We start from the raw sequence: 144,179 nt of genomic DNA, 5'->3' as shown, positions 1-144,179 counted from the left end.
GAACAGGCCCCTAGACGCAGGTCTATACTCACTGTAGCCATAAACTGATCCTTCTAGATGCGTCTCCCTCCTAGCTATACCTGATATCTGGGTTGCAGCTTCCTCAGTTCTGGCCCTCAGGTCGAACCAACTGAGGCCGCATGGCAGCATGCACAGGGTAGGGGCAGAAGCCCCCTCCCTCTGGGACCCTGCTCTCCAGCCAAAGATCCTAAGCACATGTGCCCTAGGCATATATACAGTCACGCAGTATGCCCGGAGGCACCTGCTTCTGTCAATGGCCAGGGCTGTAACAATGCTATGCTCCCATTTGTCAGGTTTCCTCCCACAGTCCAATATGCCTCATCCTATTAGACCAGTGTGAAACAGGCGGACAACATGAGCAGAATCTGAGCACAATGAGCAGACCCTATCAATGGATCACTGCTCCCTGGTAGGCAGAGAACACCTAAATTTACCTAATAGCCTCCCTGGTATGCAGGCAGACCCAAAACTATGCTCTTTCTTTAGCACCTTTCTTTAGCACCTCTCTAAGATGGTACTATGTCCACATAAATTGAGATTTTCCTAGCTGGTGAAGGAAAATATTAGTTATATGAAGACAGGAGGCGAGTATCTTATGCAATTCTTTCTTTACTAAAGCTCATAGCAGAAAGACATAAAAACTTTATGGTAATTCACAATAAAAAACTCAAAAGGACTACCAATCCCAGCAGTCCCTGGGCCAACGTGGCCCCTCCCAGGCCTCAGCCTATATATGGGACTGTCTGAGGTAACCACATCCTCTTTCTTTGTGTAAAAACCGTGTAATCAGAAATGTAAGTCCGATCCTCTCTCTTTATGATGATCAGGGGCTTCCTCGTTGGAACACGATCTCCGCGTCTGCAGGGAGCGAAAAGGGAAAACCAACTGGACCGCTTCAACCGAACTGACTTCATCCCAACGGGGATCAAGGGGAACCGAAGCATACTGGGTCGACCGGGCCGTCGCCTTCAGGAGAAAACAGACCAACTGCAATCCAACAGGGATTGTGAGCCACTTAAATCATCCGCATTTCCGGGTCAGGATTGTGAGGTTCAATAGCCTGTAAGGAGAAGAGAGATAATCGTAATAGGGATGGGAAGGGAGGGAAGATACTCGCCTCCTGTCTTCATATAACTAATATTTTCCTTCACCAGCTAGGAAAATCTCAATTTATATATCAGACAGGAGGCTTCGTATCTTATGCAAGTTTAAAGCAAACAATAACATTATAATGCACACAAGCATAAAACAAACTCATAAAATTGACATGGATACATGGGCCTCCGGTCTGAAATAGAAGTTACGAAAGGTGGATTCTGATGACCAATCAGCCGCCCTGAGTAGGTCGTGAAGAGAGCCTCCAGAGGAGACGATTTTCGTAGCCATAGCACCCCTAGTAGAATGTGCTCCGAATAAGGAGACGTCTATGCCCGCCATTTCCATGGTGGAACGTACCCACCGTGCCAGTGTGGCGGAAGAGACTGGGTGATGGGGCTTGACGTACGAGACCAAGAGTTGGGACAGATTAGATGGTCGAAGCATCGAGGTGTGTGCTTCATAAGTTTGTAAACAGCGAACCACGCAAAGCCGCGGGTGAGTGGGAAAGAAGGGGTAGAAGACAGATTGGATACTCGTTTTTGTCCTACGGACCACAGAAAAATTGACTCCTTGAGGCGAGAATTGCCGCCTGGAGATGTCTAACGCTCTTACGTCTGAGACGCGCTTGATTGAGACCAAACAGAGTAGAACTGTGAGTTTGAAAGATAACAGCCGTAGGGGTAATCCCTCATTGTCCTCCCATGAAGCAAACATGTCTAATAGCTTGGAGACGTCCCAAGTTGACTGATATCTGGGCCTAGGGCAGTGATGGCGAACCTTGGCACCCCAGATGTTTCAGAACTACATTACCCATGGTGCTCTAGTACACCACAGAATGCACGAGCATCATGGGAAATGTAGTTCCAAAACATCTGGGGTGCCAAGGTTCGCCATCACTGGCCTAGGGGGACGTTGGAATCTAATACCCCGCAGTAGTCTACAGACCAATGGATGTTTTCCTATAGCTAACGAATTAACTGGACAGTGGTATGCTGATATGGCCGAACGGTATATATTGATGGAGCTGTAAGATTTGCCAGAATCAAAAGACTCTGCCAAATAATTTACCACTACGGACACAGGAGCGTGTATGGGATCAACCTGTCGTTGACCACACCAACGAACCCAGAGTCGCCAGGCATATCGGTAGGTTGATCTGGTCCCAGGGGCCCAGGCCACAGCGAGGAGATCCCTAGCTGATCCTGAAAGGTTGAGATCCGATTCTGAGATCCTGAAATCAGCCACGCTAGGAGGTGGAGGTTGCCCTCCATGATTAGTGGATGGGGTTCCCCGGACGGGTTGGTCAACAGCGTTGGGGACAGGGGAATCAGTCTGGGGTAGTCCACGACCATCCCCAAGAGGAGGGGGAACCAGGGTTGTGTCGGCCACCAGGGTGTTATCAGTACAATTGTCGCGTGCTGGTTCGAGGCATGAAGGAGAACTCTGGGTATCATCTGAAATGGGGGGAACGCATAGTGAGTTCCTTCTGGCCAAATGTGGCGGAACGCGTCCACCGCGGATGCTTCTGGATCGGGCCTCCAGCTGAAGAAGTGGGGCAGCTGGTGGTTGAGGCGAGAAGCGAACAAGTCCATGTTCAACGGGCCCCAAAGACGTTCTAGAAGGCGGAATACCGGGCGATCCAGCTGCCAGTCGCTGGAGTCGGTAAGGTGGCGTGAGTACCAGTCGGCTACCGTGTTGGAGATTCCTGGAATATATTCCGCGATAGGGATAATGTTGCGGGCCAAGCAAAAATGCCAGAACTCCTTCGCCAGATCTGCAAGGACTTTGGATCTGGTGCCACCCAAGCGGTTGACATACTGAACCGCGGCCACATTGTCCATGCGGAACAGTACACAGCAATTGGAAGCTTGTGGGATGAAGCTCTTGACGGCAAAAAATGCCGCCAACAGTTCCAAGGCATTGATGTGCAATTCCGACTCGGAGGTAGACCAAGTCCCCCCTGTGGAATCTGTCCCGCAGCGAGCGCCCCAGCCGTGGCGACTCGCGTCCGACTCTATGATGATGTCGGGCCCGGAATTGAAAATGGTCTTGCCGTTCCACTCGACCGCGTGGCGGAGCCACCACTGCAATTCTTCTATTGCTTCCGGACAGAGGGGGATCTCGTCCGCATACCTGAGTCCCTGGCGAATATGTAAAATTTTGAGTCTCTGAAGGGCCCTGTAGTGAAGTGGGGCCGGGAAGATGGCCTGGATGGATGCAGCTAAGAGTCCCACTAGGCGGGCCAGAACCCGCAAGGACAAGGAGCCTTTGCGGAGTACTGCCCTGATTTCCTTTCGAATTAGGGCTAATTTTGTTTTTGGGAGGCGGAGGACCGCTTGTTTGGTGTCCACTAGGAAACCCAAGAATTCCATCCCCTGGGCTGGGTCTAGGACCGACTTTTCGCGGTTGATTAGGAAACCCAGTGTTTGTAGGAGAGACAGTGGTATGCTGATATGGCCGAACGGTATATATTGATGGAGCTGTAAGATTTGCCAGAATCAAAAGACTCTGCCAAATAATTTACCACTACGGACACAGGAGCGTGTATGGGATCAACCTGTCATTGACCACACCAACGAACCCAGAGTCGCCAGGCATATCGGTAGGTTGATCTGGTCCCAGGGGCCCAGGCCACAGCGAGGAGATCCCTAGCTGATCCTGAAAGGTTGAGATCCGATTCTGAGATCCTGAAATCAGCCACGCTAGGAGGTGGAGGTTGCCCTCCATGATTAGTGGATGGGGTTCCCCGGACGGGTTGGTCAACAGCGTTGGGGACAGGGGAATCAGTCTGGGGTAGTCCACGACCATCCCCAAGAGGAGGGGGAACCAGGGTTGTGTCGGCCACCAGGGTGTTATCAGTACAATTGTCGCGTGCTGGTTCGAGGCATGAAGGAGAACTCTGGGTATCATCTGAAATGGGGGGAACGCATAGTGAGTTCCTTCTGGCCAAATGTGGCGGAACGCGTCCACCGCGGATGCTTCTGGATCGGGCCTCCAGCTGAAGAAGTGGGGCAGCTGGTGGTTGAGGCGAGAAGCGAACAAGTCCATGTTCAACGGGCCCCAAAGACGTTCTAGAAGGCGGAATACCGGGCGATCCAGCTGCCAGTCGCTGGAGTCGGTAAGGTGGCGTGAGTACCAGTCGGCTACCGTGTTGGAGATTCCTGGAATATATTCCGCGATAGGGATAATGTTGCGGGCCAAGCAAAAATGCCAGAACTCCTTCGCCAGATCTGCAAGGACTTTGGATCTGGTGCCACCCAAGCGGTTGACATACTGAACCGCGGCCACATTGTCCATGCGGAACAGTACACAGCAATTGGAAGCTTGTGGGATGAAGCTCTTGACGGCAAAAAATGCCGCCAACAGTTCCAAGGCATTGATGTGCAATTCCGACTCGGAGGTAGACCAAGTCCCCCCTGTGGAATCTGTCCCGCAGCGAGCGCCCCAGCCGTGGCGACTCGCGTCCGACTCTATGATGATGTCGGGCCCGGAATTGAAAATGGTCTTGCCGTTCCACTCGACCGCGTGGCGGAGCCACCACTGCAATTCTTCTATTGCTTCCGGACAGAGGGGGATCTCGTCCGCATACCTGAGTCCCTGGCGAATATGTAAAATTTTGAGTCTCTGAAGGGCCCTGTAGTGAAGTGGGGCCGGGAAGATGGCCTGGATGGATGCAGCTAAGAGTCCCACTAGGCGGGCCAGAACCCGCAAGGACAAGGAGCCTTTGCGGAGTACTGCCCTGATTTCCTTTCGAATTAGGGCTAATTTTGTTTTTGGGAGGCGGAGGACCGCTTGTTTGGTGTCCACTAGGAAACCCAAGAATTCCATCCCCTGGGCTGGGTCTAGGACCGACTTTTCGCGGTTGATTAGGAAACCCAGTGTTTGTAGGAGAGACACCGTCCAGGACATGTGAAGGGACACTAGGGCCTTTGAGTGGGCCATGATAAGGATATCGTCCAAGTAGATAATTAGACGTACCCCTCTGCTTCGTAGCGATGCTACCACTGGTTTCATTAACTTCGTGAAACACCATGGTGCTGACGATAGCCCGAACGGGAGGCAGGTAAACTGCCACATCTGAGTCTTCCAACGGAATCGTAGTAGGTGTTGTGACTCCGTGTGAATAGGGACAGTGAGATAGGCGTCCTTCAGATCTATTTTCCCTAGCCAGTCTCCCGTTTGTAGGAGGTCTCGGAGGCAGTGGATGCCCTCCATCTTGAAGTGTCTGTAGCAGACATGTTGGTTCAGATTTCTTAGATTTATTACGGGACGGAACCCGCCCCCTTTTTTCTTGACAAGGAAAAGATTGCTTATGAATCCCGGGGAACAATTTTGTACTTTTAAAATTGCTTGTTTGGACCAGAGGTCCTGAATTTCGCTCTCGATGAGCGCAATACTGTGGCTCGTGAAATTGATGGGGTGAGGGGCCACATTTAACATTGGTGAAGATAGAAGTTCTACTTGGAAACCCACGACCGTCTGCAATATCCACGGGTCTGCCGTAATCGCAGACCAGGCGTGGATAAAATATTTCAGGCGTCCCCCCACTGGTATGTGTGGTTGTGGAGTGTATGGAATACTCACCGAATGGAGGCCGTGATCGTGTGTAACCACGTCCGCCGCGTCCGCGCCATGGTCTGCCTCTGGGTGGAAAAAACGGTGCTGGCTGCGCCACTGGAACGGGGTAGGTGGGAGGAGCCTGCTGGTACTGGTATTGGGGGTTTCTGTTTTGTGGCCTGTATGTGGAACCGCGGCCGGCAGATCGGCCTCTGCTTCTGCCGGCCCTGTTAAAAACTCTCACGGTTCCTGACTTCCTTAGTGATGTCTGGGCCTTGTCAAGGCCCGAAAATAATCCCACGAATTTATTGATGTCTTTGAGGAGGTTGTCCCCAAAGAGCATACCGCCCGCTGAAGGGCCGGGTTCTGTTTCTGCCAGGTGGGATAGCTGGGGGTCTAGCCGCATTAATATGGAACGGCGTCTCTCGATTGAGCAGGAGGTGTTAGCCGTACCTGCTAGGCAAATGGCTCTCTGGGCCCAGCCGCGGAGTTGCATTAGGTCTACTGGTTGGTCCGAAGCGGCTGCTTGTTCTGATAAGTTCAGAATTTTAGTCAGGGGCCCTATTAAATCAAGGATGCGTTCCTGGATAGCTTTAAAGGACCGCTCGATCCCTTTTTTGGGGAGTTTCCCTGATTTTGCTAGATATTTAGCTAGCATGGGGTCCACCTCTGGTGTGGCCACCACCTTGTTGGGGATGGCTGGTCTAGGACATTCGGCCCTTAGTTTGTTGCGGGCAGGTCTGTCCAGGGATTTCCTGGCCCAATGTTCTACGTATTGAGATACGTGAGGCAGTGGGGACCAATCGCCAGATCGCGGGTGAGCGATGGCATCTGGGTGGAAGAATGGTTCCCCCAGTGCATCCAAAATAACTTCTCCCTGTGTATCAGGGGTGGCATTGGAGTGAAATGCCGTATCCTCAATATCCTGTCTGTCTTCGTCAGACCCGTAGTCATCAGACTCGCTTCTCCCTGAAGCACCTGGCGAGTCCTCGTCCGAGGAAACGACGTAGGAGTCAGGTTTGGTCCTTCGCGAGGACCGTTGCCTCTTAGTGTCTAACTCCCTGAGGCCCAGGGGTCGGTCAGGGTCTGTTGGATATTGAGGTTGGCAGGCCGGGGAGGGTACTGCCTGGAACAAATTGTTTACTTCCCCTGTCGGGGAGTCAGGTGCTGCTAGAGTGTGTTTCTGCTTGAAAGAAACCTTGCCTTTCTTATTTGGCGGTTCGCCATTTAGAGGCGGATTAGTCATAGCAGGCTTAGAGGTGTGTGGTCCCTTGGACGGGATGGCCGAGGCCAGAGCCGTCTGGACAGAGATGTTAATCAGATCCTGGATCTGAGCAGCCGTCATAAACTGTGTAGTATCAAGGGTGAAAGCCTCCCCTGCAAGGGGGGCAGTATAATTGTCTTCAGACATGGGTAGTATAGCCCGTATGTGTTTAAAAACACTGATCACCTCTTTATGTATGAATAAACTCTGTATGTATATATCTGCACTTATATATATATATCTCAATATATCTACACTGGGAAAAAGTATTTTCTTTTAAGGACCTTTTCTATCCTGACATTTAAAGTGCAGAAAGGTATTTTCTCTTTAAGAGTCTTTTCTATCCTTACAGGCTGCTGTAAGCATAGAGGTATGATAGGGTTAATGGTTGGAGATAGCAAGTATCTCCGGTGACAGAAGGGGGGGGACGCTGGGAGCAGCACAGCAGGCTTCCTCACCTATACACCGACGATCTGCACTGGCAGCGGTGTGAGGGAGAAAGCCCGCGTTCTGTCGCGCTCTGGGGCGAAGTCTCGCGAGACTACGCTTCCAGAGCGCTGATTGGACGGCGCCGAGTACCGCCCCTCCCTCCGCGCGCGAACGTGAGAGGAGAAGGGGGGGAAGATGGCGCCGACTGAGCAGGGATATCGCCTGACAGGCGAAAACAACGGATGGGCGGGCGGGGAGAGAGAATTGAGCCGCGGACGTGTGAGGAGAGCGCGGCTGAACTGTGCGCTCGGCGAGTGTGGGTGAAATCGCAGGGGGAGCCCTGTCACATCACATTACCAGAATAAAACAATATGCAGGGAAAAAATGCATGAAAGACATACACATGAATAAAAATAATGCTCAATGGAGTGAACAGCTGAGAGAAATGGTAGGCGGGGGGGGGGGTTACCCCACAGCCCAATACTTAAATACCAGCTGTATTATAAAATCAATCAATATATCGTCTAATACTTATCTGAAAGCTGCGATGAGCAGAAAGAAAGAGGATGTGGTTACCTCAGACAGTCCCATATATAGGCTGAGGCCTGGGAGGGGCCACGTTGGCCCAGGGACTGCTGGGATTGGTAGTCCTTTTGAGTTTTTTATTGTGAATTACCATAAAGTTTTTATGTCTTTCTGCTATGAGCTTTAGTAAAGAAAGAATTGCATAAGATACGAAGCCTCCTGTCTGATATATAACTCTTAAAGTAGAACTATAGGCAATTTTTTTTAAACATTTTTAGAACAATGGATAGTTATAACCCCATGCAGATTCTTTTTCAGCATCTATGTCTGATTGCGGAGATTTCCCTTCACTTCCTGTCCCATAGCCAAAGGAGGAAGTGAGAGAAAATCTCTACAAAGTGAGGGAATCCCAAGCTCCTGAAAATCCAGGGAAGTTTTAAATATGTCTAACTCACGGGGCATAATTCTATGACATAAAGAAACAATTAGCATATGGTTTCAACTGAAACACAAGCTGTGCAATACGGTCATACTGTGAGGTTTAATGAATTGACAAAAAAGTTTCTTTGGATCAGGTAGCATGCACTGTGGGAATATCAATCAGGTGATGTACATTTAACACATTGAAGACTAGGATGACTCAAGAGTATTACCATTTTCAAACTATTCCTTACAAAACATTTTAAGAAATAACCCCAAACCAAACGTACGACAGCACAGCCAACATCTGGCTAATATAAGGGACGGAATCCACGCAGGGGTCACAAGGTAACAGTACGGAACCAAGAACATTTTGATTATTTGCCACTACCATAATATACAATCAACAATGAGTTGGCCTGGCTCATGCTCCAGGGGTAGGTTGATAGTCAAGTAGCTCACCTAAGTTGTTGTGCTAGCAGGGGTCAGTTTATCAAGACTTCAAGGGAGGTAATCAGATATTAGGGAAGCCTCCTAGTCTGCTGCAGCAGTGGAGGGTTCTGCCAACCACTTAGACCAGACCCTGTCATATTTTTTCGGACAGCCTCTATGTATATAGGTGTCTTTGTATAAGGGTATCACATTATTAATAAGTGTTTTCCATAGACTTACAGAGGGAGGAGTTTTCTGCTTCCAGCATAGAACGATGGACTTCCTGGCATAGAACAGCAAGAGACCCAACAGGGTTCTCTCAGCCACTCTGGGCACCAGCTCCTCGACCAGCCCCAACAGGCAAATTCTTGGGGATGGAACAATAGTGATACATAGTAGTTCATTCACATTCTGGCATGTGCTACCTAGAAATCAACCGGAAGACCATCTGGGCCAGGAGCCTTGCCAGTGGACAGGGAGTTAATCACAGTAAGAACCTCCTCAGTGGTGATTGGGGCAACTAGATGCAATCTTCCCGAGTTGGAGAGCCAGCCAAAGGCTATCGGATCCAGATGAAATTCCAACCCCTCTGGGTCTAAACGCATGGGTGGTGTGGTGGTATATAAGGACTGATAAATGTCATAGAACGCTAGCAAAATGGCCTCTGGAGAAGAGATGACCTCACCTGTGAGAAAGGTAAGTTCAGGAATCAGGGTGCTCGGGGTGTCATGATGGTAAATCATTGACAACAGCCTGCCATTCCTGTCCCCCTGTTCAAATAATTTCTGCTTTGTGTGATACAGTTCTAATCTAGTAACGTCTGTTAAGTGAAGGTGAAGACTGTGTTTGGATCCATTCCCTATTGGGCAGAAGCTGTCTCAACCCCACTCTACAGTGTAATGTAATGGCCCCTTGTGAATGCCTTGAAAGCACCCCAGACTATCTCAGGAGAGGATGACCCTTCATTAGAATCCCAGTAATCACTTAGCGCTAGGGGGTTTGTTCCGCTATGTCAGGTTGGGAAATCCATTGAGCACCGAGCCGCCACATTAAAGTCACCCAGTAGTAACATTTTTGCAGAATAGTAGGGGGTGATCCTCTCCAGTATAGTATACAGAATTTCGGCCTTAAAGGGCGGCGGCAAATATATACCTGTGGAGACATATCTCTGCTGTCATAGCATAAGTACCAGTATTACAAATTTACACCTAGCGGATCCGTGTGAACCGCTTCTATGACAAACAAGAGAAACGTATGCACTAAGATGGAAACTCCCCTCGCATAAGTCGAGTAAGAGGCATGAAAAGACTTCTGTACCCAGGGCCTTTTCAGAGCCATGAGCTTACTGCCCACCAGGTGTGTCTCCTGCACAACTAAGACAGCTGGACTATATTGTTTGACATACTGAAGAAGAAGCATCCTCTTAAAATTAAAGCCACGCACGTTCCAGGATACCACAGAAAAAGTATCCTGATCACGTGATGCCATAGTAGTTTCAGACAACATAATTAGAGGAGACTAATAGTCGTCGAGCAGGTGACACCCGGTGAGCATCAGTGGAGCACAAGCCATTGTACATGAAACACAAAATACACATGTAAAAAAACACATCAACTAAACTAAAACTTCCCAAGCACCGGGTGCTTATCCTACCAATCCCCACTACGCTCAGAACATCATGGGGGAATTTTCGAAGCGGTCTATACCTAAAAACCAAAAACAATATCTGTAAAGCTAAACCTGATAACCAGGTCACAGTACAGTCCTCTGCAGCACTGAACTGAAGCTGCAGGCTCAACCCTATTATAAAGTTCCTCCAGATAAATGTAGAGTAACAGTTAAGGGGACTTCTGTTGATCTTTGTAGAGTCAAACCGTTATGGGTAAGTGTGTATCCAGCGTAAAGGTGTACTTGCCGTAGCTCAGGCACTTGTGAAAAGGAGAATAGTAGGATAGAGAATCCAGGATGTGTATGATCCGTGCATCGCTTTTAAGCGATAGGAGATCTTTATCTCAGAGTGGCCAGCCAGCTGTCAGCCTCTGAAGGGTTGTCAAAAAAAAAAAACTTTGCCGTCATTGGCTGGGGTAAAGCATGCCGTATTTAATATTTTTTGCTCTGAGCCGTTTACGGACATCGTTGAAGATCTTTCTCTTCCTCTGTAACTCGGCCAAGAAGTCAGGGAAAAGGAGGACGGAGGTGTTGCCATATTTGAGTGTGAGATGTTTACTAGCTTCAGCCAAAATCCTGTCCTTATCTCGGTAATTCAGAAAGCAGACCAGAAAGGGTCTAAGGAGGTTCCCAAGGATGGCTCGGCCCGTGGGTACCCAATGGGCTCTTTCAACCACATAGGTAGGAGCGACAGCGGTAAGACCCAGCAGGTCTTTAAAGAACTCCTCCACAAATTCCGCCGGGTGATCCCTCCTCATCCCATTCAGGTAGGCCAAGGACTCTAATATTATTCTGCCTGAGCCAGTTTTTGGCATCATCAGATTTTGCAACGAGGGCCTGCACTGTGCGCTGTAACTCAGCAATCGAGGCTGCCCAAGCATCAGCTGGAGGGAAGCAGGTGATGGGATGGACAGGGATGACAGGCCTGTCCGTGCTGCGGTGCTCTGGATGGGGAGCGCACCGCCTCGAGTCCCAGGCCGGCAAGATGGCCGCCACCAACTAGACCTCGGCAGGCCTCCACAGAGAGCGTCGGTCCAGCGGCCTTCCGATTCACAGCCGGGATGTGATGAGATGAGAGGGGTTGACGAGGATGGTCGGTCAGAGCACTGGAGCTGCAGATGGTCAGGGCCTAGTGGACAGATGTGAGGCTCCGGATGGAAAGATGGCTGCGGCCGCCACGAGTACAGGCCGACAAGCCCAGGCGGATATCTCCTCCAGCGGGGAGCACATCCACACAATATATGGTCAGGGCAGAGCAGGGGATGGAGGGGAAGGGTCTGGAGGCTGCGGTGGTGCTCACTCAATCAGCAGATGCACGGATGCCAGAGGATGGAATCGAGGATACCCGGAGCTCTCCTGGAACACATCCGCCGCTGCTCACATCAGGACACGCCCCCCATAGCCCATTACTTTAGTAAAATATTTGACTTTCATTCTCATAATGGAAGTACATTGTATTTCCAATGTAGGATGGACAGATCACCCTTTTGTAATGTGGCATGGATAGACTGGGACACAGACATGGCAATTGATGGAAAAAATAAAAATAAAACAACACTCAAAGGTATGCATCCCAAACCGCCAACCCAAAGGGTCTGATGGAGTCTTTTACTGTGTTAGCTACTAATCAATGTAAATCAATCAAAGTTTGTAGTTTAACTGATACCTTCTACTGGCTGACTCAAGTTATTAAAGATGCAAGCTTTGGGAACACTAAGATCAGGCTATTTGTCCCAGTGACCATAGTCACTAGCTCTGAAAGTGATTGAAAACCTCAAGATGTTAAGTTGTCACCAGGATAGGAATAAAATGGAAATCTACCAGTGGGAGTGCTTGTCCTTCCAGGTGGTTTTATGGGACAGAAAGTGAAGGGAGATCTCTCCAATAAGATATAAATGGTGAAAAAAAAGATAATACAAATGGTGAAAAAAAACAACCCAGATAGGCTTTAAATATGCTTTGATTGAACTGGTATAATGATACATGCTGAACGATAGGCTGGTTCAGCCTACCCTAAATAATAGATGCTGATTTACTAATGTCATGCTCATTATGCCAATGAAAGTGAACAGTGTTCACACTCCGTCATTGCAAAATGATGGTCATTGGTTTGTTTAGGTCTACATATGCAAATTTATAAGGTCAAGCACAGCAGTGCTCAGTTGACAGTTTCTAAGATGTAATACATATTATAGTGTACTGTATATACAGTTTAAGGTTGAACAATTTGAATACATTAGTATTAATAAATTATACTCTTATATAGGATAAAGTACACGCTGTATGATATTAGTGCTGCAAACTACTCAAATGTACATGGACTCAAGATTGTTGACATAAATTTGTAAAGATATAAGCTTAACAGGCCTGCCTGGTGAAAAAGTATTGAAACATAAGTCTGGTTAAATTAGTATGACTGAGCAGGACTGGATACTAACATGCATAATGGCCTCTTTTTTGGGACTTAGCAATGTTAAAGTTTGCTGGCAGTGAGATTTTCCAGATGTATTTATGCACATGCATATGGCTGTGTGCATACTTAATCAGTAATGTAAAGATTATAAATATAATATATTAATTCAAGAATCTAACCTAAATTTATTTAGGTAAAAACCTCCAGGTTAACCACACATTTGAGGAGCTGGCATAGCCCATTTTAAATCAATAGAACAACAAAAATAAATATAAATAGGATTTTACGTGGTGCCAAAATCCTCTCCTCAGGTTAAATTTTAATAAGTAAATTAATAGTTAATCATTTTAGGGAGAAAAATGTCCCCTTCATATATAAAACAGTGCAGTGACAGCTCAGCTTTCCTGATGTATCATCCTCCCATAAATATCTATCATGTTAAAAAGATAACAATACAACAAATTTCATGTATTGATCACAAGGGGAGGGTGATATTTGCGTTTAGCACTGTAGCTTCATAATTCATTGTCATTCATTCAGTTTCATTGGGGTGAGGTGCTGATGTGTTCAGTTGGGCCATACGTTCTTCTAAAACTTAAAATTAATAGAAATAAACTTTTATGTAGCACAGTTACACTCAAAATGTGGCATTAAAGGGGTTGTAAAGGTGGAGTGTTGTGGTGGAGTGTCGTGCTCGCCCCCTCCCTTGAGGGGGAGGGGGCGAGCAGGAGAGTCAGGACGTCCACTAACACACAGCTCCTTTCTCTATCTGCAATGTAGAGAGCGTCCTGACTCTCCTGCTTGTCCCCTCTCCCCTCAGGGGAGGGGGCGAGCACGACACTCCACACCAGGGAGAAAGCCTCGCATTACTGTGTGGAGTTACAGACAGAAGAACAGGAAGTGAGGATTTCTCAGAAGAAATAAGGAAATTTAAAAGCAAAATCGAAGAATGAGGTAAGTGAAGGAGAACTGCACTAAGGTAAAGAAAGCTATTTAGTGGATTTTTTTTTTACCTTTACAACCCCTTTAAGTACAATTTCATTATTTATCCAAGCAAGTTTTGAATATCGCTGAACCTCTAATGTGTTATAAACAAAAATTGCCAGTGTTGTTTTATCATGCAGGGCAAAGTAAGAGGGCACCTATCTTGCCCTTTCCCCAGCAGGACATACTCGCTTTTCCCCTTTTAACTCTATTTGGCCACAGGACCAGGGAAAGAGAGCCCCATGTAAGATCCAAAATGGCTTGTGGAAGCCTACATTGGGCTATGAACTCTTTCTGCACCATGATGTGACTGTATTGGACCAATCAAAATGCTCCAGTACTGTCACATTAGTGAGTTACGGGCTTACCCATACACAAGTGCCGGGTGTTTCACTTTGCTCTCTTTGGCTAAATGGAACAAGTGATGTTTTATTTTTTTACTAAGTATAAAAAATTGTTTAGGTTCCATGGTTCCATGGTTACGACGGCGCATCACTGTCAGTCAGTCAGTCAGTCAGTCAGTGTCAGAGGTGGAGTAGGGTGCTTCGGACCTTCCGCTTACGAGCCTGCTCCCACCCAGACCTGGCAGTCAGAAACTAGGCAGACTTCCATTACCTGTGCTGCACAAGGAACAGCTCCTAGGAACCAGGAATCCAGCTCTTTTCTCTCCTCGTGGACTCCTTCTTTCTCCGCAGGTAAGACCCTGTCTCTCAGGGCCTACCATCCTGGGGAACCACTGACGGCCGTCCTTCTCAGGGCAGCCGTCACACAGACCCCACACTGCGGCTCTCTATTCCGTCTTTTGCTCGGCATCCCCACTCGCACGGCCACCCACGATTGTGGTGGCCCCCAGACACCCCCCCTGGGTGTATTTTCGGCGCTTTTCGGCGTTTTTACACGCCCGCCCCAGCCTGCTACTTTTCGCGGCCGCCGCGCCTCAGGAAAGTCCGCGGCTTCAGCCGCGGCCTACCGGCGCTCCGACCGTTTCTCCCTGCACCTGCCACCAATAGTGCAGTTCTCTCTGATTATCGCCCCTGCACCCCTAGAGGTCCCCTCCACCCCCCTGTTTAGCAACCAGATCGGTGGAATCATTTTTTTACCAACCTGATTGCCCCCCCAGCCTGGGTCCTGTGTCTTTGCCTGGCGGCCATCTTGGTGCACCCCAGCAACAGTGACACCCAGCATCCCCCCCCCCTTTTTCCCCTCATTAAGTCAACAGTCTTTGATCCAGGGCTTGAGCCGATCGCCTTTAGGGATCAGGAAGGAATTTTTTTTCCCTGCCGCAGCACATTGGCAAGCTTGCCCAGGGCTTTTTTTTGCCTTCCTCTGGACCAAAAATTGCTGAGAGCGAGGATTCTGCGAATCCTCTCTCACCGAACACCCGCACCCCTGCCCACGGTGACTGGCAACAATGGTTAAATTGCGATACTCTGCAGAAACCATTTGGGGTCTGAGACAATTCGCAACAATATTACCTGCCGTCACCACAAAAGCCTTAAAATCAGATCAACTTTTGAGAGTCGATCGACGATCGATCATCAAAAATTTCAACCATTCAACACAGCTCAAGCACATATCATGTGCGCTGCTTAACACTAGATCGGCAGTTAAACACCGTTCAGAAATCCATGATTTCTTACTACAAAACGATCTAGACTGCCTCTTTATTACAGAAAGTTGGCTGTCAGACGACTGCAACACCATTCTCGGAGAACTGGTACCAGCAAATTATCGCATTCTAACGGAAAATAGAATAGGGCAAAGAGGAGGAGGCCTGGCGGTGATTCATAAGTCTCATATTGCAATCACTAAACCGGTCCTTCAAAATCCTCTACCTTTTATGGAAACCCTTACGCTTCAACTTCAAGCTCACTCTCAGGAGACCGTTCACATTCTCCTCTGCTATAGGCCCCCTGGGCCCAAATCGCAGTTGATTTCAGCATTAACGGAGTTCATATCCACTTACTCCCTTAACAGCAATCATCTTTTGCTGCTCGGGGATTTCAATTTGTGGGCCAACTCCTCACAGGATCCCATCGCGGAGGCCTGCATCGACCACCTGGAAGGGTTAGGACTTCAGCAACTTATATGCGGACCCACGCATGCTTCAGGTCACACACTCGACCTAATTTTCAGACAAAATCTGAAAATAAACATTTTGGGTATTGAACCTTTGCCATGGACAGACCACCATGCAATTAGCTTCATAATTCCCAGAATTCCACTAGTTATGAAAGTACCCAAGCCGGTGACAATACACTGGGCTAGATCTCAGAAGAAGCTCCACTCGGAACTCTTCAGATCTACCCTGGGAAACCGAATTGGGGCTATTCCTCCTCAGCTAGCAGCCTCAGATACATTGGATGCCATAAATGCAGCTCTGCTACAGTCAGCCGACTTAGCAGCACCAAAGCGCAAAGTCCGCAGCCGGGCAAAAAAGTCCAGCTGGTTCAATAACCAGCTGTCGCTTTTGAAGCAAGAGCGCAGAAGGGCGGAAGCCGCCTGGAAAAGAAGTCCTTCAGAAGACCGCCTCAACTTCTACAAAGCAGTAACAACACGATATCACAAGGAAATTTTCAAAGCCAAAAAACTTCACTTTTCCATGGTGATTAACAGCGCAATGAATCGCCCACGCGAACTCTTCAGGATGGTCACCCAGACCATGAATCCGGGATGTCTTGAAGTCCCCACTTCAGACACCCAAGAGTTCTGCAATGAACTATCGGATTTCTTCATCAACAAAATTGAAAAAATTCGGGTAAGTATTCGGCAAAACAATACTCCACTCAGCCCCCTCTTCAATCAACTACAAAACACTGACAGAAAGCCTCTACAATCAACTAAGTTCACTCTGGAACCCATCTCCATCGATACCACCAAAAAATTCATTGGTGCGCTGCGCAACAGCACAGCACCCAATGACATCATTCCCACCAAGCTACTGAAGGAATGTGCCGACATCCTGGCGCCTCCAATCACACAGCTTATAAATCAGTCATTTAAGGAAGGCATAGTGCCTTCCCTGCTGAAAGAGGGCACAATCCTGCCGATCTTGAAAAAACCTAATTTGAATCCTATGGACCCAACTCACCGCCGTCCCATAACAGGTCTAAATGCTCTGTCCAAGATAATGGAGAAAGTGGTGGTAAATCAGCTGCAACAGCATCTGGATACCCACAACCTACTCGATCCATTTCAATCCGGGTTCCGTCCCGGACACGGGACAGAAACGGCCTTACTGAAAATATGGGACGATGCGCTCGAGGCCGCAGACGAAGGAGAATCGTGTCTCCTGGTTCTGCTGGACCTAAGCGCAGCCTTCGACACAGTAGACCATAAATTGCTACTGAGACGACTAACAGAAGTCGCCGGAGTCTCAGAAGATGCCTTACCATGGTTCTCCTCTTTTCTCGGAAACCGATCACAAACAGTGAAACTGGGATCTTTCACGTCAGAAAAACGCACGGTGCCATGTGGGGTCCCCCAAGGATCCCCCCTATCACCGGTGCTGTTTAATATCTATCTCCGTCCTCTCTTTGATATTATCAGTAGCCAAGAACTACTCTATCACTCTTATGCAGACGACACGCAGTTGTATTTTCGCATCTGCCACAAAAAGGATCATCATCTCAGATTAGAGAAATGTCTCTCTTCAATAGAAAACTGGATGACTAAGAGTTATCTCAAACTCAATAGCGCTAAAACAGAACTCTTTATGTTCGATGCCAGTCGGAAGAGACAACCGGCAACAAACTGGACACCATCGCCCATCCTGGGACAAATCATCTCCCCTAGCTCCAAAGTCAAAAGTCTAGGAGTCACGTTTGACACCTTCATGACAATGGACGCACAAATAGGGTCAGTAGTCAGCGGGGCGCACCATTTGATGCGCCTACTACGCAGACTTATTCCATTTATCCCCAAAGAAGACGTAGCAGTCGTGGTGGGAACAATCGTGAATTCCAGACTGGACTATGCAAATGCCCTTTACCTCGGGCTCCCCAAGTACCAAATCGCTCGTCTTCAAGTCGTACAGAATACGGCCGCTAGACTGGTGACTGGGAAAAAATCTTGGGAATCAATCTCACCTTCACTGAGATCCCTTCACTGGTTGCCAGTGAAAGACAGAATTGCATTCAAAGCACTCTGCCTGACACATAAGTGCATCCATGGGAAGGCTCCTAGATATCTATGCGACAAGATCAAACCGCACAATTGCAACCGCATTCTGCGATCCACCGACCAAAATCTGGTCAAGGTTCCTAAAACCAAATACAAGTCCAAAGGAGAAAGAAGGTTTGCTTTCCAGGGCCCCAGGCTTTGGAATGCTTTACCAACCAGCATTCGGTTGGAGCAAAACCACCTGTCTTTCAGAAGGCAGATCAAAACCCTGCTTTTCTGAAGGCATGAGACACAAACAACTAGCGCCCAGAAGCGATTCGGTTCGCATGTGCCGCGCTATATAAGTTTTTCATTCATTCATTCATTCATGGAAACTGTACAGTATTAGGTATGCTAATTCACTATACAGTCACTGATGAATACTGCAGGTAGGGAAAGGGTAAGCAACACCTCTGACTCATTAAATTGTGTTTGTATATTTTACTTTGAGCTATTGAGCACTGTAAATTTTATTACAACAGCATCTAAGAACAAATCTTCCAATAGGGACACCTGCTCTGATAACACTGTAAGAGAGGATTCCCTTTAATATAGGTGAAAAAAGAACAAGGCTGTCACTGCAAGCTTTGGCTGGGTCAGTAAGAACCCATATAATATGGAATAACACATGGATGAGAGTCAACAAAGCTACACACCCCGAAACTAATTTCAAAAATGGAAAGGTTCCACGAGGGGTTTTAAAGTAGAAAGATAACCATAGATAGGTTAGTATTTAGGTATTTTATTATCACAAAAAGCATAGTACAAGGAATTTTTACAAAATTTTTAAATATGAGCTTGAACTTGTTTCACTCATACTACCCCCTATTCCACCCCATTTCACCTTCACCACGATCACAATTTGATATTAGCGGGTTCCAGCTATTTTCATAGCCCCTCCACTTAAATAAACTAAAGCTCACATTAAACAGCAAAACTCAATGTCATTCTGATACAAACAAACCAATAAATTTGTTTGGGTCCAGCAGGTGGCACAAAAATCCTTAGCTCCTACTTTTTTATTTAATCACATTTTGCAGGTGCTGGGCCTCCTCCCTTTGCCTCTGCTCTGTGGGGTTTGAACGTGACTCCTTGTAAGCCCAGTTGTTTGGGACTCTACCTGAGGGGGGTTGAGGAACCACATGGATTTCTCTTTGGACCACTGAATACATTTTCTTTTAATTTCTGGTTGGATGTCGTATACTTTTATCTCCATCAATTAAATGTTAAATATATTTGCAATGTTAACGTAGATAGGGCCAGATTCACGTAGGAGAGCGTATCTTTAGTTGGGCGTAGCGTATCCTATTTACGCTACGCCGCCGCAACTTAGACAGGCAAGTGCAGTATTCACAAAGCACTTGCTCCTTAAGTTGCGGCGGCGTAGCGTAAATCGGCCGGCGTAAGCCCGCGTAATTCAAAATGAGCCGTGACCCCACGTAAATGACGCGCCGATCGTACAGCGCATGTGTGCGCATGCTCAGTATCACGTCGAATTTACGCCCTAAGATACGCCAGGCCCAATGCCTGTGACGTGAACGTAACCTACGCACAGCCCCATTCACGTACGACTTACGTAAACGACGTAAAAAGATACGCTTGCCGACGTCCATACTTTGCATTGGCTGTGCCTCATATAGCAGGGGTAACTTTACGCCGGACGTAAGCCTAACGTAAACGGCGTAGCAGGCGCAAGTACGTTCGTGAATCGGCGTATCTACCTAATTTACATATTCGACGCGTAAATCTACAGAAGCGCCCCTTGCGGCCAGCGTAAATATGCACCCAAGATACGACAGCGTAGGAGACTTACACCACTCGTATCTTGGCCAAATCTATGCGTAACTGATTCTAAGAATCAGGCGCATTGATACGACGGCTCGTATTCGGACTTACGACGGCGTAGGTGGAGATACGCCGTCGTAAGTCCTTCGAGAATCTGTCCCATACTTTTTATTTAAAATAAAATATTTATATGCATTTTTTGAAATATCAATATAGGTAAATAAGTAAAAAACCGACTTCTTTGACACGTTCCTTAGAGCAGGGGTCTCCAAACTTTCTAAACAAAGGGCCAGTTTACTGTCCTTCAGCTTTTAGGGGGGCCGGACTGTGGCCATCGGAATTAGAGGGGTCCTGACCTCAGTGAGAAAAAAAAATAGGAGGAATTGTGCCCCGTCCTTGGTGCCACTGGAAGAAATCTGCCCCGTCCTGGGTGCCACTGGGAGAAATTGTGCCCCGTCCTTGGTGCCACTGGGAGGAATTGTGCCCCATCCTTGGTGCCACTGGACCCCATTATTGCTGTCATTGTAATAAATTATACCCCATCGTTGGTGTCATTGGGAGAAATTGTGCCCTATCGTTGGTGTCATTGGGGCGGAATAATGCACCATCTTTTGTGTAATTGGGAGGAATTGTATCCCTTCATTGGTGTGAGTGGGGGGAATTATGTCCCATTGTTTGTATCAGTGGCTGAAACAGTGCCCCAAGGGCCGCATAAAAGCAAGCAAAAGGCCACATCTGGCCCCCGGGCCGCAGTTTGGAGACCCCTGCCCTAGAGCAACAAAAATCCTCCAGACCATGAATGTAGTGGTTGAAATGCATTGGGTGCTCATATACATAATTTACACATGTATTGTAATATTTTATTGTAATAACTACTTTTTACAATGTGAATCATGTTATTGATGAATGTTCTTGTTTCATATTCCAACTGGAGCTCATATTTAAAATGTTTGTAAAAATTCCTTGTAATGCATTTTGTGTGATAATAAAATACCTAAATACTTACCTATCTATGGTTATCTTGCTGCCTTAAAACCCCTTGGGGAACGTTTCCATTTTTGAAGTAAGAACCCATTATTCTCAGTAATACTTTTACCTGTCTAATGCAAAATGACCATTGAATAATCAATACCATTTCACAAATACTGTATACATGAAAACTTTTTTCCCCATTTTTTTATTACAGGGAACCCAGAACATGTACTAAGCTTGTACATTTTAGCTTTGCGTACAATTGTTCTCAAACCATGATTTGATTCACAAATGGTAAAAATATTCAATAATAACGTCCTAAGGCTCTTTGCTGAAATTTGGCACTTTAACATATGCCTTGGATTTATGCCATGATGAACGAATAGTGATTCAATGCAAAGGTGATCCTTTGGGTTAACTATAAAAGCCTTGCTACACATATTCAGAAAATAGACAATAGGCCAGATAAAATAATCTAGTCCCACTGGTATGCCAAAAAAGAGTGGTCAAAATTGAGTAGTCAGCCCATTCTCTTTTACTCCCTGTACACCCTGACTCTACATTTAACCTTGACAGGATAATTAAATGAAACCCCTGCCAGTGAAGATCCTTAACATGATGTAATCTTTTCAACACTAGAAGAAAAAGCCTTACTAAGGGCAGCAAGTGGCGTCTCCAGCTTTCATATTTAGGGGGGGCACATGGGGGAACAGGGACAAAAGTAGGGGGGCCAACTAAAAAAAAGGAAATGTATATATATATATATATACAGTATATATATACCCTGGGGCCCTTTACTACGATCCCACAACGGGCTCTTTCACATGTTCTGCAGTGAGCTCCCTTCCTACTATACTGGGGCCCCCCAGGGTGGCAGAAAACAAGAGATATATGTCACCAGCACACCAAGAAAATATAAGGGTCCAAAGTAGTGGGAGAACTATCAGGGTTGCAAAGGTTGTCTTGCCACCGGGCACTGGTGTTCTGCCACTGTGGGGTTCCCCAGCTGTCCTGTCCCTGCTATTGACAGCGCTGGTCTGGCATCTGTCTCCTTGGCAGTGGCGGCAGTCTATTAGGACCTAGTGCTGGTGACATTATGGGTGCATGCAGGGGAAGGCTGGCACTATTGGTTATAGAGAGCCGAGCCCCCAGCTGGTAACCTAGCAGCAGTAATGCTGTATAACCTTCTATGTTGACGTGCTGATCGGGATGTGATCCAGGTGATGCTCCCAGTCAGATCTAATAGACACAGTATTTATTAGCATCAAGAGTACAACCACATATATATAATCAACCATATGTTCAGCAGCCATGTGGGCTCTATGCCTGTAAAGTGTGGGCTTTGATCAATAAAATCTCTGATATTTAACACTAGGATTTAACTAGGAGCATCACCTGGATTGCATCATGATCAGCATGTCAGAGAAGCAACCTGCAGGGAGCTCAACTGTCTACAACCAATAGAGATGGGCTCGGGTGTGTTTGAAATCCCACATGCCCGATCCCGCCAGGAAGCCGACACTCAACAGTGCTAATCACAGCCACTGAGACAGTCCTGATCTGTGCAGCTGAGGACCGGGGAAATGTCTCACTGCCTGTGATTAGCGGTGTGCAGTGTGGGCTTCCAGGCAGGCTATGGCATGTGGATTTTTGAACATGCCCAGCCCATCTCAAACAACAAATTGTGCTGGCCCTCCTGTACATCAGCCCCATAAAGTAACCAGCACTGGGTTCCAATGTGCTGCCGTTGCTGCCATGGAGTCAGAGACCAGCGCTGTGAATAGCCGGGACAGGACAGCAACTCTGATTGTTCCAGCACTGGTCCACACTGGGAGGATTCCCTCTTCCACCTATAATGTGTAGATGGGGGAATTGGATAATTTCTTCTTTTTTTTTCATTCAACCTAATAGTTGAATGAAAAAAAGTGATCAATGTATGGGCTGCCTAAGAGCTAAGACCAGCCATAGACAGTTTAAATCTCAGCTGGTTCAGCAGGAACTGGCTGAGATTTGAACCATTAATGAGCAGATTCTCTTATGATTATCACTAGTGGTTGCTGTATAGCCACTAGTGATAATCACTGTTTGTCGGGAGAATACAATTGCTAGGCAGGAGAGATATTCCCCTGTCACCACTGTCTGTGTTGATGGAGGAATCATGCAAGTTTCTTTCCTGCAATCTGTGGATGCAGGAAAGAAATTTGCACCGTATATTACATGCCTAACTGAAAGCGAAAGTAAATTGTGAATGTCTTTAAAGAACAGGAGAGGGGAAGGGAGACAGATGGGGGAGAGAAGGGATGGAGATAATGCAGTTCAGTGATTACAGTGTACTGCAGTCTGCAGTGCACACACTTACACACTGTCCAGGCTAGAATCTCAGGCATCATTCACACTGATTTTCATATTTTTCACCCACACATCCCCTCTCCTCAGATACAGCATGCCGGGATAGTGTGGGCGGGACTGGAAGGAGAAGCTGTATTCCTCCCTGCTCGTATGTGAGGAGAGTGAGGGGGGGTTGCTGGACTCGTTGGGCTGTGAAAGAGTGTCATAGACTGACACTCTGCTCAGCTTGCAGTCACCACTCTCGGAATTTACAGGCTGGTTCTCCTGTCCCAAGGATGGGAGAAATCAGTCTGTTTTTTCAGTAACTGAGATGAAGGCTTGGGCCCCCCTAGCCCCCCCCCACAGTGCTAGTGGAGTCCTTCCTGTAACTCGCTCTTCTCCATGCCAATGAGGATGCAGGGGAAGGATCAGATCGCGCGGCTGTGGTTGTGTGAGCGCTCGCATTCTGCAGTGTCAGTGAGCAGAGGGAGGGGGGAGGAGTCCCCTGTAGAAGCTTGCTGGGGACACTCTCCCTCTCAGGAGAGACTGTGTTACGCCAGCGGTGGCCAGGGGGGGCACATGGTGGGCACAGCATAATGTTGGGGGGGTCAGGGCCCCCTCTGGCCCCCCCTAGGGACGCCATTGATGGCAGCAATGCATTACCACCCTGAATAATACAGTATCAGTGGCGGCCCATCCATAAGGGGCGCACAGGTGCGTCTGGCCCCTAATCTACATGCAGGGCACCGGATGCATGGATTCCAATGTGTTAAAGAGGCTCTAATAGGTTTAAAAATAGGATGGGCTCAGGGCGCAGAGCACTGCGCTCCAAGCCCACCCAGCTGTGTGACACTAGCAAATACATTTTCGCTAGTGTCACAGTAATTCTCCTCCCGGCCAATAAGGAAGTGGGTCTGAGACCTGTTTCCCAATTGGCAGAAAGGATAAGCTATGCTGGCTGCCAGGAGGAGGTGGGAGGAATCAAGAGGAGATGCTGGGGAAGCTAACCGGCCACCCGGAGGGAAGCCTGGGGCAAGTGTTGCAGTTGGGTGACTGACTGGGGGGAGGTGCAGGTGACCTCCCCAAAAAAAAAATATATATCACCGTCCGCCACTGTACAGTATACAGCACACATTTTCATTGATGTGTCTTCAGTTATCATGGAGCAGTAGAAAAATAACTGAAATCAGTGGCTGATTATTTAGCCAGTGGTGTCACTAGAGTTGGTGTCACCTGGTGCGGTAAAATAAAAAAATTCCGATACAACACTGCATATAAAGCTAGCCTGCCACAGTGCTCTGTCCTGCCACTGCGGAGTGACAGCAAGAGCTTTCAAAGATATATATGGTCAAAGGTAGTGATGTCTGTTAACTCATCCTTCTTGGGGAGACATCTACTAATTTAGGACTAACAGGCGCATAAAGGAGCTTGGTTCAATTTGTGTACTTGCTGCCTCCAAGCTGTACTATCAATATTTTCGACAGTACAAGTTGCAAGTCTACCAAAACTTAAATCGCTGAGGAAAAAGACAAAGGCAGAGTGACACAAGCAGCCCGAGAGGCCTCAGTTCAGGTGATTAGAACTCATTCAGACCAACAGAACGCAGACAAACAGTTTGGATGTCAGTTGAATGAACATTCACACACTACTTGATGCAAGAGTGCATGATGAAACAGTACAGACAGCAGATACGCAGAACAAGCTGCGAGTGGCAGACTGCTATATTGCTTGGTTAATTTTTGGGTTGCATGATGAAAGCAAACCGCTACTGAACTCAATTTGGTTTCATACCCATACATGCCCTGTTCATTCTCTCTTGCAGCTCAGCATTTTGCTAGAGTGAAAGAGAACAGACTGCGCATGCGTGGGTAGGAAACAAAGCCAAGTGCCCGTTTGGAAGTTGCTGGGGCCGTGCAAAACAAACACTATCTGCAGGACAGAGAAGGGAGGGCGATGGAATAAGCAGTTTGAAAAGCAAGCATTCGTTTACAAATAGGAACACTGCATATTAATGTACCGAGAAGGCTGTAATGCACAGGAATGTTTTTGGCAAAAGTCATTAAAGTTGGACTAAGCCTTTTACTGTAGCAAAGTGTTTCCATGACACACAAACTTTAAGTGCAGATTCACATTGGTGTGCTGTGGTTAGGGTGCAGCAAGATTTGCCAGAATTTTACATGCATGCATACATCCTATTGACTTCTATTAGATTGTGTGTTTTCATGTACGCACATCAAAGTTCTGCATGCTGCATGTTTGATGTGCTTTTAGAAAACGAACAGCCTAGCCTAATAGAGGTCAATAGGAACTTTGTGAAAAACGCAAATACAATCTCGCTGCACCCACGCTGCGGCTAAACAGCAGGACATTGCTGTGAACCCGACCTAAAGATAAAGAAAAAACGGTTTCCAACAATAAGATGTTATATGGAATATATCTATTATTATGCATTACTGTGTCTATAGCGTCATGCTGTAAATAGGGTAACAGCCAAGGTGACTGTAACAACCAGAATAAAATGCTGAGCCTGCACAACTTAAAATTGAGGTATTTTTACAACTTGATGTTAGTCTTTCTCAGACATGGCTATTGTAAACATTGCATACATTCCTTGCTTGCTTACACACTACAGCCCTAAAGACACTGGTAGGTGTGAGACCAGCAGTTACCAAACAATGCTAATTGTAATTGGACCAGTCAAAGTGCGGGAACTGCGAAATCCACTTTGTCCTCTTCTTTTCTCAGACCGAGAACCTATTCACAGAGGCATTTTATGTTCTTTGATGATCTTTACCGAGAAAATAAATACAAATGTCACTTTATCCAGTTAACACTGAAATATATTTCATGGTGGGTAACGTATAATTGAGGCATAAGTATATTTTTATTAGCGTTACATATTTTGTATGAAGTGAGAACAGTTCTCGAGGACAACTTTTTATGAAGGCCAACTGAATTAGTAGTACAATGCCATCTTGTATCGGAGAGTAACAGGTATTACGTTGAGTATATACCCTCATTAATAAAGGAAATCTATGGTTACAGCATACACTCATTTTATAACATAAGCATTGTAATAGCAATACAAGCAATATTATTTCTCCCTATCCAATATAATCTTACTTGAAAAATCGAATTGAATGTCATGAGAGCTGCCTGTCTGCTGGCCATCACCTTCCACCACTTCCTGGATTCCCTGCTTGCATTGGAGCTTCTCACCTGTTGTTTACGTTCAATGTCTAAGGACTACATATCCCATGGTACCTAGCTGCCTGCAAGCAGTGATTCCTGTTTTAATGCCGCCTTATGAAACTTCTCCTCTCAGCATCTCTGTAGTTCAAGGCTGGGTCGATAAAATGATTAAAGGGGTTGTAAAGGTTTGTGTTTTTCAACTAAATGCATCCTATGCATTAAGGTGAAAAAACACCTGCCAATAACCGCCCCCCCCCCCCCAGCCCCCAGTTTTACTTACCTGAGCCAGTTCACCTGCTCAGCATGTCCCCGCCATCCTCCTCTCCACGGACTCCCGGCTTTGATATGATAGATTGATAGCAGAGCAGCCATTGGCTCCCGCTGCTGTCAATCAAATCCAATAATGCGGGTGCCGGGGGATGGGGCCGAGTAATACACTCTGCATCTATGGATGCCGAGTGCATGACACAGGAGCGTGCCTGCAAGGAAACTCCCTCGGTAGGGAGCTTCCCAGAGGGGGTTATCTAATGCGCGGAGGAGCCGCGAGAGACGCCAAGGGACCCCAGAAGAGGATGTTTGGGGCCACTCTGTGCAAAACGAGCTGCACAGTGGAGTTAAGTATGACATGTTTGTTTTTTTTTTTTTTTAAAGCGACCCTTTAATATCACTTTAACATAGCAGTGCCTACCCACAGGGCATAGTGAATACATATCACAGAACTCAAGGAAGTAAATGTGAGGAGATCTTTACAAAATAAGTTTACAATCTTCAAGATAATTAAGAGTAAACTGAGTAGGTTGGAAAAAATGTAAATACACTGTGCAAATTAATGTATGATTTTACATTTTGAGCATAGATAGAATTTTAAATATAACCAAAAGTGAAACTTTTTAACCCTCTCTAGTTGTCCTGTTTTTACCATTAGCATTGAAAGTGAAAGTAAATAAAAAAACACATTTTGGGTTGTCCTCAGAAAAGTAATAGAGGGAATCTTTTCTAATAGGGACACTAGTTCTGGAGACCTGGGTGTCCCCAAAGAATTCCATTAATTTGCAGGCCTCCATTATTTTACAGCACTGCCTTAACCCTCTTGGGCATGGAGTTCACCAGAGCTTCACAGGTTGCCACTGGAGTCCTCTTCCACTCCTACATGACGACATTTACAAAAATGTGAGGAGTGTACTCAGGGCTGCTGATAGGGGGGGACCACCAGCCCTCCTGTAGGGGGCCCCGGCACACAGAGGGGCCCTGAGAGCAAGAGGATCGGCGGAGAACAATGCCCTCCAAGTCGCTCACCCAGGTTTCTCCCACTCTCCCTCCCACCGGCTTTTAGCTGCTGGGTGAGAGACATGGAGGGATAATGAACCTGGCCTGCCACCGCTGAAGTCCTTCCCCTGCCACGCGAACACTCACAGCTGGGACAAGGAGACCGGAGGCTAGAGCAGAGAGGAGACATCCAGGAGGAGGTGCGTTGTGTTGTGCTTTCCTTCCTTTCAGAAGAGCGTTCCACATACAACACATGAGACCGGACCGTTTGTACTGTATATCGCATTGCAGGCAGGGGAGATTTGGTGAAAGAAGATTTGTGCTAGGATAGAAAGTTTGTTAGGCTGGTGAATTTTTGGGGTGAGTGAGATTTGTACTAGGAGGGGGAACTGGGGTGGCATTTGTGTCCCATTAAAAATGGTTTTCGTGTTCGTGAAAATATTGTATAAAAAAACATCAGGTGTGGGCCTGTTAGGTAGGCTGTACGGGGCCCCATGATTCCTAACAGCGGCCCTGGGTGTACTCACTTTTGTGAGATACTGTATACGTATGTATCTGAGCTCTGAAGGTCGCAGAATACGAAGTTGATCCGAGGTCTGAAGTGTAAGCCCTGAGACTGATCTGAGGTGCAGGAACTGGAGCTAATCTAAGGTCTGAAGGTGTAGAAACTAGGGTTGATCTGCAGTCTGAATCTGCAAAAATAGGGGCTGCTCTAAAGTAAAAAAGTGCACAAATTGGTCTAAAGGTGCCGATCATCTGAGGTCTGAAAGTGCAGAAATTGGGGCTGATCTGAAATCTAAAAGGCACATAAATTGGAACTTATCGGAGGTCCAAAGGTGAAGAAATTGGGGCCAATCTGAGGCCTAAAAGTTAAGAAGTTGGGATTAAAAGTACAGAAATTGGGACTGGTCTGAGGTCTGATAGTTTAGAAATTAGGACTGATCTGAGGTTTGAGGGGCAAAACCTGGACTGATCTGAGGTGTGAAGGTGCAGTAACTGGGGCTGATCTGAGGTGTGAAGGTGCAGTAACTGGGGCTGATCTAAGGTCTGAAGTTGCAGAAATTGGAGCTGATCTAAGGTCTGAAGTTACAGGAATAAATTCTAATCTGAGGTCATTATGTGATGCTGTAGGGCTGTATACAAATACTAATGAGTGCAAAAATGTAAAAATAATCAGAGACTATGGCAAGCTATTCACTGGCACACCAGTTGTCCGATGCTTAAAAAATTGTCACTCCATGTAGAAAACTTAGATCCATTTTGCTCATCCTTAAACAGAATTATCTTCAAATCGCAAATAACCCATTCTTGATGCAATCAGTGAGACATACAATGTTCAGCATTTCCTGAAAAAGAGTCAGAGATTTTAAAATAGGATAATTGGATGTGAGCATTGGTGTCAATATAATATTCTGGTGACTTCACAACATACATAATACTTCCAGTAGCATTTATATGCATTTGGTAGAAATGTAAGCAAGTATTACGACTCAGTGGCCCGGATTCAGAAAGGAGATACGACGGCGTATCTCCAGATACGCCGTCATAACTCTGAGGCTGCATACACAAGGTCGCTCCAAACCGATGAGAATGGTCCGACAGGCCATTTCCATCGGTTCACCACTGAAAAGGCCCGATGGTCTGATGTGCGTACACACCATCGTTCCAAAAACCGATCGAGTCAGAACACGGTGACGTCAAGCACACGACGTGCTGAATAAAACGAAGTTCAATGCTTCCAAGCATGTGTCGACTTGATTCTGAGCATGCGCGGGTTTTGAACCAATGCTTTTCTGTACTATCGGTTTGGACCGATCAGGCATCGGTCCATCGGTTCGGTTTTGAAGCATGTTTTAAAATTTTGGACCGAAGGAAAACAGACCGATGGGCTATAGACACGGTCGGTTTGGACCGATGAAACTGAACCTCGGTCCATTCTCATCGGTTTTGTCCGACCGTGTGTACGGGGCCTGAGTTGTGTTGTCGTATCTATGCGACTGATTCATAGAATCAGTTATGCATAGATTTCCCTAAGATCCGACCGGCGTAAGTCTCTTACACCATCGTATCTTAGGCTGCATATTTACGCTGGCCGCTAGGTGGCGCTTCCGTATATTTACGCAATGAATATGCTAATTAGGTAGATACGCCAATTCAGAAACGTACTTCCGCCCGGCACATTTTTTTATGTTGTTTACGTTTGGCTTTTTCCGGCGTAAAGTTACCCCTGCTATATGAGGGGTATCCTATGTTAAGTATTGACGTCGTTCCCGCGTCGAGTTTTGAAATGCGTCGTTCGTAAAAAACTTAAAATACGCGGGGTCACCATTCATTTGAATAAAACACGCCCACATCATCCCCATCATCCCCATTTAAATTAGGCGGGCTTACGCCGGACCACAGACGTTACGCCGCCGTAAGTTAGGGCGCAAGTTCTTTCTTAATACGGAACTTGCGCCCTATTTTCCGGCGGCGTAACGTATCTGAGATACGTTACGCCCGCCAAAAGATACACCAATGTATCTGAATCCGGGCCAGTATGTATGACCATTGTACAGCACCAACCTATCTCCTATGTTGGACACATGGAGTGATGATAAATAAATAAATGGAGAGGAATAGATGTTTAACATGATAAAGAGTAAAAACACGAAAATGATTGCACTGGACATTAAGTCAGAAAAACACTAGGTTGTGTGTAAAGCATTATTACAGAAGGAGGACATAAAAAACAAAATGTGCATGTGGTATGACTACATTCAGTGGTGAAGGTGTGGGCACCAAAAAAAATATGTGAAAAAAGGGGAGGTCTGGCAAGGTGCCTTTCATGCTAATATAATTGATGCCTCTGAGGGAAGAACAACCTATGGCAACTTTTGGTAACCAATCTGATTTCATCTTGTATGAGAAAATGGCAGTTGTAGAACAGATCATTTGAAGCTGATTGACAGAGTGTTGACTGAAGTACCGTATTTATCGGCGTATACCGCGCACTTTTTTCCCCTTAAAATAAGGGGGAAATCGTGGGTGCGCGATATACGCCGATCCCCGCTTCCCGCACTGTGTTTGAACGCCGCCGCCGACATATACCGAGCACAGTACACTCGGGTACACTCGGCCAGGCTCGGCTCCCCTCGCGGTCACGCCCTGTGCCGCCTCCTAGCCTTTATGCGAGAGGAGCCGAGTGTAGCTGAGCATGCCCGAGTGTATTGCGCTCGGTATATGTCGGTGGCGGTGTTAAAACAGAGCGTGGGAAGCAGGGATCGACTCAGAAACAGCGCGGGAGAAGTGGGGAGGACACCACCAGGGCCGCAGACGGACGCCGGACCGGACAAGGCCGCCAATGGACGCCGGGCAAGACACCGACGAGGGGCATTCAAACTGTAAATATTTTCTTTTGTTCAGGAAATTTCCCTTCCAGGTTGGGGGTGCGCGCTATACGCCGGGACGCGCTATACGAAGATGAATACAATAGTTTCCCCTCATTTGTTGATTCCTCTCATTTGCTGTTGCTGTGAACGGCCACTGTACGTACAGTAACTCTCCAATTTTAACAGTCATTTGATATGTGGCACCGTTTTTTTTTTTAAATCTAGTTACCTGAATTATTTTCTCATATTGATTTACAGGCGATGATAAACTCTGATGGGGTTACATACGATCGAAAAATCCAATGGAAAAAGTCCATCGGAAATTCCGATCATGTGTACAGGGCATAAGAGTTATTATGGGAAAAAGGGACCTCCACTGATGCTTTATCACCAAGGCTTGTTTCCACAACAACCCAAAATGTTCCAAATCCAATTGTCATTTGGACAGAAAGTGAGGTGAAATCTTCTAAACAGGGTCACAGACAGCAAAACAAATGCTACAGGGATGTTAACCCCTTCCTATGTTATCCAAAAAACGTAAAAATCGTTTATTTGGCTGGAGCTACACTTAAAAAATGGACTTGTTCCGACTTACAAACAGATTAACAAACCTACAGACCCTATCTTGTTTGTAACCCGAGGATTGCCTGTATACCATTTCCCCCAAAATTAAACATAATCAACCCTCTAATGAGTATGGTATGTTCCTTATACAGTATCTCACAAAAGTGAGTAGATGTTTGTAAATATTTTATTATATCTTTTCATGTGACAACACTGAAGAAATTACACTTTGCTACAATGTAAAGTAGTGAGTGTACAGTTTGTATAACAGTGTAAATTTGCTGTCCCCTCAAAATAACTCAACACACACCCATTAATGTCTAAACCGCTGGCAACAAAAGTGAGTACACCCCTAAGTGAAAATGCCCAAATTGGGCCCAAAGTGTCAATATTTTGTGTGGCCACCATTATTTTCCAGCACTGCCTTAACCCTCTTGGGCATGGAGTTTATCAGAGCTTCACAGGTTGCCACTTGAGTCCTCTTGCACTACTCCATGACAACATCACGGAGCTGGGGGATGTTGGAGACCTTGAGATCTTCCACCTTCCGTTTGAGGATACCCCACAGACACTCAATAGCGTTCAGGTCAGGAGACATGCTTGGCCAGTCCGTCTTTACTCTAAGCTTCTTTAGCAAGGCAGTGGTCATCTTGGAGGTGTGTTTGGGGCCGTTATCACATTGGAATACTGCCCTGCAGCCCAGTTGAAGGGAGGGGATCATGCTCTGCTTCAGTATGTTACAGTACATGTTGACATTCATGGTTCCCTCAATGAACTGTAGCTCCCCAGTGCTGGCAGTACTCATGCAGCCCCAGACCATGACACACCCACCACCATGCTTCACTGTAGGCAAGACACACTTGTCTTTTTACTCCTCACCTGGTTGCCGCCACAAATGCTTGATATCATCTGAACTAAATAGAAACATCTTGGTCTTATCAGACCACAGGACAGTAATCCATGTCCTTTGCCTGCTTGTCTCCAGCAAACTGTTTGTAGGCTTTCTTGTGCATCATCTTTTTTTTTTAACAAGAAACTTGTGCATCATCTTTAGAAGAGGCTTCCTTCTGGGACGACAGCCATGCAGACCAATGTGATGCAGTGTTCGGCGTATTGTCTAAGCACTGACAGGCTGACCCTCCACCCCATTCAACCTCTGCAACAATGCTGGCAGCACTCATACATCTATTTCCCAAAGACAACCTCTGGATATGACGCTGAGCATGTGCACTCAGCTTCTTTGGTCGACCATGGCGAGGCCTGTTCTGAGTAGAACCTGTCCTGTTAAACCTCTGTATGGTCAGTTTCAGTTTTCAGTTTCTTGGCAATCTTCTGATAGCCTAGGCCATCTTTATGTAGAGCAACAATTCTTTTTTTCAGAGAGTTCTTTGCCACGAGGTGCCATGTTAAACTTCCAGTGACCAATATGAGAGAGTGAGAGCGATAACACCAAATTTAACACACCTGCTTCCCATTCACACCTTAGACCTTGTAACACTAATGAGTCGCATGACGCCGGGGAGGGAAAATGGCTAATTGGACCCAATTAGGACATTTTCACTTAGGGGTGTACTCACTTTTGTTGCCAGCAGTTTAGACACTAATGGCTGTGTGTTGAGTGAGTTATTTTGAGGGGACAGCAAATTTAAACTGTTATATAAGCTGTACACTCACTACTTTACATTGTAGCACATTTCTTCAGTGTTGTCACATGAAAAGATATAATAAAATATTTACAAAAATGTGAGGGGTGAACTCACTTTTGTGAGATACTGTAGTTGCATGTCAGTATTGCCATCCATGTAATATTCAATAATTAAACTGTTTTCGACTATTCATACTGGTGAATGGCAAAACTAAAAAGCAACCATCAGTGGGGTGCCCAGTGGACAACTCTAAAAATGTTTGAATGTGCTACTCGTTTTAAACTTTTCCAGTCAAATTTGTGATTTTTTTTCCTTTTTTAAAGAAGGCCATATAAAGATCCTTTACATTTGAAGCACCTTAAGTGGTGTTCAGCATGTGGCAACTTCACGAAGGCCTGCAGATGTTTGTAGCTGAGAACGTGCACTTTGAAGTGCTAAACGCAGTAATCTGTTTACTCTATTTTCAGTGACACCTTTTAATGCAGCCACATGAAAGTTCTCCTAAGAGATGTTTGTGCATGAGATTTCCAGACCTCAAACATCTCCATTCTTGAAACAGGGAGGTCTTGAAATCTCACACTCAAACAAACATCTAAGTAGAATTGTACTATCATCACAAAGCTTTAATTTTCTCTGTTGCCACATTCTGGAAGTACGTTAAAGTCTACCCACACTGTTCCCAAGACTCAAGTCTTGCTGGCACAGAAATGATCCAACCCACCCCAGGCTAATATATTTTCAGGCCGCTCCATTATATTGTATGCTAAGTTTGCCAGGTACAGACGTGTGTGCTAATGGAGAGGGGATGTGGAGAGAAGATGCTGCCAATGCCAACTAATCAGCCAAGGGGGGTGAACAATAAGAAAAAGAAAAGATTTTCTAACCTGTCTGATTGCCAGTTGCCTCTAACAGAGGTTGCATCTTCAAGTACCTACAGAAAATAAGAAACTTATTTATCCAGCCGGGATCATATATGCTCAGGTTTCTCTCTACCACTTTGCCGTTTGCACAAATACTTAGCCTTATAAAACCAATCGACAAATCGGCTCAATAAATATATAAAAAAAAAATAAAGAATATGGAACCTTGCATGCTCCAGGACAGCAGGCAATTTTAAAAACCTTCCAAATAACAAAAACTGTGTTTGTAATAGCGTAATGCAAATGATACTGTATATCAATGTATGCTTGGATTATTCCACAACTTCTACAAAGCTCCACTTCACTTTTATCTTTTGATGCAAGATTATCACTTGACCTAGCCCAAAGCAGATTAGGTGACCGATTTCACATGGCTGTTAATATCTTTGGGACCTGTTTAGATGGTCTTCACACACAGAAGTGAGTCAAATGCAGTATGCTCAGAGTGAAAAAGGCCAGCACTCCATGTAAAACATAGCTCTTTTACTGAAAACAGCAGTCACTTACATGTTCTAAGGCCACACAGGACATCTCTGTCAAGGTATGCATGCAAAAATGCTCCAAAAATGGTTAAAGAAGCTCAAGTTCAAGTGTGAACCTAGCCCCCTATACTGGTGGGAAGCGGAAGACGTCATATATCGCCCGCCCAGGATGGGAGATCCCATCTGCGGACGTCATTTGACTATACGCCGGCAATAAAAGAGCCTTTAGCCAATCATGGCTCAGGGGGCTAAGTCCACCCCCCACACTGTATAAGGCTGCTTTTATAGCGGCGGTATGTAGTGTGTTAGAGTGGATGGAGCTAGAGATAAATTGAGCTAGATAAGCCAGTTAGTTAGTGGCTTGCAGGCAGTGTATTAATAATATATATATATATATATATATATATACACACACACATATACAGTATATATATAAATACTCTGAATACAGTGTAGACTATATATAGTGCATTCAGCAGTGTACAACTTTTCTTTCACTCATCAATCAAGTGTGTTTACTCTTTTTAAATCATAATGGCAACAGAAACTACCCAAATTACCCTGATCAAAAGTTTACATACCCTGATGATTTTGGCGGCCTGATAACATGCACACAAGTTGACACAAAGGGGTTTGAATTGCTATTAAAGGTAACCATCCTCACCTGTGATCTGTTTACTTGTAATTAGTGTGTGTGTATAAAGGAATAAATGTTTTTGTGTTATCATTCATATTCTCTGAAAAATGGCCAAGAAATCATAAATTCTGCCGGGGTATGTAAACTTATGAGCACAACTGTTTATACAGTCAGTGTATTAATATACACGCTGGAGCTTTGACATTTCTTATATAGGGGAGGCGGGGCCACCCGTCACGTGACCCCGCCCCCTCTGACGCAAGGGGGAAGACTGGGCTTCCCCAGTGACGTAGCAGAGGGTGCGTCAGAGGGGGCGGGGTCACGTGACGGGTGGTCCCGCCTCCCCTATATAAGAAATGTCAAAGCTCCAGCGCGTCATTCGCTGGGCTTTGTCCAGCGGAGAGAGGAGGTCGGCGATGGATGGATCTTCTCATCGCTGGACCGGAGATCACCCATCGCTGGATACAGACAACATTGGAGCAGGGAGCTGGGACCGAGTGGATTACCACCGCTGTATTTTTTTAATTTATTTTTTATTAATAAAGGACTTTTTTCTACGGTGTGTGTGTGTTTTTTCCAACTATTTACACTTCCTTCGTGAAATGGTAGGGGTACAATGTACCCCATTACCAATTCACATAGGGGGGGCCAGGATCTGGGGGTCCCCTTTGTTAAAGCGGTCTTCCAGATTCTGATAAGCCCCCCGCCCGCAGACCCCCACAACCACCGGGCAAGGGTTGTGGGGATGAGGCCCTTGTCCCCATCAACATGGGGACATCCTCTCCATGATGAGGGCATGCGGCCTGGTACGTTTCAGGAGAGGGGGGGACCACACTCTGTCCCCCCTCTTTTCTGCGGCCGGCCAGGTTAACGTGCTCGGATAAGGGGTCTAGTGTGGATTTTTGGGGGAACTCCACGCCATTTTTTTTTTAAATTTGGGGTGGAGTTCCCCTTAAAATCCACACCAGACCTGAAGGGTCTGGAATGGATATTTGGGGGGAACCCCACATAATTTTTGACTGCGGGGTTCCCCTTAATATCCATACCAGACCTGAAGGGCCTGGTAATGGAATTTGGGGGGACCCCCACGCTTTTCTTTTATGAATGAATTTTCTCTGAATTGCCAGAGCCGACAATTCATTATAGCCGCGAGTCCGGTTTTAAAGGACTTTTTTCCTTTCTGAAATAACACTTTGTGCAGAGACAGTTCTAAGTACGGAAAACATGCGATATTTCACATGCTAACTTTACACCCCCCCTAGGTACGAAATTTATAGGAATATTTCACTTTTAGCATTATTAAATTCACTGCTCCCGAAAAAACTTCAGTTTTTTAAAACTTTTTTTTGCATTGATGCATGTCCCCTGGGACAGGACCCAGGTCCCCAAACACTTTTTAGGACAATAACTTGCATATTAGCCTTTCAAATTAGCACTTTAGATTTCAAATGTTCGAGTCCCATAGACTTTAATAGGGTTCTAAAGTTCACACGAACATTTGGTGTGTTCGCAAGTTCTGGTGCGAACCGAACAGGGGGGGTTCGGCTCATCCCTACCCGTGACCAACGGGCTGTCATTATCTCCCCTTTTCTCACCGGTGACCCGCAAAAGGTCTATTTTGACCTCCCATCTGAGCACATCAGCGACTATGAGCGACTGAAGACAGAGATCCTGGCCCGCCTGTGGGGTAACCACAGCTGTCCGGGCTCAGAGGGTGCATTGCTGGCAGTATCCAGGGGTGCATTTGGCTCCGCCCAATTACAGGACCCTACCTTGGTTAATGCTCGAGAGCAGGTTTCTGTTATTGATGGGGTCTAACAAATGGCAGGTGCAGATCAGAGGTTTTGTCAGGGACTTACCTCACAAGCTCGCCAGCCCACCATTGGGCTGAGACGACGGCGCGCATTTGCGGGACGCAGGCGTGCATCAACGGCGCGCGTGCACGCTCGCAGCGGGAGCGCGCGCGTGCACGTTAATCCACTTTGGCGCCAAAACGCCTTTAAAAGATCAGTCTTCCTTCCTGCACATTGCTGTCCGATCTGCAGCTTCTGAGTATCGTTGCACCTGAAAACCTGATTACCTGTTTGAACCTTCTGACCCGGCTTGTTTGACCATCCGTACCTCTCCGATCCCGACCTCGGCTACCATTGACTTATTCCTCTGATTGATCCACCGCTGCCAGATCCTCCTGCCTGTACCATGACCACTCTTCTGCCTACCTTACCTGATCATCTGAACTACCTGTTGTGACCCGGCTTGTCTGACCCTGCTTCCGTCTGCTGTCCTTTAACCAGCTTACCTCTCCAGCTTGCTGCTGTGAACCTACGCCATCCACTAGGGTCGCTGACCCACGTTCCCGGCTCCAGGGTTCCAGTCTACCGTTCCGGAAGGAATCAGTACTCCACTTCAACTACTCTACATGCCGGCACTCCTACCCCACCGGGCTCCTGAGTCTGCTGTTCCCAATCTGGCAGCTCACGAGCCGGAGCTGTAAGAGAGGCCTCTTCCTGCAAACCAGGCTCTGGCTACCAGGTACGTGGTACATAACAGTATCGGACAGCCATGACAGAGTCTTCAGGAGTGGCCCCAGCCATGGAGGAGATTTGTAAACACCTAGCATCCCTCACCCAAGCCGTAAAGAATCTACAAGACAGCTACATGCGACTGGAAGGTCAAGTTCAGAATCTTTCCGGAGACGCAGCTCCTGCACCTGCCGCCAGATCATCTGCAGCTGCCGCTGCCCCAGCCGTAGTGATGCTACCACCCGAGCCCTGGGTCCCAATGCCAGAGCAGTTCACTGGGAACCAAACCAAGTTCCGGGATTTTCGTAATGCCTGTCAATTATATTTCGCCCTCCAACCACAGACTTTCTCCTTAGAGGCCACAAAAGTGGGATTTGTAGTCTCTCTTCTTCAAGGGGAGCCCCAAACCTGGGCGCACCGACTATTGGAGGAAAATGGCACCAGCACAGAGACTTTACCTGCCTTCTTCCAGGCCATGGCACAACTGTACGATGATCCCCAGAGGACTGCCACTGCTGAGGCTGCCCTGCTTGCACTCCAGCAAGGCCGCCGAGCGGTCGAGGATTATGTTATGGACTTCCGCCGCTGGAGTGTGGACACCCAGTGGAACAGCGCAGCTCTGCGACATCAGTTCCGCTTAGGACTTTCCGAAGCCCTGAAAGACGAGCTGGCCCGTATTGGGGTCCCTGACACCTTGGAAGATCTGATCGACAAGGCCATACAGATTGACCGTCGACTACGGGAACGACGTGCGGAGCGATCCTCTCAACCAAGTCGTCCAGTATGGGTTACAACAAAAGCGCCCATGCCTGCTTCCCGTTATCAACCTCCTGTCTGTCCTAGTCCTACCAGTTCTCCCCCAGACACTTCTTAGCCCATGCAACTTGGAGTCATGCGACCCACATTGCCACATTGCCGTCGCCAACTAAATCTCTGCCTTTACTGCGGTGAACCTGGCCATTACGTCTCCAACTGTCCCATCAAAATGCGTAAGTGCCGTTCCTCTGTTCCTGTCAATGCTTCTGCTCTCTCAGCTAATACAACCGACCTTGCTCTTTCTCTATCATTTCAGCTCCCAGAAAGAACGACTCTGGCGCCTGCAGTTGCTTTATTGATGCCGCCTTCGCCAACCTGCACAACATTCCTCTCCGAGAAAAGGACTTCAGACTCTCTGTTTTTCTGGCCGACGGATCCCACATTAAGTCGGGTCTAGTGACCCAGGAAACCCTTCCTCTACCTGCTTCTACCTCTGCTAACCATCGGGAACTATTAATTTTGGACGTGAGCTCCTCTCCTCTATTACCAGTGATTCTTGGCATCCCCTGGTTCCGGATTCATAACCCCCAGGTCGATTGGACCTCTGGAACTATATTGTTTCCTTCTCGCTACTGCCAGGAACACTGCTTACCCGGACCTCCCAGTTTATCCCCCACTCTGCTATGTTTGAACACCGATCCCAGTTTGCTCCAATCTATTCCGGAACCTTATCATGAGTTTCTCGATGTGTTCAGTAAAAAGGGGGCCGACTCCCTTCCACCTCACCGCCCTTATGACTGCCCGATAGAACTGCTTCCGGGGGCTGAGATCCCTTTTGGGCGCATCTTCCCACTCTCAGAGAAGGAACAAGGTGCTCTGAAGGTCTACATCGACGAGAACTTAAATAAGGGGTTTATTTGCCCATCCACCTCACCAGCAGGTGCCGGAATATTTTTTGTCGCCAAAAAGGATCAGACCCTTCGCCCATGCATCGACTACCGGGAGCTCAACAACATCACGGTTAAAAAACGTTACCCGTTGCCCCTGATACCCAAACTATTCCAAAAATTTAGATCCGCCACTATTTTCACCAAGCTGGACCTGAGGGGGGCCTATAATTTAATCCGCATCAGAGACGGCGATGAATGGAAAACTGCCTTTCGTACTTGGTATGGCCACTACGAGTATCTAGTCATGCCTTTCGGATTATGCAACGCTCCCGCTACCTTTCAGCATTTTGTCAATGACGTATTTAGAGGCTTTCTAGACATCTTTGTCATCGTCTACCTGGATGATATCCTGGTTTTCTCTGGCTCATTGGACAAACATCGAGAGCATGTCCGCAGAGTTCTGAACCGCCTCCGCTTGCATGGCCTATACGCAAAGGCAGAGAAATGTGAATTTGAGTTACAAACCATTCAGTTCCTGGGCCTGGTGATCTCTCCGACGGGAATCGAGATGGACCAAAAAAAAGTGTCTGCTATTCTGGACTGGCCAGTACCCCTGGATAAAAAGGGGGTCCAACGTTTCATAGGATTTGCAAATTTCTATTGACGCTTCATTAAAGGATTCTCTACAATTGTTGCACCCATTACACAGCTCACCAAACAAAACTTCCGTTTCCGCTGGAACCCTGAGGCCCAGAAAGCCTTTGACACCCTGAAGGGACTCTTCACGTCTGCACCAATTCTCAGTCACCCCAACCCGGCCCTACCTTTTCTCCTTGAGGTGGATGCTTCTGAAGTCGCAGTGGGGGCTGTTATCTCCCAACGTCTGGGAGACAAGGACTTAATACACCCGGTGGGATTCTTCTCCCGAAAACTCTCCCCTGCGGAGAAAAATTATGACGTAGGTGATCGGGAATTGTTGGCCATCAAGGCCGCTTTGGAAGAGTGGAGATATTTATTGGAAGGCGCTGCACATCCCGTGTTAATTTATACAGATCACAAAAACTTGGAATATTTAAGATCAGCCAAGCGATTGAAAACCCGACAGGCCCGCTGGGCTCTCTTCTTCTCCCGTTTTTGCTTCCATATCACCTACCGTCCAGGATCAAAGAATGTCAAGCCGGATGCTCTGTCCCGAATGTATGACAATCCGAAAGATTCTTCCAACCCTGACACTATTTTACCGGAAAACAGTTTCCTACTTCTTCATACTGACCTACTTTCCCTGATCAGGGGAGCGTCCTCGGATTCTTCCAAACCTTCCAATATTTCTCTGGAATCCAGAGACGGGTTATTTTGGAGAGGAAGCCAGATTTTTGTGCCAGAAGATACCAGAATAGAGGTTCTGAAACACCTCCATGACCATCCGCTAGCAGGACATGTTGGGGTTCGTAAGACTTTGGAGTTGGTACGTCGCACTTTCTGGTGGCCTGGCTTGGAGGATTTCTGCAGGTCTTATGTTAACTCGTGCCCTATTTGCAATCAAAACAAAACTCCCCGAAACCAAGCCTGGGGACTTCTGAAACCACTACCTGTGCCCGATAGACCATGGAAAATGGTCGCCATGGACTTTATTGTAGAGCTTCCTTGCTCCGAGGGCTGTACAGTAATTTTTGTGATCGTGGACCGTTTGACCAAAATGGCCCATTTTCTTCCTTTAAAGAATACGCCTTCTGCTGTAGAGACTGCCCGTGTCTTCATTAAAGAAGTCGTCAGGCTACATTGAGTGCCCTCCAACATCGTGTCAGACAGGGGAGTTCAATTTACCTCTCGGTTCTGGAGAGCCCTCTGTGAAACGTTACAAATTGAACTCGCTCTGCCCTCGGCCTATCACCCCCAGACCAATGGGCAAACTGAAAGAACTAATCAGACTCTAGAACAGTACATCAGGTGTTTCACAACTTTTTCCCAGGATGACTGGGTTTCTCTGCTACCTCTAGCGGAATTCGCGTATAACAACGCCTGTCACTCCGCTACTGGACAATCTCCTTTTTTTGCCAATTATGGTTTCCACCTAACCTTCTTACCAGATTTTCTTTCAGAGTCTTCAGTTCCGGCAGTACAGAGTACCGCAGAGTTCCTCAACCGCAACAATCAATTATTACAGGAAGCCGTGACCAAGGCCCAAGCCAACAGTAAGAGGTTTTTTGACAGAAAAAGGAGAGGTGAGCTGGATCTGAAACCAGGAGACCAGGTATGGCTTTCTACAAACAATCTTAGATTAGCTTGTCCATCCAAGAAATTGGGGCCTAAATTTATGGGACCTTTTCCGGTCAAGAAGAAGATCAATGCAGTTGCATACGAACTATCCTTACCTGACTCAATCAAAGTACATCCTGTGTTCCATGTCTCTTTATTAAAACCTGCAGTTCCTGATCCTTTTCCTAATAGGGGAACCAAACCTCCTGAACCGGTTCATATCGACGGCTGTGAGGAATTTGTGGTAGAAACCATTCTGGATTGTAGAAGACGGCAAGGACAATACCAGTTCCTGATTAAGTGGAAAGGATACGGACCAGAAGATAATTCCTGGGAACCCGAAGGTAATATCCATGCTAAAAGACTGATGCGTGCATTTTTTCTAGCCCACCCTGACAAAGTGGCCCGACTGGGCATCCGGAGGCTGCCCCTTGGGGGGGGGCAATGTCAGGGCCTTACCTCACAAGCTCGCCAGCCCACCATTGGGCTGAGACGTCGGCGCGCATTTGCGGGACGCGCATCGGGAGCGCGCGCACGTAAATTCAATTTGGCGCCAAAACGCCTTTAAAAGATCAGTCTTCCTTCCTGCACATTGCTGTCCGATCTGCAGCTTCTGAGTATCGTTGCACATGAAAACCTGATTATCTGTTTGAACCTTCTGACCCGGCTTGTTTGACCATCCGTACCTCTCCGATCCCGACCTCGGCTACCATTGACTTATTCCTCTGATTGATCCACCGCTGCCAGATCCTCCTGCCTGTACCACGACCACTCTTCTGCCTACCTTACCTGATCATCTGAACTACCTGTTGTGACCCGGCTTGTCTGACCCTGCTTCCGTCTGCTGTCCTTTAACCAGCTGACCTCTCCAGCTTGCTGCCGTGAACCTACGCCATCCACTAGGGTCGCTGACCCACGTTCCCGGCTCCAGGGTTCCAGTCTACCGCTCTGGCTACCAGGTATGTGGTACATAACAGGTTTCCTCATTTTGCGTTGAAGGGGGACTTGGTATATCGAGTGGCTGAGAGCTGAGGGGGAAACTGTAGAGCAGTTGCTGGTTCCCCAACTGTATAGGCGTATGCTCCTTGATCTAGCCCACAACGACGCACTGGGAGGACACCTGGGGGCGGAGAAAACAGAGGCCAGGATAACTGACCGGTTTTACTGGCCAGAGGTGAAGGCCGTGGTTAAAAGATATTGTGCATCTTGTCCCATTTGCCAGTTAAATGCCCCAGTGCCCCACTATAGAAACCCTCTAGTACGCTTGCCAATTATTGAGGTCCTATTCGAGCGGATCGCTATGGATCTTGTGGGACCCCTGGTAAAGTCGGCACGAGGGCACCAATACATATTAGTCATCCTAGATTACGCAACTAGGTATCCAGAAGCGGTACCCCGGAAGCTCATAGGGTGGCAGTGTTGGAAGAGGTCAAAAGAATGTTCGAGCTTGGAGTCATTGAAGAGTCGCAGAGCGAGTGGTCAAGTCCAATCGTGTTGGTACCCAAACACAACGGAACCCTCCGCTTCTGCAATGACTTCAGAAAACGTAATGAAGTCTCCAAGTTTGATGCATATCCCATGCCACGGGTAGATGAGCCAATTGAGAGGTTGGGTCCTGCCAGGTACATCACCATGCTGGACCTCACAAAAGGTTACTGGCAGATTCCCCTGACCATGGAAGCCAGGGAGAAAACAGCCTTCTCTACCCCGGAAGGCCACTTCCAATATAAAAGGATGCCATTTGATATACACTTAGCCCCCGCCATGTTCCAAAGGGCCATGGACAAAACTCTGCGTCCACAACAACGGTACGCTTCCGTCTACCTAGATGACATAGTCATCTTCAGCACTGATTGGGAGTCCCACCTTCCCCGGGTTCAGGCAGTCGTAGACTCCTTGAGAAGAGCATGGTTCACCATCAATCCGAAGTGTGCCATTGGGATGTAGGAAGCAAAATACCTAGGGTATATTGTGGGTAGAGGGCTGGTGAAGCCCCAAATAAGTTAGGTGGAAGCCATACAGGACTGGCCCCGTCCCCTAACCAAGAAGCAGGTCAGAGCGTTTTTTGGCATAGTTGGCTATTATAGGAGGTTTGTACCCAACTTCGCCACCATTGCTGCACCGTTGACTGACTTGACCAAAGGCAGAAAGTTGGTGATGATAAAGTGGAATGCCGAGACCAAAAAAGCTTTTCAAAATCTTAAGACGACATTGTGCCAGGATCCGGTGCTTGTAGCTCTAGATTTTTAAAAGGATTTTGTAGTGCAGACAGATGCTTTAAGTGAAGGGTTGGGAGCGGTCCTGTCTCAGGAAATCAATGGAGAGGAGTACCCCATGGTTTTTCTTAGTAGGAAGCTGACGGCAGCTGAGAGAAACTACGCGGTGGTGGAGAGGGAGTGTCTGACCATCAAGTGGGCTTTGGACTCCCTACGATATTTCCTCCTGGGTAGGAGGTTTCACTTGGTGTCAGACCACGCTCCCCTTACCTGGATGAGACAGAACAAGCACACCAATGCCAGGGTAACAAGGTGGTTCCTTTCTCTCCAGGAGTTCAATTTTGTGGTAGAGCACAGACCCAGGAGACAACATTAGAATGCCGATGCCCTCACCCGAGTCCATTGTATGATGTCAAGTGGTGCCTCTAACACCTCCGCGTTGAGGCAGAGGGGGGGAAATGTACAGGACGCCAGGGTCGGGTCCTGGACGGGTGCTATACAGCACCACTATTTGTGCTATGGTCCCTTTAAAGAGCTGTGAGAGTGTTCAGGGGGTCACCCAAAATGGGTGAGGGATTCCCGGCGTAAGAGTTAATCTTGCAGTCCTCTCTGTATTAATAGAGTCATTTGGGGCCCGGAATTTCCGAGACTCTAAAGTGCTATTAGGGTGGGAAAGAGCCTCCACCCCTGTCCACTGGGAGTCAGCACACAGGGAGTTAACACTTCCAGAGAACAGCTCATAAAACAGGAAGTATGGGGTTTGCACCTGTGAAGATGAGCTGGGAGTCTGCTGGGAGCTGTTAAGAATACAGTGAGGACTTTTGAAATTCGGGGGGCGAAGACCCCTCTACAAACAAACTGTATGGCCCGGATTCACAAAGGAGTTACGATGGCGTATCTCTAGATACGCTGTCGTAACTCTGAGTGCGGGCCGTCGCAACTCGACGCCTGATTCATATGGGGTGAATGGGGCTGGACGTAAGTTACGTTCACGTCGAAAGCATTGACTATTTGCGGCGTAATTTTGAGCATGCGCACTGGGATACGTTCACGGACGGCGCATGCGCCGTTCGTTAAAATCGTCAATTACGTCGGGTCACTATTCATTACCATAAAACACGCCCTAACCAGCCTACTTTGAATTACGCAGGCTTACGCCGGCACAGTTACACTACGCCGCCGTAACTTTGGGCGCAAGTTCTTTGTGAAAACGGGACCTGCCTCACTAAGTTACGGCGGCGTAGTGTATCTGAGACCATTTGTTTGGTTGATCGAAAAACTAAGTCAGCTCAAAGTTGACCTGAAGTCTTGCTTTCAAAAACTGTGAACAGGCAGGCTATTTATTACATAAAAATAAAAAAATAATCGCGCTACTCCCTAACCATGTGATATAAATATTAATTAAAGGAATTCAATCACCAAAATTATAAATACCAAAACTAGGCTAGTAATAAACTAATATGGGACTAATGGCATATAGTAATATTAAAAAACTAATATGTCCAATGTTATAAAAGCATCAGTTACCATGTTTGCAAGCATTCTCATGTAGGAGTGCAACGGATCACCAGTGATCCGTGATCTAAACGGGTCACCCCTTTGGATCGGCACGCTATGCAAACCGCGGATTGCCTCCGTGGGCATAGCATTAGCTCCGGAGCCACGGCCATCTTGGTACACCCGGTGGCGGCCCTCCTCTCTGTTTACACCCACAGAGGAGGAGGAGCCTGCGCTCGAGGGAAACACACGCCGCTTTCTGAGGTCTGCACTACTGTGGGGGTTACTGTCTGAGGTCTGCACTACTGAGGGGGTTACTGTCTGAGGTCTGCACTACAGGGGGGGTTACTGTCTGAGGTCTGCACTACTGTGGGGGTTACTGTCTGAGGTCTGCACTACTGTGGGGGTTACTGTCTGAGGTCTGCACTACTGGGGGGGTTACCGTCTGAGGTCTGCACTACTGGGGGGGTTACCGTCTGAGGTCTGCACTACTGGGGGGGTTACCGTCTGAGGTCTGCACTACTGGGGGGGTTACCGTCTGAGCTCTGCACTACTGGGGGGGTTACCGTCTGAGGTCTGCACTACTGGGGGGGTTACCGTCTGAGCTCTGCACTACTGGAGGGGGTTACCATCTGAGGTCTGCACTACTGTGGGGTGTCTGTACCAAGGGGGGGGTCTGTACTGAGGGGGGGAGGTGACACCATTTTTATTATTTTTTTGCACCGAGTGACGCCACTGCAGTGGGGGAATGTGGATATTACAGTGGGGGGGGGGGAGATGTGGATATTACAGTGGGGGAGGGAGATGTGGATATTACAGTGGGGGGGGGGGGGTAGATGTGTAGATGTGGATATTACAGAGGGGAGATTTTTTTTTTCTGCTGATCCGAAAAATGATCCGATCCGTGACTCCTGATCCGAGAAACGATCCGAACCGTGAGTTTTTTGATCCATTGCACCCCTAGTCTCATGCCAGCTAATACAATTAAATTAGATTGGTGACCAATAAATGAATAAAAAAATGGAAAAACCTAAAAACTAAATAATATAGTCCATAAGTGCTTCAATGGTTAAACGATAAATACTAAGCACCAATGCTCTGTGCAGAAATCCAAAATCTGATAAATGAACGTGTCCAAAAATGTGATGAATCCTTCACCAATCAGTAGAAATTGCTCCTTACCAACTTGCCATGATCCCTTATGACAGGGGATCACTGAAAGCATGTAATCAAAGTTCTCACTCCAACCACACAGCTCAGACAATGAATTTAAGCAATGAATCTCATCCAATAATGGTCATAGGTCAGCATATGTACCTGACATGCAAGAGATAATGATAGCTCCACATAGCGCATTAAACGTATAAAAATAATTATTAAAAAAGTTGATGTTGCACTTACAATGTTGCGGAAAAAAATAGGCCTTAAATCTGGTGTGCCAGCCGGTATACAAAATCCAGACATCCGTCCTGCTGGAGAATCGTATGGAGCTTGAGGTGACGTCAGTGCGCCGCTCTGCCCTACGTCCATTTCGTAATAACTTACTTTGTCCAGGGGCCTTACATGAAAGGTCTCTTCTGCAGTATAGGAAGCCTACCTACCTGCCCGTAGTCTTCTTTGGAATATACACTAAACTGCACATATACAGCTCAGTTTTTATTCCAGCACAGCGCCTGTGTGCCAAGAGGACTGCACTCCAGCACATGCGCAAGAGTCACGTCATCCCATTCCGGCCAATGAGGACATCTGCAGCTCAGCACCTGGAGGAAGCTGGGTAGAAGATGCCAGCAAGGTAAGGAGGAAAGGTAAGTGTCACAGAGTTTAGCTCTACTTTAAATCAGGCCTTAAGATCTGTCAAATTGTCGACCAGAAATTGGAGGTTTCCATATTTTTGGACATAATTTTTAATTAAAGATTATTTTATGAGATATTTCTAATTATAGATTATTTTATGCACTAGCTAATATCTTAATTTATAATGCTACTGTACCTACAGTATATTTAATGTCTGCCTGTTGTCACTTTTATCATCACAACAGAACAGTAGAGGACGGTGTGCACACAGAGAGCAGAAAGTTTGGCTTAAGCGGAACAGATTGTGGATTGCTAAATGTTTTGATACGGCTAACAAACTGGGAAGCAGCATTGTGTACACTGCGTTTCTGACCACCCTGACAGTGGGGGTGGTGGGAATGTAAATTTTTATTTACTAAACTGCTATCATCAAATTACTTGCGGTGGATGGATCTTTTGAACTCACTGATCAACACCAGCAAACAATCAGTCTCACTGTGTATTTTATTACGACCTTTGAGGTAGTAGAGTATTGTACCATGTTAGCCATCTATTAAAGAAGAAAGCTTGCAGTTAAATTTTTACTTTTTCTTCACAAACTTGTATACATGAAGAAGAGGCCCTGGAAGCTTGCATCTCTAATAACTTAGGTTAGATAATAAAGGGTATCACTTAAACTCCTAAATTTCTGCACTAGGATCTTTGACAGATAAATGTACATCACTACTACTTGCTGCCTTCATGTGGTCATTTGGTATATAGCAGGACATATCCAGTACATTTCTTAGCATTCTGAATTCCTTTTGATATGTATGTGTTAAGGCTGATTTACTAAAAGAGGTCAAGAATAGTAATTTCTATTAACCAATCATGTGCAGATGAAATAAGTACACAGGAAGTTGATTTTCACATGGTTGGGTAACTAAAGTGAATATTGACATAGTTTATTCAGTGCACATTCTCAACTTTTTTAGTTAAACTGGAACTTCACTCTCTCAATCAACATTGACTATTTGTAATCATTATGCTGCTAGCATTAGAAAATAGATATAAAATTATATCATACTTACTTGTTTTAGTTCACTGTTATTTTATTGACAAGTAGGTATAACAAAATGATATAGTCGCTTAGTAAACAAGTGTTATCATAAACATATACATTACACAAGAAGAAATTATTGCAGAAAGTTTGTGGTATTCTCAGGCGTTAGGATCTTAAAGGTAACAATTTAACTGAACAATAAGGTAACGTAGAACCGATACATGAATATACAGCACCAACAACATCAAGGTTGATGTATGAGCAAAAGTAAGATTAGTAAGGCATCATATACTTTGTTTAAAATTTCAATTTTTCCCAGGAATGGTGTGCGGTATGGATCACATACTATCATATTGGAGTCAAGAATCGTTACGTATCGATTGCTCGAAGAACAAATATAGATGCCTAAATGAGCAAGGAGGAAGGAAGGGAGAGCAGTAAGGCAGAAGAACTAGGGATAGGGGACACCTAAGCTATGAGGTAGTGTTAGATGAGTCGCCTTCCACCCACAAGAGAAACTCTGTGGAGTAACAGAACATGGACCACTAAGTCCAAGTGATAGAAAATTGCTCATCTTTTCAGTTTCCTGGGCCAACAGATGTTCCAGATCTTTAATACGGTCCACTTCAGCAGCCCAATCCCCCAAGGAAAGGCATGGTCATCAACTTTCAGTGTCTGGGGATCACTGCCCTGGCAGCAGCCAGAAACTGTCGCAGTACATATTTTCTTAACGATTTGAGAGGTCCTGGGAGCATAGACAAGAGAGCTACTTCAGGTGAGGGTAGGATAGACATCGCCATCAGTCTGCAAGGTCAAAGATTGTTTGCCAAAATTTCCTCACTGGTGGGAAATCCCACCAAATGTGGCGCAAGATACCTCTGGAAGTCAGACATCGCCAACACGTGTCCGGCAACAACAGACCAATATGTTGTATAGTCGAAGGACATTTATACCATCTAGTCAACACCTTGAATCCTTTTTTTTGAGTCTAAGTGGCTAAAGATAGCTTATGTGTCAGAATGAAGCATTTTTGCCAATCCGTAAGTGAGATTGAGTGACACAACTCCGATTCCCAGGTCTGCGTGTACGGAAAAAGGTCAGGATTAAACGCATTGAGCTGTAAGGAATATAGTTGGGAGACCACATGTGTTGGGGGGTCGGTTTGTAAAAGCATTTTCTCAAGTTTCAATAAGTTAGAAAGAATATCTGACAAAGATGGAAAGGTGCGGACATAAGATATTACTTGCTGTCTCTGAAGCCACTGTGTTGATTGTCGGGAGGATGACCAGGTTGGGGTATCTGTGGTTAAAGACGCGTCTGCACGAAGGACTTGAGCAAGTTGCCTATGAATATTTACTTGTTTTAAACTCTAATATACATTTGCATAAAATATGTGTGTGTGGACTAGAGGAGGAATAAAGTGTACCATATCCCTATAAATATTAACACAAACAAATCCAACAGAAATTCCGATTTTTTTAGGTGCCAATAACATACATATGTAGCGCCCCCTTACTTTCAGTATGGGCACTACGCTAAAGTTAGTGGGGAATGGGGGAGTTATTTTGCTCCCATTCACAATTTGCTAAATTGGGACTTCTGTCGTTCCAGAAAAATCCACTGGGTCAGTCTGTGCTCCAGGGATGCAGTACCATCCCTGGCCAGCAGTTGGCGCCAGAGGGGTTCTGGCAGAGTACGTTTTCCCCAGCAGCCAATTAGAGGAGTTTTTCCCTTGCGGGGCATGCTGGGGGAGGGTATATCTGTGACAGGTGTCATGTGCTAAGCAAGTTTTCGCAGGGTCCTGGTTCCAGGTGCGGCATCCACCTTCAGGGTGCGCGCATCCATGGACCCCGCCAGCGCGGCCCACCAGGCCAGAAATGCAGGCTACACAAAACCTCATCCAGAGGTAAAAGGGGACTCCAGTGACTTACTGGGTCCCCGGTTCTATTGAGAGGATCCCAGGCTGGGTGCCGTTCGATTTGGGGGTCGGCTCCAGGGGAACCCGGAGGCAGGTTGTTCAACAGGGCTTGAACAAACCAATCGGGGATCTGGTGACTGGAATGCTGACAGGTACGCTTTGCTGTCATCTGGTGACCTATGCTAAAACCTACTGGGAGGATTCGCTCCATTCATCCATTTAGCTCACCTAAAGTAATTGGCCTGTGGCAGAGGCCTTAGAGCCAGGTCTGTGAGAGAGATCTGTTCCTTCCAGCAAATCCAAAGTGACACCTCGGCTGCCAGGCTTGTGAGAGGGGTCTGTCTGGGGGCACTTCACCCACTCAGAAAGAGTGGCGACAAATGATAATTCGATACTACTGAGAGCAGGATTGCTCGGTTCATATCCAGGCCTGATATCGCAAGGTTCTCCCTTTTCTCCTCATCAACCTTTTCTTCCCATTTAAAGTTGATGTTGGCCGAGTTGGCCAGGAAATAAAGCATTGGAAAACCCTTTATTCACTGTCTGGACCCTCGCTCACTGCTTTGTTCTCCAACTGCACCCATACGCCACATTAAGGTAACTCAATATGCCGATCCCAATAACAATTCAGCGGCTTCTTCGGGAGGTAGCGCTACACATATAATACAAATCTATCTATTGAATCTATCTATTTTATCATATTCAATACACGGTACGCACGTATTGTTTTGGCACCAAAAAGAAAATCCCAATTTCTGTTGGATTCATTTGCGTTTTTTTTTTACATTTGTTCAGTTACTACCTGGTTTCCAGGCCTAAGCAAATGATATCATACATTCCAGAGGTGAGTGTGGGGGGGCTTTGCTGAGATAAGCACACCCTCCTGCCTATGTGCCTGAGCTAAGGACAGATGGATTCCAAGAAGTAAATGCTACATGAATCATCTGCCCTTACTCAAGATGGTCAAGACCAGAAATGCTAAGGGTTTTTTATCAAAGTGATTTTTCTACAAAATAAAGCAGACATATTGATGGATGGGTGAGTTTGCTTTGAATATTAAAAAAGTGAGTTAAATTGTGTTTTTGGTTTGTGGTGTTCAAATGCAGCATAGTTCCACTTTAATCAGCCCAGTTATATCACCATGGTTATTTACCTGGGATCTCATCAGGATAAAGTAATGACCACAATGTATGCAGAACGCATGCACTGCACTGAATACAAATTCCCCTAACAAATACAGAATATAGATAAAAGACAACATGTAGGGGTGATGGAACCTATTCTAGATAACAAACTATTTTAATATTGCCTTTCAATCCTATATTATACTGTATGTAATTAAAGTCAGAAAATATATGAAGTTATCTTTTTCATCCAGAAGAGGGCACCCACACCATATTCAAATTGCAATCCACTTTCTTTTAGAGCCGCACGACTTTGGCTAAAATGAGAATCACAATTTTTTTGCTCAGAATAAAGATCATGATTCTCGCGGCATAACATCATCTTTCACATTATACAAAAAAATTGGGCTAACTTTACTGTTTTTTAATTCATTAAAGTGTATTTTCCCCCAAAATATTGTGTTTGAAAGTACGTTGCGCAAATACAGTGTGACATAAATTGTTGCAACAACCACCATTTTACTCTCTTGGGTCTACGCTAAACATATATATATAATATTTGGGGTTCTGAGTAATTTTCGAGCAATAAATATTGATTTTAACTTGTAAGTAGCAAGTGCCAGAAAAAAGTTTAGTTTTTAAGTGATTCAACTTCCCTCATCTACAGACAGAAATTCATTCCTTTGATCTAAAAAGGAATGTTACTTTGTTTATACTTATTCGTGATGTTGTGATAAAACTTAGCAGGCTGCCTGGATTTTATGTTTATTTTTTCAGCGGTGAGAATTCTCTGCACTTGTTAGAAAGAATCGTTAAATGCTCTTTTGAAGATCGGGAAGGGAAAATAATCGCGATTTCGATTCTTAACGATAAATCATGCAGCTATACTTTCAATTATTTAAAGCAGTGGCAGGCAACCTTTGAGAGGTGGAGATCTACCTGAAAAATATGAAAAAGATCAAAGATCACTGGGTTAGGCTCCCTCTTTTGTTTTTAAATAAATTAACTAGCAAGGTCTGATTAAAAAGTAAGGAAAACTTAGAAAAATATAATAAAACAAACATCACTGTGTCATTAGGGTAGTAGATGGTGTCGATAGGGCAGAGTTTAATGTTAGTAGGGCAGAGGATGGTGTCAGTAGAGCAGTGAACGGTGTCAATAGTTTAATAGACTTTGTCAGTAGGGCAGAGGACAGTGTCAGTGGTGCAATGGATGGTGTCAGTAGGTCAAAGTTTGGTGTGAGTAGGGCAGTAGATGGTATCAGTAGAGCAATGGAAGGTGTCAGTAGGTCAATTTTTGGTGTCTGTAGGTCAAAGTTTGTGGTCCCTGGTAACAAGGTGGATGGTCCCTTAGTGGGGACAGCTTCCCCTCTACCTCTGACTATGACAGGTTCTCGGGCCAGCAAAACCGGCAGTTCTGGTTGGACTGCAAGCCGCAATCCCATCCCTATGCTGCTCCCTTGCTTCTGGATAGGCCCTCACACAGCCTAGCAGCCAGATGTGCCTAGCAGCCGAGGCAACACGACACACGTCCACCCAGACAGCCATCCAGGTGGCACAAAACCCTGATCATCTGACCTCACCCAAATAAATAGGCTCTCCCAGCAGGCCAAGGGACCCAAGAAGATCCCTGTCCATTGGCTGAGATACCCTATCTATTCCTAATCTGTCCTTGCAATATTGCCTTGTCTTATCTAATGTCACCAGATACCTGGCCATCTAACGACAGAAGAGAGAAGTGCAGAAATTCCAGAATTAGAGTGGAATCAATTGATCCACTATCAATTGGCCAAGGCAACTATACCTGGCAGGTAACTTTAGAAGCAACCCTGCCTAGGCTTAAGGATGCTACATCTATTTTTTACAAATGTATTTTACATTTTTAACAATTTTATTTAGCAGCCCTATTGGGGAGATTTGGTAAAATAGGAGGGGTGCAAACCGACCCCTGATGTCTCACTTTTGACACAGTCCTTAATCTCCATTTCTGCAGCTTCAGCTTCTCACAATGAATGAACAGGAAGAGCTCTGCATAATCTTCCTGTTCATTCACAAACTGAAGCTTAGTAAACACAGTTTACTATGCTTCAGCTATGAATGAACACATTGAGTGATTGGTATTGATCGCTCACTTTGTTTATTCAGAAAAGGAATATATGTCATTTACTGTCCCCTTCCCCTGCTTTCCATTCTGAAACAATCACACACCGCAACCAGCAGCAGAGGAGAGGAGGGGAAGTTGGCAGTGCTGTGAGGGAGAGGGGGGTCAGGGGAGCACAGAGGGGGCCTGGGCAGCAGAAGGAAGGGGAACCTGGACAGGAGGGGCAGCGTGGATGGCATTTACTGGAACTGATCCCCTGTATAATACAGGGGACCAGAGATGCTTCCAGTAAATGCCGCCTGTCATCTGCCCGTGATCGATTGGGTAGATCGCCATCAATGGGTTGCCGATCCCTGGTTTGAAGCCTTTCCTTTGCATTAAATTATACCACAACAATTTTATAAATGAGATTTTATAGTTTGTTTTTAGTTTGTTTTATTGAGCATATACATTTTTGCACAATAATAATACAGTATAAGATGTGCCTATCTTTAGGAGTATTGAGCTCAGTATTCATTTTTTTAAAGAAGATTGTTGAAGGTGTATGCAACATGTGGTGTCCAATCAAACTAGAATGCCATGATTATCAAAATTCCTGAAAATTCTATGAAATAAGGCAACATCCTCTTATATGGGCCAATGACGCCCCTCATGAGAAATCCAGACTTCTCATCTGGCCTCATCAACATCAGCTTCCTATGTTGCCCTTAATGTGACTGGCCAGAAATCTGTCAGGCCTGTCCAATGGTCAGCAATCCCCAAGCGGGATGTTAGCTCTATCATTTTTAATCAAAACACTTCTACAATTGCCTTAAAGATCAGGGGCAATACACAAAGGGCCAGATTCTCGTACATTTGCGGCGGCGCAACGTAACCCGTTTACGTTACATCGCCGCAAGTTTTCAGTGTAAGTGCCTGATCCACAAAGCACTTACCTGTAAACTTGCGGCGGTGTATCGTAAACACGTCCGGCGCAAGCCCGCCCAATTCAAATGGGGCGTGTACCATTTAAATTAGGCGCGCTCCCACGCCGGACGTACTGCGCATGCTCAGTTTAGAAATTCCCGCCGTGCTTTGCACGATGTGACGTCATTTTTTAGAACGGCAACATGCGTAGCGTCAATTCGTATTCCCGGACGTCTTACGCCAAAACAAAAAAAAAATTAAATTCGACCCGGGAACGACGGCCATACTTTAACATGACTTGACTAAAGTTAAGCCATGTTAAAGCAGGTGTAACTTTGCGACGGGAAAAAATTACTAGTCTTTAACGAACGCGAAAACCTTTGTGGATCGCCGTAAATCCTCATTTGCATACCCGACGCTGGAATACGACGCGAAATCCCCCCAGCGGCGGCTGAAGTATTGCATCCTAAGATCCGACGGTGTAAGTCAATTACACCTGTCGGATCTTAGGGCTATCTATGCGGAAATGATTCTATGAATCAGCCGCATAGATAGGACAAGAGATACGACGGTGTATCAGGAGATACGCCGTCGTATCTATTCTGTGAATCTGGCCCAAGATGTCTATAGAATTTATCACAAATTTTAACCCACACATTTACTCATCAACCATTCTTTACTGAAGCCAAGGAGAGGGAATTGGGTTATCCCCTTGTAGAGTAGGACTAGAAAATGGTTTCCTCCTATACTGTACCAATACCAATCTCCATCATAGCCCAGGAACAACAATTTCAAATTGCTCTCATGTTGGTTCTGATCCCCAGTGATGCTTCAAAAAGTTTTTTCTCAGGACTCCTGATGTGCTGGAGATGACTCTGCATGAATATTATTTTATATATGGTGGTCCTATCGTCCTATTCACTCCTATTTGGACTAATTTGCTTTGCTGTCTTTATTCATAATTCATTAAGGGATCTTTCCATTTCCAATCCTAAGGCCGGGTACTCACGACCAAACATGTATGGTGAAAGCGGTCCGTCGGACCGTTTTCACCATACATGTCTGCCAGAGGGCTTCTGTACGATGGTTGTACACACCATCGTACAGAAGTCCGCGCGTAAACAATACGCGGGGCGTGTCCGCGGTGTCGCCGCGTCGATGACGCGGTGTCGCCGCGACAATGACGCAGCGACGTGGGCGGCCCGCCTTTAAAATGCTTCCACGCATGCGTCGAAGTCATTCGACGCATGCGAGGGACGGCGGGCGCCTGGACATGTACGGTAGGTCTGTACTGACGACCGTACATGTCCGAGCGGGCAGGATTCCAGCGGACTGTTTTAAAACAAGTCCAGGAATATTTGTCCGCTGGGAAAAGGCCCGGCGGGCAAATGTTTGCTGGAATTCGGCCCGCTCGCGCCCACACACGACCAAACATGTCTGCTGAAACTGGCCTGCGGACCAGTTTCAGCAGACATGTTTGGTCGTGAGTACGGGGCCTAACAGGCAAAGCTTGGTTAGTCATATTTCCTCAATCCCACCTTTTGGCTGGTACCAGAAGTGACTACTGAAGAACAAATGAAAACTGCATTAGCCACATCTACCACCAGGAGTGACTACACATTTAGCCTATGTTCACATTGGAGCGATTTGTAATGCCATTTGAGAGATTAAATCCCATGACAAGTCACAGCCTATTGGAGGCAATGGCACTGTTCCAATCGGCGCGACAATGATTTTGCAGCGCCGCACCGATTTGAATAAGTAGTTTCTGCACTACTTTTGCAGGTGCAGGTGCGATTTCAATAGACATCTGTGCATGAATTCCTAATATTAAAAGTCAGCAGCTGCAGTATTTGTAGCTGCTGGCTTTTAATATTTTTTTTTCAGCGGAGCTCCGCTTTAAACTCTAGTGTCCTTGTAACTTCCTGTGTACTGAACTGAAAACTTAAACAATATAACCAACCTCCCCAATTACCTTCTGAGAACAGGGGAGGTGTTTGTAGCTCAAATCCTGAAAACATAGGGTGACAAAGCTGATCCTCTATAGATCCAGTACAGTAAATGAGCGTGGTTACTGTGGGGCAGAAAATCTTTGCTCTTTGCTATTGCCAATGGAGTTCTGCACAAGGACACAAAAAAGATGTTTAAATAATATTCCAAATAGAGGTGTAACTATTTTTCTGACATCTCATAATATGGTTTGAGATATGCTATTTTCACTGTTATTTTCACTGTTTAATCCTCTGTCACTTACACCCAGGGTTGTCATTGAAATTTATGACTAGCCCATAAAAACTGTGATTTAATTAAAGCTGTCTATATAAAAAACAATAAATCACAGGGGCTGTAATGGTATAAAAATCCAGCGCAACTTAAGTAATGTTCGTTTTGAAATTCCCTGGTCAACCAGTGGTTATATTTCCATGTTAGATAACACTAATCTGTTGCCAATAACAATAAGTTAGATTTGGTCCATGTGAAAACACCAGCTACGGTAAACTCACACTTCTTCGACTACTGTAGCACACAACATTTCTTGAACATTTTCCAAGAGTTCTGTTCCACAGTATCTCTGAAAGCCCTGATGAAAGGGAACATTAGCAACTCCTAAAACCCGTTGGCTGTAACATTGTAGGGTTGATTTACTAAAACTGTAGAGTACAAAATCAGGTGCAGCTCTGCATAGAAACCAATCAGCTTCCAGATTTTATTGTCAAAGCTTAATTGAACAAGCTGAAGTTAGCAGCTGATTAGCTACCCAGCTGCACCAGATTTTGCACTCTCCAATTTTAGTAAATCAACCCCTTTGTGTCATCCTAAGAACACCATACATTTAGATTTCTGGACTTTACAACATTTGGTATGGCACCCTCTATGTCAGTGGTTCTCAACCTGTGGGTCGGGACTCGGGACCCCCTTGGGGGTCAAATGATGATTTGCCAGGGGTCACCAAATCTTGGGCTGTTTCTGAAGCCAGAACCACTCTCCCAGCCTTTTTGCGGCTGCCCAGCTGGGCTGTTTCTGGAGCCCATGGCCACTCACTCAGCCTCTTCACAGCCGCCCATTCTGTTCACGGCATGGCTGGGGGGCAGACTAGAGGTCAGCTGACTGGTGAGGAATGTGAAGAGGGAGGGTCTGGAGGAGAGCCTATCTCCTGATTTTGGCATAGGTGTCACTGCTAAGAGACAGCAAAAGTCAGAGACACCGTGAAGCCAGAGACACAGTGAGTAACACTACCTGTGATTATAGTTGACATTAAAAGTCCCCACTACAGTTCTCAGATCAACAGATGACCTTGATCAAGAGCACCTAAGTTGGCTGATCAGAACTCCCACCAGCATTGCCACTCATCCCAATGCCCCGCAAGCACTGCCATGCATCCCAACTCCCCCCACCCTCCCACCAAGGAGTAGGAGAAGGAATAAAAATAGATAATACATGGAAGGTCGAGGAAAAGAGGGTGAGGAACAAAGAAAAAGGAAGAGAAAGAATAAGAGAACAAGAAAGACGGCTAGAGAGGGGGATGGGGAGGGGACAATAAATTAGGATAGAGAAAGATAAAAGGGAAAGAAAGGAGAACAAAGAGAAAGAGTGGTACATCCTAAGGCTGCATTCACACCTGAGCGTTTTGTCGCCTGAAGCGCGACGCCCCAAAACGCTAGAGGGGAAAAAATACATTATTCTCTATGGAGATGGTTCACATCTCCACTACAAAACGCCTGACGCCGAACGCCTGAAGCCCAAACAAGTTCTGGCCCATTTGGGCGTTTGGGCGTTTTACATTGGTGACCCTAGACCTGTACAAAATCGCGGTAAAAAACGATGTGTTTTGTCTCGGCAAATCGCGGTAAAAAACGCTGCGTTTTGTCGCAGCAAATCGCGGTAAAAAATGCTGCAAAACACTACGCTCAGGTCTGAATGCAGCCTAAAATGTACCATAATGGCTTTTAATACTGTACAAGTGGAAGGGACTCAGGGAGGCTAAATGTCCAGGGGTTAGGGGCGCAAATTACTTGTCTTGCCTTGGGTGCTGACAACCTATGCTACGAAAATAATTTTACTGTTAGGGGTCCCCACAACTTGGGAAATGTTATCAAGGGGTCACGGCACTAGAAGGTTGAGAACCACTGCTCTATGTGTTACTAAATGAATATATTTCTCTGGGTGTGCTCCAAAAAGCCCACAGGTATATGTGGCTTGCCTTAGCCATAACATTGTTCTTCATAATTTAGGCTTTGTCCCATGATAATGGACCAAAATAGCCTGGGATCCCTAGTCTCATATCCATACTCTTCAATTACCAATTTAAATTGTAATGATGCTGTAAGTAACTTAAAGTATAAACCACTTTATGAGGTTAAAGTTGTTAAGTGAGGCCTAGTAATTACTGTTCACCTCCACCATCACAGTAGAGAGCTTTTTCAGAGCTCCCCTGATGCAGTAGCTCTGAACTCAGCGTTTAAGAGCTCACTCCTGTGATGGTGGAAGTGAGAAGTAATTACTAGGCCTCTTAGCGACATCCTAGAAATGTCTTAGGCTTATTCCAGTCAGGCTTCATGGAGGTATGTAAATGGCCTCTACATGTAGCAAGAGCATTATTCAACTTTTCAACAGTTTTTATCTACAGGTAACCCTTATCTGCTTGGGCAGTTTTTTAGTAAAGGTGAACTATGCCTTTCGAAACAAGAAATGGTATACAAATTACTCTTTTTTCTGAGATGGCTTTTTTTTTTACTTTGCTTATTATACTGTAAATATGGTTGCCGCCCAAGTAATGTACAAATGACCTTGAACAAAGGGTACTTAAAATGTGTGTTGTGGAGTGAGATCTGGTTACCAGCACCCAGTTCATTATGTGCTTGCTTGTTTTAAAGCCTACTTAAGCACACACTGAATTGTTTTGATGTGCTTGAAAGGCCAGTAAACAATAACTTCCTATTTGTGCCAATTCATATTGTGAGAGTACGACGCCCTGCCACTGTGTGAATTTCGGGTAATGAAGGTAGAAATGCAGAATTTACATTAAGGCTTAATCTGAAGCTCCAGTGTGTTTGTCATGAGCTGTGCCTTAGGCTGAATTCACACTATGGGCAGTGGCCATCGTAAAACGCAAGGACACATATAATGACACAATTCAAATTCCAACGTAGCGCAGAGCTGTGATACAATGGCGATATGCTGTATTTTATCGCAGCACACGTACATGATTGCATGTCACTGTGCCTTACATTGCTGTATATTGATATGAAGTGTACTTTTGGACACTAAAATAAAGTTCAGTGAGAAAAAATAAATAAAGGGAGCTGTGTGATGCACTAGATCACGCACCACACTGCCCCCTACCACAGCCAAAATGAACAGCTGCCAGAGCAGAAACCGCTGCGGTTTATCTCTCTGACAGCTGTCTGTTGCATGTAAATACAGCCTTAAAGTGGTTTTATAAACGCTTGGTGATTTTCACCTACAGGTAAGCCTATATTAAGGCTTACCAGTAGGTAAAAAGTTTGGCCCGGATTCATAGAGACTTACGCCGACGTATCTACTGATACGCCGTCGTAAGTCCAAATGTGCGCCGTCGTATCTATGCGCTCATTGTTAAAATGAGATATGCCTGAATTTTGCCAAGATACGACCGACGTAAGTCTCCTACGCCGTCGTATCTTGGGTGCATATTTACGCTGGCCGCAAGGGGCGCTTCCGTTGATTTACGCGTCAAATATGTAAATTAGCTAGATACGCCGATTCACGAACGTACTTGCGTCCGTCGCTGTAATCTACGTCGTTTACGTAAGGCGTTTTTCCAGCGTAAAGTTAAACCACCAAAAAGCTGGTCTAAGTCGTTTAGGGTATGGACGTCAGAAGTGCCGTCCGATTTTACGTCGTTTACGTAAGTCGTATGTGAATGGGGCTGGGCGTAAGTGAGGTTTCACGTCATACGCATTGAGACGTCGTATCGTAGGGAGTATTTGCGTCGTGATTCTGAGCATGCGCACGCATGTGCCGTTCGTACGGCCATGCATTCACATGGGGTCAGGCTTCATTTCAATACAACACGCTCACTACCAGTCTACTTTGAATTACGCAGGCTTACGCCGGCCCATTTACGCTATGCCGCCGTAACTTAGGGAGCAAGTGCTTTTTGAATACTGTACTTGCCTATATGAGATGCGCTACGCCCGCTTAAACATATGCCGCTCTACGTGAATCTGGCTGAATATCTCCTAAACCTGCACGGTGTAGGAGATATTGACCCTGCATGTCAGCGGCGCATGCACTCTGCAGGTCCAGCATATTCTGCTGGAACTTGGCGGAATGAAGGGATCCCGTGCGCATGCGCGGGAGTGACGTCATCGCGGCTCACAGCGCCGGAGCCAGAGATCCTGGAAGAAATGCAGAGGGAATGTGTTGGCTCCCTCAGCGGTGACTGGGTGCCGCTGCAGGGCTTCGTTCTTAGGTTAGTATTTCATAATGTGCTATTATGCGATGCAGGTCTTTTTTGGGGGGGTTTCCGCGGTTTACTACCTCTTTAAGCGAGTATACAGTTGTGCAGGGTCGTTATAAGCCAGCTCAGGTTAGTTGCTGCAAGTTGGAGACATAGCCTTTGTGAGAAGATAGTGGTGAGCTCCAGCCAGATGGGGGTGAGCTATTTGAGAAAAGAGAACCCATACACGGGTCTGGAAAGAATAAGAAAGCTGAGGTTACTAGTGAGTCTGAAGGGGGGGGGGGGGTTGGAGAAGGTCTGAGTTCCTGAGAAGTGCGTGCTGGAAGAACCTTTGTGACAACCAGGAGTGGACTCATACAGCGCAGTGCTGTGATTAAGGGTTAAGTGAACCTGAAGAACCCATGGTCAGGGAGTCTAGTACTAATAGCAGCAGTACTGCTGAAGTGTACCCAGGTGGGCTAGCATTTTTTCACTATGTATGGTTGCTGCAGAAAACCCCCCCGCATTGGCAACCAGTCTTGACTGAACTTTGTGTTTTGTTATTATAGTTCCTACCTGACATAGACTCACTTACAAATGCTCACCACCTCTGAGTCTAATCACCCCATATCACTATATACACGTTCCTTTTACTCCTGGGACTAGTGGAGTAACTATAGACACAGCAGGCATTGCAGATGCTATGGGGCACAGGGGTGCAAGGGGGAGGCTGTTGAGACAAACTAAACCAAGAAAATCTGTGTACATGTGAAAGTTATACAAATCCAGTATCAGATCTTCAAAGCTGAACTCAAAACTAACTGCTAAATACACAGAGGGAGAACATCTATGGGATTTTTTTTACCTGGCAAAAATGTTTTTATGTCCATCTAGTTCTAATATTTACATGGATCTGCCACACAGCGCAACCATGTGTAGCACTACCCCCGGAGGAGCTGCTGAATATTTTGGGTGACATGTAACCTCTATTTCATCGCCGTCCAGGGTAGTAGAAGAGAGTTGAAAAAGTTCAATGCCCACACTTTACACTTCCTTTTCTTAGATTTATTTGCAGAACTTGGTTAGAAAAGAAGAAATTGGTGGAGGAGTGGAAAGGTAAATAGGTAGATAGGTTCAGGTGCATAAACTCAATTAGGAAACACTCCTGTTTCCAGCAAACAGTTCTCGTCGCCACTCTATCCAGAGTGGGTATTGCTCACCCGGATAGGTCCCTCTCACTGGCCTAGCAGCCGGAACGGGGCACGGAATAAAGTACAGTCTCTGCCACAGACCTTCCTTTATGAGGAGACACTTTCGGTCCAGAATCCCCTAACACAGGATTCAGCACCCGGATCTCTCCAGATTAATTTCTGTAGAACTTAGATCTAACAGGCGATCACCATTAAGCCTCTCAGTGTATGGTGCATCCTTCGATTAAGTTTCCAGGCCTTCTCCCAAGATACCAGCCTCTTGCATGGTCCTCTCCAGGATAGGTCCTCCCCTGGCTTCCTTCATTAAGTGGCTTCCTCCCACAGGACAGACAGCACAGGATCACCTTGAAAGCACAGACCCAGTCTGACTACTGGGCCTACTTAGATAGATCACAACCCCCGGACCAACGTGGTCCCGGAGCCAGGATTCAATAGCACGCACCCCCGGCCAGACGGGCCACGGGGTGGTGGGAAGACAGACCTTCGACCCTGGTCCAGTGGCATCTGTCCCTTAAGTACCCCTCCACAGCATGCACAGCGAGACGATCACCCCCACTGATTGGCTGCCGAGGGGGACACCCATAACACCCTTACTCTGCGGCTGCCATCCTTGGCCTGGGGTGGTAATGACACCCCCAGGCGAATATTGGTGGTTACTCCCAGCACAGCCACGGCTGGAACAGAGGCAACATTTGGTCACAATTACACATGTCTGAGTCAACTAACACTCAAACCCTCTCTAAATCTAAAGCAGCGCCTGCCTAACAGGATCAGTCCGCTACACATGTCTCGTCTACATACATCATGGTCAGATTAGTGACACTTAGAGATGAGCCGAAAACCCCCCCTGTTCGGTTCGCACCAGAACCTTCGAACGGACTGATCGTTCGTGCAAACTTTAGAACCCCATTGAAGTCTATGGAACTCGAATGTTCAAAATCAAAAGTGCTAATTTTAAAGCCTTATATGCATGTTATTGTCGCAAAACGGGTTTGGGGACCCGGGTCTTGCCCCAGAGAACATGTATCAATGGAAAAAAAGTTTTTTCGGGAGCAGTGATTTTAATGATGCTTAAAGTGAAAAAAAAAATGGAAAAATTCTTTTAAATATTGTACCTGTTGGGTGTCTATAGTATGCCTGTGAAGTAGCACATGTTTAGAACTGTCCCTGCACAAAATGACATTACTATAAGAAAAAAGTCATTTAAAACTGCTTGCGGCTTTAATGTAATGTCTGGTCCCTGCAATATGGATGAGAATCATTGAGAAAAATAGCATGGGTTTCCCTACCTCCCCCCAGGTCATTACCAGCCCCTTTGGCCCTATATACTTTAAACAGCAGTATACAGGCGGTGCAAACAAGACATGGACTGTAGGTTTGTTGTTAAGTAGAATCTTTTTGTAATTTCGAACGGGTACTTTTTTAAAGTGTAGCTCCAGCCAAAAAATCAATTTTTAAGCTTTTTGGAAAACATAGAGAAGAGTTCTCACCCCTGTAACATTTGTTTTGCAGTCTGTGCGCATCTGTTTAGAAGATTGCACCTCACTTTCTGTCCCAATGACAAATGTTTTTTTGAAAATTTGTTTTTTTTAGTGAAACAAGGATTGGTGATAAAGCATCAGTGGACAGGAGACACCTCTTACAGAAGAGAATTTCCCTTCCTAGGGGTAGATTTCCTCTTGCTTCCTGTTGTCTCCTTCCGTTTGTAAGTAGGAGTCGTTTGTAAGTTGGATGTTTGAAAGTAGGGGCCTGCCGTATATACTCTGCAGAAATTTGGGCCCTAGGTGTTGGTGTTGCCACAACACTGTAAGCCCCCACAGTTAGTCTTGGTGGGCACTGGAACTCCCTGCTGTGAACTATTATATCAAGAATTGTAATTACATGCCCCTGTTGAACAGTGGTAGAAAAATTGGGCATTTGGTGCTGGGGCTGGTGCCACAACACTAAGTCCTCACAGTTACTCTTGGTGGGTGCAGGAATGGGCCCTGCTGTTAAATATTAGATCAAGAATGGTAATTGCATGTCCCTGTTGAACAGGGGCAGAAAAATTGGGCCTTAGGCACTGGTGTTGGTGCCACAACACTGCAACCCCTCACAGATACTCTAGTTGGAGCACAGGAATAAGCCCTGCTGCAAAGTATTGCATCAAAAATTGTAATTACATGCCCCTACAGGGGCAAAAAAATTGGGCCTTAGCCACTCACTGGTGTCGGTGCCCAAGAACCAAAAATGTTCTTACAAGCTATCAGCATGATCATTGAGGAGGAAAAGGATAGTCACTCAGCATAACAGGATAGTCACTCAGCATCAGCATAGGCAGTCTTGAAGGGATCTGACATTTCCAAAAAAATTATTCAGTTACATCAGCATCAGGTGCTTGGTAGCTGGTGGTGATCCAAGCCTGATTCATTTTTATGAAGGTCAGTCGATCGACCGAGTCGGTGGAGAGGCGCACGTTGTCCAGGACCAGGATTTTGTAACCTCCCAGTCTCTGGGAACACGTTGCACAGACCTATCTGCAAGGCCTCCCGAAGATGGTTCATCTTCTGCTCCCTCTGTGCCGGCAAGATAAGGTCCACAACCTTACCCTTGTAACGCGGATCAAGGAGGGTTGCCAGCCAGTAATGATCCCTCTCCTTGATAGCACGAATATGAGGATCCTTCCGCAGGCTTTGGGAGGCCATACAGCGTAGGTTTGCTGAGGCATTCGGTGCGGAGTCTTCTAGGTCACTGAGGACGACATTATCCACAGCCACCTCGTCCCAGCCACGTACAAGTCCATGGGTTTCTTGGGACTGTAATTCATCCCTTGAAGACTGCTGCTGATGCTGAATGCTAGGCTCCACCTCCATTCTGACACAATCCTCCTCCTCCTCCTCGTCCTCTTCCTGTGTGATAGGCGGGCAAGCAGGAACACTGTCTGGATAAAGGGGGCCTTGAGAGGTAAGGAAGTCCTCCTCTTCCTCCCTCTGTTCTGCCTCAAGGGCCCTGTTCATTATTCCACGCAGCGTGTGCTCCAACAGGTGGATAAGAGGGACAGTGTCACTGATGCATGCACTGTCACTGCTCACCATCCTCGTGACCTCCTCAAATGGTGACAGGACAGTGCATGCATCCCTGATCATGGCCCACTGGCGTGGGGAAAAAAACAAGCTCCCCTGACCCTGTCCTGGTGCCATATTGGCACAGATACTCATTGATTGCCCTCTGATGCGTGTGCAGCCGCTGCAGCATGGCCAGCGTAGAGTTCCACCTGGTGGGCATGTCACAGATTAGGCGGTTCTTGGGCAGGTTGTATTCCTTTTGGAGGTCTGCCAGCCAAGCCCTGTCATTATATGACCGTCGGAAATGCATACAGAGTTTCCTGGCCTGCTTCAGGGCATCCTGTAAGCCCGGGTACCTGCCCAAGAGCCGCTGCACCACCAAGTTAAGGACATGAGCAAAACAGGACTTTAGGTGCAAGACACGTGGCTTTAGGTGCACACTGTGCAGAGGACTTAGTACACCAAGCGAAAATACTTGCTGATCAGCCACTTCCTGTGGTATTAATATGACAACAACAGCAATTGTATTCGCGTGGCTTTAGGTGCACACTGTGCAGAGGACACAGTACACCAAGTGAGAATACTTGCTGATCAGCCACTGCCTGTGGTATTAATATGAGAACAACAGCAATTGTATTCACATAGCTTTAGGTGCACACTGAGCACACAGTACACCAAGTAAAAATAATGCAGCTAGCACAATCACCTGCCTGCCTATCAGTATATTAGGAAGAGAGGATCTAGCTAAACTCAATACAGTGTATAAATATATATACAACACCTGGGATGCATATATATCCTCTACACACTGTAACTCTGACTAGCCTGCCTGCTCTATCTAACTAAAAAAAATGACACTCTCTCTCTCTGTCTCTCTCTGTCCTAACCACCGACTTCCAGTCGGCCTTATATAGTGTGGGGCGTGTACTAAACCCCCTGAGCCATAATTGGCCAAAGCCACCCTGGTTTTGACCAATCATGGCTCTCCGTTTTTTGCGCGCTGTGATTGGCCAAAGCATGCGGGTCATAGTGCATGCTTGGCCAATCATCAGCCAGCAATGCACTGCGATGCCGCAGTGATTTATGGGCCGTGACACGCCACTCAAATTTGGCACGAACACGAAGCTCATCCCTAGTGACACTTATCATTAACAGATCACACTACTAGGCACTACAGAGAGAGGTCCTTGGGGTGCCCTTAAAAAATTTGCTCTTGGGGACCATAATCTGTTAATTTGACATGGCCTTCGTATTATAATGATTTTTTTTAAAACACATGCAATGTTCCTGTACATATACTGTATATATATTTTTTAAATAAATTAATTCTGACTCTTGATTTGCTGGCACTTCTGGTGTTGACCAATAACTGTGATTGGATTGATGCTTACTAATATCTGCAGCAAAAGGTGCACCTGTAAGTTGCATTTTGCAACAATAGAAGAATTCAGTAAATTTATTGCCAAGTTTTCTTTTCTCCTTCCGTTCCTCCCCCATGTCTTGACAACAGGAATGTCTCTGAGATAAGTGCTCTGTCACACATAGGACCATTTTTTCATTTTGCCCAGTGCCCTGAAATCTCTCAGAACAACAGGATGTGGATGTTTCTGGTCCCTGGCAAGGAGTGGAGATCATGTTTGCTCTTTTTCTTTTTTCTACATTAGACACAGATTCTGAGACACCAGTCTATTTCTAATCATCTTTTGTAACCTTGTAGTTGTCGAAATTATCATTTTAAGTTTCTTCAGTCTTATGTAATTGGACCATTTGTGACCACTGTAGTCTAATCAAGCCTCTTCAATGTCTCAATTCTGCCCATAATTCCCATCTTCCACATTCACTGTCTTTATCTATATCAATTCTTTGCTTGCTGTATAAATGGACCTGGATCATGGATATATGTTCTTCCAACAACACCACAATGGAAACCATATAGGAGCTGGCTGGGGATGGATATAAATAGTAAGTACTCCAGGTATAGAGCTAATATTACTTGTATTATGTCATCTGATTTAATATATCCAGTTGCATAAATAAGATAAAGGTGCTTGTTTGACTACAATCTATTTTCAATGATGTCTGGAATGCAAACATATCTAAATGGAGTACTTTTCATGTGTTCCCAATGCAAGACAAGGAGCGTGGTATAGATATGTGCTCTGCACCACATTGACATGAATATAGACTGCAGCATAATGTACATCTGTACCGAAATCCCAATCCAGTTTAGATGTACTGCTTTCCACAAACCTTAACAATACTTGTGCCCAGCTCCTGGGTTTACTTAACTTTAAAATGATCACTGGCAAGTCAAACAATTTAAATAGCTGATTAAGTGCTAATAATAAAACCATTTCATAAAACATATTTATAGTACTCCTAATTATAAGTGTCTCAGTTTACAAACTGTGCACTACAAAAGGAAATATGCACGCACAAAGAGGCTATACATATAAAACAGGAATAAAATCTGTTATTATCTGAAACTCCTTATACTAAAAATTCTGAAGACCAAACAAACATAGCTGCATTGACTATGAGATACCCGCAGAACAGAAGAATAACTGCTCTCCTTCAGCCCTATACAAAAATGACTAATAATAAACTGCAGGCTTTATTCCCTAAAGCATGCTGAATATAAACGGTCTGTAAAGCCTCCTAGCAACCAATAAAGACTGATCAAATGTCAATATTATACAGCAGTTCCAGAACTTAACATTAGCCATAGTAGACCTGTGCCCAATAGAAAAGACGTTTTCCCTATAATAATTAGTTACAGGCACTTGATATACACACTGTAAATCTTTAAATGCAGATTAGGAACATTAAAACAATATCATGTTTGTGTTAAAGGGATGATCCCAGGATAGTGATATTGATTTGTGGGCCAAAAGTTGTGTGAAGGGCCTTGATGTCCATGAGGCAGACTTAGACGGGGGCCTCAGGTGGCACTTATGGAAGCATGGTTGGGAGGTGGCACTGAGGCGGGAATGTCCATACCGGACACTTTGTTCTGAGTGTAGCTAAGTAATTTGAGCTTGGTAAAACCACAGCATCTGTCCCTGGCATGGCCGGGTTGTGGGTATACAGGCTCCACAAATGGAAATCCAGCCCCTAAGTAGGTCACATACAATTATCCTGCATATGTGGTCCCTGGTCACAGCTTGACCAGACTAAAAACATCTGCATAAACAGCAATGCTGTTGGGCTTCTAGATTAAGGTGACCAGATTTGTAAAATGAAATCCGGGGACATATTTTTGTTTTTTTACTAGTAATGGCAGAAATCAGAAACTCTCTGCCTGTCGCGGCCACCTGCCTCACAGCCTATCAAGTCTTACTCTCTGGGCCCCGGCTACTACTGGGTGGGGAGCGGAGGAAGATCACTCCACCAGGGAAGGCAAGGAGATAAGCAGGCAGGCGGCTGGCCGGGACTTGAGCCAAGGCAGAAGAACATGCGAGCGGAGCTGAATGGGCATGTACCCGAAAATGAAGAAATATTCCCTCCACTCCAACCAGCACATATCATCAGAAAGTGGCACAGGTAATGGAAACAATTACACCTCCCTAAGCTAGTAGCTAGGGGGGTGTGTAATTCAGATTTTTTTTTTTATTCTGCACTGACTGTCTTTAAAATTGCCCCAGCCCCTGTTCAAATCCAATCCGGATACAAAACCATCGACAGACTTGGTCCGGGGATAGTATCCTCAATCCAGGGACTGTCCCTGGAAACCGGGGATGTCTGGTCACCCTATTCTAGATGTCAGGAGTGAAACAGTGGAGGTCACACTGTGGCCACATAGTTCTAACATGGCACCTTGACATGATCAACTCATATTTTCTGCATGGTGGTGTGCTAAACACCTTTGTGTGAATAGGAATTGCAGAGTGACAAACCAGCAGAGGGCTTGGAGTTATTTTTTTTATCATTCTATTGTCCTCTTATATAAACATGACTGCTTGTAAGGAGATTTTTACTCCGATGTCTTTTTTTCCCTCTTAATGACCAGGCCAGTTTTTGCAATTGCGTGGTCATGTGACGCTGTACCCAAACAAAATTGACGTCTTTTTTTTCTCACGAAACCTTTCTTCCAGGCCTTTCTTTTGGTGGTAATTGATCACCTCTGCGGTTTTTATTTTTTGCAAAAAAAAACAAAAAAAGAGCATCAATTTTGAAAAAAATAAAATATATATATATATTTATTTTACTTTTTGCTATAATAAATATCTATATATCTAATAAATATATATATTTCTTCATCAGCCAATATGTATTCTTTTACATATTTTTGGTAAAAAATCGCAATAAGCGTCTATTTATTGATTGATTGGCAAACGTTATAGCGTCTACAAAATAGGGAATAGATTTATGAAATAATTTTTTTCATACTAGTATTGGCGGTGATCAGTGATTTTTAGCGGTACTATGACATTACGGCAGACAGATCGGACACTTTTGACACTTTTTTAGGACCATTGACATTTATACACCGATCAGTGCTATAAAAATGCACTGATTACTGTCTAAATTTCACTGGCAGGGAAGTGGTTAACACTAGGGGGTAATCTGACTGGAGGAGGAAAGAGATTATTGTTCCTAATTATTAGAAACAGCAGATCTGTCTCTCCTCCCCTGTCAGAACGGGGATCTGCCTGTTTACATTGACAGATTCTTGTTCTGACTCTTAAAGGAGCCGATGTATACCTATGCAATTTGAGGAAACGAGCTGACCTGCCGCAGTATAATGACAACGGCTAGTCGGCAAGTGGTTAACGTGCAACTAAGGGCTACTACATAACATTCTAAACGAGTACCACATTTAGTTGCTATGTAATGTACAAGTCTCATAAAGTAAAAAAAATAACTTCCCCTGCCTTTTTTGACTAAACCATATGCTTTTTTTCTGTGTCTCATATGCCTTCCTTCCCAGACACTGCAGCTTTCAGTGGGAGGGTTTCAACAGCAGAGGCAGCGCTGTTGATCTAAAAAACAGTGGACAGGACTATGTGTGGCCAGGTGCCCCTGCAAAACGTTTTCATCCAACTTTAGTGCAATCATGTACAGTCTACATGAGAGCGGCAAGTCTACTCTAAATTCAAGAGCAGTGTAGCATTGTTGCCACCCCAATCACACAAAGCTGCAATAGGTAGACTTCACTCCCAGGCTCAACTTGTATTTGTGATACTTTGAAAGGGGACTAAGAGAAAAGTCTTATAATTAAGTGCTGCAGCAAGTATTTTTTACTAGGAGGCCATATTTCTACTTTTAAAGAGGCGTTAGGACACATGAGAAAAACCTGGCAACATAAAGTGACGTAGAAGGGAAAGTATAAGATGGAAAAAATCTAATCGGTATGTAAGCCAAAATGTTAAAGTCTCCCTTGTTGCAAAATATTTAGACCAAAAAATCTAGAAATGATCACACTCTAAATCCTCTCAACCTTTTTTCAGTCAAGGTACCCTTTAAATTCTGCACAAGCTTCACCCTTAAAATTAACTTTCCAGCATCCTTAACCTCCATCCCATTTAAGCATCATAGCGTTGTCAATTTTTTTTTTCAATGGTCCCTTACCTGTACTTTGCTGTGCTTCCGTGTTTCCATCCCATCGGGGAGTGGGCGTGTCTCTATTTTCCCCGACGGCGCTGTGCATTGTGGGCGCTGTTTGCTAGGTGTTCTTGCAGTGACGTGTGGGCCAATCACAGCACATCAACTGAACTAGCTGCGCGTCACAGCGGGGCGTGTCCTGTTCAGGACGCCGCCGGCCGTTGTGATGGCAACTGTGCAGTGTTGACGGCGCGACTCGCCGTCAACACTGCGCATGCGCGAGATTACGCGGTGAATGCTGGGACATCAGCTTTTGCCGCATCCCGGAAGAAATACAGGAGGGCTTCAAGGTGCCCTCAATGAAGATGGCAATGTCCATGACAACATTTTATAAAATATCCTTTGCTGGAAAAGCGCGATCGTGGCGGCAGAAAGATCGGCACTAGTAAGTGAAGAAATGTGTATTTGAACAGCAGCAGAGTAGTCAGAAAAAAAAAAACGTTTCACAGCAGAACCTCTGCTTTAAATGTAAAAAACAAAACAAATAGTTTTTCATATCACAGCAACATACACACACATAAGACACCAAACATTAGAGAAAACAAAACCTTTGCACACTGGTACTGTCTAGTATTCAATCATTCTCTTCTCCCTCAGTCAGCTAATATGAGCCCAGTACTGATGGAGAGGGGCAGGGGAGGGGCAAACAAGGATGCTGAGCAAGCACCTGTTGTCCTTTTTATCAACTGATGACATTATTGGTTGTAAGGACGCTGGCAGTTAGAAGGTTATATTGGTGTACAATGAAAACCTATGGCAGGGCTTAAAATTACAAGTCCTTAGCTACTAGCCAGGCCTAAAGGGTTACTCGCCGACAGTTCCCCACCCAACACCTACCATGCCCGCCCCTAATTCCGCCCTTAAACACGCTCTCATAAATTATCTCATGAAATTACACTTAAATGTTTTATAAAAAAAAATATTAACAACTTTATATGTGCTCATCAAAGCAACCTCACCTGTGCTCATCAATTCAGCCTCACCTGTGCTCATCAATGCAGCCTCACCTGTTTCTATCAATGCAGCCTCGCCTGTGCCCACCAATGCAGCCTGCCCATGTCCACCAATGCAGCCTGCCCGTGTCCACCAATGCAGCCTGCCCATGTCCACCAATGCAGCCTGCTTGTATCCACCATGCAGCCTGCCTGTGTCCACCATGCAGCCTGCCTGTATCCATCATGCTGCCATCTGTGTCCACCATGCAGCCTGCCTGTGTCCACCATGCAGCCAGCCTGTGTCCAACATGCTGCCTACCTGTGTCCACCATACAGCCTACCTTTCAATAGCAGTGTGTTCCCGCCGCTCGGCGTCACATACAGCCCCGCTCCCTGGCCGGGGATACACATCACACGTCCCAGGTAATCTGTCTATCAAAGTCCTGGTACCAGGGGGTGGGGCTGTGTGTGACAGCGAGTGTGGGGAATGCTCTGCTATTGAAATGAAAGCCGGTAGTGATGTTCCTCGTGCTCTGATGATCCAACCATCTGCTCTCCTCTCTTCCCCTCCACGAGCGCTGGGAGAAGGACACCCAAACAACCTGCCTACCGGCGGGTGCTTGCCCCCCCACTCCCAGGCAAATCCACTCGCGAGCAGGCCAGTGGAATTTTTGAGGGCTGCCTATGGCTTTTATGCATATAAAAGGCATGCTTCTTTCACTTACTGGCTTGTATATCATTATTGGGCAATTGTATGCATTTAGCCTAGGCAACCCGGTTAAAAAAAGTCCTCCCTAAATAGATATTAGAACATAAAATTAATATGTGTAATTACACAATGCAGGTAATATCCTAATTTGTGGCTTCTGAATATGAAAAATTGTCACTTATAAATCACTGTTGATTTTTCAAACTAAATCAACCAGTTATTATGGCACTCACTGTAAAAATAGACACACAGAACAGCAGCTCAGGAGCAAGCCTGCTTGCTATGGGGCAGGACAGAGGGGTCAGGAGTGCCGACAGGGTACCCAAGAAGAGGAGGATCGGGGCTGCTCTGTGGAAAACCACTGCACAGAGCAGGTAAGTAAGACATGTTTGTTATTTTTTTTAAAAACCTGCCTGTAATATCACTTTAAGGGCTCGTTCACATCATATGCATTGGGATGCATAGTTTAATACATTCCTAGTGCATAGACAGTGAAAAAACAATGCTTTCAAATTTGTGTAGTCCACACTATCCGTTGTGTTGTGTTGATGTGCACTGAAAAAAACGTAGTGTAAACAGTTATGTGTTTTCTATTCTTAAAACAAGTAAATCACAGAGCTGCACTTTATAAATGTGGATTGCTGTTCTCATTGCTACCCTATACTGTATGTTTATAAAATATAACAGTTCTCTGTGTATTTAAAAAAATATACCTTAAATTAGCAACAGATTTTAACGATACATATAATAAACCCCCTTAAGTTAATGAAGATGTGTTACTTGGGGGAAATTTTCTTCTGTTCCAAGTCCTTAGCATAGTAGCCAGTTGAGGTCAAGGGAGAGATAAACAGCTTCCGCTCATGGGAAAGACAAGCATTAGAAAACATATCAGTTAATCAGGAATTTCTTTCACTTTACAAAGTAAATACTGACACTAAAGATAAAACCACATGGGAATCTCAGTATATATGGCATGGCCGGTATACTGTATGGTACTTTATTTTTGCACTAGGACATAAGATGAACATATAATACAAATGCAGATATTTGGTGCATGTGAGATCCAAACTGATTGATATTTAGGGCACCCTGAACAGTTTTCTCATTAAGTTTTATGATAATTTCAGGCATGTGTTATAGTTTATGGGGCCCAGTAGAATGGTATCTGCTGATTCCATGGCTCTGGTTAACAAGAGATAAAAGGTAGTGGCAGGGGTAGGTTGGGAGAGTCCTTGGTTTTACTACATAGAAGGATCCCAAAATGGTGCACACTTCTCCCTGAAAGTGGTTTCTCATATCTCAACACTTATTATTAATATGGTATAAACTGAATCCTATTTGCTTATCCCTTCTTTATACCTGTTGAAAACCCTAGATAATCATAAAAAGAGAGGTCCACCATCTGTGCCTGAGAAATTTTAATGTATAATCCATGGCTGTCATATCTAGAAAAATAAGGAGTATCTATTATCATTATTTCATTAAAACTCTTTTTCACTTCTTATATGTTAAGGGTTGGCATTTCCAGGCTTTGACAATAGTCATTTTGGCAAGTGTGAGTAGTGAGGATTAAAGGATTTCTTAGGAATGTTGGGCCAGATTCACAAAAGGGATACGACGGCGTATCTGCTGATACGCCGTCGTATCCCTGTTTCTATCTATGCGACTGATTCATAGAATCAGTTACGCATAGATATCCCAAATTTCCAGGTAAGTGCTTTGTGGATCGGGCACTTAGACAGAAAATTTGCGGCGGTGTAACCTAAAGCGGTTACGTTACGCTGCGCCCGGGCTACGTGAATCTGGCCCGTTATCTGGAGTGGGAGTATTTCCCAGGTATATTCGGAGAGATCACAGTGAAAATTTGTGTTGATAAGATCTGATTGGGGCAACCTCTAAACAGCTGAAGAGGTAGGTAGATCACGGTGCTATAAATGTATGCATTATGTCCAAGGTCAAGAACCAGCAAAAGACAACTCTATATAAATTCTCTAGGGTCAGAGTGTGAAAATAGCTTTTAGCTATATGAGCCTATATATTAGCTTAAGATGTGTTAAACTATATATTCATTTTAGATGTGTAATGCCGTGTACACACGATCGGTCAATCCGATGAGAACAGTCTGATGGACCGTTTTCATCAGACCAAACCAATCGTGTGTGGGCCCCATCGGTTATTTAACCACTTAACCTCCGGACCATATTGCTGGTCGAAGACCAGAGTACTTTTTGTGATTCGGCACTGCGTCACTTTAACTGACAATTGCACGGTCGTGCAACGTGGCTCCCAAACAAAATTGGCGTCCTTTTTTCCCCACAAATAGAGCTTTCTTTTGGTGGTATTTGATCACCTCTGCGGTCTTTAGTTTTTGCGCTATAAACAAAAATAGAGCAACAATTTTGAAAAAAATAAATATTTTTTACTTTTTGCTGTAATAAATATCCCCCAAAAATATATAAAAAAAACAATTTTTTTCCTCAGTTTAGGGCGATACGTATTCTTCTACATATTTTTCGTAAAAAAAAAAATCGCTATAAGCGTTTATTGATTGGTTTGCGCAAAAATTATAGCGTTTACAAAATAGGGGGTATTTTTATGGCATTTTTATTAATATATTTTTTTTACTAGTAATGTCGGCGAGCAGCGATTTTTTTCGGTACTGCGACATTATGGCGGACACTTCGGACACTTTTGACACATTTTTGGGACCATTGGCATTTTTATAGCGATCAGTGTTATAAAAATGCATTGGATTACTATAAAAATACCACTGGCAGGGAAGGGGTTAACACTAGGGGGCGGGGAAGGGGTTAAGTATGTCCCTGGGTGTGTTCTTACTGTGGGGGGGGTGGCCTCACTAGGGGAAATTACTGATCTTCTGTTCATACATTGTATGAACAGAAGATCAGCATTTCCCCCCCTGACAGGACCGGGAGCTGTGTGTTTACACACACAGCTCCCGGTCCCCGCTCTGTAACGAGCGATCGTGTGTGCCCGGCGGGAAATGCGCCCGCTGGGCACGTGCACAGGAGTCGGGGGCGAGCGGGGGCGGCACGCGAGCGCCTCTAGTTGCCTGCGAGAGGGCCGACGTAGAGCTACGGGCTCTCACGCAGGAGAGCCAACCTGCCGCCGTAGAATGACGGCGGCAGGTCGGCAAGTAGTTAAACTTGTTTTAAAATTAACCAATGGATACCTAACCGATAGAAAAAAAACGATCATTTGTAGGCACGTCCATCGGTTAAAAATCCATGCATGCTCAGAATCAAGTCGACGCATGCTTGGAAGCATTGAACTTCGTTTTTTTCAGCACGTCGTTGTGTTTTACGTCACCACGTTCTGACACGATCGTTTTTTTAACTGATGGTGTGTAGGCACGACTGACCATCAGTCAGCTTCATCGGTTAACTGATGGAAAAATCCATCAGACTGTTCTCATCTGATTGACCAATCGTGTGTACAGGGCATTAGATGTGTTAGATAGATGGAGGCGACGAGGCCTTAGGAAACTCACTGTGATAGGCATGTATCTTAAAGCTAGTGAGAAGCATTAGGGAGGGTTTGTTGTGAGTGAAGGAGCTCATAATTATTGGCATGTTTAGATTTGATGGAATGATTTAATGACATCAATGGTGAAAGAAGTGGATAATTTGAAGCCAATGCAGGGCAATCACCATGTTAATCCAGTAGAGTTTATCAATATCGTATGCTTTTATTTATACCTTTAAATTTACACACCAAGCAAAAGCAGCAGTTATCAGAATATTTTTTAATATTCTTTATTTATACCAAAGATTGAAGTCAATTCAACAAACTACATAGAGCATGTTTGTGATCACCTAGGGCACTCAGTGATGAGATATGCCCCAATTATCTGGAACAAAAAGGAGAAATGCCAATAGGTAGCCTATCTGGAGTAGTGGAAGCCAGGTGTAGAATATGGTTATGAATTATGTTTATTACTGTATGTAGCACTACCCGTCTAGGGTACTTGATGAGAGCTGAAACGAAGTCAATGTCCACACGTTCCGTTCCTTTTTCTTTGTTTTATTTACCGAATGTGGTAAAAGAACGAACAATAGATTGAAGAGGTGAAATAGGGTATAGGTAGTGGGTTCAGGTGTAGAACTTGATCAGAAGCACTCCTGCTTCCAGACATAAACTCTCGTTGCCACTCTAGCCAGGGTGGGTAGTGTGCCCCTGGATAGGCCTCTCTCACTAGTCCTAGCAGCCAGGCCATCACACGGAACTTTGGTACAGTCTCTGCCACTGACCTTCCCAAAGGTGGATACGTTCGGTCCAGAATCCTCTCACTTTAGGATTAAGCACCCAGATCTCTTCTTAAAGTAATTACTTGTGGATTCAGGAAACTGACAGGCGACCACTACTTAGCCTTTCAGTATTAGAGTGTCCTTCAATGAAGTTCAGGCCTCCCTGAGTGTACCAGCCTCGTGCTCGGTGCTCTCCAGAACAGGTACTTAATTCGGTGGCTTCCTCCCTCTAGGACCGACAGCACAGGACCACTTTGTTAATGTAGACCCAGTCCGACTACTGGGCCTAACTGACTACTGGGCAAATCACGACTCCAAAACAACGTGGTCCTGGAGCCAGGAACTCTGAACATGCACCCCCGGACAGGAGGGCCACACACAGGGGTGATGGGACGACTGCCCAGGGCGGACGACGACGACCCAGAACCTGTGACGTCTGTCCCTTAAATACTCTCCCCTAGCATCCATAGCAAAGCGATCAACCCACACTGATTGGTCGCTGAGAAAGAATACCCAACACACCTTGATCTTACTGCTGCCACCCTCGGCCTGGGGTGGAACCGACACCCCAGACAACAAAAGTGGTCACCTGCAGTACAGGCATGGCTGGAACAGAGGCCCAAATTTGAAAACAAATCGGTCAGAAGTAACTAATCCTCTGACTACCTTCTAAATTTAAAGCAGGGCCAGCAGCCCGCTACATGTATGAAAAACAGCTGCCCGCTACATGTATGAAAGTGATTTGAATAGGAACGTCATAGAGAAAGCAAGCTGCGAGTCCAAGGGACACAGCAGGACATCTCTCAATCTCAACACCCCCCCCCCCCCAGGTTGTGCCTCCCATTACAGGGAAGGTTTTGTCTACATTATGAGGACGGAGACGGTGTGCATATGGGGTAATACTGTATCTTACAAAAGTGAGTACACCCCTCACATTTTTGTTAATATTGTATTAACAAAAATGTCAACACTGAAACACTGAAATGACACGTTGCTACAATGTAAAGTAGTGAGTGTACAGTTTGTATAACAGTGTAAATTTGCTGTCACCTCAAAATAATTCAACACACAGCCATTAATATCTAAACCGCTGGCAACAAAAGTGAGTACACCCCTAAGTGAAAATGTACAAATTGGGCCCAAAGTGTCAATATTTTGTATGGCCACCATTATTTTCCAGCATTGCCCTAACCCTCTTGGGCATGGAGTTCACCAGAGCTTCACAGGTTGCCACTGGAGTCCTCTTCCACTCCTCCATGATGACATCACGGAGCTGGTGGATGTTAGAGACCTTGCGCTTCTCCATCTTCCGTTTGAGGGGTCTGGAAGAAGTCATCTCTCTGACGAAACGGCGTAGGGAGGAGCGGCGTGCTGACGTCACCACTGTTCATCAACGACCATCCGGAAGGACGTGCGGATTATCTAAGCCGGCCGGCTTTAACAATATACAAAACGCTACTTATGTTCAACGGACATGTGAGTGCACTACTTTTTTATGATAATAAACTGCTTTTAGCGACAATACTGCTGTATGTCGGCTATCTCTTTACTTCTGGGTACGATCACCACGGTGTGGTGAGACCTGGAGATTGCAGTCAAGTGAAATCATTTGGGCAGGAAAGGTTACAGAGGAGCACTGAGAACCAGCCTGGCTCAGCTTAAAGAGCCACAAGCGCATATGATCTCAAACATAGAGATCCATGGGAGTCGGTAAGGAGATTTGATATTAGAGGTGGAGATGCCTTTTCTTCTGACACTGTTTCCTGGATTGCGATTGCCTTTTCAACACTCTATTGGTGTATCCGCATTATATATGGGACATTTACAAGAAATTCAGTTGTGGATGTCATGATCTTATGGACTACTGTATTGATTCACATATTTATAATTTGTTTTGCACTTTCTTTTTCAACTTATGCACGGTATCACACTATTTGGTACTATATAAGGACTAACTTTGGCTCCATGTCACAGTACATGTTGGCATTCATAATTCCCTCAATAAACTGTAGCTCCCCAGTGCCGGCAGCACTCATGCAGCCCCAGACTATGACACTCTCACCACCATGCTTGACTGTAGGCAAGACAGACTTGTCTTTGTACTCCTCACCTGGTTTCGGTCACACATGCTTGACACCATCTGAACCAAATACGTTTATTTTGGTCTTATCAGACCATAGGACCTGATTCTAGTAATCCATGTCCTTAGTCTGCTTGTTTTCAGCAAACTGATTGCAGGCTTTCTTGTGCATCATCTTTAAAATAGGCTTCCTTCTGGGACAACAGCCATGCAGACCAATTTGATGTAGTGTGCGGCGTATGGTCTAAGCACTGACAGGCTGACCCCCCCACCCCTTCAACCTCTGCAGCAATGCCGGCAGCACTCATATGTCTATTTCCCAAAGACAAACTCTGGATAAGACGCTTAGCACGTGCACTAAACTTCTTTGGTCTACCATGGCGAGGCCTGTTCTGAGTGCTTCCTATCCTATTAAACAGCTGTATGGTCATGGCCACCGTGCTGCAGCTCAGTTTCAAGTTATTGACAATCTTCTTATAGCCTAGGCCATCTTTATGTAGAGCAACAATTCTTTTTTTCAGATCCTCAGAGAGTTCTTTGCCATGAGATGGCATGTTGAACTTTCAGTGACCAGTATGAGAGAGTGAGAGTGATAACACCAAATTTAATACACCTGCTCCCCATTCACACCTGAGACCTTCTAACACTAACAAGTCACTTGACACAGGGGAGGGAAAATGGCTAATTGGGCCCAATTTGGACATTTTCAATTTGGAGTGTACTCACTTTTGTTGCCAGCGGTTTAGACATTAATGGATGCGTGTTGAGTTATTTTGAGGGGACAGAAAATTTACAATCCTAAATTTACAAGTCCTTAACACTCAGGTTAACTCCCAAACTGCAACTGTCATTTTCACAATAAACAATGCATTTTAAATGCATTTTTTGCTGTGAAAATGACAATGGTCCCAAAAATGTGTCAAAATTGTCCAAAGTGTCCGCCATAATGTCGCAGTCACGAAAAAAATCGCTGATCACCGCCATTAGTAGTTAAAAAAAAAATGACTAAAAATGCAATAAAACTATCCTCTATTTTGTAAACGCTATAAATTTTGCGCAAACCAACCGATAAACGATTATACGTAGAATACGTATCGGCCTAAACTGAGTAAAAAAAATTGTTTTTTATATATTTTTGGGGGATATTTATTATAGCCCCTGAATTCAGCCTTACTGTGCCCGTGGATGAAGCCTCACTGTGCCCATCAATGCAACCTCACTGTGTCCATCAAATGCGGCCTTACTGTGCCTGTGAATGCAGCCTTACTGTGCCCATGAATGCAGCCTCATTATGCCCATCAATGCACTCTCACTGTGCCTATTAATGCAGCCTCCCTGTGCCCATCATTGCAGCCTCACTGTGCCCATGAACACTGCCTGACCATGGCCATAAACGCAACCTCACTGTGCCCATCAAATGCAGCCCCACTGTGCCCCATTAAATGCAGCCTTACTGTGCCCCATCAAATGCAACTTTACTGTTTACTCTTTTTACATAGCTTTTTTTAAAGCAAAGAAAATACCCCTGTTACACAGGCCAGGAAAAATTAATACAAAGAAAATAATTGGTTAAACCCACAAGTATTTTTTAATACTACTTTTACTTTATACTGGCTTTTCATAATAGCAGATGCAATATTTTAGAAGTTGAATGACTGGTTAAAAGTAGTATAATACTTTCAGCAGTATAATTCGAGATTTTCCTAGCTTGTGACGGAAAATATTAATTATATGAAGACAGGAGGCGAGTATCTTATGCATTATCTTTCTTTAATAATGCCCATAGCAGAAATACAGTAAACATTTATTGTAACTTAAAAAATTCAAAGAACTACCCTTCCCAGCAGTCCCTGGGCCAGTGTAGCCCCTCCCAGACCGTAGCCTATATAAGGGACTGTCTGAGGTAACCTATTCCTCTTTCTTCATGCGAATTAGTGTAAACAGGAACCGAAAGTCCAATTAGACATCTCCGCGGCTGCCGGGAACCTTCCGACCGGAACACAACATCCGAATCTGGAGGAAACGAAAGGACAAGGCCAACACGGACCAACTTCATCCGGACCAACTTCATCCCAACGGGGACTATAGGAAACCCAAACCATTCGGAGCCGACCGGTCAGTTGTCCTCAGGAACATGGACCAACGGATTCAGTCAACGGCATCCCGACTCCGGATCTGGAACGCAGTAGGAACCTCCATCTGCGGTGAACTAAACCCATGGATCGAAACGGACAGCAATCCCAACGGGGATAGTGAAAACGAACTCCCGGGGCGTACCAACCTCCGACTTGCAGGGTGCGTGGTTCATCAGTCTAGAACGAGAGAGAGACAACCTCGTGACAGGGTTGGGTTGGGAGGGAAGATACTCGCCTCCTGTCTTCATATAATTAATATTTTCCGTCATAAGCTAGGAAAATCTCGAATTATACATCAGACAGGAGGCTCATATCTTATGCAAGTTCAAAGCTATAACAATGCATATGACCAATAACAATCCAAATAATCCACAACACTGACATAGATATGTGTACCTCCTGTTCAAAGCGGGATTGGCGGAAAAGCGGTCGCTGACAACAGTCCGCCGCTATAGTAAGTCACAGAGGAAACCGGGAAGAGAGGATTAACGTAGGAAACGAGGAGTTGAAAGACTTGCGAAGATCGCAGCGAGGCTGTCAAGGACATATAAGTCTGTAGACAGCGGACCACATACAGTTGTGGATGTGCGGGGAAGAACGGGTAGAAAACCGATCGAAGTATCGTCTGGTCCAACGCACGACGGAAAAAGACTTGAGTCTCTGAGGCGAGGAATGACGCCTGGATATGTCCAAAGCCTTGACGTCTGACCCACGATGATGGAAATCAGACACAAGAAGACAGTAAGCTCAAAAGACAGTAACCTCAAAACAGAGTGTCAACGTCCCCCAGACCGAGAACATGATCATGACCTTGGAAAAATCCCAAGTGTGCTGGTACATTGGGCGATTTAAACTTAACGCCTTCAAAATTTACACACCAACGGATCCAAAGAGTCCGCCAGATAATTGGCTATTACAGACCCTGGCGCTTGAACGGGGTCGACCCGTCGTTAATCACACCAAGTAACCCAGAGTCCCCAGGTAGATCGAGATGCCGATCTAGTCCCGGGGCCCAGTCCAAGGCAGGGAATCCCTAGCTGTTCCCGAAAGGTCGTAGTCTGCGACCGGAACCCCGATACTAACCATGTGAGGAGAGGTAGGATGTGCTTCGTGAGTAGAGGGTGCAGATCCCCGTTCGGACCAGCGAGGAGGTGGGGGGGATGAGGAAACAACCTGGGGAGTTCCGCCGTCATCCTCAGAAGGAGGGGAAACCATGGCTGCGTCGGCCACCACGGAGTGAACCGCACGACTGATGCCCTCCGGCTCGCTAAGTGAAGGAGGACCCTGAGGGTCACCGGGAACAGGGGAACGCGTAATGTGTCCCCTGTGACCACGTTTGGTGGAGGGCGTCCACATGGTGCGCCTCCGGATCCGGCCTCCGGTTGTAAGAGCGCGGAAACTGGTGGTTGATACGGGGAACGAACAGGTCCATAGAGAAGGATCCGCGAAGTGAGCGAGGATCAGGGACCCTGACCGGTGCGGTCGCCAATCGTTGGAATTGGTCAGGTAACGAGAATCCAATCTGCCACCCTATAGGGATAGTCTGTGGCATATCCCGCAATCGGGACGATGTTGCATTCCAGGCAGAAGTGCCCGAAGTCTTACTAGATCCGCTAGGATTCTGGATCAGGGGCCCACCAAGCAATCGACGTACCGGACTGCGGGTACGTTGTCCGAACGCAATAGCACACAGCAGATGGACGTGCGTGGCAACAGACTTCCGATGGCAAAAAAGGCCGTCAGGGGTGTACGTGTTGATGTGCAGCCGAGGGTTCTCTGCGGACCACGTCCTACCGGAGGACGAGGGACTGCACCGAGCACCCCAGCCGAGGCGGCTGGTATCCGACCCTATGACGAAATCCGGTGAGGAGTTGAAAATGTCTCGCTGTTCCGTTTGACGGCATGACGTAACCACTACCGTAGGTCCACCATGGCTTCGCTTAGTTTGTATAGCGAAGCCCCTAGCGAAGATGTAGAGTCTCGAGTCTCTGGAGGGTTCGACAGTGAAGAGGGGCTGGAGAGTGGCCTGGATTGACACCGGGAACAGGCCGACTAAGCGAGTCAGTCCGCGTAAGGACACCCGCTGCTGCCCAGCATGATACTGATGTCTTTGCGGATGGCGGCTAATTGGGTATGGGTAGCCGAAGGATCGCTCGGTTGGTGTCCACCAAGAACCCCAAAAACTCTATCTCCTGAAATGGGGAGATAATAGGTGTTCGTGATCTATGAGGAGTCCCAGATCGCGAAGCGATCCGACCATCCAGGAGGCGTGTTCGCTCGCTAGGCGAGGGGAACCAGCCATTAGAAGTAGGTCGTTCAAGTGGATGTTCAACCTCACCCTTGTTCCACAGGGCAGTAAGTTGATGAGATTTCTCAAGCTCCCACCGGACGAAAAACCGCCTTTCTTCTTCCTGATCGGGAAGATGTTGTTGAGGAAGTTCAAAGAGAGCGGGTCCATCTCTACTATCGGCTGTTTGGTCCAAGGTCTAGCAACCTGTTGTCCATTAGGACGGTGTTTAGGTTTGAAAAACCGAATGGGATGGTGAACCAGGTATACGCCTGGTAATATAACTCCATTTGTCCTACCGTCTTAAAGATATCATCAGTTAGCGTGATCCCATTGTGCTAGGTCAACCGGCTTACAGAGGCGGTAGCCTGCTCACTAAGGCGTAGGGTTAGGTGATAGGTCCAGAGATCTAAGACCCAGTACTGTGAGGTCCCAAAGGCCCTCTCTATTCCCTTCCTGGAATACTGAATGATTATGGGATCCACCTCTGGAGTGAGCACCACCGTATTTGGTAATGGAAGGGTGAGTATTCCACCCTCAACTTGTCCGGTTAGCGTACCGATCGATCTCCGGGTCCAGCATTCGATCTATTGGATCACCTCAGGTAGAGGTGCCCAGTCACCGGAGTGTGGGTGGCCAATCACCTTCTGATCGAAAAATGGTACTCCACAAGAGTCCAATAAGGTTTTACCCTGGGACCTAGGGTTGACGTCGTCATGGAGCGCCATGTGCCCACTGCTCACATAATCATCATCATTATCATCATCATTTTCATCCTCAGACTCAAAGGTGTTAGCCGCCTCGTACTCCGCGGACGACTCTGGAAGAGTCCACGAGGAGTCTGGCTCAGTCCGTCTAGCGGATCGCTGCCTCTGCATGTGCATCTCCCCGAGGCTCGGGGGTCGATTGGAGTCTGGGAAGGCAGTGGGTCGGCAGGCCCGGGAGGGTACTGCCTGGGGCATGTTTACTTCCCCTGCCGGGGAGTCCGTGGGTCGGCAGTCCTGGGAAGGTACTGCCTGGGGCATGTTATGTACTTCCCCTGCCGGGGAGTCAGAGGGTCGGCAGTCCTGGGAGGGTACTGACTGGGGCATGTTATTTACTTCCCCTGTCGGGGAGTCAATGGGTCGGCAGTCCTGGGAGGGTACTGCCTGGGGCATGTTAATTACTTCCCCTGCCGGGGAGACGGAGGCCACATTAATGTGACGGCGCATACGGGACGCCATGCCCTACTCAGGGGCGTTATATCCTTGCCGGGAGATCCGGACATAGGGGTGCATGTGGGTTGGAACAACCGATGCCCTGGTAGTCTGGACGGACCTACCGACCAGCTCAGGAACCAGTGCAGCACTGAGGTAGGTAGGGCCTTCCAGGGCTGCGTCCACCACTTCAGTGGCACCAGTAGGGAGTAAAGGATCTGTCGCCAGCCACAGGAGAGGAGTCAGCTGTCTGCGGACAGCACGGCCGTGCAGCACAGGAAGATACGGAAGTTATGTACTATAACTTGTATAGTAATTTCTATAATTCATTCAATTATTGTTATAATTTGTTTATTTATATATATATATATATATATATATATATATATATATATATATATATATATATATATATATATATATATATATATAAATGTATTTATTTATTCAATTATATAAAAAGTATAGTTTAATAGTTTATATTTTAAAATTTGTTTATTATATATATTTATATATTTATTTATTTATTCAATCAATCATATAGATTGTATAAATTATTTATTTATAGACATTTATGTTCATTGATTTATTTATATTTATTTAATAAGTCAATAATTTATTAATTCGTATAATTATTTAAATTTATTATTTATTTACATGTATTAATATATTCATTATATGTAGAATAGACTACAGGGGAATAAATTCCCAGAACAAGAACTGATGTTTAATGTAACTGAAGGTGAAGGAGTGACAGAAGCAGGGGAGGGGAGGAATTCCCCACCAGCTAGGTGTGAGTGACAGAAGTTAGATGAGGGGAGATATTCCCCACCACAAGGGGAGCTAGACGTGAGGCTCGGGGCCGTAGTCTCGCGAGACTACGGCCTAACGTGATTTGCATAGATCAGTGAGATCTACACAGAGTTCCAACCATACAGCCGCCCGCACCCTGGCGTGGCGGCGATGGGGAGAGACGGCCTAGCACACGGAGGATGGGGTCCCCAGGACAGGTCCGCAGCAATGGCGCCGTCGATTCGCGACAATAGCGCGATTGGTGCAGGGAGATCCTCACCGCCACGCCCCCCTCAGAGATGAGACGCTCTGAGGAGAAGGAGAAGAAGGGAGGTAGGAAAAAAGGCGCCGAGATGTTAAAATGGCGCCGTCCTACCTCCAGTCAGAAAACGAGCAGTGTGCAGAGCACTCCGGGGGGAAACAAAAGAAGCAAAGCAGCGGTATATTGTAAAATAAACAAATAAAGAAGCCCAATGACTGTAAGATGTACACATCAGAGGAAACCGCGTTCTCTACAAAACAGGTGGCACAGATAGCAAAGTGGGAAAAGCATACAGCAAAAACTAAACGTTTATCATTTTTAGAAATATCAGTTGTGCTTCATAAGACAGAAGGTTGATAGAACAACACACAGATGAAGGTCTGAGGGGATCAGAGGGTATATACAGATACAGGTGGAAGTTGAAGGGAATAGCGGAGCAGGGAAAAACCTCCGTAGCTGTAATAAAAGCCGGGGTGGGAGGGGGGGGGATCCCCAGCACCCTGTGGAAAGACGATGTGACATTAGGATCTACACAAATTAAAAAGGCTGCTGATAACCAAATAACAAGCAAGCCTACATAAAAATTATAAACATAGAGTAATGTACTTATCTGAGTTCTGGCTATGAGCAGAAAGAAAGAGGAATAGGTTACCTCAGACAGTCCCTTATATAGGCTACGGTCTGGGAGGGGCTACACTGGCCCAGGGACTGCTGGGAAGGGTAGTTCTTTGAATTTTTTAAGTTACAATAAATGTTTACTGTATTTCTGCTATGGGCATTATTAAAGAAAGATAATGCATAAGATATGAGCCTCCTGTCTGATGTATAATTCAAATTTATTGAAGTCTATACTTCAGGCAAAAATGTGAGACAACTGGACAGTCCAGCCTCTTAGCCCATATCTCTTTCTTTTCCTCTGCTTCTCTTATTTTTTTTTCTCTTATTTTTTTCAGTCCTCTCTCCTACTCCTTTATCCTTGTTTAGTAGCGCTACTTGTTGACTCCTGGACAGGCCCCTGGTGGACCCATTGGTTCTTCTGGTTTACCGATTTTGGCTTTAATCTACTGTTAAAGGGTCACTAAAGGAATTTTTTTTTTTAGCTAAATAGCTTCCTTTACCTTGCTGCAGTCCTGGTTTCATGTCCTCATTGTTCGTTTTTGCTTTGATGTTGCTGTAAATCCTCTCTGTTTTGGACACTTCCTGGTTGCCTGTTTCCTGATAACCACAGTACTGGGAGATTTCTCACGGTGGTCACTAATCAAAGAGGTGTGATTACTGTGTGTAAAACTAAACTGGATTGGTGCTGAGGAGTTTTAGACAAAGTATCACTGCTCTCTATTGGCTGACTGCCCTCTAGTGGCTCTCTGTACATCAGAGAACCAGCAAACAACAGCAAAAACGAAACTACACTGCAGGCACATTATATGATTGTTTTTTTATCAATTTTTAATCATTTTTAAAAGGAATCAGTTAACTATTATGTCTCTATGCCCTGTAAACAGTCATTTCAGCTAAAAAAAAAATTTCCTTTAGTGACCCTTTAAATACTGGCCCCATGGCTAAATTATGTCTTATACAGATTTGTACACATATGTGCGTTGAATGCTTATTTTTGTTGAATTAGCATCGCTGTATTTCTTCATTAATATGGAGTTGTTAATTGTCATTTTCGACTCCTTTCCTTTTATTGTATTTTTGATAAAACTCAATAAATACATTTTCAACCTAAAAAAGAAAGACAACTGAGGAGTAACAAGGAATAGAAGGATTTAATTCCTAAAAAGGAACTTGCCCTCCAAAAAGGCAGGTGGGAGCTATGCTTAAGCCGGAACCCAAAAAATTATCTAAATTATTAACGAATCAACTACAGTACACAACTTTCTAATAGTTTATAATAAATCGTTAACATCTAACAATTAACACATAATATTTATTAAGATGGGGTTAACAAGCTGTCTTTACCCTGCCTCCTCTAGAAGCTCAGGGAACAGACTGCATACAATATCCTAACAAATACGGCAAACTCTGTTGGCCTTTAGGGCACAGCAAGACATGACTTGTGGCTTTAAAACAGGAAGTGCCTCTTCCTGACTGAAATACTGTAATCTATGGCATTTACTCAAAAAAAAGTGTTGAGGATTATGCACATTTAGTTTGAACCATTACGACAAGCTCTTGTATTAAGCTTTGTTTACATAACTAACACGAGGTCCGCTTGTTTTATGCCATATGCATAAAAAGACCATGACTCCCAATCACTGAAAAGTGGAAAGTTTGAGAGGAAACAATCTGCTCTTAGTCATTGTTTCCTGGAAGAGATATGGACAGGAAGAAAATGAGGTTAGGGAAGAGCAGGCTTCCAGTAAAGTTTGTCACTATGCCTGGTGTGTCACATTCTTCACCTCAGCCATCAGGCAGAGATTTGATAGCAGTATAGACAACGTGCATTTCCACTAGCTGCTACTGTGTAAGATTTTTTCAGCTGTCTCAAGCGGAAACGAGTCTTGGCATTCATTTCACTTTCCCCATTTTGCAGAACTAATTACAGTGATATCAGAAAAATGCACTGATGATGTTTAACATGTTGTTTAAATGTTTCTTTGCAGGTAGCTTATGTTCTAGATATGAAAAAGGTAATAAATTGCATGATAGCCCTTTATTTTTAGATATGATTATAATAGGAAAGCATATACAGAATTACAGTCCACTATGCTGCATGTGTGATACATGTTATTTTTTGGATTACTTTAGGGTTGTCCCGATACCACTTTTTTAAGACCGAGTACAAGTACCGATACTTTTTTTCAAGTACTCGCCGATACCGAATACCGATACTTTTTTTTTTATCTCATGTGACAGCGGCACATGTGTCAGTAGGTTTTTTTTTATCTTTAACAATTTGTTTTTAATTTTTTACAATTTTTTTATTTATTTATAATGCTTTCTTTTTTTTTGGGGGGGGGGGGTGGACCGTGTCAGTGTGTTTTTTATTTTATTTTTTTATTATTTTCTACAATAATGTATATATATTTTTTTTTTCAGCCCTGTTGGGGGGCTTTGGTGAGATATCAGGGGTCTTAACAGACCTCTGACATCTCCCCTTTGAGACAGAGAAATGGACTAGGGACACTAGAATCCCCAGTTCCTTTCTCAGCAGTATCAGCTGCGCTGAAAATGAATGCAGAGAAGACAGCATCTTCTCTTCATTCATAAACTAAAAAAATTGTAATCACAGTTTACAATGTTTCAGTTATGTGAATGGACAGAGTCAGTGATCACTGACGGTCCATTCGGAGCAGTAAGGAGCCAGATTTACCGGCTCCTACCCCGCTCTCCATCCTGACAGTTCCAGGGGGTGGAGGAGGAGCACGGAAGGAGAGAGAAACATGGCGGATACACGGTGGGAATACACGGTGGGAATACACGGCGGGAATACACGGAGGAATACACGGCGGGAATACACGGAGGAATACACTGCGGGAATACACGGAGGGAGAGAGAAACACGGGGGACACGGAGGGAGAGAGAAACAAGGCGGGGGACACAAAGGGAGGGAGACTGCAGCAAAACGGAGGGGGGCTGGAGGACACGGGACAGTCAGCAGTGATCGTGTGTGGGGGAGTTACAAGCACCGATCACCGCTGATTTTAAAGCAGCTAAAAGCCACGCGGGGGGGGGGAGAGAGAGAGAAGAGAAACTTGTAACTTCCCCATGCACTGATCACCGCTGACAGTACATGTATCGGGTGAAGCATCGGGAGCATTTGCCAAGTACAAGTACTCGGGCAAATGCTTGGTATCGGTATGGGGACAACCCTACTTATTACTGATACTTATATAGTGCCTTTAATTTATGCAGCACTTTTACATAGTTATTATTAGGGCTGGGGAAATTAAAGATTAATACCTCGATTAATCTTTAATTCTTTTGATCGATCAAAATTCTTGACGTCACCAGACAGCCTGGACAGTGAGACTTGCCCCACTGGATGCGAGCAAACTGTACCCATTGTATTGAGGTACCTTTGTATCTGTGCAGCAGGAGGATACATCAGGCTCCATCGGAGGAAGTGGGCAAAAATAATTATTGTTTTCCTGTCCTAAGCAGTTTTGTGCAGATAATTCTTTGTGTGTCGGCAACATCCGTTTCGTGAGAAAGACTGTTCAGTTCTTCAAGGTATATTGTCAATAAAATGTGATCATGTCTGCTTCCAGAAAATATAAACACTCTGGTATGTCTGTGTGACTGGCTAAAGTGATGCCTACTTGCCTACTATAAAGTGACTGACAGTCAATATACTAGATACGTTTTATAATTAAAGTTATAATTAAAGCGGTGGTTCCCCTAAAAATAAACTTTTGACATCGCATTTAGCAAATAAATTACAATTAGAATCGGCTTGTTTTATTTAAAAAATACCTCCGTACGTATCGTTTCCTATATTCGGTCCCACCGCCACTTCCGGGTACGATGCAGGCGGTGGGCGTTCCTAATTGATGGACAGGCATCCGACCGACGCATCCATCGCGTCACGAGATGCCGAAAAAAGCCGAACGTCGGTGCGGCTCTATACGACGCATGCGCACCGACGTTCGGCTTTTTTCGGCATCTCGTGACGCGATGGATGCGTCGGTCGGATGCCTGTCCATCAATTAGGAACGCCCACCGCCTGCATCGTACCCGGAAGTGGCGGTGGGACCGAATATAGGAAACGATACGTACGGAGGTATTTTTTAAATAAAACAAGCCGATTCTAATTGTAATTTATTTGCTAAATGCAATGTCAAAAGTTTATTTTTAGGGGAACCACCCCTTTAAAGTTTAATAAGAAAAAATTACTTACGTCAGAGCTACAGTTTGAATTTAAAACGGATTTGTGTGAACTGTGAAGTTAAGTCATGGATTGTGGAAACTATAGTGTCGGGTGATTGTATATAGTGTATACCACATTTACCAATGACTAATGCAGAGTTGCAATGCAAGGAGATCAGCTAAAAGTAGTTGGATCTGTATGTGCATTATAATTAATCGAAATTAGTCGATTAATCGATAAAAAAATAACGATTAATCGAACACGAAAATTTTAATCAGTAACAGCCCTAGTTATTATACATTCACATCAATTCCTGTCCTCAAGGAGTTTACAATCTAAGATCCCTAATCTAAGAATTGGCTCACTGGCTGTGATTTACAGCAGCGGGAGCCAAAGGCCTATCAGGAGTGTGGGTCCCCGTAGAGCCAAGGCTCTCGTGGACATCGCTGGAGATTTTTTTAATACATACACATACTAGAGCCAAGTTTGACAAGAACCAATTAACCTACCAGCATGTCTTTGGAGTGTAGGAGGAAAGCTCACACAGCCACAGGGAGAACATGCTATCTCCATGTATGTAGTGAACTGAGGACCCTAGTGCTGCCAGGTGGAAAAACTAACCACTCCACTGCACTGATATGAAAAGTATTAATCTGAAGCTCCCATCCAAAAACACTGTCTGCCACTACCCAACTCTCGGACGTGAGGATGTTTCCATGGGGGAAGACTCTTGTGCAGTACCACACATAGTGACATGCCTGCCCTAAGTTTGCTTTCAGAAGTTAGCCAATAGCTACATCCTGTACTGAATGGTTTAGAGAGAACTGTTGTGCTCTTTAACGGAGATATATTAAAGAGGTTGTAAAGGCACAAGGATTTGTATTCTATGCATGAGGGTAAAAAACCTTCTGTGTGCAGCAACCCCTCCCTACTAAGACTTAGCTGAACCCCCTCTCGATCCAGCAATGTCCATTAGAACCTTGGCTCTCCAGGGACTCACACTCTTGATTGGCCTTATCAGTCACAGCCAGTGAGCCAATCAGAAGATGGAGGGGGAGGGGCCAAGTAAACAAACACAAAGAGCCAAAGAGCTGGGAGCATGCCTGCTTCGGTTCCCCCACAGCAAGCTCGGCAGGGGGGAGGAGCCAGGAGCGAGAAGAGGACCCGGGAAGAGAAGGATCTGGGCTGCTCTGTGCAAAACCACTAGGCAGGTAACTATAACATGTTTGTTTAAAAAAAAAAAGGCTTTAACCACTTAAGGACCGAGCCCCTTTCTGAGATCAGGTGTTTTTTCTAGAAAATTACTTAGAACTCCCAAAAATTATATACCAAATATATTTTTGTTTTCTAACACCCTAGAGAATAAAATGGTGGTCATTGCAATACTTTTTGTCACATCGTATTTGCGCAGTGGTCTTACAAGCGCACTTTTTTTGGAAAATATTCACTTTTTTTAATAAAAAAAAATAAGACAACAGTAAAATTAGCACAATTTTTTGTTTATATTGTGAAATATAATGTTACGCCAAGTAAATTGATACCCAACATGTCACGCTTCAAAGTTGCGCCCGCTTGTGGAATGGCAACAAACTTTTACCCTTAAAAATCTCCATAGGCGGCGTTAATTTTTTTTTTTTACAGGTTGCATGTTTTGCGTTACAGAGGATATCTAGGACTAGGATTATTGCTCTCGCTCTAACGATCACGGTGATACCTCACATGTGTGGTTTGAACACTGTTTTCATATGCTCATGTATGCCTTGGCTTTTGCATGCAAGCTCCGCTTTTATTTTATTTTTTTATACTGTTCTTTTAAAACATATTGGGTCACTTTTATTCCTATTACAATGAATGTAAACATCCCTTGTAATAGAAAAAAAAGCATGATAGGATTTCGTAAATATGAGATCTGGGGTCAAAAAGACCTCAGATCTCATATTTACACAAAAATGCAATACATTTTTTTGTCATAAAAAAAATGTCTCTTTAAGAGCATTGGGTGGAAGTGACGTTTTGATGTCTCTTCCACCCTGCAATGATATGGAGACAGGTGGGGGCCATCTTCCCCTCACTGGTCTCCATGTCAGCCTAGGGAGAGGATCCGATCGCCCCCGCCGCTACCAACAGCTCTGGTAAGCGACGGAGGGCACCGGAGAGCTGAGTGAGGGAGGTCACGCCACCAATAAAAGTTATCTTGCAGTGAATCCGCAGCAGAGACCACTTTTATCTTGAAGCGGACCGCCCGCTCTTGAAGAGGATACCTAGCCGCTACCATAACAACAGTATTCCTCTTCAAAGTAGCGACGAAAAACAATGGGGGTCCGGAAGTGGTTAATGAAAAAAAAGATTCAAGATACAATTGCTGGCTTACTTCTGAAAAGGACAGTTTTCTGGCTGTCATGCTGATGCTCAGGTTTTCACACTTGCTGAATTACTGACCCAATTCTGTATCATACATACTAGGAGGAGTACAACTGGGGAATCGATGATGGAGAAGGATCTGGGTGTTTTGGTAGATCAGGGGTCTCCAAACTTTCTAAACAAAGGGACAGTTTACGGTCTTTCAGACTTTAGGGGGGGCCAGACTAGGGCCATTGGGAGTAGAAAATGTCCAAGTTTCCAGTGGGAGTAAATAATACCATATCTTTGGTGACAGTGGGAGAACTAGAGGTCCATCGTTGGTGTCAATGGAAAGAATTGATGGTGTCAGTTGGAGGAATAGTGCCCTATTGGTGTCAGCAACAAGAATTATGCCCAATTAGAGTTAGATGGAATAGTGCCCCAAGGGCCGCATTAAGGCAAGCAAATGGCCGCATATGGCCTCAGGGCCGCAGTTTTGAGACCCCTGTGGTAGATCATGTCTAATAATAGCATGCAATGCCAAGCTGCAGTTTACAAAGAAAGCAAAAATCCTCTGTATTAAAAAAAAAAAAGAGGTATGCACTGCAGAGAGGGGCATATCATTTTGCCTCTGTAGAAATCATTGGTAAGACCTCATTTGAAATGTGAAATTCAGTTTTGGGCAGGGCTTGACAAAATCCAGGCGCCCGGTCGCAATTGCGACTAAAATTAGCAACCTGGCGCCTGGGGAAGCTAAGGCCTACAGTAGGCCGGAAAGCCGCTGCCTCAATTACCGGCCGTCGCGGCCGGAGACACAGGATACCCCATCCTGTGTCTCTGTGCGTTCCCACCTCCCCCGCCGCCATCTTGGGGGTGGCCGTTGGCATGACAAGTAAACCTGCAATCCTGCAATTCTGATGGAGCTTCCCCAGTGTTTTCAATGCCATCTCCTTCACTCTAATTGGAGCCCCCAAACATTATATATATTTTTTATTCTAACACTCTAGAGAATAAAATGGCGGTCATTGCAATACTTTCTGTCACACCGTATTTGCGCAGTGGTCTTACAAGCGCACTTTTTTTGGGAAAAATACACTTTTTTTTATTACAAAATAAGACAACAGTAAAGTTAGCACAATTTTTTTTTATATTGTGAAAGATAATGTTACGCCGAGTAAATTGATACCCAACATGTCACGCTTCAAAATTGCGTTCGCTCGTGGAATGGCGACAACCTTTTATCCTTTAAAGGCTCTGATCAGCCGTGTTCAATAACGGCTGATCACGATGTAAAACAGTAAGGCTGCATTCACATCTAGGCGGACGAAATCGCGGCGTTTTGTCGCCGCAAATCGCGGTAAAAATAGCGTCGTTTTGTACCGCGATTTGCGGCGACAAAACGCCGGTATTGTCCGCCTAGATGTGCCCCAAGATGACCCCCTCTATGGAGATGATTCCCATCTCCTAGCCGAACGCTCGAAGACGCCTGAAAAAAAGGTCCGGGACCTTTTTTCACGCGGCAGGCGACAGGCGTCCGGCGTGGAGATGTGAACCATCTCCATAGAGGGACATCTGTTTTCAGCCCTCTGGCGGCAGCGGCGTAGCGCTACAGGCGTAAAAACGCCTAGGTGTGAATGGGGGCTAAGAGCCGTTGATCGGCTCTTCCTCACTCGTGTCTGACAGACGCGAGTAGAGAGCCGATTGGTGGCTCTTTACAGCTCTTTAGCCGTTCAATCATGGCTGATCACGATGTAAACAGGAAGAGCCGTTGATCGGCTCTTCTTCACTCACATCTGACAGACGCGACTAGAGGAGAGCCGATCGGCGGCTCTCCTGATGGGGGTTATATGCTGATTGTTTATCAGCGTAGCCCCCCCGATGATGCCCACACTGGACCACCAGGACCACCAAGGAAGGGGGCAACGTGGATGGCCATGTATCTACCACATGGCCATCCACATGTTAAAAATATTTGCAATAGATGCCAATCAGTGCCCACAAATGGGCACTGACTGGCAACATGGGCACAACATAGGAAACATTTAAAAAAGTGCCCAGCAATGCCACCATCAGTGCCACCCCTCAGTGTCCATCAGTGCCAGCTCTCAGTGATCATTTATGCCCATCAGTGCCCACCTATCAGTGCCCATCTGTGCCACCTATCAGTGCCACCCATAAGTACCCATCAGTGCCACCCATAAGTACCCATCAGTGCACCCTGGATGCCTGCCTGATTGAAGCTAATGCAGACTGCCATGCTGGGACACCCTAAGAGGAATTTCTTGATGACACCCTACACTACGGAATCCCATGCCTCAAGCCCTGCAAACGGTACAAAGTCTGTTACTTGTAGTGCTTTAAGAAGACCTGCTACACATATTGCTGTCAAACAATTCCTGTACTTAACGCTAGGCTTATTAGCTATTATCTACTACTTGGGACTGACTGTTGTGCTTTGGCTGTTTGCTGCACAAGATCTTAAAGGAACATATACTCTTAAATAAGCTGAGCTATATATTCCTCTTATGCAATTACTGGTTGCTATAACTGTTCTTATTTACTACGTGCTTGACATAAGTTATAACTTGTTTATGGGCCTATGCCCCAAGTTACTGAACATGTTCTGCCTAACTTTTCTATGCTAGGGGTTGAGGAGATTTCATACCTGCTCCCTTGGTGACCTAATGCATTCTTTACGTTAAAGTGATAATCGCTTGCATACAGCTGTGCATTGGAATCTTCACGTGTATGCTATTATTTTAAACGCTAAGGTCTGGTCACATGTTGTAATGCGTCCAACCTTATTAGCTCAATGCCTTTCTTTATGTGAGATGATGTAGAGAACCCCCAAACTCCTGTTTGTGTGGAGTGACGCCTGGGGTCCAATACTGAATTCTCACATAGAGAGGTGCATTGAAAATCCTTGCTAACTGCAGTTGTGGTTCACTCCCGTTCACCAGAGCCGTTACACCCTTTAAGACCCTCCTACTGTTAATGAAATTTGATGGGGTTTAGAGGGTGTGTGTGGAGGGGAGGGGGGTTTTGTGGGGCCATGCTCGAGTTCCTGTACATATTTTCTAAAAAAAGCTCTGATAATAACCATGATGATATTTTATATTATGACAAAATTATTATTGTTCTCGCACACAATTACTTTATAACTCTAATACAAACTGTTTTAAACTTTAGCTTCTTTAAACTTTTTTGTAGAATTACAAACCTCAGTTTTCCTATAAGGTTTTAGTTGAGGGGAAACACTTGGATTTTCACTGCATTAGGCATACAGAGTTAAATTCAGGCTGTACAAGAAGTTCAGTTGGCAATAAATCTACACTACTAAGACATGTTTCTTACTGCACAGATGGGGATCTGAGCCACATTCTAAGGTCTGACTTCAGCCCTTCTAAAAGTTTACAGTTATTTTTCCTTGAAAGCCTCCTTAAAGGGGCCGCCCTTCTGACTTAGTCACTATAGCAGTTACCTGGTTCTCTATGGCTATTGTTACACCAGTAGGCCTTGGGTAGTCTGATCCTATACAGATTTGGCAATATATACATATGACCAGATATTTGAGTGCAAGTTTATTCCAAAGTGATACTGAGCTTTTCAGGGCAAAGCACATGTCCAATTTAATGTGCATATCCCCAAAACTGAATACTCACCTTACATTTGCTCCCCTACTTCTCCGTGCAGTTCCTGGAAGCAGGAGAGGCCATGTTGGATAAGCTACATGCATGGGGAAGTGCCCCCCCCCCTCAGAGCAAGGTGTCCTCACGCTAGGAAACTGTCAGAAGGGTCAGGCAGGTGGATGACACAGAGCAGGGTTCTCTCGCCGAGATGCGGCTTGTATAGGAATAGCCGGCCACTGTCAAACAAAGTCCCGCCTCCTGGGCTGGCATTGGACCAGTGTGCTGTCTGTAATACCGCATACAGACGATCGGAAATTCTGACAACAAAACCGTGGATTTTTTTCTGACGGATGTTGGCTCAAACTTGTCTTGCATACACACTGTCACACAAATGCTGTCCGAAATTCCGAACGACAAGAACGCGGTGACGTACGACGGCACTAGTAAAGGGAAGTTCAATACCAGTCGCATTAGTAGAAGTTTGGTGAGAGACGATTTGCGCTTTTCAGCCTTGCGCTTTTCAGTCCGTAACAGCGTGACGAATGTGCTATTTCCATTACGAATGCATGGAATTTTGTGAGTCGGAATGGTCCACACATGATCGGAATTACGAGAATGGATTTTGTTGTCGGAATACATTTTTCAAATTTTTGTTCTCGGGCTGCACTGTTGGGCAATGATACTCTGCATTGATGGGCAATGATACGCTGCACCGATTACTGATATGCTGCACTAATGGGCAATGATATGCTGCACTGATGGGCAATGGTATGCTGCACTGATGGGCAATGGTATGCTGCACTGATGGACAATGACAGGCTGCATTGATGGGCAATGATATGCTGCACTGATGGGCAATGATATGCTGCACTGATGGGCAATGATACACTGCACTGGCAGGCAATGATACACTGCACTGATGGGCAATGATGCTCTGAACTGGTGGGATACTAATAGGCTGCACTGGTGGGCCCTGATAGGCTGCACTGATGGGCAATTATATGCTGCACTGATGGGCAATGATAGGCTGCACTGATGGGAAATAATACGATATACTGATGGGCACTGATATGCTGCACTGATGGGCAATGATACACTGCACTGATGGCCACTGATAAAGCTGCACTGATGAGGCAGAACTGATAAGATGCACTGATGGGGCTGCACTGATAAGCTGCATGATGGGTGCTAATGAGGCTGCACTGATGACAATGATGAGGATGCCCTGATTGGAACTGATAGTATGTTAATATTGTTAAATTTGTTGTTAATATTTATTTTTGGAACTTAATTCCTCATAAAACATTTAACAGTGTCATTTCATCAGCTAATTTATGACGGCGTGTTTAGGGGCAGACTTAGGGGTGGGGCAGGGTAGGGGTTAAAAACCGATAAGAAATTGATGATCAGACAATGGCAGCTTGATCCTTCTATTAAGCTTTTGCATTAGGTTTCTCAAACCTTGGCATGCCTGCGCTTTATATGATGACTAAGCCTCTCCCCTTCATGACATTGCCAAAAAGGGGCGGAGCATACCCTCTCTCCCAGTTCTGCGGACACACATGGCTAAAAATGAGTCGATTCCCCCCATCTACACATTCAATGTGGATGGGGGAATCACTTGTACTGAGCTATTGTATTCTGGGGGGGAAGGTTTCCTGCTGGCAGAATACAATGATCAGTGCTGACGGCTATAGCCGGCAGCACTGAACGTTTGGGAAAATTTAACAGGCTAGTTGTACACAAGTCGATCCTGGAGAAAATGATATACTACTTAATACAGAGCATGTGCCAAGAAGGCATTTTCATGAGGAAAAGGAAAAACATTAACATCATGGAGAACATTGCAATAACCTGGATTCTTCGCACATTTTAGTGCATTATTCGCCTTTTCTGACTTTTCCATACATACATGTGCATATACAGGGTACCTCCTGCATTTTATAAGCAGCCTCATACACTGAAATACATGAAAAATCCACATATAGTGACTTTTTCCATGTATTACCTTTCATCTTTATAGGAGATGCAGTAAAGAAACTGGAAAACTGTATTTGGTTAATACAAATCCACATTAGTGAGAAAACAAACACATGGAACTCTCTAGTATATGGTTTCACTGTAGTTTAGCCTGGCTGTAAACTGCACCACATCAAAAAAGGTGTGAATATAAATGTAAATGCTGCCAAATATTAACAAGCATTTCCACTAACCACTTGGAACCTTCTAATTGTTTTTTAGGAAAAGCATTAACCACTTGGGATCCGCGCTATGGACGAAAGACGTCCACAGCGCGGCTCTCAAGTGCCGGGTGGACGTCCCTGGACGTCCTGTTGTTGTTATTCCCCGTGCACTCCGCTGGGGGCGCGCAGCGGGGAAACAACGTGCCCGGCGCATCACTCAGGAGCCGATGCGTGCGCCTGGCGGCCGTGATGTCCGCCAGACACCCGCGATCGTCGGTGACACAGCAGGACGTGGAGCTCTGTGTGTAAACACAGAGCTCCACCTGCTGTCAGGGAGAGAGGAGACCGATCTGTGTCCCTTTACATAGGGACACAGCATCGGTCACCTCCCCCAGTCAGTCCCCTCCCCCCACACAGTAAGAACACACCCAGGGAATACATTTAACCCCTTCCTCACCCCCTAGTGTTAACCCCTTCACTGCCAGTCACATTTATACAGTAATTAGTGCATTTTTATAGCACTGATCGCTGTATAAATGTGAATGGTCCCAAAATTGTGTCAAAAATGTCCGATACGTCCGCCGCAATATCGCAGGCCTGACAAAAAAAAAACGCAAATCACCGCCATTACTAGTAAAAAAAAAAATAATAAAAAAAAACATAAATCTATCCCCTATTTTGTAGGCGCTATAACTTTTGCGCAAACCAATCAATATACGCTTATTGCGATTTTTTTAACAAAAATATGTAGAAAAATACGTATCGGCCTAAACCGAGGGAAATTTTTCTTTTTAAAAAAAAAAAAAATGGGATATTATTATAACAAAAAGTAAAAAATATTGTGTTTTTTTTCCAAATTGTCAGTTTTTTTATGTTTATAGCGCAAAAAATAAAAATTGCAGAGGTGATCAAATATCACCAAAAGAAAGCTCTATTTGTGGGGAAAAAAATTGTAAAAATATAATTTGGGTACAGTGTTGTATGACCGCGCAATGGTCATTCAAAATGCGTCAGCGCTGAAAGCTGAAAATTGGTCTGGGCACGAAGGGGGTTTAAGTGCCCAGTAATGAAGTGGTTAATGGAAGCCATGGCACAAATAGCTGTATTGCAACCAGGGCTGTCTTAATGAGAGGGCACACCTGGGTACTGCCCAGGGGCCCCAGCTGCATGGGGGGGGGCTGCACTTTCCCCAAAGCAGCTGGTCCTTGAGCCCATGCTGCCCCGAAAATTGGGGGCCCCATGATGGCACTGAGAGTGATAGATGCAAAGGGGAGGCAGTCTGCCCCCTACCTACTTAATGTCCGTTTACCTGCATTGTCATTGTAGGGGCCCCAGAGCATTACTTTGCCCAGGGGCCCATGATGCTATTAAGGCGGCCCTGATTGCAACTCCTTTCCCACACTGATTTATGATCATTAAAGAAACACTGTACTACAGCAACATAAATGGAAGAACTATAAAATGAAGTATATATTTTTTTCTTTAGGAATTTATCTTCTGATTATACTCGTTCTGAGCCCTGACATGAGCAGGATGACGTCAAGAATATTGTGTGACCAGCGGATCATACTTGTCTATGTGAACCGCACCAAGACTATGGAAGGCATGGTGGTGAGGAAAGGCTTGTATTTTGCCCAATGAACAGTAGTGCATATTGGTGTGAATTATTTTTCTTAGAATGGTAATAAACCCGAAACCAAAAATTTTTGAATTATTATTATTATACAGAATTTATATATCGTTTGTGTGGCGCACATAGGGTGGACAGTACAGTTACAATACAACTTAATACAGTAGGAATCAGAGAGCCCTGCTTGTTATTGGCTTACCAATCATTAGATGTGCTGACTGCATTTGTTTTGTTTTTTAAGCTTTTTTTCCTTCTGTTTTCACCTGGTGATTTGTCCAGTAACACATGTCTTGTATTGCAGTGCCTACACTCTGGATGAATGAGCACAGAGGTGCCTCTGGAAAGCAAAATTGTCAGTCTGAGAGGAGGGGAGTGTTACATGCAGGACTTTTTTTCTCAGAGAATAGGTGCAGGAATTCTTCCCTTCCGAGTCACCCCTTGACTCCACCCCTACCCACCTCCGAGCACCGTTCCTTGGTTCCACCCCTTACCCACTTCCTAATACCACCCTTTTTAGAGAATACAGCACCAAATATAATTTTATGGTGCTAAGTATTTTGTATGGAATTTGTTAATGATAACAAGAAAGACAGTAAAGGATAAAGGCTTTTCAATTAAGTGCTGATAACAAGCCAGAAGGTCTTTCTCCTCTTAAGTCTGGAGAAGGAAATGGTCTCCTTTCAGCTTTTAATTTATTACTGTCAAACACCCCCCCTCAACTCATTTCCCAATAAAGTAAGAACAACTTATGGGGTAAGCACAAGCCAGGGAGCATAAGCACAGCCAATTATTATTTATGCCAAAGTATTATTTCGGTACAAGTAGCATGGAAATTTAAGATGTCATGCACAAAGCATCAAGAGGGCCATACAGCATGCAAGAACATACAGAACCTGCAAAAAATCTTCTCTGGGATCCACAGTTGCTAAAATACAGCCACCCATGAAATACAATTAGGCCCTGTACACACGATCAGTCCATCCGATGAGAACGGTCCGAAGGTCCGATGTGCCTACACACCATCGGTTCAAAAACCGATCAAGTCCAACGCGGTGACGTAAAACACAACGATGTGCTGTGAAAAATGAAGTTTAATGCTTCCAAGCATGCATCGACTTGATTCTGAGCATGCGCGGGTTTTGAACCGATGCTTTTGCGTACTAACCGTCGGTTAGGTGTCCATCGGTTCAATTTTAAAGCAAGTTCTAAATTTTTCGACCGAAGGATAACGGACCGATGGGGCCCACACACGGTCGGTTTGGACCGATGAAACTGAACTTCAGTCCGTTTTCATCGGTTTAGACTGATCGTGTGTACAAGGCCTTAAAGTATGCAGCTGTTTGCGGGTATACACTGGTACTTGCATAAACGTAAATGGGCACAGATGTACAACCCTGGACACAGACATTCTTCACCCAGGGTTGTCTGTCTGTGCATGTGTTTATGCAAGTACTGGCATGTACCCTCAAACAACCCTATTCTTTAACCGCTTTTTATGGATGGCTGTACACAGTAGATATGGCTCCCAAGAAAGACTTTAAGATGAAGTCTCTTTGTTTCCCTGCAATGGTAAAGTATAATGGGCTACTATGCATCGCAAAGTAGCCCATTATGTGTCACTTACCTGAAGTCCATTATGTGTCACTTACCTGAAACCGTAGCCTGTGATGTCCCCGATTTCCTCGCTGGCTGGAAGTGTCCATTCTTCCCCCCTTTTCCTTCCGGGGCCACGAACTCCGGCTCTATGACTGTTCAGAGTCGCGTGATGTCACTCCCGCACATGCGCACGGGAGCCGCCAGTCACAGCATGACCCAATCTAGAAACGGCACAGCGTGCCCTTTCTAGAGTGTGCATGTGCCGAATACACTGGAACATGCGCAGAAGACATCGCCGTACGAGGCAATTGTAAATATTTCCTAAACCGTGTAGGTTTAGGAGATATTTCAAGCACCTACAGGTAAGCCTTAATCTAAGCTTACCTGTAGGTGAAAGTGGTCTGTAAGGCTTTACAACCACTTTAAGGCAGGTTCTGTCCACTCTTGCATGCTGCAGCCAGGTGCATGTGCCCTAACAAGCCAGTTCTACTAAGGCAGAAACAAGCAAGCATCTACAAACAGCAGTGCTCCACTCCAAACAGACTGAACAAGGGAAACTATTTCTCCACTCAAGTTTTTTATTCCCAATATGTTCCCTACTCTCTCTATCCTGTAATATGCTCTCTCTACCTTGCTTTTTTCACTCTCAGTTCATGTACCCTTTTTTAACCCCACAACATATAAATATATATTTCCCCAATTCCTACCCCACTTTTACTACGCTCATTTGCCCTGCTAATTTTGAATCCACATAATGATTTAACCTCCAGGTCACTGGATTGTGGGTACGCATATAAACCTCATTCACATCTTACTTCTGTTGTCTTCCTGCATCCCCTAACTTCTAGGGAGATTTAACCTAATCTTGGCCCTCTGCTATCTTTTACTCCCACACCTAGCACCCTCCTTCCACTGTCAGCAGCTACAGACCACACTCTCTAATTTCTGTTCCCCTGCTTTCAAAAACAAGTTTCCCCTAAATTGCCTGTATTGTCTGCAACAAGTTCATCTGTGTCCATGACCTTTTGTTTTCCAACTCCCTTAATGTACTTGCTGTTACTGAAACCTGGCTTCAAGGGTCTGAGTTTGCCTCTCCAGCTGTCCTCTCCCATAGTGAGCTCCACTCGACTCGTCCCCCCCCCCCCCCCCCCCCCAGATTCAATGGGATTCCTACACCTGCCTATTTAGCCCTCACCTATTTTGAAGATCATTATATATTTTTTTTCTACCTGGCAGGTGAGACACCATGATCATGAAGGTGGTTCTCCCAGGGCGAGGCTCGGCCATTGCACTCTGGCCGTGCTGATTGTGGTGTCTTCCCTGTCGCTTCTCGGCCTTTTGGCTAGGATCGAGTGTGGTATCTGTTCTTATCAGTTGTCAGTGGAGCGCTGAAGCACCTCCTACATCGGGAGGGTGGATGCAATCCAATGACGTCATTGCACCTGGAAGGATGGTTTCAGCAGGGACTACGCCGGGCTGCCCGACAGTTACTGGGGGCCGGCCCATGGTTGAGTCTGAGCCATCTGGAAGGGTGCTCCTGGTGAGGATGGGTGCTGCGTTTGGTCTTGGTCTTTTTGCCGAGTTCTAGTCTGGCCTTCTGGCTGGCTGGTGTAAGTGCTATCTCTGTCAGCGATCCGGTAGGAGGAGCTGGTACTGCCCTGAGAGTAGGACGGGGTAAGGCCATGCAAATCTGCTGGGTTGACGGAGGGTCTGGAGGGGCTAGTATTGGCGGAGGCTGCTAACTGGAGCGGCAGTTCTCCCCAAGAAAACCTTGAAGGGCTCTCTAGCTGGCAGGGGTGGAGGGCTGCACTGGCCGGTCGGGGGGTTGGATATGGAACGAAAAGCCTATGGTGCATGTGCCCCTGGAGTGGCAGTCCAGGGGTATCTGAAGATCACTGTGTGTGAGGGACACATTGATTTAAGATACCACGGTCACTGCACCAGATACACGCTTTTTTTTAGCACCTGCCTCCTGAGTCGGGCCTTTTGGCTAGGACCGGAGGATTTTTTTATTCCTGGCCGGAGGGCCTGGTCATTGTTGAACACGATGACCACTTCTTCACTCTCCTCTCCACTATCCCTTTCCCCCACTTTATTTAATTTAAGCCTATGTTTGTCACATTTTTGTCTTTTTTTTTGTGCACGTTTTGTGTCACTGTGTGATTAGTAGGGTGCGGGTCCTCGGGCCAGCCCTGAACGTCTTGGGAGTGGGTGGACATGGCCTTCTGGCTTAGTTCACCTGCTCTCATGGGGTCTCCCTTTGGGGGAGCCCCACCTAGTACTGGGAGGGTTCTGTTTCGGCAGTCCCTCCGAGAAAGTTGGGTCCGTGTCGGCTTCGGTTGCTCGGACCACAGTACCTCAGTCCCTCGTCTGGAGCCTAACGCCCCGGGGGATCAGGGTTTGGGTCCCTCTTCACAGGAGGACCACTTGACGTTGCACCCGTCTGCACGTTTTTGTGAACACTCTTTATGTGTGTGCACATTTTTTTTGCACCGGGTGGAGTTTTTTTGGGTGTGTTCACACGCCATAGGCTTTTAAAAAAAAAAAAATATTATATATTTTTTTCTACTGTTTCACTGAGTATTGTTGTGATTTATCGTCCTCATTTATCAACTTCTCTCCTCTGAAATGCCCACTATTATTTTTGGTGACTTTGACATCCAACACCCTGGCTACCACTCAACTTCTCAACCCAATCTCATCTTTTTCACACAATGGACACACATTCCTACTTACTCTAATGGCAACACCCTTGACCTTAAATACTCCCCCCTCTCAACCTCTCCAACACCCCCTTTCCTCTTTATGATCACAACCTTTTCAGTTTCATGCTATCCTGTCTTCAACCAGTAAACAGTTACTAGTAGAAACCTTCACCATTTTATCACTTCTTTTCTCTACTGTACGACCTTCGTAACAAAATATCACCTCTGCCCTGCCTTGACCTGGTCACTTCTGTCTACAACAACACACCCTCACCCTGCTTGGACACACTTTGCTTCCCTCATTCACTACACAATGAATTTGGCCTTGACCACTGCAACCCTGGCAGAAAGCCATATATCGCAAAAGCCATGCAAGTGTGGTGTAAAACTGAATCCATACAAGACTTCACCTTGTATATGAACCACCAACTATTAATTTACTATTGTCATGGTAAACACAATTAGATAAGGGTAGGTACATCGTACCATCATCCCTCTTAAAATTTTACTCCAAAGGCAAATTTGTATTCCACATATACCATGAGACTATTACAGTGTTCAAAAAACATCCAAAAATATAAAAAATAAATACCTAAAACACAGTGCTCTTACTACAGTTTTTTTTAAAACCTCAAAACAGATTAGGTCTTTGCACAGTGAACAACAAAGCATCAGTTATTTACATCTAACCACCCTATTAACATAGGTTGCTTCCAGTCTTGTATGCAGTTTACACAAAGAAAAGACTCTGGATAAAGTTGCTCTCAGTGTCACTAATAAAAGTGTGGAGTGGTGTGCCCCCTGGCTGCAAGTAGCTGGCACTTCTCGAATGATATCCCAGTAATTTCGCTTTTGGAAGGCAGGAATTGCATGTAGGGCATGTTGATGTAGGTCAAAAAAAAGCCTTGCTACTTGTGTCATATGTTTTTTTCTCAATTTTCCTCCTACCTATCTATGCTCTCCTTTAGACCCCATTTACACCTGAGCATTTTGTAGCTTGAAGCCTCAAGCTACAAAATGCTGGAGGGGAAAAAATCTATTATTCTCTATGGAGATGGTTCACATCTCGACTCCAAAACGCCTAAAGCCAGAAGCTCTAAAACGCCTGAAGCCAGAAGCTCTAAAACGCCTGAAGCCAGAAGCTCTAAAACGCCTGACGCTCAAACAAGTTCTGGGACTTTTTTTTAGGCAGATTTTGGCATTTTTCTGCTTTTTACATTGGTGACCTTTTGACCTGTACAAAATCGTGGCAAAAAACGCTGCAAAAGTCGCGGTAAAATCGCACGACTCATGCTCAGGTGTGAATGGGACCTTAGTGTCCCCTGCAAATTTATTGTCACCTCTCCTCTTTTTTCTGTAAATGAGTCCTTGGACTCCTATGCTCTATCTACACCTTTTTTCTTGTTTAGTTGATAGCCATCCATACCTTTCAATGCTATTTCTATGCTGTTAAAAAAATCTCTCTCTCTACTCCTTAGCTTACCTCTTCAGTCTCCTTGCACATCACTAATTTATAGTGTTGCACACATGCCGGTATCGGTGCCGATATTCATGCAAATTCTCTGATACTAAAACTGATACCTTCAAGTCCGCAGACTGTAAGACCGGGTTCACATATGTGCAGGGAAGGTTTCATTGCGATTAATAAAGATTAATAAAGTGCAAATTTCTAAAATGTATGACACTTGAAATCACATCTGAACTGGACAAAAAATTGTACCTGACTCTTTAAAATAACCGGCTCCAAAGAATGCTGGTTTGGTTCGCATGTCATATGAATCAGATGTGGTTCAAAAAGGCATCCAATATGCATATATGTGAACCGGGGCTAACTGCCGCCTTGAGTAATAATGTTTTATTGGTCTAAAAAACTGTCACGTGACACTAAAAATAGGTATCGGTAATTGGTGTCAGCAAGTACTTGTGTCACGATCAGGAGTAAGGCTCAAAGACCAGTTGCTATAGCAATAGCGGAACTACCACGACCAACAGGATAGGTGCACAGGCAGTCACCCTGGCTCCTGATCAGGGATGGACTGGCCATTGGGACTACAGGGAGTTTCCCGGTGGGCCGATGGCTCAGTGGGCCGGCTTCAGTGACAGCGGACCGCCGCCCCCCTCCGCCCGTCTGTCTCTCCCTTCCCGCCGTGCTCATCTCCTCTTCTTCCCTGCAGCGCTCACCTTGGGGGACAAAGAAGCAGGGGGGGGACCGAAGGAGCAAGGGGGATGACAGAGGAGCATGGGGGAGGGGACAGACAGCTGACTTAACAGCTATGGCCTGGGAGTTTTCACTTCTGCCTAATCTTGTCCCATAAGGGGGGGCACCAAACTGATTTTTTGCCCCGGTGAAATAATGTCTAGCTTTCCCACTGGTACTGCCTATAAGGCCTTGTACACACGACCGAACATGTCCGCTGAAACTGGTTAGTCGGACCAGTTTCCGCGGACATGTCCGACCATGTGTAGGGCCTACCGGACAGTTTTCCGGCCTAGCGGACAGGTTTCCAGCAGACAAAAGTTTCTTAGCATGCTAAGAAACATGTCCGCTGGAAGCCTGTCCGTCGGACATGTCCGATGGTTAGTACGACTCATCGGACATGTCCGCTGGGCCGAAATCCCTTGCATGCGTCGAAGTGATTCGACGCATGCGTGGAAGCATTGAACTTCCTGGGTCGCGCACGTCGCCGCATCATCGTCATCGCCACCACGTCACCGCGTATTCTGTCCGCGGGGAATTTGGTCTGATGGTGTGTACCCACATCGACCAAAATCCCCCAGCAGACATGTCCGATGAAAACGTTCCGTTTTCATCGGACATGTCTGGTCGTGTGTACGGGGCCTCAGAGTACCAGTACCAGACATTCTACTCTAATAAAGTAGAATGGCTAGTGGCTAGTGAAGGGGGAGAGGGGGTGCGGGTGGCCGAGGGGGGGGGGGTGCGGGAGTTGTTCGGCCACCATGGGAGAGACCTGTCAAAGTGGGCCAGTCTGGATGAAGTCCAGGGCCAAATTTTTGTCCCAGTCCAGCCCTGCTCCTGATGGTGGAGATAGACAGGGTGCTGCCCAGCATCTCAATTAACTCAGCGAGAAGAGTTATTGCCAGACACAGCAGAGGTCCCAGGTTCAAGTCTAGGCCCTGATAACTTAGGAAAAAGTATCTGTACCTCTGCCCGGTCTTAAGAAACTGGTATCAGTGCATTGCTACTAATTCACTAACATATTAGCAAGAATATCACTCCACTTCCTAAAACACAGTCTTTATAATACTAAGCTCATTTATCCCCACCTCCAACTTTTCCATCGAGAGCCATAGCACAACTATCGTTCCCCCAATCCCAGGCAGCGAGGTGTAATGCTGGATTCTGACCTCTCTTTCCATCTATTCTCTATCCAAATCTTTCTGCTTTTGCCTATGTTCAAATACACAATACTACCAAAAGTATTAGGATGCCTGCCTGTACACGCTCATGAACTTTAAGGCGGGGTTCACACTATTGCTTCTTTTTCACTTCCTCCCATGCTCTCCCCCCAGAACTTCTTCAGAACCTCTCCCATCTTCTGGAACTCCCTGCCACAATCTATCTGGCCATTTCCTACTTTGTTTGCCTTTAGGGGATCCCTGAAAACATATCTTTTCAAGGAATCCTATTCCGCCTCTACCTAAACTGAACTTTTACTTTCTCCATCAATTCATCCTCTCACATCTATTACTTTTTGAATTGCTTGTCTATCCCCTTTCGATTGTAAGCTCCCAGAAACATGGCCCTCGCTTTTGTTTAGTAACTGTACTGTCTCCCTTTTTTTTGTAAAGTGCTGCACAATTTGTTGACACTATTTAAATTCTGTATAATACACCTTAATATTTATCTTACAGAATATCTTAAATGTACCCTTTCACTGACCTAGCTAAAATATCCATTATTCAGTCTGTAAAATTAGATACTACAAACCTTTTCCCAAGATTAGAATAAACACTATGATGTTGATTCATCACATAATTAGATTATGTCGCATCAACTCATCATGTTATTATAATTACATTAATAACTTGTCAAATTAAATTATAAAACATTTTGTTGCAGAGGTGTATAAAATTGTGTAAACAATTAATTACCTGAAATAAACAAATATGGAATCATAAGCATGTGTTAGTATATTCTTCAGAAATAATAGGAGACTGTATACTGGATTTATTTTAACTTAGTTTAGAGGTCTATTTATAAAACATTTAGCCTGTTTTTAGGCGCATATTAGTTTGTGGGTCTGGCGCACAGATACGACGGCGCACATTTGCACTTACGTCGGCGTAACTTGTTATACGTCGGCGTAAGTGCTTTGTGAATCTGGGCCAATTTCTCTATTTTTTTCTGAGATTAACGCCTGTATTGTGAGCTCCATCTAGTGGCCAAAATGCAGTATAGTTTTCTGAAATACCTCAATTAGAAAACTATACCCCATTTTGGCCACTATTTGAAGCTCACAATACAAGAATTAACTACTTCAGCCCTGGAAGGATTTACTCCCTTAACATCCCTGGTGGTATGATTATGTCAGATTTTTGATGCTGAAAGCGGTACAATGTTTTGCATGGAAATTTAAAGTTTTTTATCGTAGGCCTGTACTTTATAGAAATAGCTCACTTAAATCTGTCCAAACAAGAGTCTAGTCGACATCCCGGGTATGATAAAGTTTGAAACACGAAATCATAAATTATAATATAATAAATAACTATAATAATTATAACAAAAAATATAATGTACATGGATCCTGCGATGCGATCCCAATTCTGGCTCGGGGATACCACTTTTGGTAATGAAAATTCACCCTGAGCCACACTCGGGAATACCGCTAAGGAGGTTAATGACCAGGACATTGTTTGCGAATACAGCACTGCATTTATTTAACTGACATTGTGCGATGTTGTACTTAAACAAAATTGGCGTCCTTTTTTTCCCCACAAATAGAGCTTTCTTTTGGTGGTATTTGATCACCTCTGAGGTTTTTATTTTTTGCGCTATAAACAAAAAAAGATCGTCAATTTTGAAAAAAAAGACAATATTTTTTAACTTCCTGCTATAATACATATCCATATACATATCCATATATATATATATATATATATATATATATATATATATATATATATATATATATATATATATATATATATATATATAAAATTATTCATCAGTTTAGGCCAATATGTATTCTTCTACAGTGCACTTGTTTGGTAAAAAAAAAAAATCGCAATAAGCGTATATTGATTGGTTTGCGCAAAAGCTATAGGGTCTACAAAATAGGGGATATATTTTGGGACTTTTTATATTGTTTTTACTGGTAATGGTGGCGATCTGTGATTTTTAGTGGGACTGCGACATTGCGGCAGACAAAACTGACACCAAATTACACTTTTGGGGAGCAGTGACATTATTACATTGATCAGTGCTATAAAAAATGCACTGATCAATGTATAAATGACACTGGCAGGGAAGGGGTTATCACTAGGGGGCGATCAAGGGGTTAATTGTGTTCCCTGGGTGTGTTCTAACTGTGTGGGGGCTGGGCTGCCAGGGACAACAAAGAGATCGCTGTTCCTAATCACTAGGAACAGCAGATGTCAGAGTTGTCCCCTGTCTGAAGCAGATCGCTGTTCTGACTATCCTCACCCCGATCGTGGGTGGCCGGTGGACATCGAGTCAGCAGGACCCGCGTGCAGCGGGTGCACACCCACAGTTTCACATGCACAGGTCACCTTGTTTATCAGTGGAAAGTTAAGTCTAAACATTGTATCACATTGACTTGTACATCAAAAGAATAAACTTCTGTATGTAAATTAGGAACGTTTAACCACTTCAACACCAAACCTTTTTCTGACAGCTCTTTTCAAGTTAAAATCATTTTTTTTGCTAGAAAATTACTTAGAACCCCCAAACATTATATAATTTTTTAGTAGAGACCCTACAGAAAAAAATGGTGGTTGCTGCAATATTTTATGTTGCACTGTATTTGCGCAGCAGTCTTTTTAAATGCAATTTTTTTGGAAAAAATTACTTTAAGGAATTTAAAAAAAAACTAGCCAGTAAAGTTAGCCTATTTTTTTTTTTTTTTTTTTGTATAAATGTAAAAGATTTTACGCCGTGAGAATCGTGAGAGAATCGTGATCTTCATTCTAAGCAAAAAAATTGTGATTCTCATTTTGGCCAGAATCGTGCAGCTCTAATTCATACCCCTTGAAATTTTCCACATTTTATCATCTTACAACCAAAAATGTAAATGTATTTTATTGGGATATGAAGATCTCAGGTAAATGCCACAAAGAGCACAGTGATCATAGAGAAACATTGAGAATGAGATAGAAAAATCTAGGTGCATGCCATAAAAGGGAAAACATACAGTATATGCTGTTCAATAATATTACATTTCCAAGACCCATGTTTAAATCAAATCTGTGTTGATATATTGAACAAGAATCTGCATTTCTCCTCAGGCTCAGTGCACAGAACAAACCACATTACTAGTTCCAATTACTCTTCCAAGTGTTGAAGTCAGAATTACAGAATGGCAGAATATGACGGTGAGTAACGTCAGTGATAGAGACAAGTTACCAAAATGATTTTACATTTTTTTTTCTTTTTCTAAATGTATTCACACAGTGGTAATCCTTACAAAATATAACAGCTGCTAGCACAAGCCATTTGATACATGGAAATAAGTTTGAAGTGGTAAATTCAGTAAAACCTTGGATTATGCGCATAATTCATTCTGGAAGCATGCTTGTAATCCAAAGCACTTGTATATCAAACAAATTTCCCCACAAGAAATAATGGAAAATCAAATGATTTGTTCCACAACCATTTATTCATAATTTCTTCAGTTTATAGTCCATATAAAAAGATCATAGCAATGTGATAGGCTGTGTAACCATAACATGTACATCCACAAATGGCAGCCTCCACAAGGGGATTAGAAACAAAATCCAGCAGGAGATACAGAGTGTAACAGAGAAGAGAGACTCTAAGGCCGGGTACACACGGACAAACATGTATGGTGAAAGCGGTCCGTCGGACCGTTTTCACCATACATGTCTGCCAGAGGGCTTCTGTACGATGGTTGTACACACCATCGTACAGAAGTCCGCGCGTAAACAATACGCGGGGCGTGTCCGCGGTGTCGCCGCGTCGATGACGCGGTGTCGCCGCGACAATGACGCGGCGACGTGGGCGGCCCGCCTTTAAAATGCTTCCACGCATGCGTCGAAGTCATTCGACGCATGCGAGGGACGGCGGGCGCCTGGACATGTACGGTAGGTCTGTACTGACGACCGTACATGTCCGAGCGGGCTGAATTCCAGCGGGCTGTTTTAAAACAAGTCCAGGAATATTTGTCTGCTGGGAAAAGGCCCGGCGGGCAAATGTTTGCTGGAATTCGGCCCGCTCGCGCCCACACACGACCAAACATGTCTGCTGAAACTGGCCTGCGGGCCAGTTTCAGCAGACATGTTTGGTCGTGAGTATGGGGCCTAAGTGTAGCAATATTGTTACATTTAATGAAGGTACAACAATTAGTAACTCACATGGTTGATGATTAAAAGAAGCACATCTAAGTATGCAGGCATCCAGGGTAAAGCTGTCCACATAGACCATCATCCTCACCGCTGGCTCTCACCGCTGTCAGTCTGCAATCGTGACCGGGAAGTCTATCCTGTAGTAGAGCGATCTGAAAGCGAGGCTTGAACTGCTCGTGGAGCCAGGGCCGTCTTAATAGCATCATGGGCCCCTGGGCAAAGTAATGCTTTGGGGCCCCTACAATGGAGGTAAACAGACAACAAGTAGGTAGGAGGCAGACAAGCAGAGCTTCCCTTTTGGGTGGAGCTCCGCATTAACTACATGAACAATCATTCTGTACAGCAAAGAAACAGTCGATCCATCCGTCTGGCAGATCAGATGAAATCGGACAGGCAGTCCGTTTTCATCCGATTCCCCCGTAGAGGAGAGCAGGGCTCTAACAGGTCCGTCCCTGCACAGTGTGCAGAGACGGACCTGTCATCCGTCTGCTCAGCGGGGATCAACGGAGCGATCCCTGCTGAGCAAAGGGTCCGTACACGGACAAGCCCATGTGAAAGGAGCCTAAGTACTTTTTTACCACAAATTTTCCTTTTTACTGGCTTTTTGATAGGATGCATAAGCTCCATGCACACTGAAGCTGATAAAAGCTATAAAAAAACGCCTTTCAACGTTTTTAACGTTTTTGCACTAGCTTTAATCAGCGTTTTTCAGTGTAGCTTTTTTTCAATGGATTAAAAAACGCAAAAAAAACGCTGGCACCTGCGTTTTTGAGCGTTTTTAAGCGTTTTTCAGAGTTTTGCGTTTTTCAGCGTTTTTTCCTGCCAAAAAACGGCACTTAGAACGCAAATTTTGAGCGTTCAGAAAAAAGCCAATAAACTCCAAGGCTCATTAACACTAAAAAACGCCCAGATGTGCATGGGCACATAGGCTAACATAGAGTTCAGTTTATGGGCTTTAAAAACAAAAGCCAAACGCCAATAAACTGCAGTTTATCAGCTTTAGTGTGCATGGAGCCTTAAGGTGAAAAAACACAAGGGTTTACAACCCCTTTAAGTGGAAAAAGGTTAATGACCCCTGCGCTATGCCTTGGGAACAAATGCAATGTGCACAGGAACAGCATTTATATTCAACAGATTGCTTGAAATTGTTGCCCGTGGTTGCTTTTTATGGATATTTTTCATTGTTTGTTGAGTCATTATATGGCTAAACTGTTAGAAGTGGCATTGAAGGGTTATAAAAAGACATAGGCCCGGATTCACATATAGCGGCGCATATATATGCCGCCGTAGCGTATCTCCTTTACGCTACGCCGACGCAGCGCAGAGAGGCAAGCACTGGATTCACAAAGCCAGTGCTGCCAAAACTGCGCTGGGTTTCCTAGGCGTAAGTCGGCGTATGTGGAAGTGGGCGTGAGCCATGCAAATGAGGCGTGACACCATTCAAATAATGGCCCGAGCGCCAGACATATACGTATAACGAACGGCGCATGCGTCGTCCCGTGGACGCATCCCAGTGCGCAAGCTCAGAATCACATCGGAACTACTCCCCAAGATACGCCGGATCACTGCCTACGGCGTGAACGTAACCTACGCCTAGTCATATTCACGTCCTACGTAAAATACATTGGCTTGTGTTCCCTTTGCATGGATGCTGCTGAGTTACACCTCCTTTATGGGGCATAACTTTGCGCCGGACGTATGACTTTACGCGCACTGCGTCGGATGGACGTACGTTCGTGAATCGGCGTATCTCCCTCATTTGCATATGTGAATAGAAAATCAATGGGAGTGCCAAATACGACCAGCGTAAATATGCGCCCACTCTACGCCGGCGTAGACAAGTTACATCGGTCGGATGAAGCCTATTTTCAGGCGTATCTTAGTTTCTGAGTCAGGCACACAGATACGACGGCGCATATTTGCACTTACGCGGCGTATCTCGAGATACGTCGGCGCAAGTGCTTTGTGAATCCGGGCCATAGTGCTGATTAAAGTGCCTTTTTAAGATATAACTCATCAAGCTATTTGCAATATGTTTGTTTTGCCTGGCACAATTGCTATAATACAAAAAAATATAAACTATGTGTAAATGCTATGTACTGTAGTGCTTGTTCAGCTGCTAATGACAGGGAGATTTCAGTCATTAATCTGATTACCAAGCAATGCAACCTACTGAAAGCAATCAAATTTGTTGTGCAGCACCTGGGCATTGCATATTTTTTCTTCTCAACATTCACCAGGCTAAAAACAATGAGGTTGATTTACTAAAACTGGAGAGTGCAACATTTGGTGCAGCTCTGCATAGCAACCGATCAGCCTCTAGGTTTTTTTTTTTTTTTTTGTCAAAGCTTAAAGCGGATGTGCCATGGGGAAAAAATATTAAAAGCCAGCAGCTACAAATACTGCAGCTGCTGACTTTTAATATTAGGACACTTACCTGTCCTGGAGTCCAGCGCTGATCGCAGCAGAGCACGAGCGATCGCTCGTCTCTCTGCTGCTCCCCCCGCCATCCACACTGAGGGAACCAGGAAGTGAAGCGCTGCGGCTTCACTGCCCGGTTCCCTACGGCGCATGCGCGAGTCGCGCTGCGCCCGCCGATTGGCTCACACGCTGTGTGCTGGGAGCCGAGTGTTCCCAGCACACAACGGGCGACAGACGGGAAGTCCGAAAAACCCGTCTTTCGCCCGTAGCGTGGCCGGAAGTGGGTGCAAATACCTGTCTTTAGACAGGTATCTGCACCCCCCTCCCCCCTGAAAGGTGTCAAATGTGACACCGGAGGGGGGGAGGGTTCCGATCAGCGGGACTCCACTTTAGGGTGGAGAACCGCTTTAATTGAACAAGCTGAAGTTATAAGCTGATTGGCTACAGAAAATGTCTTTAACTGCATGTGCTATGGTTGGTTCCTGTGAATTATACAGCAGTGCTTTGTATCCGAATACAGTATTGATATTTAAACAATTACTTATCATTAGGGATGATTTTCATGCTCCACTAAATATTGCCATTTTTATAATTGCTCTTTCATTTTGTAGGCAGCTCAACAGGGGACTAAGGTCGTCTCACACCTGAAACATATTCTGAATGTCACACAAAATTTGAATACTACAGAGTGTTTTTCCAAACAGCTAAAGAAACTTAGGCATAGTGTAAGAGAAATTCAAGGCCTTGTACATAAAGCATGGAGGTATGCAAACAACAACACTCATCTTAACCCTGAAGCAAACAATGGTTCGCACCATTTGGCAATCAGCAACTCTTCTGACATCACGGACATCTTTCAAAGGTTTTCCAAACTTCTTCAGGGTAAAGTGACCTTTCTTATGCAGACCCTAAGAAAAGGCAACTGCAGAGGATTCCTAGCGAACCATTTATAACACTGGTACCTGGATATACCTACGAAATCTGCAGACTGGAACTAGCATAAGGACACAATTGCATCTGCTCATGACTATTCTTACTTACACCATCAACTGCAACTGTTGACTGAATCCAGCCACGCAGTTCAACCTCAAGCTAGTAATATTGTCTTCAAGGAACCTTAAATTACCGTATTCATCGGCGTATAACATGCACCCTAACTTTAAGAGGGAAGTTTCAGGGAAAAAAACTTTCCATAGCCCCCTGCGTATAACACAGGGGGCACACTTTACCCTCTATTTTTAGGGTAAAAAAGTGAGTGTTATACGCCAATAAATACAGTAAATAAAAAATATTAACTGCTACTTCTTTAGTAAAGTTGGTCTTGTATCACATACCAAGAAATGGCATATATACTTGCTAAAGTCATATTTACTGAATATGTATTACCTGGATGATATCAATTCATATTAACATTCTATGGGGGTTATTTACTAAAGACAAATCCACTTTGCACTACAAGTGCAAACTACAAGTGCAAAGTGCACTTGAAATTGCAGTCACTGTAAATCCAAGGTGGACATTCAAGTAAAATAAAAAACAGCATTTTAGCTTGTACATGATTGGATAATAAAATCAGTGCAATTTCAAGTGCACTTTGCACTTGTAGTTTGCACTTGTAGTGCAAAGTGAATTTGCCTTTCATAAATAACCCCCCAATGTCATATAAACACTTTTTACAGAAAACAGTTGCTAGCGTTGTGATTATTTGAGCTATCCAGAAGTTCAATGTTTAACCGTCTGGAATTTTACAAAGGCCTTTTATAAAATGGATTTAATTCTAACATTACAGAGAAACCTTGCATTAGTAGCGATCCTCCCATCAACAGGTTTGATGCTATGGTCATAACCACCAGATATTCTGCAGTTGTTCCATTGACACACACAAAGACTGTTGTGCTGTCAGTTGTATTCAAGAAGACTATGTTGCAATGCATCAAGCATTTAACGTTTAAATGTATTTAATGAGAAGACTTAAGTTATTATTACATGACGAAAATATGTTTTTGCTATGATTTGTTAACATTGTAGTGTAAAAAGTTCACATCAATAAGAATTGCATTTCATTCAACCCCTTTAGCAAATGGAACAGTTTAAATAAAAACATACATTACTGTAAATGAAAGAAGTGTCCAAATCCACATGCAATAACTCCAATGCATGGTTTGACTGGCATTCGCTGTGTTTGTGGTTTTGGTGAACTGGGGGAAGTTCTGACAGTAGGGAAAAGGGTTTGCACTGGTGTTAGAAGAACAGGATACAAAATAGAAAGGGCAAAGAAAAAGGCAAAAAAAAACACTGGGGGAGAACAAGGGAAGACTAAGGCTGCGTACACACGATCAGTCAAAACCGATGAAAACGGACTGAAGGACCGTTTTCATCGGTCCAAACCGATCGTGTGTGGGCCCCATCGGTCAGTTAACCTTCAGTCAAAAAAATTAGAACTTGCTTTAAAATTTAACCGATGGACACCTAACCGATAGGTCAAAACTGATCGTTAGTATGCAAAAGCATCGGTTAAAAACCCACGCATGCTCAGAATCGTTGACGCATGCTTCGAAGCATTGAACTTCGTTTTTTTCAGCACGTCGTTGTGTTTTACATCACCGCGTCCTGACACGATCCTTTTTTTAACCGATGGTGTGTAGGCGCGGCGGACCATCAGTCAGGTTTATCGGTTAACCGATGAGAACGGTCCTTCGGACCATTCTCATTGGATGGACTGATCGTGTGTACGCGGCCTTAGAATAGAGTAAGGAGAAAATATGAATCTAAGCCTAGGTTCACACTGGGCTGCAGGAATAAAGCCATGCGAGTTCAGCTGAACTCGCACGATATCACTCCCACTTGTCAGTCCAGATTTCGGGACAGATGTCAATGTAAATGGCGGTCCGAAATCGCAAAAAGTAATACAGAAACTACATTTTGAAATCGGTGCAGCGCCGCAGATGCGGTGTCGTACCGATTAGGACGGTGCCATTGCCGCTGATTTGACATGTCAAATCGTACCAATGTGAACCAGGGCTAAAGGTTATATGGCAAAAAGTGGACTGCACCGACTTCAACTGTGCTGATAGATACAGAGGGAGTTAATTTACTAGGTCACTTTCACACTGAGGCGCTTTACAGGCATTTTAGCGCTTAAAATAGCACCTTCAAAGCACCTATAAAGCGCCTCTCCTGTCTCTCAAGTGTGAAAGCCTGAGTGCTTTCACACTGGAGCGGTGCGCTGGCAGGATGCTAGAAAAACTCCTGCAAGCAGCATCTTTGGGGTGGTGTGGGAGTGGTGTATACACCGCTAATAAACTGCCCTGCCCATTGAAATGAATAGGCAGCTCTCCCAAAGCACCTGCAAATCGCTTCGGCAGTGGCGCTACATGGGCGTTATTAACCCTTTCTTCGGTCGCTAGTGGGGATTAAAAGCACCTCGCTAGCGGCCCAAAAACTGCTGCTAAAACTACGGTAAAGCGCTGCTAAAACTAGCCAACGCTCTCACCGCCCCAGTGTGAAAGTGGCCTAAAGGCAAAAGTGCAAGTCCAAGTGCAGTTGCTCCAAACCTTAGGAAATGAGGTAAAGCTTCACTTTGCAAAAAGTACCCAATCACGTGCAAGTATTTTGGCTAGCACGTTGTTGAATGATGGAAGTCAGCAGAGCTTTTGCTCATTTATTAAGCTCTGGAGCAACTGCTCTTGTAGAGTGCCACTGCAATTGCAAAGTACGCAGTGTATTTGCCTTTAGTAAATCAACCCCAGAGACTCCAATGCATATAATAAACAGTGAGGATAGATGGATAGGAAACATCATAAGGAACATGGTAAGAAGTATGAACGGAAAGGTGGGGTGAGATAGAAACATACACTTGGTGAGAAGAAAGATTGCTGCAGTGGGTTGAATCAGGTAACATCATGTGTTATATTCTTCCTGCAATTTTTGCATATGTTGTGATCTGGGGTCATTCACATAAATTCACTTTGGCCAACAAAGTATATGCTTTGCAGGGATACTGTTTGTAGACTAACCAACACACCAATTTGACAGTGTTCAAATATAATGCTGTTAATGGGAAAAGGTTGAAGTGATACCTACACAGATGAACCACATAAACCCTTGCTGCTAAGAGGAATCACAGATGTACTTCATCAAGCATGTAAAAAAAGATAGCAGCTGGGCTCCACCACATTTCTCCTTCGCATGCACTGCTCAGGCTGGGTTCACACTATTGTGAATTTGATGTGCGTTTCCACGCATTCATTTTGCATGTCAGGAGATTGCGACCAGCTCTCTATGGAGCCTGTTCACACATCTCCAGAGTGGCTCCGCGGCGAATTGCACAGGAGTCCTTTGCATCTTTTGTTCCATTTCAGGTCTAAATTCAGCCAAAATTCGAGCTGAAATCGGACCTGGAACGGTGACGCACAGGACCCCTGCTGTGAGCCGCTCCATGCTGCGGTGTGAACCCAGCCTCAAAGTAGAGTCTAGGCTTATTAGGGTACACCTGTTTTCTGCTTTTTTAGAAAGAGGGATGATGAAAAAAACTTTACAGGGGTCAAAACACCGGTAAACAATTCCAAGATTTCTTATCCGGTTGTGCACTTTGGCCACTAGGTGGAGCTCAAGATAAAATTTAACAACACTGACATTAGACATATTTAAAACCTATGCTGGAGGCATGCCAGCCTTATTTACCACATTCTCTAATATTTATAAGCACCTAACTCATAAGGAAACCCTCATCTAAAAGAGAAATCTACAGCAACACCGCCAGCAAATTTCTGCTTGTTTACCATCTGAGCTATTTGAATGTATCCTGCTATACCTTGAACTCATGTGCCTTTTATGATATGTTTGTACAGTGTATGGATAATAACATGCAGCCATTTGGTCATTGTGTAATACAAACATTCTATTTATGTCTGTTTATTCTTTCTGTACAAAACCCAATAAAAACGATTAAAATAAAAATAAACGCCGCCAGCAGGACAACTTGGACTTGGGAGAGCAGACAGTCTTGTAGCATTAAATCCTGATGTGAGTGGTAGAAGGCCTGGTATTTATGTGGCTGCAACACTTTTTTTTTCTTTGTTCTGCTCATTACTGGCATATGTGCCTTATAGATGGTATGATTATTGACCTGTTCATTTGTTTTTTCTACCCTATTTACTGGGTGGCATTAACCACTGTTGCATATGACAAATACACACGCCTCCTTTATTCTCATTCTTGGGACACATGAGTGTCATAATTCTATGTACCAATTATATTCCCCCCTCATTGCTTACTGTTTTTGGAGTTCCCCATACTAACTGCACCATTTCAGTCAGCGATAATGTTAAATCACTTGGCTGCTATCCCTACTCCACCTTGGATTCAGTAAGGGGTTCTCTTACACAGATACAACTTGTACACGTCAATGCCCATAGCAACTTATTCGCTTTCTATTATTATTATTATTATACGGGATTTATATAGTGCCAACAGTTTATGCAGCCCTTTACAATGTAGAGTGGGGACAGCATGGCTCTTACTGGACTTGTACTCTTCCATGGACGCTCTCCTTGTCTAACTGTACTGTTGATCTGACTCTTAGATAGACCACCTTAGTTTGCAATTGAAGCGATTCCTAACATTTTATATGTGCATGCTGTCTTTGCCTCCCATTCACCTACACCCCCCCTTTTTTTTATTACTTCGCTAAAAATAGAGGAGCTTTACCGCCGACGCCCCCACCCCAGTGTGAAAGGGGCCTTACCTATTCACTTGAAAGCTTTGTAACAACCTAATTCCCCATTAGTGTGTGGTCTCCTTGGGTTAAGTGGAAAGTGTTACATGTCCACAGATGTTATCTCAGGCTGGTGGTAGAGAACATTTGTTATTCTTACCCCGTTTGCCTATAGTGATAATGAACCTGTTGTCCCTGGACCCTATACTGCTTCCTTTAATATTGTATCAAATGGAATGTCCATCACATGTTTTTACCAATTAGCATTTTTATAAATGTCCACTAGATGTCACTCATGAGTTCTCATTGCCTAGGTCGTTAGTTCCTGGTGTGTTCATAACACACCATGAGCTTGTTTTTAGCTCCTAAAGCCAGTCACTGGCTGCACCAATAGGAGCGGCTCTCTTTGGTGCTTCATGTCTATTTATAGCGCGTGCGCAGTGGTGTCGGCGTGCCCCTGTCAGTTCATGACGAAACGGCCGTAGGGCGTCACGTTTTTTTGCACTGCGCATGCGCGAAAAGGCAACCCGTGTACTGACACGAACGGAGCTTCTTTTTTTATACATCCTTGCAAGGAAATTGTCTGCAACTATATATAGAGAGTTTTTTAGCTGCTATTGTGCATTTTTTAATACATTTTTTATAACGTCTGCACTATTGGAAGCCTTCTCTCTTTTTTCCTATACCATTTGGCTTCACAAAATGTTCACAATCTGGATCACCATTGCTTCTCTTGTGCTGGAACACCTGTCACTGGAGCACCTGAGTGATTGCACTGACCATCGCTACAGAGGGGATAGATAAAGGATCATTCCTGGAGGTCTCCAGAGGACACCATTCACGATCATCTGTATCTCTGTAGAGCCTGTATTGACCCCCCTGAGAAGGGCTGTCACAGGCTAGCTGATAAGCCTCCCCTTACATTCACTGGTGGTGGGTATCACATATTTTGGAATAACATTGGAGTAACACAGGATTACATCTTTCTTGCGGGAATATTTCCCATATGAACTTCATTCACCTTTATTGGACACTATTTTTGTTATAATTATTTTTGAATCATTTTTATCCACATTTGTTTTTTTGCTTTGTATCTAGCTTTTGTGTTTAGCAGCAGAACCTTTCACTAGTTTATATTAATTTATTTTCCTTTAATCACCTAGCGTGAATTTTTCCTTCCTTTTACCAATTAGCTTGTTCTGATGTTCTTGCTTAGTTGTTGTGGACCCCTTTGCCCTGGGTGTACATTTGTTGGATAAAAAAAATCTTTGGCAGAGATCATCTGTGAAAAATAAGTATTTAGCATGTCACCCAAGGCCTCACTTTCCAATGTGGGGATATCCGCCCTTCATTTCTGGAAAATATGGTGAAATCTGGGGTTATCCAAGGATTGGAAAAATAGTAATGTATAAAGACGATAAGGATTTATCCAACCTGTCTTTGACCCTACTTAAGTGATTTTTATAGCAGGAAATAATACTACAACTGAAAACAAATACTACAAAATCTATTTTTATTTTATTTTTAATAAGAGCACCTTCTTAGCTGAGCTCCACTTCCAACTTCCCTTTTTGACCAATTCAGCTTGCCACTGCTCACTTTACAACAACATAGTGCATGCCAAGGTAAGCCTGAGAAAGAGTTTAAGATCTTTCACGGCTGTCATTGTCATGGTCTAGCCTTTTACTGACCCTAGGCCACAGTGATAAAGTCTACCAGAGGTCACTGGTGTGAAGGGAAAAGAGCCAAGTGAAATGCCAAGTGCATGGGAAACACATTACAATGGAACAAAATAACAATCTGAAAGCCAAGAGAAATCAACAGCAAAGTGTGAAACCTATTTTCAAACACAGAGAATTAACTAGAAAAATTATAGCTGTTTGAGCACGAAGACACCCTTGCAAGGAAGAACGGACGTAATTGTTGCAACCCACTAAAGCAGATACAACACTTCCTGCGCCAGGTCTACAGCCTAAAGTAACTGATTTTTTAAGCAAGCACATAGTCATGACCACAGTAAGGCTGCATTCACATCTAGACGGACGAAATCGCGGCGTTTTGTCGCCGCAAATCGCGGTAAAAATAGCGGCGTTTTGTACCGCGATTTGCGGCGACAAAACGCCGGTATTGTCCGCCAAGATGTGCCCCAAGATGACCCCCTCTATGGAGATGATTGCCATCTCCTAGCCGAACGCTCGAAGACGCCTGAAAAAAAGGTCCGGGACCTTTTTTCACGCCGCAGGCGACAGGCGTCCGGCGTTCGGCGTGGAGATGTGAACCATCTCCATAGAGGGACATCTGTTTTCAGCCCTCTGGCGGCAGCGGCGTAGCGCTACAGGCGTAAAAACGCCTAGATGTGAATGGGGTCTCAGGGCCGTGTTAACTGACTTTTGTATCGGTTATTGCATTCTCATAATGCAAAGCTCATTATACAGTACATTCTAAGCAGTGTCAGGTGATGCTTCTTTTTTTGGGGGGGCAAACAAAACCCCCGCCCTGTTCTTACCCTGTCCATGTCGTAGGCAGCTTCGGTGACTTCCCCAGCTTCTCCTCCCGGACAATCTGGTCGCTTCTCCTCCCGGCCAATCCAGTCTTAGTACTCGCTTCCTGTCCTGATTGCCCGGGAGGAGAAGCAGGAAGACAATAGCGAATCAATGTCGCAAGTGGGTTGAGCCCAACCTTTTTTAAACCAATTAGAGCCTCAGGCTCTAATCATGTGCTTAAACAAAAAAAAGAAACCTCACTGGTTACCCCGACTGCAAATCCTCTCTTACCTCTGACACCTTGGGTTCCATTCTGAAAAGTTGCGTTAGTAATTAGAAACTCACACAGTATCACTGAACCACTCAGATATGTTTACTGAGAATGAACACAAGAAACTATATAAGTAAAACACAACTTATGTTAAGCAGAAAATATCATTTGCCACTGACATACAAAAGCGCGCACCTTAATACCTCCACAAGACCTATGTGAACAGGTACACAGAGAGACAAAGATCCAGCACGCTTTAAAGCGGAGCTCCACCCTAAAGTGGAACTCACGCTGATCGGAACCCTGCCCCTCTCCGGTGTCACATTTGACACCTTTCAGGGGGGAGGGGGGTGCAGATACCTGTCTAAAGACAGGTATTTGCACCCACTTCCGGCCCAGCATTCACGGGCAAAAGACGGGCATTGCATCACATCCCGTCGCCCCCCCCCCGTTGTGTGCTGGGAACACTGTTAATGAGTTGGATACAGTACTGACTTTACAGCACAGTGGGGAATAGTAGGCCCCAAGGGCCAGATTCACAGAGCAGATACGACGTCGTATCTCCTGATACGCCGTCGTATCTGTTGTTCTATCTATGCGACTGATTCATAGAATCAGTTACGCATAGATAGCCAGGTGTAATTGTTTTACACTGTCGGATCTTAAGATGCAATACCGCGGCCGCCGCTGGGGGGAGTTCGCGTCGTAAACCAGCGTCGGGTATGCAAATTAGGAGTTACGACAATCCACAACGGTTTTTCGCGTTCGCTACGTCGCCGCTAGTCTAGTTTCCCGTCGCAAAGTTAGTAGATTTTTTTGGTGCCTTAACTTTACACAGCAATCGTATTGCTGTATAAAGTATGGCCGTCGTTCCCGCGTCGAAATTTAAAAAATAACGTCGTTTGCGTAAGCCGTCCGGGAATACAGAATTACGCTACGCGCGCCGCCGTTCGAAAAAATGACGTCACTTCACGCAAAGCACGGCGGGAGTTCGGAAACGGAGCATGCGCGGTAGGTCCGGCGCGGGAGCGCGCCTAATGCCGGTTTTCATCGCAAGTGCTTGGTGAATCAGGCACTTGCGATGAAAAATTGCGGCGGTGTAACGTATCTACGATACGTTACGCCGCCGCTCTTCTACGTGAATCTGGCCCCAAGTGCCTGCTGTATACAGCCTATGAAGAAGTAGATTCACATCTGTGAAACTATAAGTCTCACCAGCCAGTATGTAAGAAAACCACTCAGCAATACTGTTATCTCTATCTGGATGGGCAGGTGCCCGCTCACCACTATGAACCCAGTCAGATGAAGGGCTCCAGCCGGAATCCCTTCTGATGTCTCTGTCTGGTGAAATGACGCTGCCACACCTCGCTGCAACTCCCGGTAAACAGAAGTGCAGGGGTTCCCAGAAGTTCTGGAGTGCAAGCCAGTCCGCTTGCTGGAATAGCAATGCTGTCCTCTGAAGTCCCGCTGAGGCTGGCGATCCGGCTCTCCGCTGCATAGGCCACAGATTCTCAATCCCTGTCACACAGACCTCCTGCTGGCAGGTTCAGAATGGCGTCCAGAGAGGCTGAAAACAGGCCGCACCCACCTTTTTATTTTTCCTCCCAGCAGGCTGCTCTGTGCACTTTTCATGGTGTGTCCTGTGGTTCAGAGCTGGGCCGGAAAACAGTATCACCCCCTCATCCAGACTATATGTCCCACAATGCATTGCTCTGTTCGCTCTCAAATAGGAAAATAAAACTGACAGCGTCCAACATGCACTAGGGGGAGCCAAACCCATATATGAAACAAAAACTATAGTAGCACCCCTTGACTACAAATGCATCCAGCGCCCTGCATGTAGATTAGGGGCCAACGCATGGCGATTAGGAGAGCGGCTCCCTTGTGCCACTTATTGGCCGGCCGCCGCTAATTCTAAGGAAGACTGCAAGCAGGCAGGTAAGTTTATTTTACTACAGAATAGACATTGCGTGTTTCCTCTGCAATAAACAGCCTGCCCAATCAACCAGTAGGTTGAACAAAGAAAAATGATCGATTTTCCCACCCTCACATTCGATGTGGATGGGGGAATCTCTCCCACTGAGCTACTGTGTTCCGACAGCGAGGAGCCTTTCCTGCCATCAGAATACAATGATCAGTGCTGCTACAGCCAGTGGCACTGATCGAGTAGGAAAAACCTTACAGGCTGGTTTTACTAAAGTCGATTGGTAGATCGACTTTTGTACAACCAGGGTGCCCTTACATGGACGGAAATTCAATTGGTTCATGCTGAACCGGCCAAATTTCGATCCATGTATAGCTGGCATAAGGGTCCTTTTTTTAAAAAAATTTCTGTTTATTGAAAAAAAATTTGGCATAACAAAACACACATCCCTTGGTACAACACCAAGTATACCATTGGTCAACATGACCATGTACATAAAAACAGAGCCATCGCAGATGGCAATAACCAACAGAACACCCACCCTCCCTCCCCCTCTACTCAGTTCCCTTCCCCCTGCAAAACCTAGCGCGAGGTGCCTCTGAAGAAGGATCTCCACCTCGCTCAATAAACGTCCCAGATCCCACTCCCGATGCACCTGGAGTAAATTAAAGCAAATACACAAAACAGGAAACTTCAGAAATTATTTACCATTCCTCACTACCCAACCGTCTGATCAGATTCATACCAGGCCCTCCATACTTTTTCAAATTTTCCCACACACCCCCGAGACAAGTACATTGCCTTGTAATATGGAAGCATAGCATTCACCAGCCCCTTCCAGAATGCTATCTCTGGGGCCCCCGGACTCCTCCACTTAAGCAAAATAGATTTCTTCCCATAGAACAGGAGGATGCTGAGTAACGTCCTATGCGCCCTGGACGGGACCACCTCCTCCACCAAGCCCAGGAAACATACACTTATTTCCCGAGGTACAGGTACCCCCAGTACTCCCGCTATACAGGACGTGACCCCAGTCCAAAACTGCTGAATCTGAGGGCAGTCCCAAAACACATGGTGTGCGTCCGCTGGCGAAAAAGTACACCTCCAACATTCAGGGGGCACCGACGGATATATCGATGCCAGCCTAGCCAGGGTATAGTAGACCCTATGCAGGAATTTAAACTGAATTAGCCGGTCCCTAGCCGCCACCAGATATTTAAATGGACGGTCCCACATGTCATCCCACTCCTCCCCTTGTATACCAGGAACCTCAGCCGCCCACCGCTCTATGCATTTTATTAAGGCCTTAGGACTGATTTTAAATAACTCTTTATACGTCACTGACAAAGTTTTGGGTAAGTCTTCTGTCATTAGGAGGTCCTCTAACCGAGAAGGAAAGGATTCAGGCATAAGGGTCCTTTCAGATGAGCTACATGCCTTCTGGTCAGCAAGGGATCTGTGAACAGATATTCTGCTGCATTGGAGCATAACAGAACAGATAGTAAATAAAATGTGTTGCGCGTAAAAAAAATTCATAATAATCATATTGTCAATAAAGATAAAGTGCAAATGCAGTTCAATTCATAGTTCAAAAGTCCAAAGTAAAAAACAGTCCATTGTATTGAGGTAGAAATAAAGGAGATTCAAAAAGTCCAAACAAAGAGGAGTGAAATCCTTCCCTCCACCATGAAGGCACACATCCACACCCAGATAGGATGTACTCTTACCAGAGCACTTGGACCCCCAGAGCAGGAAGGTCAAACAAGTGTTTTGGGGGCTTATCTCTCTCTCTGAACACACCAGACGGTAATCAGCAGTCACACAAACGGTGCCCAGTGGCTTCACTAGGGTTGGTGTCACCCGTGCGAAAAAAAAATGGTGTCACCCCCCCCCCCCCCCCACCAACTTTAGTCCCCTCTCAGTACAGACCCCCCCTCCACTAACTACAGACCCCCTCCCGCAGTACAGACCCCCCTCCACTAACTACAGACCCCCCTCCTGCAGTACAGACCCCTCTCACTAAGTACAGACCCCCTACCTCAGTACAGACCCCACCACCGAGTACAGACCCCCTTCCTCAGTACAGACCCCCCTCCATCAATATAGACCCATTGCCTCAGTATAGACCCCTCCATCAGTGCAGACCCCCCATCAGTACAGACACCCCCACCCAAGTGCAGACCCCCCCCAGCAGCACAGACACCCCCCTCAGTTGAGACACCACCCAGCAGTGTAGACCCCCCCCAGCATTACAGACCCCCTTGTGTCCCTCAAGCGCAGGCTACTCCTCTGTGGATGTAAACAGAGAGGAGGAGGCGGCTTTCGGCGCAAGTCACAGCTAATCAGAGCAGCGGGCGGTGTTAGAGGTGCTGCTACCCACGGGTGTCACCCTTCTGGCGGGTGTCACCCGGGTGCGGCCCCCCGCACCCACCTTGCAATGCCTCTGATGGTGCCACAGCATGCGCCACAGGAGAGGCATCGGCAACTCCAAAGATGCAATATAAATGAAAAACTCGATAGTGTAGTAGTTGTAAACCCTGTTTCATGCTTTTTACCTACAGGTAAGCCTATAATAAGGCTTAGCTGTAGGTAAAATGAATATCTCCATAACTTGCACGGTTTGGAAGATATTCACCCTACATGCAGCCGCTGACGTCAGCGGCGTATGCGCTCTGAAGGTCCAGATTACCATGCCGGAACGTCAGAGCTTCTTGCTGGAACCAAGGACTCCCGCATGCATGCGCGGGAGTGACGTCATGGCATCTCTGGCCACTCACAGCACCGGAACCAGCGATGCGAGAATAAAGGACGCTAGAAGATATCAGCCCTCTCAGTAGTGACCGGACGCCTCTGAAGTGTGATGCATACTAGCACATTATGCCTTTGTGTTGCAGGTTTATCTGTGAAAAAAACAACATCCCGGGCAAGGAAAAAGGCTTTCACTTCCGGGTGACGCGACCACCCTATGAGTTTCATCACTGCTAGACTTCTTCTGGGGCATGGGCGCCATGTCACATCATCGCTTAAATACCCATTGACAAAAACCAAGCCTCATTTCAATCTCGATATCTTACAGTGCTACCAAGCCTCTCTTGCGATCTGTCATTACAAGCATATACTACCACCCAAGCCCCATTCTCCACTTTTGAGACAAATGTGCCTGATCAGGTGTTTCCCCCTACCTCAAACTAGACCCATATTAGGTCTATGGGCAGGAGGATGTAAACAGTTATGCATTTGTTTACATTCATCATTCTAAGTAAAAAAAAATATACATAGATGCAAACTTTTTCCATTGTTTTTTGGACCTAGACAGACATAAGGCAGTTGCATGTAAATGTATGCACATCCATCTATCCGCCTGCTCATAGACCAATATTAAGCTTCCAGTTAGATCCATCTGAAAAACTGACAGGTAAATCTGTTCCAGACACTTTTCTAAAAGAACCCTAAGGCCCTGTTCACATCCATCTGTTTCCACCGTCATGTATTTTTACCCACGTTTAATACCCTCTTCTCTCCGCTCTGAGCGGAGGGCGAGGATGGGCAGAAAGATTGAAGTATGCAGCTCCAGCTCTCCTGTTCACTGTCCCGTGTCCTGTATCTGTCACAAAACAGAGAGCTGATTGCTCCGATTTAACAAAAGGGCTTGTGCCCCTTGATAATGTGGTAGTAAACCGCATCCGCAAAAAAATAAAATTGCAAGACACTGGCACTGCATACTAGCACATGAAATGCTTACCTTAGAACGAAGCCCTCCAGCAGTGCGCTGACAGGGCTTCCATCTTTACCAGGTCTTCCTTCCAGGCTTGCATGCTCCTGCCATCTGATTGGGTGAGCCGTGATGATGCATGTGTGCAGAAGTCACAGACCGTGCCACAGGGCTCTGAAGGGAAGGCACAGGTATGCCGTCCCTTCAGAGCGCATGTGCCAGTGACATCACTGGCAGAATGCAGTGTGAATATCTCTTAAACTGTGCAAGTTTAGGAGATATTCACTGTACTGTATTGGGCTGATGTAACCATGGCGCGTGCGCACATCGTAGGAGGTATCTCTCGATTGGAGATACCATTTCAAAGCACAATTTAAACCTATACAAACAGCGGGGGGGGGGGGGGGTTCTCAGATTATGCATCGCTGCTGCTGGAGGGCGGCTAGTGGCTGTCTTGAAGGGCTAGTTTTGTCTGTGTTGCAAAACCCACCCTTTCACACAGGCAAAACCGGCCATTCAACACAGCAAACCCGCCCTGCAACACAGACAAAACCGGACCATGTGCACACTGTAAGGCCGCCCTGCAACAGTGAGGCACAATGTGAGAACTACGGTCTCCCCCTGCTGTTTGTATAGGTTTCAATTGTGCCCGTGAAATGGTATGTCCCATCGAGAAATAACTTCTACGATGTGCACTTGCAACTCAGAGTTGGAGTGCGGCTCCGTCCTGAGCATGCGCGCGCACTATTCGATGGGGGGTACTTCTCGACAAAACACTGGCACATACATCTCCGGGGGGGGGGGGTCAGCATTTGGAAAGGGTCCAGTGTGTCTTCTGGTCCGATTCAGGTGAGAATTCAGGCAAAAATCCGGACCTGAATTAGTGAACAGGAATGCACCGGACCCCATGCTGTGAGCAGCGGCCCTAGCATGTGTGAACGGAGCCTGAGACAGGAGGTAGGTTACTGACAGAATCACCAGGTGAAAATATAGGGAAAAAACGCAACCACCACAAAGTTGCAAGATGTTCTATTTTTGATTTTCGGGTTTAGATTCATTTAAAAACACATATGTGTGAATGCAACCAGGTATACCTATAATCTATTATACAGGTTAGGAGGCTAATTGAATGCTGATAAGGCAGCCAGTGAGATTAATCACCACCTTAATCAGCCACAGACCCTGTGTAATTAAAGCGGGATTCCACCCACAATGTTTTTTTTTTTTTAAAGTCAGCAGCTACTAATACTGTAGCTGCTGACTTTTATTAATAAGGACACTTACCTGTCCTAGTCGCCTGCGATGTCGGTCCCCCGACGGCGATCGCTCGGTCCTGGCGCCTTCATCCTTACTAAGGAAAACAGGCAGTGAAGCCTAAAGCCCTGTACACACGATCAGTCCATCCGATGAAAACCGCCTGATGGACCGTTTTCATCGGTTAACCGATGAAGCTGACTGATGGTCAGTCGTGCCTACACACCATCGGTTAAAAAAACGATTGTGTCAGAACGCGGTGACGTAAAACACGACGTGCTGAAAAAAAGTTCAATGCTTCCAAGCATGCGTCGACTTGATTCTGAGCATGCGTGGATTTTTAACCGATGGACGTGCCTACAAACGATCGTTTTTTTTTCCGGTTAGGTATCCATCGGTTAAATTTAAAACAAGATTGCTTTTTTTTAACCTATGGATAAATAACCGGTGGGGCCCACACACGATCGGTTTGGACCGAAGAAAACGGTCCATCAGACCATTCTCATCGGTTTACAGTTTCACTGCCCGTTTCCTACTGGGCGGCTGCCTCCTGAGATACACACTGCAACGGAGGACGAGGCAGAAGATCCACCGCAGTGGAAGAGGTGAAAACACGGGTGGAACTCCACTTTAAAGACTAAGTAAACCCTGATGGGTGTTACTTCCTTTTTGTTTCCCTGTAAAGGTAAATCATTATGGGCTACTATGCGACCTGCAGGAGAAGCCCGCGATGTCCCAGTCTTCCTCGCTAGTAGCGATCGGCCATTCTTCACCCCTCTTCCTTCCGGGGCCGCAAACTCAGGCACTGTGACTGGCCGGAGTCGCATGCGTGTGGGAGCCGCCTTTAACGGAATGACCTGAAATAGAAACAGCACAGTGTGCCCTTTCTAACTCCGGCACATGCGCAGGAGAAATCGCCTCACGGCGATTTGCAAATATCTCCTAGACTGTGCAGGTCTGGGAGATATTTCAAGCACTTACAGGTAGGCCTTAATCAAGGCTTACCTGTAGGCTAAAAAAGTTGTAAAGGGTTTACAACCACTTTAAAGTTGAGTCCCACCCATATAAATGTCAGCAGCTACAAAAAGTAGCGGTTGGCCGGGCAAAGTCCCAGAAGATTGCATGGAGGGAGGGGGGAGAGGTGAACTTCCTTCGGGCCGCCGCAGAGCCCCGTGAGGAAGTGGGAGCTGGATGGCCCTAAAAGGAGCGTATCCCCCACAAAGAAATAACATGCCAAATGTGGCATGTTAGGGGGTCACCCTCACCTAAAGCAGAAGTTACATTTTTGGGTGGGACGCTGCTTTAATATGAGTTTGGGTTTAAAGGGATGAGGTGGCAATGATCCCTCGGAGCTGGTTCATTGTAACTGGAGAAAAGAAACAGCACAAGGGCTGAATTTTTAGATAAAACAAAGTTCGATTTTCCCATGAACTGAAAGGTCAAATCTGATTGGTTGCTTTGGTTTGTGCTCGTTTCTCATGGGGTCAGCCTGTGTTCCGTTGTTTCCTCAGATGCAGCTCACACTGACACACCACGAGCTCTGCAATGAAACGCACGGTGCGTTCCAGCAGAAGACCAAAAGTTACATAGCCCACAGCTGACAGGAAGCGGAAGTGGTGACCCCCGGAAGTAGTGGTACTCCTGAGCAGCGTGGTTGTAAGGCTCCGAACGGACTGTCTATCCGGTGTGTACCGTATGTACTTTGTCCTTCTATATGAGATGTTACGTTGCATTGAGATGAAAGTAATGAGTCAGGGGTGCTGTGTAGTGTTCTGAGTAAACAGTGTGCGCTGGCCTTTGGCCATTGTATTCTTTCTGATCGGGCTGTGTGTACTGTGCATAGAGAAGACTTGTAGGAATGCAAGCTCCTGTTTCGTCATCCCATCGCCTCATATCGCAGATAATTAACCCTATACGCTGAACCAGAGTCAACAATGTGTGCACAATGCTATAGCCAAATACAACCCCATTCCAGTCTCCTGTAACCAGACCAGCCCTGCTGCTGGCAGCCTGTGTCTGGATGGGACAGAACGTTGTATAGAGTGGTACCTTTATTTAGGGCCCAGTGCGCTCAGGGGTGCAGGTCTAATGCCAATGCCATCGGCTTATTTTTTCTTCCCTGAACTCATACTGGTACAGCGTTCAGCTTCAGCCTGCCCGAAGTCTTCACATGCTACCTGCAGCGGGGCTGGACGCTGCATCTGTCCCTTCTCCTTGTGGTTGCGCTACAATTTTGAGAGAGGCACCGCACTGCTCCTAGATGGCCTTGTGTGCGACAAGCTGCTGTGTCCTAATAGAACATCTGTGTGGATGCGGGTGCGTGACCCTAAACTTGCCCTGGGTGTGTTCAGGGCCGTGCACCCACACAGATGTCACATTGGAAGCGGCACAGGAATCTACACAGTACCTGTGCATACTCATGTCAGTAAAACATGTCCCAGGACGGATCAAATCCCCCTTGCAAACAAGGCTAAGCATGGTAAAATTGGTCCTCCTACCCCCCCCCCCCCCCTTTAGCAGATCAACTGATATTTTCTCTAATTGCAGAGCCTTTAACCACTTCATCCCAGAAGGATTTGCCCCCTTAATGACCAGGCCGTTTTTTGCGATACGGCACTGCGTCGCTTTAAAGTGGAGTTCCGCTGATTATTTTTCTTAAAAGTCAGCAGCTGCAAATACTGCAGCTGCTGACTTTAAAAATACGGACACTTACCTGTCCACGATGTCGGCACCTGAAGCCGATCTGTCCCTCGGGTGCTGCCGCTGCCATCTTCGGTAAGGGAATCCTTGTTCCCTACTGCGCATGCGCGAGTCACGCTGCACGATCTGAATGGGTGGAACTCCGCTTTAACTGACAATTGCGCGATCATGCAACGTTGCACCCAAACAAAATTTACCTACTTTTTTCCCCACAAATAGAGCTTTCTTTTGGTGGTATTTGATCACCTCTGCGGTTTTTATTTTTTGCGCTATAAACAAAGAGCGACAATTTTGGGAAGAAAAAATATATCGCCGGCAGACATTGAATCTGCCGCACGCTCCCACGGCATGTGCGCGCCCGCTATCCACCCTGCACAAACCGACGTACAGGTACGTTGATTCACGCAGGAGAGCCGACTTGCCGCAATATTTTTGCATGAGCTGGTTGGCTAGTGGTTTAAGGGACAGTGCATGTATTGTATATATTTTTTTGCTGCAATATACACCTAAAAACAGGTTTGGTGTTAGATACACTTCAAAGTGATTGTTAAGCCATTTAGTAAAATACACGCAATCCCCTCTGTTAGAAATCCTCCTATGCTCCAGTGTCTGTGCTTTGTAAATATGCCCATTTCTACCTTATTTCAGAGAGGCGCTCGTGTGAGTCCTCGCTGCTCCCTCTTTCCGATCTGAAAGCTACAACAGGAGGAGCAGAGAATCCCCTGTTAACATCAGTCGGGAGGAGAGTAGCACGAGCGCTCGCCTGAACACGCGAGCGCCTCTCTGAAATGAGGTAAAAATGTGCATATTTTTTTTTACAAAGCACAGACACTGGGGCATAGTATGTTTTCTAACGGAGGGAATTGCGTGTAACTTACACAGTAATTTCAGCAGCGGGAGGGGCGGGGCACTGTCACTAGCTGACAGGCGGGGAGAGAGGACCGAGGAGAGTTGCGGGTGACGGAGGCACGATGTCAGGGCTCAGCAGCCATCATAAACTGTGGTCAGTTTGCAGGGGGAGGGCAGAACCAGCCAAGTATTTCAGGTGATACAGGGGGGGCAAATTACACAGCACAAGCACTGTACTGTTTAACATGCTTTAAAGTAATAGGATCCAATAATTTTTTTTAGGGTTACAGATGCTTTAAAGCTGAACTCCAGGTATGCATATGTACCTAATGTTCCATTATGGAATTGGAGAATCACTAGTAGTTGCAAATTCTCTGCTGCAAAGTAACCACATGGGGTCATTTGTTCAGCACAGCCATTCACAGAATGCCTTGCCTTTTTCTTAATGAATGCAATGTGTTATTTGATTGGTGGAGAAGAGGGGGGTGGTGGCATTTCAATCCCCCATCTTGTCTAATCAGATAACGTTTTGCATTTGTTAAGAAACATAAATGGTGCCTATGCTGAGTGAAGGACCCCTTCTATCTTTAAACCTCAACTTTTCAGCTATGGAATAGTTATGACAACAGATGATTTCAGATAGTAGCCAGGGCCGCTGATAGGCCAGTACAGCCAGCCCTGATGTACCGGGCCCGACATCCTCCGGGGGCCCGGGCAGCCTCGCAGTCTCAGACAGCGCAGAATAAAAAAAAATGGCTGAATTACACCCCTGCTAAGCCGATTCTACTAGCTTAGGGGGGTGTATAATTGCTATGATTTTCCGGGCCCCTGATGTTGGAGTGGAGGAACTTTTTTCTTAGTTTCGGGCGCATGCGCACTGCAGCCAGTGCCCGCTCCGCTCCTTACATGTTACCTGTCAGCCTGCAGATGCGGTCGCTTGTTTGCTTCCCGCCGATGCGGAGTGATCTTTCATCTGTTCAGCTCCCCTCTCTGTAGTTGGCCCGTAAGAGATAGAGAGTGTGAGGTGGCCTGACAGAGTCCAGAGGAGGAAGCTGGAATTCGTGGCTACTGCTGGGGGTGGGTGAATATAAAAATACATTCCTTTAATGCCACCATACATATCTATATGTATAACACACAGGCAGCAGACAGCAGGTTCTCTCTCACTGTGTGTTACATGACATGGCTGTTGGGTGCAGATTTTGTAGCTTATTGGTCATAAGTTAACAAGGTCAGCACCCAACAGCCATGTCGTGTTATAATGCTGATGATTTTAAGCTCCCTGTGTTGCTGTTTGCAATGAAGGGTTTAAGACTGGGTAGAATCTGCTTGTTCAGCGGGGAATCTGTCCAGTGTCGACTGATCCCGGCTGAATGGAGTGGGCTGATGACAGGTCCGTGTCCACTCAGCTTATGCAGAGCAGACACGGACACAGCCCACTCTACTCTAAGGGCGGTTGGTGTAAACAAACCAGCTGTCCGCTTACACCCGACTGCCCTCCAATCCGATCCGCTAGACGGAGGGGAACAGATCCCTTTCTGTTTTGTTTAGCGCATGGGTCTTCAAACTATGGCCATCCAGTTGTTCAGGAACTACAATTCCCATGATGCCTAGTCATGTCTGTGAATATCAGTGTGTAACAATGCCTCATGGGATGTGTAGTTCTACAACAGCTGGAGGGCCGTAGTTTGAGGATCCCTGGTTTAGCAGATCGGATTAGAGGTAGGCAGGTGTAAATGGACACAGGTCCATTTAGATCCATCGCTCTATAATTGTGATGGGAGGCTCAGATCAGACCCAACCTCTTCCTTTTAACTGCTTGCTGCCCACCCTCTGTACATTTACTGCAGCAGGGTAGCACGGGCAAGCTGGATCAAATATATGTACTTCATACAGTCTGTTCCTGCACTTTGTTTCAAGGCGGGTGTGGGGGAGGGGCCAGGGGCGGAGTTGAGGGTGGGGCTGCAAAGGGGGCCCCGCCAGGTAGGATGTAGGGGGCCCCATGATTTCTATCAGCGGCCCTGATAGTAGCTATTATATTTTGGAATATATATTCATTAAGTGCCGGTTCACACAGGGGCGACTTAGCCACCTGACAAGTCGCACTCCGTTCTGTACTATGGAACCGTTCTAATAGGAGCGACTCAAGTCGCTCCGACTTAGAAAAAGGTTCCTGTACGACTTTGGGACGATTTCAGGGCGACTTGCATTGACTTCAATACAGAAGTCATTTTGCAAGTCGCCTCTGAAGTCGTGTGCAGATCGCCTTGCAGAGTCGCGCTGCAAGTCGTGCTTCCCTTAGTGTGAACCGGCACTTAAGTGTTAAGTCTGAACACAAGTAATCTAGCATGTGTACCAGCTCAAGTTTAGTGCGAAACAGGATCTAAGGAAACGGGTTTATTTATGAAAACTGCATCCACTAGACTAGAGAAGTCTAGTCTTGGTTGAGTGAGAAGAAAATGTCCTGAACCCTTTAGTAAAACCTAGAGTTGTTCCGATACTAGTATCGGTACCGGGACCGATACCAAGCATTTCCCCGGGTAAACTGTGTTTACGATGCTTCAGTTTATTAATGGAGAGGAGCTTCTGTCTCCTGTCCATTCATTTCCAGTGCAGCTGAGAAAGGGACTGGGGAATCTGTGTCCTTAGTCCCTTTCTCTGTCTCAAAGGGGAGATGTCAGAGGTCTGTTTAGACCCCTGATATCTCACCAAAGCCCCCCAACAGGGCTAAGAAAAAAAATAGCAATAAATAATACAAATAATTAAAAAAAAAAATACATATTAAAATAAAAAACACACTGACACATCCCCCCCCCAAGAAAGCATTGTAAAGAAACAACAAAAAATAGTGAAACATTTAAATTGTAAAATAAAAAAAAATACTGACACATGACATAAAAAAAAAAAAGTATCGCTATCGGCGAGTACATGAAAAAAATAAATCGGTACTTGTACTCGGTCTTAAAAAAGTGGTATCGGGACAACCCAAACCTTTATTTTTTTTTCGTCTCAGTATTTTAATGTTGTGCTTCATTTATTCTTTTCCCTTTAGTGTCTGTAGGACATCATGGCTGGAATTCTGTTTGAAGATATCTTTGATGTAAAGGATATTGACCCTGAAGGAAGAAAATTTGATCGAGGTAAAGTTCAAATCTAGCTTGGCCCTAGTTCATGACGCTTTTCCACATTATTGCAAAACAAATTCTACATTTTTGATCAATCCATATTACAATGTAAGGAATCAGTTTTATTCCATTCTTCCATCTTATAAACAAAAGTGCAGAGTCCTGCCACAATGGCACTTAAAACGTATGTACAGGCCAATATAAAAAGATGCTAAAATGCAGCAATGTGCTCACCATATATAGAAGAGCCATGGTTTCCTCCATAGTTGGTTCTATTTTATTACAGTTCTTTTTTAAATCATGTTGTCAGTGTGTCAGTGCTTCAATTTTCAATGGAGGGGGCTGGTCACTACAGCCAGGCCTATTTTTTGGGAGACAGGACTCGCCTTTCAGATTAGCTTTGATTGGCCTTCTTCAGGCAAGGCTGACATATGCTGATCACTGCATATATATCGAAGCACAGATAGTTCTAGGGCCCCACTCTCACAAGACTCCTTTTAGTCCCACCCCTCTCCATGGCTTAGTATTGCTTTGATCTCTGCCTAGCTCCACTTAGCCCTGCCCCTCTTAACAACCCTGCTAATATAAATTCTTGGGGTTAGTGGGACCAAGATCCATTGCATTGATGGCTAGTGGAAAAAAATCCCATTTTACAGTGGTGGGCAGAGTCACCTTACAGACAGATAAAATAATTGTTGGTTCTGCCAAGTGGCATTGGTGTAGAACTATCCAGGCAGTATCCAATAGGAGGTAGATCGGCCACGAATTAAGGAACCCAGGTTGATAAAGGTTGTTCCAGAGCATGCTACTTTCAGTTTATAGAACTTCTCTAGTGCAAAATCTAAAATTGATTTCAAGCTATTTAGATGGGTTTCTCTAGGCAATCAGACGGCTGAATGCTGTGGACTTTGGGGGACATGCCTATATAAGTTGGTACTGACCTAATGCAGCCTACTGATTCCTCTCCCAATCGAATTTTACAAGCCTTATGACATGACAGGGAGTAATAAAAGTTGTTTCTAACTATAGAAGATGGTACTAGGACATGCTCTAGAGGGGGCAGAGGAGGTTTGAATGTAAACGTGGTCATGCTTAGAGATTTGCTTTAAAAAAGCACCATTATAAATGTTATAACACATAGGCCACCTGGATTCAATATATCTATTACAAGCCCTCGCCACAGACCCCACTTCCTGACGAGACAGCCACCGCCGGGTGTACCAAGATGGCCGCCGCTCCGGAGCTAGGCCGAAGCCGGGGACTTTCCTATGGCCTCACCCGAAAATCGTGGGTCTCATGGCCTGGCCATCGCGGAGATCGAATCGAGATCGCCAGGCCATGATCGAGATCACGATCAATTCGCGATTAATCGTGCAGCTCTAATGCACTGTAAGCTTATTTCTCACGTTTAACTGAAGATACAGATTATAAGAAAACGAGCACCAATATGTATTGGCATAGATTAGATGCAGTGAATACTGATCATGCTTTATTCACATTCATGGAACAACTTTTAATAAAAGAAAAGGAAAAATAAAAAAGCAATGTAAATCTAATGTCTGTCTAGAGCGCTGTTAAATTTTTATATTTTCCCCCCCAGTCTCCAGGCTGCATTGTGAAAGTGAGTCTTTTAAGATGGACCTTATCCTTGATGTGAACATTCAGATATATCCTGTGGATCTTGGTTAGTTTTTTATACTTTCTCTTCTCATGTACTATAAAGAAAGTATGACATATCTGATTCGTAGTACTGGAGTATTCTGCCACCAACATTTGATTTTTCTCACTATGCATATGCTGCTGTAAGGCTTTTTGCTTCTGCCTCATTGTTCCCCTAAATCATCTCACAGCTGTCACTACCAGTCTTTCCCACCTGACTTTCTATTTGACTACTACTATTTTTAAGTGCTCTGATTTCCACTGTACTGATTATTATCTCTATTCTGTTATGCTCCACGTTCATAGCCACACTGGTAGCTCAGTCATTTTCCCAGTCTGTAAGTCCTCTATGCTTCTTTGCTTTCCATATCCTGTTTCCAGTTATTTTCTTCTCTACTTCCTGTGGTTGTGACTGGTTCTCTTCTCTCTCATATCTGTTAGCTGCCATTGTTTGTCATGTATGTTTATGGTAACCTGCAGATGCTGTGTAAGATGGTGCTGCTTTCTTTTCTTTGCAGCTGACAGATTTTAATTCTCTGAAATGCTAACTTAAGTCAACTTTTTTTTTTTTGGACAGCGGAGAGGGATTAGAACACCTGCCAGGTTTTTATTGCTGTCTGTGCCAATTTATGGAGAGTCTCCCTCTATTTGTCATGTTTATCCTTATCAGTAAAAGGAAATCCCACATTTTGGGTTTTTCCTAGAACAGTAATAGGTGAGGGGGAGGGTGGGAGATCCAATGTGGACACTAGTTCAACAGTGAGGGATTTCCTCTCACTTCCTGCTTCGGCTATGGGACAGGAAGTGAATAGAAAGCTCCCAAATGGGACACACATGGCAGATAAAAACTCATTTGAAATTAATCTAGCTCCATAAAAAGGAGCGTGGTAATGTTGTCACAATTCAGTTTCTTGTGATTTACAATGTCCATCAAAATGTACATTCTCTACTGTGGTGTATTTCGCTTACAGTGTGGCATATACATGGAATGAAGAAGTAGAATATATTTTACACAACAATATACAAAGAAGTAATGTGGGCTGTACCATATGGTGAGCACTGCATACAGTAGAAAAGTATGAAGTACGTCCATGTTTCACTGTTTACATAGTGCTGTACTGTATATTGTATGCTTCATGCCATATACACACAGCAGTATATCAGAAATATTTTACTACTGTCTGCTTTCCCCTCTGAGACTTCAAAAACCACAGTAAACAGACTTTGGGCCTGTGTCAATGTAATTTTTTTTTTTTATTTTTTTATTTTTTTTTTGCTTCAAGCAGGATTTTTTTCCCCATACAAGTCTATGGGAATGCAAAATCTGCATAAATCTGGTCAGAAGTTGACTGAGAGCCAGATGCACCTATCATTGAACTTTAAATTATCTGAAAAGTGTCTGTCAAATTGATGCAAGGCCAAAGCTCATTGACACAAGTCCTGACTAATTTATTGAATTCTTTTTTGTAATGTATATCTGTAATTCCTATGGTATATTTGTTCTCAGGTGATAAATTTCGCTTGGTTATTGCCAATACGCTATATGAGGATGGAACATTGGATGATGGAGAGTTCAACCCCAATGATGACCGACCTTCCAGGTGCATTACCAATTCTAATTCCTACAAAGGCTGGGGTGGGTTATCAAATTAAAGGGTGTGTTTGAGCATTACTTGGTGACATCATCACCAAGCTTGCACAGTTCTTGCAGGGGCAGCTATTGAGAGCCCAGTTCTTCAACATGCACCCAAATCTACATCTCCCAAAAGCCCTTTCCCTTCATACATGGGCTTATTTACTCAAGGATATGAGAATCTTCACTTAACAAAAAGTGACTATTGTGAATAATCACTTTAACTAATCAGTCATGTGAAAAGCAAATTTCCTCTTTACTTATTTCACGTGCAAATGATTGGATATTCAAAATAAATAGTAATTTGCTTTTAACGTGGTTGGATAATTTAAGTGAATATTTACACAATTTATTGAAGGCATGGTAAACGTTTTTCATCTGCATAAGATGTACATTGATCATGGAGTTTCATGGTGTCATTTGTTGACTTGTACGCACATCTTAAGAGTAAAGTAAATCTTCACGTTCCTGTGTCCGCAGTTGCTGTTTGTGTGGAAACATGAGCTTTTAGGCATGGCTTGCACAGGGTAAATAATTACCTCTCTGTAGTGTTAGACCTGACACTTGTGAGAAAACTACATATCCCACGGTGCTGGGTTCTAAGTCTAGTGCTCGTGCAGTTGAAAGCTACACAGTATTTTAATTTGACACACACAAGCAGGTAGAATATTTCATACACACATGGAGCTCACTGATGCAGCTAGGAGATGTGTTCCATCATATCAGCACTATGTGATATCACGTTTGTGATAAAACACAGAGGAGATGACAAAGCATGCATTGGTCACTGTGTGGCTGGAAAGAGGAAGTTGTCGCATAGGAGCCAGCTAGCTAAAGCTATAATACATAGACATAGAACAATCGATCAGCCATCCTCACAGAGGATGTTAAAGAAAGGCAGAAAAACACTGTAAGAAAGAATTAATTAAACAATAGATTACTGCAGCAGTCCCCAACCTTTTTGTCACCAGGGACCGGTTGCATGGCAGCCAATTTTTCTAGGTACTGGGGGAGGGGGGTGACGGGTGGCTGGGGGAGGATGGTGGTTGTAGTGGACAGGTCACGGGATGGGATATTCACAAAGTCTGTCCTCTGCCCCTTTTACACCATATCCCCTCTTTACAGCACAGCCTTTATATCAGTGTCCACCGTCCCCCTTTACATCACAGCCCCCCCTTTCAAGCAGTCCCACAGTATCCTCAGTTCCTCTTCACATCACAGAAACTTTACATTACAGTGCAGTCCCCTGTGATGTAAAGGGGGCGCTGTGATCTAAAGGGAGACTATGATGTAAATGGGGCACTGATATAAAGGGGCACTGTAACAGTACCACTTTACAGTGCATTCCCCTTTATATTACAGTGCCCCCTTTCCATTATAGTGTCCCTGCTGTCTGCCTCCTCCCCTTCTCTCTAACATCAATCTCTGCCTCCCCTGCTCAGGACTCCTACTTGCAGAGCAGAGGCGATTAACAGTCTGTGTGTTCTCTCGCAGCTCCCCCAACCCAGCCAACAATGTCATGCTATCAGCAGGGCAAAGGGCGGGAGGAGCTGTAGATCGAAATGGAGAGCTCCACTTGCTCCCTGCCTTGCTGATAGGATGATATTGTCGGGTGGGCGGAGGGGCCGGGAGAGGACAGTCGCCGCTCATCTCCTGCTGTACAACCTGGTCAGCAACAGGCCACAGACCGGCAGTCCATGTCCTGAGGGTTGGGGACTCCTGGATTACAGGACATCAAGTAGTGGATGTGGATTATTTTTGTAAAATAAGGATATTGTTTACTTTGTGACTCATTTAGCTCATGAGATGTTACGGTTCTTTTCAGAGCTGACCAGTTTGAATATGTCATGTATGGAAAAGTCTACAGGATAGAAGGGGACGAAACATCCACAGAAGCTGCTACTCGCCTGTAAGCATCATTTTTCTTTGTACACTTTATCACAATCATCTTTCTGTTACAAAACGTTTACTTACTATGTTCTGCTTTCCTTCAGGTCTGCATATGTATCGTATGGTGGTCTATTGATGAGACTACAGGGAGATGCTAATAATCTTCATGGTTTTGAAGTGGATTCCCGTATTTACCTCATGATGAAGAAACTTGCCTTCTAAAGATGACTATTTGGAAAAGAAAAGAGTTATTGTGTAGTAATATGCATTATTGGAATTTAACAATTTGGCCTAGGATTAATTACAAAAGTTCTCTGACCTTTGTATTTTTTGTATTTAATTAAACTATATTTTTTTATGGTTGCTTTTTCTTTTGCATACAGGATGTATTAAATCCTTAAAATATATTCTATGAAGCTATTACAGTTCTCAATATGGAAACTGCATAAGAAAAATGTTTAATGGAAGCTATACCTTCTAAAAAAATATATGCAGCATTTATAACGTGCATAAAGAAGCAGGCTACCCTAGTAGATAGATTTGGGTTCACCTTAAAAAAAAAAAAAAAAAACGCCCTGTGCAGTCCATTGAAAAAACATTCCTTAATGCTAAACGAATCCCATTTTTAAAAAGATGCATTGATACTTTTCCCATATCTGTAGGTCATTTGTGCACGGTGTGAAGCCTGCCCCAAATGCTTCTGATGTTTTTTACAGCTGTCTTGTCCTCTTCTCTAGGATGGGGCAGCTGTTAGGACAAGTGCCCCCTAGTGGTACAAGAGCGAGCACCCAGCATACAGGCATACCCCGCTTTAAGTACACTCACTTTACATACACTCGCGAGTAAGAACATACCTGTGAGTGTATGTAAAGTGTGTCATAAGCTAAAGCTGCAGCTGAGTAATCCGTGCATGGATAGGTCAGATTCCCTGCTACTTGAAAAAACACTCCCTGACACCCCCACTACAGCCCCTGACACCCCCACTACAGCCCCTGACACCCCAGAAGTGAAGAAAAGTATTGCTTCACGTTAACTACATTTTCATTTTACATACATGCTCTGGTCCCATTGTGTACTTAAAAGTGGGGTATACCTGTATGTGCAATACTGTCTCTTGTTTCCAAAGATGATCTCAACAGCTGCAAAGCTCTCTTTTTCCTGTCGCAGCCACTAAACTCAATGCTCATGTGCGGGGCTCAGAAAAGGGACGGCACTAATCTTAACTATTTCTAGAAAAGGACAGGATGGTCCTGTGAAAACTGATGAGCGGCGACCGCAATGCGCACAGGTCATGGTCGCTGCTCACTTGCGTGTCATCGCCCAGCCCCTACCTACAATATCATCCTATTGGCAGAGGGCGAGAGGAGCTCTCTATTTCGATCTGCAGCTCCTCCTGCCCCTTGCTCTACTGATAGTATGACGTTGGACAGGCTACACTCCATGCACAAATGGTCCACAGGTATGGGAGGAAGCATGAATGCAAATTTTTTAAATCGGATTAGTTTACAGGGATGTCAAACTCAATTTAATTGTGGAACGCATCAACATTATGGTTGCCCTCAAAGGGCCGGTTGTATCTGTAAGACTACTGATCTATTCACGTACATAGGAGTACTCAGGAGAACACGGCATGCAGAGTAAAGGGATGTGCAGGGTTTAGGGTCACACTATGCACAGTGTGCAACACCCATTCTGAAAGCTTCCTTGCATCTCTACTCTTTACTACACATGGCTTTATTACACATGTATCTGGCTCTAGTACCTCCCTGTGCAGGCAACTCTGAGATTGTTCTCTCTCTGATTCTGGAGATCTGTCCCTGTCATGAGTGCGTTCGGGGATCTATTAGCTACAGGTGCCACAGAGAGCAAAGCTGTCTCTTGTATACACAGATGACTTCTGTGTATACAGGTAAAAGCAGGAGCAGGTGGCGAAATGGAGCTCCACTATGTTTTGGCTGCAAAACTGGGTGCGAGGGCCACATAAAATGGCATGGCAGCTGGATTCAGTCCACGGTGTCTCGTAATTGACAAGTGGCATAGAGTTTTTGTTTTTTTTAAGGTGAACTAAAACCTTAAAAAACAATGTAATCTCAGACCCGTAGTGATGCATCCTTCAGTGGCTGTGCTGTTCTTGTTGGTAATTCTGGCCTGACCTTTTATTAAGTGGACAGTATGAAACAGACGTGTCCACTTGTCTACATCATCTATCACTGATAGAAACAGCGTGGCCAGTGGCTCTGAACACTGGGAGCAGACTGTGGGGTGCAGTGCTCATGGTCGGAGCTAACAGGCATACATATTACTAATTGGTAAAAATGCCCAGTGTTTACTACATTTTTTTTTTTCTTTATTGATAAAAGGTACAGCTGGGCTTTAATGGTGTTCATATTTCATGCATAATGTGACCCAAGGCTAGCTGGTGGAATTTAATTTTAGATATGTTTTACTAGTTTTTGAAATAAGCCTTCTTTTCAGTAATACGTTTTAGAGAAGCTGTTGTAAAAAGATTTTCCCATTGTAAATAAAACACTTGTTCTATGTTTTTTGTTTTGTTTTTTACTCCAAATTTTTATTAATTTAGCTTATATACAGATATTCTTCCTGTAAGATTTTATAGACCTAGCTACAGTGAGGGAAAAAAGTATTTGATCCCCTGCTGATTTTGTACGTTTGCCCACTGCCAAATAAATGATACGCTTATTTTAACAGTGAGAGACAGAAAAACGCATTTTAAAAAAGTTATGAATGGATTTGCATTTTAATGAGTGAAATAAGTATTTGACCCCTTCACAAAACATGACTTGGTACTTGGTGGCATATTTTCTATTGTATTAAAGCCTGGAGTCTGGCTAGGCCACTTCAGGACCTTAATGTGCTTCTTCTTGAGCCGCTCCTTTGTTGCCTTGGCTGTGTGTTTTTTGGGTCATTGTCATGCTGGAATACCTATTTTCAATGTCCTGGCTGAGGGAAGGAGGTTCTCCCC

At 45.2% G+C, this 144,179-nt stretch overlaps 2 protein-coding genes and 1 pseudogene across 3 annotated transcripts; all 3 read left to right on the top strand.

Annotated features, from left to right (window-relative positions):
- Window positions 1-66,225: 66,225 nt before the first annotated feature.
- Window positions 66,226-115,142, top strand: THPO (thrombopoietin). The gene is made up of 4 exons (XM_040349780.1): window positions 66,226-66,794; window positions 99,552-99,676; window positions 110,483-110,569; window positions 114,592-115,142. Exons 1-4 carry the CDS (start codon window positions 66,782-66,784, stop codon window positions 114,931-114,933), a joined length of 567 nt encoding a protein of 188 aa, XP_040205714.1. The 5' UTR covers window positions 66,226-66,781; the 3' UTR covers window positions 114,934-115,142.
- LOC120938509 lies at window positions 102,513-102,689 on the top strand (annotated as a pseudogene).
- Window positions 115,143-130,923: 15,781 nt separating the features above from the next.
- POLR2H (RNA polymerase II, I and III subunit H) lies at window positions 130,924-143,736 on the top strand. Of its 2 annotated transcripts, none has more exons than XM_040349779.1 (6): window positions 130,924-131,024; window positions 135,942-136,029; window positions 137,615-137,698; window positions 139,181-139,274; window positions 141,132-141,215; window positions 141,301-143,736. In XM_040349779.1, the coding sequence occupies exons 2-6, from the start codon at window positions 135,957-135,959 to the stop codon at window positions 141,416-141,418; spliced, it is 453 nt and encodes a 150-aa protein (XP_040205713.1). In that variant the 5' UTR covers window positions 130,924-131,024; window positions 135,942-135,956; the 3' UTR covers window positions 141,419-143,736. The 2 variants fall into 2 exon arrangements, with proteins under 2 accessions (XP_040205713.1, XP_040205712.1); XM_040349778.1 differs by having other exon boundaries at window positions 130,934-131,033.
- The last annotated feature ends 443 nt before the right edge of the window (window positions 143,737-144,179 follow it).

This window comes from Rana temporaria, chromosome 4 (assembly GCF_905171775.1).
Source record: "Rana temporaria chromosome 4, aRanTem1.1, whole genome shotgun sequence".
NCBI lineage: Eukaryota > Metazoa > Chordata > Amphibia > Anura > Ranidae > Rana > Rana temporaria.
This window is presented reverse-complemented; position numbering and strand designations above follow the sequence as displayed.

Coding starts and splice junctions, on each gene's coding strand:
- THPO (XM_040349780.1), top strand. Junction 99,677..110,482: donor AGACTATGGAAGGCATGGTG/GTGAGGAAAGGC, acceptor ATTTCTCCTCAG/GCTCAGTGCACAGAACAAAC. Junction 110,570..114,591: donor CAGAATGGCAGAATATGACG/GTGAGTAACGTC, acceptor TTCATTTTGTAG/GCAGCTCAACAGGGGACTAA.
- POLR2H (XM_040349779.1), top strand. CDS start 135,957: ATGGCTGGAATTCTGTTTGAAGATATCTTTGATGTAAAGGATATTGAC. Junction 136,030..137,614: donor AGGAAGAAAATTTGATCGAG/GTAAAGTTCAAA, acceptor TTTCCCCCCCAG/TCTCCAGGCTGCATTGTGAA. Junction 139,275..141,131: donor AATGATGACCGACCTTCCAG/GTGCATTACCAA, acceptor GGTTCTTTTCAG/AGCTGACCAGTTTGAATATG.